The following is a 144179-nucleotide window of genomic DNA, read 5'->3' on the forward strand; positions in this document are numbered from 1 at the left end:
AAGCTCTGTTCGGCAGGACAATTTTGATAATAGGTATGTTCCAGGTCACCATCATGCCTACCCTCGCCCTAGAAGACCTGGTCCCTTTCCTAATATTGATAGAGGTTATCGACATAACGTAGAACCCATAGAACCTCGTGACCCTGATGAAGATGTAATGAGGGGCATTAGGGTTGAAGCCCCCACTTTTGACGGTCGTCGTGATCCGAAAGTCTTCTCAGATTGGTTACACGAAATGGATCATTTCTTTGAGTGGTACAATTTGTTTGACAACAAGAAGGTCCGGTTTGCTAGAATGAAGCTTATTGGTCGAGCTAAGCTTTTCTGGCAAAACACTGAACAGATGTTAGTTAGGAGATATCAATATGTAATAACTGATTGGGTAGAGGTGAAAGAGAGACTTAAAGAAAAATACCTACCCCATAACTACCAATACGATCTCCTTAATCGAGGGAACACTAAATCCATATATGTAAGGCGCCCTGACACACGGAGCACTTCCACGGGCCCTAATTCCTCAGGTCCCAAGCCTTCTGTAGGATCCACTACTCCTAGGCCCCCTCCTACTGCCCATGTCCCAAGCCGAGATACTAACGACAAGAAAATTCTTGATGAGCCTCCCAAAACACATTCCAAAATTCGGTGTTACAAATGCCAAGATTTTGGTCACGTTGTCTCCCAATGTGCTAACAAATTTTTCGTTATTGCTCAGCAAGAGCAGGAAGGTGACACAGATAACTTAGAGGAGCAAATATATGAACCAAACTTTGATGACATTCAGGATATTGAGGAAGAGTGTGATGACAAACCTGAAATCCTAGGATGCACCCACACTACACCTAGCTCGCTTGCACAGTCAAATAGCGAGTCTGACCAGTCCACCATGAGTTTAGTTAGATATGTCCTCGCACAACCCATCGAAATTGATGTTAGGATTTCTGAGCTTGCATATGTATTTACACAACACATTCATAAGTTGTATTAGAAATTCCATAAGGGCATTCATACATGTACTGCTCAATATAAGATGCAAACTGATTTTCATGCTAAAGAATTTCAAACTTGGGGTTACGTAATGATCCGTCTTAAGAAATTGCAGTCTCTTAGTATTGGACCATTCAGGGTGTTGCACAAGGATGGCACTGACGCCTATGCCATTGACTTTCCATTCGATTTTGGTCATAGCCTTACTCTTAATATTAAAGATTTGGTTGCAATCCCTGTTGACTCTTTTTTTGCACACTCTCCTGCGCCCGATGTTTATCCTATTATTGATTCCATGCCATTTTCGTTTCCTTTTCTTCTCCATCGAGCAAAAAAAGAGTATATTGATTCTATTTTAGCTGAGCAAATAGTTTTTGACAGTGATGGAGGCATCCACCATTTTCTGATTCGTTGGTGTGGACGACCAAAGTTCGGTTACACTTGGATCCAGCATGAGGAGAGACCGCCGATTGACCCGGGCTTGTCGGAGTATTACCGGAGCTTTACCGAGCCGCTTTCGTCGAGGTCGACTTCTTTCCATCCGAGAAAAGTTGGTGCAGACACCAATGCCAGGTCAGCCAGTCGCCATAGGATCCCGCCAGGTCAGCGGGTTCCAGCCAATTCAGCCAGCTTGATTTTATTTTAGATTGATTTATTTTAGATTGATTTATTTTAGTTGGATTAATTTTATGTTGATTGAGTTTGTTTGCATATTGTCATTTGAGTTTATTTGCATATTGTTATTTTAGGGCCTTTTTGAAATTGTTTTATTTGTAGGGGTTTATTTGTTATTTTGTGACCCTATATATATGGGTCCATCCTCATGTTTAGGGTTTTTGATGCATGATGAATGAAAATTAGCCTCCTTGTCTTCTTCTTCCCCCTCCTCTTCTCCTCCTCTTCTTCTTCCCCCTCTTCTTCTTCCCCCTTCCTTCTTTCTGCAGTTGTTCTGCATCAACTTATGAAAATTAGCCTCCTTGTTTTCTTCTTCCCCCTCCTCTTCTTCTTCTTCCCCCTCTTCTTCTTCCCCTTTCCTTCTCCTTTCTGCAGTTGTCCTGCATCAGCGATGCATGAATCGCAAAAACCACCACATAGTATTGTAGTATGTTTTTGGACTTTGAGTTCGTGACCGGTGGTATTGGAGCCAAATCCAATGTATTTCACGGTCTTATCAATTATATGAACCATAAAAGGCTATAATTGCATGAATATGAGTTTGGTTGGATATAAAATAGGTTAAAAATCTGTTATTTTAAATTTAATTTTTTTATTAAAAAGATTAGAAATTCAAATCTAAATCTGATCATTTCATTAAATAAATAATCTAACTCGATCTAATAGATCGTTGAATCAAGTGAAACGGGTTAAATAGGTTAAACATTCCACCTCGGTTTGGATCCTTATCTTGAATAAGAGCTAATGCACAATGACAATATCACATGATTGAACGAGAGAATTATTGTAATCCTGCACTAGTAATAAGGAGGCACCACATAAATCTGTAAATCTAGAGCGGTTGTCCACTTAATACTTTAAGCTTTTTGGATTGTAAGTTCATAATAGATGGACATGTTATGAAACCGGTATCTTAACTACATAATAGAGTATGATTGAAATCATACATTGATTTGTTTATGATATGGCCATGCAACAAATCATGTTGTTATATAGCTTCTGCTATCCCTATGCAGTAATTGTCAACTAAGGATATGCTGACTCTTATTAACAATGCATGTAATCGTGAAAAAGAATAATAAAGTTTTTTTTTTTTTGGTACAACGGTTGCTCATGCTACTTTGGCGTAGATGCAACCCGTAGAATCAAGCAAAAGATAATGACTCAACACTGGGGGAACAACCCCTTGGTCTGTCTAGAGGACCTCTTATGAATGCTGGGCAGCATAGGTGGCGATCCAATCGGTGGCCCTGTTCGCCTTCAGGTACACTAGCACAGCCCGAAAAGCGTTGCAGTCCTCCACCATCCGTCGAAGATCACAAAGCAAGAGGTTGCCATCTGCCCTCCTTTCCTTCTCCTGAATCCAATCGATCACCATCGCGAAATCTCCCTCGAGAAGCATGCACTCCGCCCTCAGCACCCCCTCACATAGGAGATGCCTTTTCAGGCCGTCCTGAGCTCCGCCCCAGCTGCTGACAAGTTGACGGTGCTCCGTCCCTCGGCAGCTATCAACCTAGTTTTATGGCTCCTGATCATGAAACCAATACCTGCACTGCCTCCATCACTAGATGCACTACCATTGAAGTTCACTTTGAGATTGCCTGGGGGTGGGAGCTCCCAAGAGACAAGGGTTGTCGTAGGTGCTGTGGTAGAATAAGGGGCATTTTAGATGTCCCTGGCCAGCCCAGAGAGAATTGATGTGGTAGCTCTAGTGATCTCTGCTACTTGAAGGAGAGCTTGCTCCACAATACACCTTGGAGACGTCTAGTCCTTGGGCTACGCATGGCCACCCTCATCTGTCGTAGGAATTCATCAACCGAATGGAACGCCGGAGCTGATGGACTTGGGACTCGCCTCCATATCTGTGCAGCTCGTGGGCAACCAAACAAGGCGTGACTAATGGACTCCTCCGTGTTAGGGCACCTGTCACAGCTCGGAGTAATCTTGACACCCCTCTCTGCCAACACACTCCTGATCGGTAAGCATCCCTAAGCAACCTTCCAGAAGAACAAGGCCACCCGAGGATGAAGACACATCTGCCAGATCCATCTGCTCTCCATTTGCCGAGTAGCTCCCCCTTCTATCACCTCCTGTAAGTCCGTAGCCCGCACCTTGGGCATGCCTGTGGAAGCCCAAACCAGTCTATCCGATGTCTCCCCCCGCGGGACCGGGATAGCCAGAATCCTGTCAGCCAACTCCTTCTTGAAGGCATCTATGATCAATGCTCCGTCCCATCGACTCTCCCCCTGGACCAACATATCACTAACCCTGCAACCCTCCAATCTCGCTGCATCAACCAAGGTCGACACTGTACTCAGCGGGTGCTCGGATACCCAGCTGTCATCCAAGACATCAATAGATTGACTATCCCCAATGGCCCATCTGATCGCCGGATACACCCACGGAGCAAGTGAACATATCTCCCTCTAAATGAAGGAGCACCTCCACCCTGCTTGAAAGTCTGCCGCCACCGTGCAAGCCCCATATTTGGCCCTCAATAGTGTACTCTACAGGCTCTCAGGGTCCAAGATATTTTTGGCACATGTCTCGCCGCCAGCACCCCCCGCCGCGCCACTAAGGAATAGATTCCCAAGCCACCTTGCCTAATTGGCTGGCAGACCATCTCCTATGCCATCAAATGAACACCCCCTCTACCCTCCTGTCTCCCCTAAATGAAATCCCCGAAGAGCCTCTCCAAGACCTCAAAAATGTCACCGACACCACAGTGTTTGACATCAAGTAAACCGGAATCAAGCTGAGGACTGACCACACTAGGACACTCTGCCCATCCTAGAAAGTGTGCCTATCTGCCACCTCTCTAGTCTCTGTATGATGTTAAGCTCCATATCAACACAGTTGCTACATTGAAGTCGGCGACCAATGATAGGAACCCCCAAATACCACAAGGCCCCCTCCTGCTCTCCAACTCCAAGTATCTCCTTGATGGACGCCTTCACCCGCAACTTGATCTTCGGGCTGAAGTTGACCGCAGACTTAGATTGACTCGCTGACCGGAAGCAGTACAATAATCCTCAAGAATCCTCCATATAACCTTAGCTGTCTGCCTCGTAGCCCATGCCAGGAGCAGACAATCATCTGCAAAAAGGAGGTCCGATATCTGGACAGCTGCCGGCACCGGCCTGTATGCCTGCACAACCTGGGACTCCACAGCCCACCAGAGGGCTCTAGACAATGCATCCAAGCCCAAGATGAAGAGCAATGGGGATAGTGGGCACCCTTGCCTCAGCCCGATAGAAGATTTGAAGAAGTGTATCGGTGAGCCATTCACTAGAATGGCAAAGGATGGAGACCTGACACAACCCATATCATGAAAGCCAAAGCTCTCCAGCGAATATTGTAAGAAATCCTAACACATCCTGCCATAATCCCTTTTCATGGCAGCTTAATCGCCATGAGGCTCCTTCAACACGAGGCACTCTGAAGATCATGCATAAACTCTCGGGTGATGAGGACGTTGTCGAAAATGCTCCGCCCTCCCACAAAGGCTTCTTGCTTTGGGCTAATAAGCCTCGACAAGATACTCCTCAGTCTGGCCCCCAGTACCTTCACCATAGCCTTGTACAAGGTGGTGCACAGGTTGATTGGGCGATAATGGCTCGACTCCGCAACATTCTGTCTTTTTGAAAGGAGGGTGATGAAGGTCCTTTTTCAGTCTGCAGATATCACAGATGTATTAAAGTACTGCTGAATGGCCTCAACCACATTCTGTCTAATCATGGGTCAGCATCTCCTGAAGAAGATCGGAGGAAAACCATCTAGGCCAGGGGCTTTGTCCTCAGTGAGGGACCAAAATGCCTCCTAGATCTCCTCGACAGACATTGGTCTAATCAGTGCTGCATTCTCCTCCGTCGAGATCTATGTCACTGGGGCTGCATGACCGACGGATCTCCACTCTCCGTCTGCACTGTCCATATGGTATGGAAGAATTGCTCAAATACTCGCCTAATAATATTCGGATCCTCTGTGATATGCCCATCATCGCCCCTGACAGATCTGATCCTATTCCTCTACCACCTAATAACTGTTGACTAATGAAAGAACTTAGTGTTTTGGTCCCCCTCTCTGATCCACTGGATTTTAGACTTCTATCTCCACAAGATCTCCTCCTACCGAAGAAGTGAGTCATGCAAGGATAACTAGTCTCTAAGTTCCCCCAACTCCAGGTCGGTCAACCCCCCCTTCTACTCCTCCTGGGTCTGCAGCGCGGCGATAGTGGCTTCAGGCCTCGAGACTCACGAGTGTAGTTTATGAGGTACAACACTAATCCTTTTTTGGGGCGCTAATCCCCCATCGCTACTACAATGAATGCCCAATTTATCTAGTCACTTTGTGTGCAAGAGTTTAGGATGGAGTCAGAAACAAGGATTAATTTTTTCATGCTGACCCAATGGAATGGAGCTAAAGAAAAGGCTTGGCTTTGGCCAAACAGAACTAGGCTTTCCCACACACAGCAACTTTTTAAGTTTCCTTGTACATGGTCTTATAGTTGTGCATATAATAATACTTCTTTATGTGGCATTAGAAATGTGCATTTTTATTGGCGAAACAGCCTCTTCTTGTTAAAATCACCACTTGTCCTAAAAGCTTAAGCTGATAGGATAAGTGGTAATTTTAACATGGTATTAGAGCAGAGATTCTAAGTTCGAATTTTATCTCCGTACTTTTTAACCTTATTATTAAAAAAAATTCACATGTTGGGCTTTTAATCCTTTCTTTGTGCCCTTTTCCATTGATGCACTGCTCTCTTTTGCAGGCCTTTGTTGATGGCTGCCATGTCATTTGACCAGGGATAGCTGCTTGTGGAGGACACGTGCGATCCACGTGAACACTGAGAAATTTGGTTAACAAAAAGGATGGCATGCATACAGTAAATCTGCATGCTACATGATGCCATTTCCTTCCTCTCTTTTCTTTCTAGTTTCTCAATGAAGAATTTCTTCGAGATGCAACTCAAGCTCGATGGATATTTAGATACTTTGCTTGCATAGCGGATGAAATGCAATAATAAATTTAGGAATCTTGTTGAGTGCATGATGTTGGTAAATTGTCTAACATGGAGAGCGACCATAAGAAGTGATGCAAATTTTGGTAGTATCCTTTGTATCACAGTCGGACTTGTAATATGTAGCAAGTTAATTTTCATTGTATATGCAATGGGTCGAAACTATAATCTTTTGTGTTATAGTTTTCAATGTTTTTGATTAGTCTTATTTCTTCTTAGGCAAAAATTTATTTTCTAAAGTTATTTGTAAGTCCTTAATGATTTTTTTTATCAAGTAAATCTAATCTTGACATAAAAAGCGTAAAAATTTTAAAGGAGAATTTTCTTAAAACTTCACCAATTAATCTAGTAGATAGTTTTGGAATCAATCATGATAGAATTCTAGAATTAAACATGAAAACAGATGTGTTAATCGTATGTCTGTAGTATGATTTAAAAATATTCAACATAAAGTATATATGACCGATTAATATCGTGACAGTTAGGCCTATTAACGAGCCGAGCCGAGTTTTACAGAATCTCGGGCTCAGGCTTGGTACCGAGCTCTGTATTGGGCTCAAGCTCGGGCTTGCTTGGCATAGCAAAGGCTCGGGCTTGAGCTCATAAAGCTCGTTTCAATTACGAGCTCAAGTCCGAGCCCGAGCCCGAGCTCGACGATGGGGATGGGGCGAGCAGGGGAGAGGGTGGAGGGGTCGACGAGGTGGAGGAGGGAGAGACGGGGGCAGGCGATGGCGAGCGCGAGGAAGGAGGCGTCAACGACGAACTTGAAGTAGCGGGGGTTGAAGATGCAGGGGGCAAGGAGGTGGCGGAAGTTGAGGCAGGCAGCAGTGATGGTGGCGAGCTCGGAGACATGGAAGCCCTCGGTGGAGGAGGCGGAAAAGAGGTCGAGGCAAGCGGTGGTGGTGGGGTGGGCCTGGAGGGCCGGGGGGATGTCCTCGGTCCAACAGTAAAAGTGGGAGAGGTCGAGGGAGGGGTAGGCGGCAAGGAGCGAGGCGAGGTCGGCGCCCAGCGGGTGCTGGGGCCAATGGTGCCAACGGACGAGCTTGGCATGGTAGAGTCCCGGTCACCGTGGTGCGAGGGCATGGAGAGTTGAAGGATCTTGGGCATAGACAATGACGAACGTAACGTTAGGGAAGGCTTGACTGAGTCGGGTGGGAGATGGGTGGAGGAAGGGATAATGCCCCTAGGGGGAGAGCAGGGAGAGATCGAGGTGGGAGACATAAGGGAAGCAGGTGGGGAGGAGGAAGGGGTTGTGGACGTGGCCGCTCCAGGGGAGGAGGGCCTTGGCCCTTGGGTTGGAATCGTTGGATGCAGGGTTTCTAGATGATCTCGATCATTGGATTCCAAACTCATTTGGTCATGTTAAGTTACGAGCTCCATTTGGGCTCGTGAGCTGCTAGAGCTCATTTAACTAATGAGCCGAGCTCGAGCCGAGCTTTTACCGAGCCAAGCTCGAGCCGAGCTCGAGCAGCTCGGCCGGTTAACAGGCCTAGTGACAGTCCATAATAAACATCTCTTGATATTTCAAATTTCTAGTGGAGGAAACAATCAAACTCAATAGAGTTTGGAATTTCGCCGATTATTGAAGAATCCCATTCAATCACTTTCTACCTATGTAATCTACAATGTTTGGTAATCATAGAGTACAATGTACATGTTTCTATCCTATCATATCACTTATGGTTATGAGATATACAAACTGGTAGGTGATAATGAACTTACGATATCGATTTCATTTTGATGTAAATAACAATACGGTGCTTTTTCCATGTATTTTTTCATTCATTCACCCCACATCTTTTGTGACATGGCATGAATAAATTTGAGCTTATTTTATTGCATGTCATCATTTGAATATGGTTTAATATTCTTTCTGCTTGATGTGAAGATCCATGTGGAAGTTTGTTTAGTCTCCCATCAGTTATTCTCCAAAAAGATCTTGGGTACTTATACAAGACTAAGGAGCTAAAAAAAATACCTTTTGGCTAGCCATTTTGAGTGAGGTCTTGGGTTGTTACAAATGGTATCAGAGCGAACTCAGTTCATATCCTATGTGGAGTTGGAGACACTGCACCATGGATTCATGGAGGCCGACCACGAGCCGAATGTAGTGCTTATGATTAGATTTGAATAGATTTGAATAGATTTGAACCCTTAGCCTGACGAGGACGTGAGAGCTTGAACGGAGAGAGTATGTGAGGATCCATGCGGGCGTGTGTTTAGTCCACCATTTTGGATGAGAGCCTGGATTGTTATACTTGATGATCCAAATCAGCAACTTAACTTTACATCAAAATATATAAAATATGAAATATTATAGTTCATGTAATTTTTGGTATGACTTTGGTCACTTGATATGCATTCTTCTTGCTATGAACACATGGTGAAGGAGATATATAAGGAAAAAAAAAGAAGAAAAGTTTCACTTCCTCATCAACTATGTTAGAATGGAAATATTTTCTTCAAGCAAGCTCTACAGTTATTCAGCATTTTTTCCCCGTAGATTAGTCGCCATGACTCACCTTGAATTTATCAGGTAATTTTTTTTCTCTTCTCTGATCATAGAATAATTTATCAGATCAACATATTGATGATCCCATAAGTAATGAGAAAAATAGGTATGTGGATCTTCACCCCAACAAACAAACCCTTGAATTCCGTTATCCAATTTGTCTTGTACGAACTACTTGACCTAGGCATCACTTTATGTTTAAAATTTTTATAACCAGACCTGATATTTGAGTCATAGAAACTCTGGTTCACACAATAGCGAAAGATTAATTTTCTCTCATCTCCATTAATGCCGCTAAATTCTGAACTGAGGTTAGAGCACTACTTGGCTTGCTCCCAGGTCGGTGAAAACTAAACTGAATGAGGTCGGATGAGACCGAGGTGAGGAAGAATTAGTCACCTTCAAGGTCATCTTATAAGAAGTCCACTTGCTGAAAATTTTTTGACGAAAAACCCTCCGATGTCTAAGTCAGAATAATAGAGTAACAATGTGAAATGGAGAAAATTTGTAGAGAGGAGTCTCCAAAAATGAGCACCCTTAAAGATCCTCGACCCATGCTTTAATTGCAAAGTGACAGTTAGTTGCACGTTAACAATGTGAAAACCTTTCCACGTGAGCAGCACATGGCGGCCATTATGTCGATCGTGCATGGACTGCAGTGTCACTATAATTGCTGGTCTTTATTAGCACAAGTAGTGTGGCACCTCGTTTTTCACCGAAGTTGTTTATCTTAGTTAATACCGAAGTCAAGAAAATTGGTCTAAGCCAAGGTCAAGATATCCAATATTTTTTCAAGTACGTGCCCCCCAATGTTGCAGCCAAACTGAATCTTAGTTCAGGTGATAGAAGTTGTACCATCATCTTGATCGAGGACAAAAAATCTAGAAGGAAGTTTTAATGCGTTGATTGGCCTTCTCGAAGCGTCATCATATTGGGGTTGTCTAAAGATGTCATTATTCTAAAGTTTTTTCGAGGTGCCATTAATGTGGTGATCCGAATGAATCACACACGTCGTATCCCAAGATGACAAAGCCTCACTTCACTTCTTTTTTGAAGCGCGGATTTACATGAATAAATCAGCTCGAGCAGTCAACCATCGCTTTATTTAGGGATATTCACACCCCTATATAAGGGTAACCCACTCCTTCGTTTCACCCTTCTTGTTTCTTTCGCGAATCTCTCCAGCGGCTCGAGCTTTCTCCTGGGTGCTTCTCCGGCGAAGTCTTTCCCTTCGGCTTAGGGTGTCCTCCCTTTTTTCTTTTGATCGCCAATGGATTTTCGCTTTTGGCAACTCAGCCTTTTCTTTTCTTGCTCTTTTCTCTTTTGAGTTTCTCTATTTTCTACACCATGAGCGGGCCCAAAATTGAGGTCTCAACGGGGAGTTGGTCATTCTCCCATTCTCCTCTAGCTTGGCGATCCTCACCTCCAAGTGAGTCTAAGCTCGAAGTCTGCTCCGACCTAGAATATGAGGTGTCCATCCTCACCCAAGATGAGATGGACTTGCTACGAGCTAAGCACCTCGTCCCTCTCAAGTTTACTTTTGAGCTCGCTAGTCATGAAGACCAAGTGATGAAGCCTCCTCTATCTCAGCTTGGCCTGTATGAGGAAAGTCTTAATGGCAGGTTTAGATTATCTCTTTACCCTTTCATATTTAATTGATAAGGGTTTACAGCCTTATCCCAATCTAGCTGGTTCTGAACTCCTAGTTTTCTTTATAACATCCGAGCTTTGGTTTCTCTTTTTCGGGGATGCTTTACTCTGAAGGGGCATTCTCAGAAAAGCAATTGGTGATATTTTTCTCTTTAAAAAAGGCCGCCAATTGATACGAGATACTCACTTTTCTATTCATGAATAGAAGGGGAGTCTTTTTTTTGTTTTCTTCATGCAACCATGGTGGGTTGAAACCCTGTGGAGGACACGTAGGAGGTCTTTGAACTGACCCCCATGGTTGTTCAGTGATGATCAAGGATCCTTGGACACTCTTCTTAAATTGAAGTTCCTCTGCCGCAAGAACTATTGTCTGAGGAGACACTGATCAACATTGGTTTGAGCTCAGCCGACCCTCAGGGTAAAATTTCTTAGAATTTTATCTTTTTATTTTGCCATGAAGCTAAATTTTCTAATATTCTCTTAGATCTTGCAGTTATTGCATCTATGAAGACCGACCTGGCATTGATCTAAAAGGCCATGTGCAAGAGAGCAACTACGGCATATGGGGGTGAAGCTCCTTAAAGGAAGAAGAAGTCGAAGGAAGAATCCACCTCGGCTCCTACTAAAGCGATAGTTGAGGCCTTTGTTCCTGAGGTCTTTGCTCCTGAGATGCCGGCACCTCAGACAGAGGGTGTGGAGCTCGACCCCGAGGTGGAGATTGTGTCACCCATCAAATTGTCTCCTCTGGAGGGTGTCGTCCTCATCAAGCTATCTATTGCTACTATTTCTTCTTGTCCATCATCATTCGAGACTAATACCTCGACACGGGCTAGTCTAAGCTCGTCAGCTCCAATGGAAGATAGCCTTACAGCTCCGACTCCTGAATTGGATTCCTCGGCTCACTCTTACAGGGTCTACATTCTGAGGCGGTCTGTTAATAACTCTGATTTGGCCTTGTCAACCCCTTGAGTGACCAAGGATGTGGCCCGAGCTATACAATTGTGTGCCGATAAGAGCATCATGCGCTCTTTCCATGTCAGTGACCTGATTGATAAAGCCTTCACCTCGATTGTTCGGGTAAGATTCCATTTTGTAAATTTTCACCATATCTTTTACTTCGGTTACTGACTATTCTTTTTTTAGCATGCCTATGAGACCAGCTATATGCACGAGGCGATTGTATTGCTTGAACGGCATGCTTCGGAGTTTGAGATAAAATGGGAAGCTGCGATGCAAGAAGTCGTCGAGGTTGAAGCAAAATCAAGGGCCGATCTCGAGCAGACGGAGGAGCAAGCTCGGCTAGCTGAGGAGAGAGCAAAAAAGGCTGAGGACAAGATCGAATCGGTAGAAGCTCAAGCCTTGGCTGCATGGACTCGTGTGATGATTTTAGACAGTCATCTTTCTGAGGCTATGGAGACCTTCTCGGCATCTAGGCAGAAAGTAGCAGAGTTATCTATGAAAATTGCTCACACCGAGCAGGAGGCTACTGAGGTCAGGGAGATGGCTGGTAGAGTCGATGAGAGGGCTGCTAAAGTGATTGAGAAATTTCTCTCTTTGAAACTATTCAAAGCGGAGTTCATTGAGAGTGCAATCGACGCCTTGCAAAAGGCTTCGAAGATTGCTGAGCTCAAGTCCTTCGACTTTATCTAGAGAAGGACTTTAGCAGCATTCACATCAACATGATGAGGAGGACAACAAGGATGAGGATGGCGATGATGAGGAGTGAAGTTTTTATTTTTTGTTCCCTTTCTTTTTGTTTTTACTTGGATTTACCGAGCTTAGTGTATTTTGCTTTTGCTCGGTAATTCTGAGGTCTATGTACAAACTTCTAAAAGTAATGAAAATAGAATTTTCTCCAAGTTCTTGACTTTTTTTTAAACTAAGTTATGCTTGCATAACTTACTTTCTTGTTTGAGTTCGATTTATCCTAGCGAACTTTTTTCTTTTGATGCCTCTTTATAGGCTTAATTCCAATCAGAGGATCGGCGAGGATCTCCAACCAATCTTTGGTTTCTCATATGATTCTCTAGAGTTCGTCTCCATATCTGTTTCAAATTTCGAGTAAGGTCAGCTTATGGAGGTCCCAGATATTTCCGAGGTGTCTCCACGGGAGTAGCTGGTTTCATAATCGAGCTTTTCTTGACCGCGGAGGTCTTAGGTCGGGGCCCAAGCATTCTTGGGATGTTCTCGGACTATTCTGAGCCGGACACATTAGTTATAGGTGTCCAATTTGAAAGATAGAGATATAACAGAAGCTTTTCATTAGGAATGAACTTGGGATACAATAAATCTTATTAGTAGTATATACATAGGTTCTTGGAGTTCTGAGTTCAAGAGATCGGAGTATTGTCGAGATGCTCCAGCTTATATGTCCCTGGTCATATTTCTTCGGCTACTTGATATGGTCCTTGCCAATTTGCGGCCAACTTTCTGAGCTTCCGTGGTTGTGACGCTTTGGTCTTCCTTAATACGAGGTCACCAGGTTGGAAAAACTTTCTCTTGACCCTTGAATTATAGTATCGCGCTGCCTTTTGTTGGTATGTCGCCATACAGATTTGAGCTTATTCTTTAGTTTCTTCTAGAAGATCAAGGTTAGCACGGAGCTGATCTAAATTTGTGTGGTCATTGAAGCTTTCCAACTGAAGTGACAAAATTTCGATCTTCAGTGGAATAAGTGCTTCTGTTCCAAATGCAAGGTTGAAGGGCATCTCCCCGATAGGAATTCGATATGTCGTTTAGTACGCCCATGAGACATTATGGAGATCTTCGGTCTATCTCCTCAATTTTTCTATCAAAGTCGGCTTTTCGCTGAGGTAGGGGCTTCATATGGTAGGGAGATGAAAAACCTGAAGCAGAATCCTTGTCGGAATGGGGGCTTGGAGTACATCACTTTCCATCCCGACTAGGACTCCTTCATCGGGTTTGCCGACTCTAGTGAGATCGCTCTGGGATTTGGCATCGAGAATGGTGGTTGACTTAGCACGCTGGTTGTTGGGAGTGGCGGCTGGGCAGAACAAGTTCTTGTTGGATTGGTTCTGGCTGCATTTTTATTTGTTGTAAGCCCTGAACTGTCATTGTCAAAGCCTGCACCTATTGTACAAGTAGATTAAACTGCTTATTGTTCACAAGTGCAGCAGGTTGTACCAGCGATCTGTGTTCCGAGCCCTGCAATGAACCTCGTGAGGCTGGAGCATGGCATTGCGTGGCATGGGATGCACTGCGACTCCTTTGTGACCTAATATTGATGATTTCTCCCTTCGTTCGATGTTGGTATAGCTGGCCCTTCCTCTAGCGTCAATCTGTTACAGTTAAATTCTGAACCGAGGTCGAAGTGCTACTCGGCTTGCTTTGAGGTCGATGAGAATCAAACTAAATAAGGCAAATGAGATCGAGGTGAGGAAGAACTAGTCGCCTTGGAGACCAACCTGCAAGAAGTCCACTTGCGAGAAAGTTTTTGGCGGAGGACCCTCCAATGCCTAAGTCAGAATAATAGAGAAATATTGTGGAAAGAAAAAAATTTGTAGAGAACGAGTCTCCAAAAAAGTGCCCCCCTAAGAATCTTCGGGTCATCCCTTCATATAGGATAGAATACTGATCTATTACCTGATTTGACGCGACGTGCGTTAATTGTAAGATAACAGTCGATTGCTTGTTAACAACGTGAAAACTATCCGACGTGAGCAGCACACGGCGGCAATTGCGCCAATCGTGCATTGACTGTAGTGTCGCCAAACTACTGGTCTTTAGTAGCACTCGTAGAGTGGCACCTCGATTTTCACCAAAATTGTTCATCTCAATTAATATCGAAATCAAAAAGGTCGGTCTAAGCCGAGGTAAAGATGCCTAATATTTTCATCATCTCCCATCTCTTTGATTGTCATTTTTCTTTTCTCCTTTGACGCGTGCGGGATTGTCAGGAATCAAAAGAAACAAGGATGGTTGAAATATATTTTCATCTATATATTTTTATAAGAGAAAATATACCCCCAACAAGAAAAGCATATTCTTGCCGCAGAAAGATCATATCGTTAAAGAAGAAAATAGATTACATGGATACCCAAATAGAATAAAAAATAACGAAAGCAAAGGGCGCATTATTCTTATGACGAGGGAGTCAGGCTGCCTCTTCTCTGCCGCGAAAAGGCGAGGAAAACTGAAGCGGCATTTCGGTAGTTCTTCGGATAAATGGAGGGCATTCTTGAGATTGAGCCAGCTGCCTTTTCGGCGCCGTGGCGAGCCCACATGATGGTAAGGTGGAGATTTCGACGGCAGTCGGGACGGAAAGCGACGGAATCGGGTACTGCGTGAGCGGCGGTCCCGGCGAGGCGTGGCCGCTTCACGGGCGGAGTCAGCATAACGTCGCCGTTAACGGCATCCGATTCGTCGTCAGCCCCGCCGCTACAGCTCGATATACCCCAAGGGGCGGGCCGTCGCGTGGCAAAAAAAAAAAGGTTGCATAAAGGACGGTTAAAGGGCCGGAAAAGTAAATAAAAAGGCCAAACCGAAGCCTTAGGAGCCACTAATCCGAGTTCGGTTGCAAAAATGGCCATCGACCTGCCTAAAATTACGGAATCACCCTTCCACACCAACGCTCACTAAATTATTAAACTACCCTCGATGGACCACCGATAAGGATCGAGAATGATCCTCAAATGCCCAAAAATCTTGTATTCATTATCACAATGACCGTGGGTGGTAGGTGAAATGTAGGTTGATCCATGACCGTCAGATCTTCGTCAGACGATTCTAATTGTCGACGAGGAACTTCTGACAAACCGGCGGTCTACATCCTCGCCTCCAACCCAAGGTGTAAACAATCAGACTTGACATGATACGGAAGATTTGGACGGTCGTGATCGGATGATCGCCCAGGACTGTTACAGCAGGAAAGCGTGGCCCCACGATCCATCTACCGCTGGGCACGTTTTCGGACTTAATTTAAGGAGCGGTGGTCCCCATCCCTATCGCATCATGTTACAGGATTCAAGCACTCGGATCCATCCATTATACGGAATCAGACGGTGTTGAGACTTGCAATCACAGTTTGATTACCCAGCAAACGCATGGGAACACCGACACAGGGTGCAGGTGCATTCACTGGGACGGGAAGAATCTAAGAGCAGTTCGCGGGGCCAATCCGGCTATTCGGATAACGTCAAACCTTGGCCCGATGCCAAAAATAGTTTTTTTTAAAAAAATCTCCCCCCAAGATAGACACATCCTTAGGATGTTCCTTAGGAAATGCAACTTTAACCTTCTTCTCCGACGTGGATGTCCTTTCTAGAACAAACAACCCACGTGAGCGTAATCCACGATGTGGGAACTATTAAGGAAAGAAAGATAGGATACCGGCGCCTCCCGCTCGTGTCGTCTTAGGGGCATTTCGGTCAATTACACGCCTGCGTCTCCGGAAGCGAAGGGATTAGCCATGGAGTGGCATTTCGGGAAGTATCGGAGAGTTGTAGGGGTAGTTTTGTCACTTCGTTGGTATATATTAGCCGATGGGAGCGTTGTGGAGGAGAAGAGGGAATGCTCGCGTCTGCAAGTCTCCTATTGGCGACGCTCTCGCGCTTCTCCTTGTCTCTCTCTTTCGTTCTTGGATATAAAAAGCCGAAAACCACTTCCATGTTTTCGGTTCTTGGAGGAGACGGAGTAGGGAGAAAATAATTAGAAGGGGGAGTTTAGAGAAGAGGACAGGGGAAGGAAGACCGGTCGATTTCTCTGCCGGGTCGTCGGTACTGGCGAGTTGAGTAAGGTAGAGGCTTGGAGGAGGCGGAGGCGAGGCGTGCAAGAAACTGCCTTCTCGGGGTTCTTTTCAGAGGTTTTTGAGAAGATTTCGTGCTTTTTCTTTCTTTGTTTCTGATCGATTTTGGCGTTTGAGGTGGGATAAACGGGCGAATTTGGGTTAAAAATCGAAGCTTGGGAGGTTTGGACATCGGTTTTTGAGAGATATCGGGTTTGTTCGAGCTCGGCTAATGGCGAAGAGGCGGAAGCCTGGGGTTTCAACTGAATTGGAGCTTCTGGTATCGTGTTGATCTGGTTTTGATTCCGATAGCTTGGGTTCGAAGAGCTGCAGGTAGAGATCTCTCGAGAAATCCTCGGAAAATCGAAACTTCGCTTGCTCTCTGAGGGGGACGAGTTCTAGGAGTAGAAGAAGAGGAGAGAAAAGGTTGGAATAGGGGTTTTGCGGTCGGATCTGGTGGAGCAAAGGGGAATAAGAGGAGGAGGAGGAGGAGAGCGAAGAGTGATGTTCGGATCTCCTCCTGCGACGGCGGCGAAGGATCTAAACCTTCCGTACCCTCCTGCAGCGGCGTCTTTCAACCACCAGAAAGAGGAAGCGGATCTCCTCAGCCGCCACCATCAGCAGCAGCAGCAAATGAGCTCCGGCTTGCTCCGGTACCGATCGGCCCCGAGCTCTCTGCTCGGGGAGGTGTGCGAGGACTTCCTCCCGGTGAGGCCCTCCAGCCCCGGAACGGAGATCATGTTCGCCCGGTTCCTGGCGCCGGATCCTCGGGACGAGATCCGAGACAAACCGGCCTCCTCCGCCGCCACGGGCGGCCAGAGGAGCCCCCAGTTCGCTCCGCCACCGCCGCCTGCGGCGGCTTCTGCGGCGATTGAGCACGGCGGGGCGGAGCAGCTCGTGGGCCAGCAGAGCGCCGGTTTCTCCGGTGCTTCCCAGATGCTGTACCACTCGCAGCAACAATTGCCGAGCCACAGCTCGGTCGACAGCTCCTACCGGGTGGTGAGCTCGATGGCTATGGAGGAGGAGCAGATGAAGACCGCCGCCGGCGCCGCTGTTGGCGGCAGCGGCGGGAACTGCTCCAATCTCATCCGGCACAGTAGCTCCCCCGCGGGCCTTTTCTCTCACTTGAATGTAGAAAATGGTACTCTCTCCCCCCTGTTCTTCTCTGTAGAACTGTTGTCTATTTAATGGACCAGCTTTAAAACCGGAGATATATGAAAAAAATTCACATTTATTATATGGAGCCATGCAGACCAAACTGTTCCATAAGACTTAAATTGGGAATTTTTGAAAAGTTTCTGTTTGGGGAATAAGTACGGTAGCAAAAATTTCATCTTGCCTAAAACAACAAATGACGTTAAGACAAGGAGGGCGGAGAAATCTTTTCCAGTTCAGCATTTCTCGTCTCGTTTTGTAGCAGCTACATCTCAGCTAATACAAAAGTTCTCTCTTTTGTTTTTTTTAATGAACTGTTGCTATTGGATTCTTTGAATGAAAGGACGCTAAATTTGTACGGTTTTATAGGCTTTGCGATGATGAGAGGCATGCCGAGTTTCAGGAATGGGAACGACTCCATGGGGGATGGAACAAATCGATTAAAGGGTCAGATAAGCTTTTCTTCGAGGCAAGACTCGTCGGCGGGGCTCATGTCTCAAATCTCTGAGATCGGCAGCGAGGGCATGGGAGGAACTAGCCCTGAAAAGAGCAACTTGGGAGTCGGCAATGGCCGCGGCCGGTGTTACATCCCGGGCTTCCCAGTTGCCACCTGGGATGACTCCCCTCTGCTCTCTGATAACTACTCGGGGCTTAAAAGAGTCAGAGAGGCCGAGGGGAAGATAGTTGCTGGTCTCAACCCATCAGAACCTCAGGTATTTCCTCTCGATGATCACCTCTGTCCTCAAAACCAGCTTCTCTAATTTGCTTGTCGACAGAATGGAGAGATCGGGAACCATGTCTCGGGTCTCACCCATCAGTTTAGCTTGCCAAGGACCTCCTCCGAGCTGGTTGCGATCGAAAAATTTCTGCAGTTCCAGGATGCAGTCCCTTGCAGAATCCGAGCAAAACGGGGTTGCGCCACCCACCCACGTAGCATTGCCGAGAGGGTAATTGCTCTCTTAAGTCTCTTCTCCATTCCCAAGCTTGGTTAGTGAACCCAAGAGCATCGAAATATTATGCTCAACTCATTGATTTTATCAGGTGAGGAGGACTAAAATTAGCGAAAGAATGAGGAAGCTACAAGAGCTAGTTCCTAACATGGATAAGGTAATACCGCTCGTCCAATGAAACAGTTACACTTGATTGAACTATTTCTCAACAAAAAAAAAAAAAAAAAACCGAAATACCATCTGATCCTCTAATTGTTGTTTGGCTTCACAGCAAACCAACACTGCCGACATGTTAGATTTTGCGGTCGTCTACATCAAAGACCTCCAGAAACAAGTTAAGGTATTGAACTTTTGGAGCTGGTTTAATTTCGTCAGTTAACCTCAACTATAATTTATACCTTGTTATTTGAAGACGCTATCGGAGAGCCGCGCCGGCTGCACCTGTTCTGCTAGCAAGCAGAGGCCGAACACAATTCCATCTGTGTGAACTTGATGTATAGAAAGAAAAGATGGTGGAAGAGATCTTGGAACCAGAGATGCCTCAGCGAGGATGAACTTTTTACCACCGGAGGCGAGGCCCCGACGAATTAAGCAGACTAAGAAAGAGGGCAATGTATAGCTATCACTATTAGGAAGTCATATACCTACCCTGTTGTATGTATTTCTACTTTGTTCTATTTAATTAGATCTCATCAACCACTTATGGAAAGCACAAAGGTGTTTGCTATTTTGAGTTCGTGGATGACCAAAGGAAGACATCCGTATTTCTTCCGGAATTTTAGGGTAGATAGAGGCAGAGTTTAAACGGTGAAAGGGAGAGACATCCTTGTCATCTTGCCAAAAATAGCCGCCCACATAGGATGGATGTAATTGCAGCTAACAAAATCAGAAAAAAGAAAATTGTACGGATACAGATATATGGTTCTCCCAAATGAAGTTTGGGAAGCGGGGAGCTATATAAAATGCAATACAGTCAGCAGTACCGTTTGTTTTTCTAGTATTTACTGCTGTCTAAACTCTACACCACATTTTTCCTACTTTTGAAGTCATGAACTAGAACCAATCGTTGGTGCATCGAGTCCGCTTATTAAAACGTCCCTCGGGGCTTCTTAGCTGCTACAATGACTTCCAAAGTACCAGAAGCAAATTAGAGAATTTTGTAAACTTTTCCTAAGGTGAGGATGCTTTTGTTCCACACATCCGTACGTCTCCCTGGTTTTAATTGGGCGGGGAAAGAGGAGAGGATGGGATGGTAAGATTGGGGATAAGGGTAGCTGTATCCAACTCACGGATCACGATTCATTCGAACCTCAAGAAAGGGGCGAAGGGGAAAAAAGAGTTGGCGTCCTCTTCTTCATCCCCTTATTGGAGGAAGTGACGGCCACGTTGCGGCGTGTACCCCTTGATGTCAGTATCGATGCCTACGTGTATCGAGGCCCTTGGATGAGACAGATCCGGTGGTCCTGCCTTGTTTTCCTTGATCGGATGGCTCGAGACCGGAGTCCGTGATGCTAGAAGATGAGACTCCAACTCTCTCTCAAGGGGGTTGGGGGGCGAGGAGGGGCCTCATTCCCAGAAACTGATAGGGACGCATCTTTCACTCCTTGGGCTAGTTTAGCAGCCTCAAAATAAAAAGGTTGGACTCACAGATTTCATCATATCGCACCCATATTATCCTTGTCAAAATAAATTAACTTCCCAAGATAAATTTTTTAGATATATTACCATCAGAAGTAGCAGCTCAATGCATTTGGAGGCCTACACTAAACTCAAAGACCAGCCTCAATGCATAAATAAGAAAATAGGTAATAATTTTTTTTTAGATAAGAGATACGTTCCAATATAGCATTTGAGCCTCACTGCATTTATAGCTATAAAGATAGACAGCATGTGAAGCCTCTAAATGCATTAAGGGCTGGGGCTCGAGTCTTAGACGACCGCCTCAGCCGTCTAAAGTTTGAGCAGGCATTGATTACTGTAATTATTAATATTTTAATATCTAATTATTATATATCAGCTGAGATATTAAAGTAAGCCGATAATTCTAAAAATTTTTGTACTGCTTCCATGTCCTGCGAGGATCAAAATTCCTCCATACATTTTTGGCACTCGGTTTTTAAAAACTTTGGGCTAGATTTTTGTGTGGTGGGGGAGGGATTGATGGTTGCGTGCCACGTCACAAAGATACTAGAGGCCAAGAAAAGGGGGAGAAAGAAGGGCGGTGGAAGAGAGGAACTCTTCGAATGATCACCAAAAAGAAGTAACGAAAGCGTTACCTGTGATGTTTTATTTCAAAAAAGGAAAAAACAAAAGATCCGATGATCAAAATAGATCGGACGGTGGAGAGTCGAAATGGCATTCATCATCGCCCCATCTGACGCAACTGGATAAAGCTCCTGCCGTCGAGATGGTGGGCCCACCGGGTATGACACCTGTAGCAGAGGAGAAGAGGGAAAAAGTTTCACCGCCAGATCCCCATTGGATTTGGTGCCCCTGGTCCTCACGCGAGGGACCACTGGGGGAGGAGGAGCTCCACCGCACCTGTACGCAAAGCAAAACACCCAAGCCAACCACACCCCCCTTTTGGATGTTGACCTTCATTTAAGAACATTGAGTAGCCCCGGAGGAGCTTGGAGTCAATGCCTCTATCTCCTCCTCGGCAGGTTGGTTCACCTTTTCCAGTGGGGAAAGGCTCTTTGAGCTCTAATAAATAGGCAGGGGACCAGCTCCATTTAGAAAGATATAAAGGTTAGAAAGGAGAGAGAGGCCTTCCTCATCATATTTTCTGAGCTCTATTATCTTCGGCAGAGACCATGTCTTTAAGATGGAAAAGCCAATCATAATGAGATGGTGGTGATCATAACAGTTTCTTTGACCTCCTGTGACATTATATATGCATGAACCGCATTTAAGTAACTGTTGTTATCTTGATATTAACCTATCTTAATAGCCACTATATTATCACTGGATTGAAAACGCCCCTGAACCATTCATTGATCAAAATAATAAATTTTAATTCAAACATCTGTGATAGTTTAAAAATTATATCTGATTGTGTGAAGAGTGATGTAATCACATAGACCGATTATATCATCCTTAATGTCCAGTGTTTCCTGTTACAGCAGTTGATAGCAGACATCATCCTCTTGTTATTCTCAAAAAATATTTCCTTGAGAGAATAAAAGGAGGAAGGAAGCCTGATTGAACTATGAGAACACGTTTATGCATATATATATATATAGCCCGGTTGCTCGAAGGTAAGCATGTTTCACACAAGCAGTTTTAACTTCTCAATACACATTTATAACTTTCTTCAAGAATAAAAATAAATAAATACAATTTATGCAGTTCTCAACCATTTTGATGAGAGATTGATTGAATGCTGTCAGAACAAGAGTCTATATGATTCTAGTATTGTATAAGTCTAAATGCAGTGCACCTTAAACAATTGATAGGCCCCCACCACAATCTGGACTTATCCCCCGTCAGCCGAAACCTAGAAAGCATCCATGTACACTGACCCAAACTAGAGCCATGACACAAATATCCAATAGGCAGGTACCCACAATCCCACCAATGTAAGATATTGAACAAATGAGCTTGTGAGTTCCCATTGCAAGTCAACTGAAGGAAGTTATGTACATCACTATCATATATTTGATAGATTAGTATTTCGAGTTTTTTAAAGATTGAAGATCAAAGTCCAAGGAAATGATTTGGGAAAGGTACAAAGAGTTAGCAGGTTCACAAATTTGAACATTGATGAGTACGTGCGCTGAAAAGTCAAACCAGCCAATGGCGTGTCCTACTACCCAATCTTGATTATTTCAAGAAGAACAGACAGAAAGGAACAGTGGGTATTTCGGAAGAACGCAGTTTAATCAGAATCCAGTATTGGTTGATGAGCGTACAGCCATCTCGACAAAATCAAAGAGCTTCCAAAATGTAGAACAGAGTCCAAGGAACTTCAAACCAACATTGAGCATTTGAAGTAAAAGCTTTTCTATAAACATTAGTTCTGAAGAAAGATCTCAAGATTGACTGTAGAATTTGCAAATAAATGAAAAGGTGAGAATTTAAGATCAGGTTGGATTTCTCTGGAAAGAAAAGAAAGGAATCTCAAAAGAGCTCTGTACATCCAGATATCATAGTTCTTTTGCATATATATATATATATATATATATAACTGCTAAAGTGAGAACTAGGAATGTCTTATAAGGCAAGAAGAAAATTAATAAGCAAGAATATAATGGGTAACAGGGTCTTCTGGTTCGAGAGTGGCACTTTCCTTCCACAACAGGCAAGAGCCATGAGTGGCCTGGGACCAGAAATACCCAGAACAGAAAGCTACACCAAGTGGTGAGCAGCCTTTATCTGATGTCCAATCCATTAATGGAAGCATATAATGATCTAATTGAAACAACACATGCAATATTTCGAAAAGCAATAGGATTCCCATCCTAAATGAGTTCTGCTGTGCATGGAATAAGCTTCACAAGTGCGCATTGCCAACCACGATAACTCGTGGCATCCACGCCAGCATCAACTTTCACTTGTGCTAGCAAAAATTGGATATCATCCAGCAGTAGCATCAGCTGCATCAGATAAAGAGCATCGGATTCAGAAGAGTGAAGAAAGTTTGCAGAAAGTAACAAATTTTGAAGATAAATGAGCGTTTGAATATAACATTATACTCTAGATTTTTTTGTTTATGATCAACTATTGTAGTTAGGACTTGAAAATAACAAAAGAAAATGAAATCTGGCAATATAAATTTTTGATGTGGATGCATTGCCAGAGTCAGTTACAGTGTTCTATTCTGCAATGACTACAAGATGATGATGCTTGGGACCATGCTTGAAATTTTTCAAGCTCGGTAATCAGTAGGAATACTGACGAACAGGTTTTAGAAAGGGAGTCTGTGAACTGTGATTGACGAAATGCTTTTGCAGGCTAACCGGTTCCAGGCACTCTGGGTATCTATTGAGACCTGAGCAGTATGGAGATGCAAATAAAGTTATAAAGTTGAGGAAATTTGTTAACTTGTCCTAAATACTTTAAATTAGTATATTTTTTGCTTTCAAGGCTAGCTCAGAAAATGAGGTGCAAGCCAGCAGTCACAGCTCTGGTAGACAGAACTAGCCAATCATGTATTTTGACATGTGCAAGAGAGTGAAATATATTATAAAAAACTATAAGGATTGCCCAAGCAAATTGCACGAGAGACAAAAACTAAGAGCCACAAGGACAACTACCGAGTCGGTTACAGTGACTCTCAACTAAAGGACAGGACTCAAAAGAACCAGGTGAATTCTTGCCAAAACCCAACTGGAAGACCACTAATATTAACCTCAGCCTAAAGATGGCAGTACAACATTCTCTTCCCCTCTTTCCCTTGCTTGCATCCATTTGGGCATTGCAATGGAACAGTTCGATAGTTTTGTGCAGATTGATGACTTGCACCTAAAATTCTTTGGTTCTTTTTTAAGTACTGAATACTTAACACTCCTTGAGGAAATCATTTTACCATAAATATCCACAAGATTGTTGAATGTCTGATTGTCCAGCTTCTGCCAGTTCGACATGTCTTTGATTCCGCATGTGTTATTTTTGTATAAAGGACCATACACAACTTGTTTTGAAAGATTTTTCCCCTTTTTTGCTCCTTGTAAAATATTTATTCGCCAGCCAGTAGCCTTTTCCTGTTTCATGAAAAATGAGAAACCGTCAGTCTACTGTTCTCCACATTTTTTCAGGTACCCTGAAGCAGTTCCAAGTCTTTCTCTTACATGGCCAACTTGCACCATCATCAAAATATTACTATGCAGCACCTTTAACACCACAAGCCCTATGCTCTGTTTTGTCCTCACTTCCTAAATCCTTCTACCTCACCTCAAACTTTGTCATCTTTAAGACTATATTAGGGCACTATAACGAATCTTTTTCTAGTAGCCAACCACCATTGCATCTGTATCATCCAATCTGTATGCAATCAGAGACAAAGCATGGGAAACATATATACAATTATTTATCACTCCTCAAGTACATATTCTTACCTTTTCATCCTCGAACTAATTGCAGTTTTTAATACTTGAACATCAATCAGTATCTGTTCATGCATTTATGGAAATGATGTAAGCAACTTATCCTTAGGTTTAGCACCTAAAGCTTGCCTATCACCATTCACTCCATCAGTTGTCCTCCAAAGAAAACAATAATCAACAGAATTTTGCCAAGTACAGTGCAGAGGTCCATGTTTCATATCCTCAGCTAATCCCAGACCTCACCAGATGGAGGCCATCTTTCCTTGAAACATACTTTAATCCAAAGGTGCGTAGCCTTCCTCCACTTTATTTCCTCCCATAATTATGATTTTTATTTTCAGTATTTCCCTGTGACCCCTTTGCATTCTTGATCTATGAAAAAAGATACAAATGCAAATCTCATCGATTAGGCTATCCTTCACAAAAACTCTTATCGCATCATCACCACCTTGCACTCGAATATATTAATTATGGCTAAACAGGCCAAATTGATCTGATCTAGCTTCAACTTTCAATGGAAAATTCAGTATCCAAGCAGGAAGATATCAACCTTATAAATAAGAAATTCAACATCAGTTTCAAACTATCATTAGTTCTTCATCAAAAGTTCTTATTGTATCATCACCACCTTTCACTTGAATAGATTAATTATGGCATCAAACAGGCCAAATTGATCTGATTTAGTTTCAACTTTCAATGGAAAATCCAGTATCTAAGCAGGAAGATATCAACCTTGTAAATCAGAATTTTAACATCAGTTTCAAACTATCGTTAATTATCCCAATACTTACAGAAATATTTTAGTCCAAGTTAAGTTTGTCCAGAGACGAACAAAAGCAATAAATTTTGGTGTTTGATGAGTAATTTCCCTTAGACTATCTTGCCATCATCAAACTGCAAATGATTAACGATCATCAGAATCTTTCATAAACTGCAAATGTTGGTAGAGCACCTTCTCTACCAACATTAAAACAAGAAAGGTCAGTATGGATAATGATCATCTGACTCTTTTATAAACATTCAAGCAAGTAGAGCCACTATATGAATAAAAACAAGAGGGAAGGATGAATATCCTTGTCCAAGGTCCCCTGGATAACATCAAGAAATAGTGTTATTGATCAGTACAGGTAACTGAGCAGACCTGAAATTTAATAGACAGTATTTTGGATTTTCCTTATTGCAATGTCACCTGAAATATCCTAGCATCTAGCATAAGCTCTTCTAGTAACAGGTTTACACAACAACCAGAATTCTTTAACCTCTATATAAACTTAAGCATTTGACTATGGTAAGAAACCCACCAAAGAAATCAGCCAGCAAATTAGCAAGAAATGTAAAGAACCACTTGCAAAGGCTGTTAGAACTGAGAAAATATAATATTAGGGCCAGAAATGGTCATAGGTCAACCTAATTCGTCCTCCGCTTTGGGTGTAGCCCCAAGTTCCTATTGGGCTTGGACTTGTAATCCGAAGCTTGAATGACTTTATGCCGGGCCAAGCAACTGTTAGCCTGGCTACAAGCCCAAGCCCAAAGCCTAAGAATTAACAAGCAGATATGCACATCAATTAATCTATTTATATCATATCACTTTTTTATTGGATTAATCCTAGCCATTCATCAACTTTGATGAACTGCTAATATTTATCCAAATCCAAACAAATCTAATGCTGAAGTGGAGGCAGGTTCCCTCCCATATCCCTCTCTCCCCCCATCTCCCCCAAGTTGAAGGTGTATTCCCATCATAATCTCATGTTACAACCTAGGACCACACCTAAAAATGCTAGTTGGAAGGTGTTTGGGTTCTTTGGCCCTGTATAAGTACCCAAGATTTACCCAGTGCATAGCCAGTTATGAGACTAAATACATGCCCGTATGGGTCCTTACATACTCCCCCCATTTAAGCGATAACGTCCTCGCCAGGCTAAGAGTCCAAATCTATTCAAATCTAATCACAAGCACCATAATCAGCCTGTGGCCAGCCTCCATAAATCTGTGCTATAGTGTCCCCTAGTTTATATAGGCCATGGACCGGATCCGCTTTAATACTATTTATCACAACCTAAGATCTCATCCAAAAAAGATAGCCAGAAGGATTATTGATACTCTTTGGTCCAGTATCTACCTAGTGTATAGCCGGTGACTAAATACACACCCATATGGGTCCTCATATTTTCTCCCCTCATTCTCCACTCCTCTGTCTTCCTCATAGCCCCTTCTTACTACACTACCTCTTTACCCACCGCCAACCTGGTACCGGGACCCGTACCGGTCGGCGCCCGATATGGTTTGGTACTGATTCGGTGTTGAAAGGATATCCTTGTTTTCTTGGGGCTTTAAGCTTAATTCTTTTAAGGGTAGATAAAATCTCCTTCTAGTTCAAGCTCATTTGTGCTTCAGACCAGACTTGGGCCCTAATTGGGATCATATCTGACACCAAGAGAAATTTTCAACCTTAGGCCTAGCCCAAAGCCCAAAAATATGGGTTAGATTTGAGCAAGGCCCAAGTTGGCCCCATCCCTTTCCAAAACTACTGATAATTTACTCCCTTAAGCAAGGTGGCCAATATTTTAATTATTTTAAATAGTAAGGTTTTGAAAATATCCAAAAAGAATAAAACAAAGTACAATGTTTTACTGGTATTGTATTTTTCCCCTTAAATGCAGTTTTCAGCTAACATTCTTTAACATAGAGAGGAAAAGGGAAAAGGTAGACAAACAAGTTTTGAGTTTTATAATAAAAGAAATGGAAAAATGGAGCACATGCATCTCCCGAAAATAAGAAGTTTTTTTATTCTCAAGACTTCCCTATGGACCCTAATATAAGACTACAAAAACCTTTTAAAAGGCAAAAACCAATAAAATAAAATCTTAAAATCAAATCACCCTGTTCTAGCTACTAGCTCTAGAGCTTATGCGGTGAGAAGAGAGGCAAACGAACGGGGCCTGCAAGTATGATAAAGCCACCATCCACCATCACTCTTCACTTCTCTCCTCTTCCCTATTGGTTCGCCCAAGAAAAAGATAGGAAAAGAAGGCCCCATGACTTATTATTGTCCATAGGATAATAAGAACTTTAGTTGCCACGTCATACATTAATCTAAACCAGCCAATCTAGAGATCAGACCATCTAATCTCCATGGTGCAAGTAGAATAAGAACTCAAACTAAATTAAAAGCCTAATCAGCTTAAATTTAGAGCAAACATCAGCATTTAAGAGCTCAATAATCAGCTCAAGTTACCACATGACTAAGCTCATGCATCCAATTTGAATTTGAATTTCAATAAACTCCAGCATATCCTTACATGAGGAGGCTAGTCTTGAATCTCCCAAGAAGCATAAGCATTACTGCAAAAAGAAAAAGAAATCCCTTTGCTTCTATCACTTAAGGCAGCGTAACCCCATGTTTCTAAACTTAGTTTGACTAACCACTTGATTGCTCTTACCACCAGGAATAGTCACAAAATGAATGGTAGATTACAGGATGGCTAGTTATATATCTTAAAAGAAAAATTATCCATTATCTTGGACTCTCTACAAATTGAAAAGAATGGACTAGATAATAATTAATAAAACCTCGAAAAGGATCCCAAAAAACAGAATACGACTCTCAAGGCGCTGTTAACTCTCAGAGTCCGTCGCTATTTTCAGAAGTAAGATGCCAACATATGGAACTGGGGGCACTAAAGTTAACTGAATCCTCTTGTAGTCCATCAGTTTTGACTGCATACTCTTTCCTTTCTTCTCCCTCTTTGGCGGAAAGCACGGTCCAAGAGAAACTTCAACCTTCAGAGCTTTATCCGCTATCGAGACCGTTTTCTTTCCTCACTCTCCAGGTGAGATATCCGATTTTCTTCTTTTCCCATGAACTCTAATATCCGTCTCATGTGCATCGAATATGATATCACCATAAATCGAATGGGGTTGATGAGTTATAGGGAGAAAGCAATCAGAAATAATTACAAGAAAAAATCCTCCATATGGGCACCAAAGGGTTAAATCAGCTATCTCAGGATTGAACTAGATATTTTAAATGGCTTCTCAGAGGAGCTTAATAGATAGACATCAACCGAATTTTCTACTGGATCTGCCTCACAAAATGTCTAACTTACCAAAAAAGGAAAAAGAAAACAAAACAAAAGGAACTACGACCAAATTTCTTTCTAAAATAGCATTTATAAAAGCAATGAAACACTTTATAAGCTCCCCAACCCTAGATTAAAAAAGCAGACTTATAAATAGTTAACCAATAGCCTCCCTGCATATTTGGGCTCCTTCTTAAAAGGTTTTGTTTTTTTATGGGAGGATGTATATAATATTTATAGAAACCTAATGAAATACCTCTGACTATTATTACACTGATCATAAACCAAACTAATACATGTTGACTTGCATAACTAAACTTTTGAATTGTATATAAAGGAAATTTTATATAAGATTTAATTAGATATATATCCATTCCTATGCATCAAATTGATACCTTCCAACATCGGTACATCACAATGTGTTCCAGTGCTCTGTCTGGCACGATACCACTTTTTTGGCAATAAACAATAAATTCCATGAAAATTCCCTTTCCCTGCAAGTGACCACTAAATTATATAAAGGAAAATCTAAATTCAGATTCAAATTAGATTTATATCTATCTCCTAGCATCAAGATGATATCCAGTACTAGAAATAGGAAATAAACAATATTTTCACCATACACAACACTCTAAACCTTGTTCAAAAATGTTAGTTTAAGAGTACCAAAAGCTAATATAGCCCCCATTTTATAGCTTCAATCTTTTATATTGCAAATGTGATAAAAATAAACTCCTTAAAAGTTAAATATTAGATTTTTGAAACAAAGATATGACAGGTGATGTCTTCCTTAGAAAGCACGAGTATGAGAGATGAATTTAACATTGATAAAGATTGATGAATTTCTGCAGCTTATTTCCAAACCAGGGAACAAGAAGAAATAATGAAGAGCATGAAATCGATCTTAACTATTGAACACTCGATTGATAATACACAAATTGTTCATCCACAATTGTAAGGCCAAAAATTCAACAACCAATTTAGTCACGGTGTAAAAAGACATGTGATGTATATATAAGCATTCAATTACCGGGAACAATCTTCTCATCCTCCACATGACTTGATACAAACCTTTCCTTTTATTGATCATCAGCCTACATTGCCACATGTCAATGACAATCCCTACCAACTTATCATCTCAATCTTTCCATTCTGCATGCTGACTATGCAAAGCATTCCATGTTGTGAGTGCACTCTAAGTTTTGGGGTTGTCTGACTGTATCAAGCTTGAAGTCAATGCTTTCCTTGTGGTCAACATTTTTGCAGCAGACAAAATCAATTAATCTTTATTTTAAAAAAAAACTCCACATTTTGATATATTTAAACCATATAAAAAATCATCGTTTCAAGTGCAGATGATGGCAGGCCAGTACCAGAACTTGCCATTAAACCGACACCAGATCTCGGGACAGCTGCTTAATATCAAGCAGTGATGGCCCAGATTGACCGGTGCCATTCAGCATGGTATATCTTGGTACGGAGCCAAAAGGATTCCCAAGTCATTTGTCTTCCCTTTTTTTCTAGAGCACAGCACACCCCACTTCAGAGAAAATTGTAAAGAATGTCGATAGTGCCTCAATCTGTGACACCAAATATCTTGTGACATTCTCCACAGACTGTTTCTCTTAACTTGACAAATATAATCCCCTTTTTTGGCCACTCTGTAAATGTAGGATTCTTGTCTAAATTGATAGTTTATGTTGGATTAAAGCTACAATTTAATTTAACTAAGCAATCTCTACTGTCTTCCCCTAGCTCATCCAAGTCTACCAATAATAAAAAATTCTAACAAATCAACGGCAAAAAGAAACCTTAAATTTAGTTGACAAACCTCTCAAACCATAGTCTGCCGTATCGGTCTATACGGGCCGGTACGTACCGGTCCGGCCTGGAATTGGTATCAGATCAGTGTGAAATCCAGTACCAGTAGCTTATCGTTGGAGAACCGGTATGTAACCAGTACGAACCGGTATGGAACCGATATGAGACCGGTATGGAACCAGTACGGACCAATATGAAAACGGTATATACCGGTACGGAACCAGTATGAGACCGGTACGTACCGATCCGGGCCGCCACCGGTACGGACCGGTATGAGACCGGTACGTACCGATCCGGGCCGCCACCGGTACCGACCGGTACGGACCGGTACGAGACCGGTAGGTACCAGTTCGGGCCGCCACCGGTACGCCGACCGTTACTGGTACGGCGGACCTGGTCTCAAACTGTATTTACCTAGTGAACCAAAACGTAAATAAATGAGTGCTGATGCATCAACAGATCCATGGTACCACCAACCAAGCCATGGCTTGACTCAATGGTGGGTAACATTGTTTTCTTTGGGGGAGGTCATGCAATTGAGGTGCATTATGTGTGATTTATCAATCCCAATTTGAACCAGCAGGCTTGTCTCTTAATGTATTTATCACACGGAAAAAAGAAACCACTGGCACCATCAAATGTCATGTTCTTGAGACAAATCACGGATAGATTAACTGTCTCCCTACTAAAAAATATAGATTTGGAAGTAGCCCTTGTTTTAAAAAGACCCTTCGGTTTGGCCCGTATTGAATGAAATCACACAACCATTGATACATATCGTTACGTCGTATGATCCAAAAAATTTAGAATCGGAGAAACAAATCCATCAATTGGAGAAGAAAATAAACAAGAAAGAAACCAAATTTTTGCCAATCCACCAACGTACAACTTACGAGGAAATGAAAGAAGCTAACCCTAGGTTCCCCCGGATCAAAAGTAGAGCGTCATCTGGACGCTCTTCTCCGTGAAGCCGCACTTCTCGTAGAACGCCTTCCGATCCCGCTCGCAGTCGAGGATCACCTTGTAGCACCCGGCACCCTTGGCGTGCTCCACGAGGTACCGGACCACCCGCTGGCCCAGTCGGCGGCCGCGGGCGGCGGCATCGACGACGACGTCCTCGATGTGGCCGACCTTGCCGCAGCCCCTGAGGAACTTCCTCTCGATGAAGACGCTGCCGGTGGCGACGATCCGGCCGGTGCGGCGGTCCTCAACGACGCAGATGACGTGGTCGTCGCCGAGAGCGGCGAGGTCGGCGAAGCGGGCGCGGAAATCAGCGTCTGAGAGAGAGGGGCAGTGGCTGAGCTGGGCTAGGAGCTCGACAAAGCCCTTGGATTTGTCAGAGATCTCCAGCCGCCGGATAGGGAGGAGATCGTCGTCTCCTCCACCGCCCTCGGCCTCCGGGCCCTGTCTGCTCTCGCAGCTCTCCATTCTCCCTCCGCTGCTTTTGGCGTTCAGAGTAACAAAAACCGCCTTCAAGCCCTTGCGAGCAAGTCATACTTCCAGACGGATGGTGGAGTGACGCTCACGCTCTTTCTCACGGAGCGGCGGCAGCTGTTGGATTCGGTTCGAACCCGAAGCAGGATATTATTTCAAAGATCGGACCGTCAAGGGATCGGTTTCTGATCTGTCCGAGTCCAGATCGGGTCATGACCAGAACCGCTTGGAAAATTTAGATTTTATAACATCACGTTAGATGATTTTGATTTTTTACTTTGCAACCATCGTCATTAAGCTTGTTAGTCTCTTTTTTTGACTTGCATATTATTGATGCCAAAGTCCTCTCCAGTGAAGATGGAGGCCCAAAGAGCAACAGCGAATCTATATACATAAAAGAAAAGAAGCTCGTCGGATTGGTTCCGATCAGATTCTCCGATGCCTAAGTTAGAGAATGCTTTGTAATAGCAGCAAGAAAGGGAAATGTAAGAGTCATCTAGAAAATTTGATTTACCTACTCAGTGCCTTGGGCTATTGAATAGGCAGGTTTGGATAGTTCACCCTAGATAGATATGCTTGAGTAGCTTAATCTGGATAGCTCGGCTTAAATAGCTCGGTGTAGGTAACTTGGCCTGAATAGCCCAGCTTGGATAGCTCGACTTAGTAGCTCATCAACCTGCAAGAAATTATCTCATCAATATGTAAGAGATTAGCTCATGGACCTACAAGAAAGAAGAGTAGAATGGCGATATTAACATATGGATGAGCTGCGAGATCTTGTCCTTTTAGGGTCTCTTGGTTCTATTCATATAAAAAAGAAGCAATTTTCTATTATCATTCGAGGAAAAAATCAAGAGATGGGCCATAACAATCCTTCCTAATGAGCCATAATCATCCTTCCTTATTTGAATACTTTTAATAATAGATCCTCTTAAATATTCTTAAGATTCAAATCTGTTTAAAATTGGTCTGTTGCACCTGCCACATGGCGGCTTATGTTGATTTTAGGCCATATCCCTAATATTATATTTTTATTAAACTTTTCTGCTTTTAAAAGACCGGATACCCAACCCTTTTATTCTTTTAGCCACTTGATCTAGAATTGAATAGTCATGGTTTCATCTTAGAAAGAGTTAAAAGCATATCTTTTTGTTTTCTTTCTTTTGTTTTATTTTTATATGTTTTATTTTCCGTACCTTTCTTTAAGCGCGTTCCATTCGTCTAATTTTCTTATTTTGGATAGCAAAGAAGGAAAGTAAGTTGAGTGATTATGATAAAATAGAAAGGGGCAAAACATGAGGATGGTGATGGAAGAAAGTATATGAATGTTGGGCTCAATAAATGATGATGGACGAAGTTAAACAAATGAAAAGAGAGAGAAGCATGTGAGTAGGGAGAGCAACAATGAAAGGATGAAGTAAAACGAAAATGTAGGTTGGGGTGAAGATGAATTGGGCAAATAGAGATGGTGGGAGAGGAACTAAGGGTGGAGGAAGACAAGGTGTCCTGATAAGATGATGTTGAAGACGGGCTAAGGGGAAGAAATAGGGTGAGGGAGGAAAATATAGAGCTGATGTTGAGATGTGCAGTATATAGACAATCATGAGTAATGCAGCTACAATTGGATCAATTGTTGGTGATATTGGATAGGCAAAATTGATTGGACAAGCAAAACAATGGGCTAAATTTGAAGAAAATTGAAAGTATTTTCAATTTCTTTTTAAAAAAGAAGCTTTAGCTCTTTTTGACACTAGAAAAATATAAAATATGTTTAAAATTAAAGATCCTATGGCTAAAAATAGAAAGGATTATATGTGTGTGAGATTAGTTTATCCAATGCATCTCAAAAAAAATAATAAAAATGTTTCCTTTCTTTAATTTACAATCATAATGGGAAACCTTAACAATGGAGTTCTCCTAACCTCGATATCTTATGATGGTTGGAGTATTGATAATTTGTATAGATGATTTTATTTCTCTATCTCTAAGACTTCTGTTAATCTCATTTTTTAAAAATTCTCTCTTTTATGCGGAGAAAAAACAAGTTGAGCCATATGAGTTTCAAATAGAAAAAAAATGAAATCATTATTTGAACCTATCAATTCTCTATGGGCTAGAATGCAAACAACCTACTGCTGAAGCTTTAGCTTGCTATATACAGAGCTATTTGGGCTCGAGCCAAGCTTAAGACGAAAAGCAATTCTTCAAGCTTGGCTTGTACATTATATAAGCGAAGCTCGAACAAGCTTCTTGGTAAGTGAAGCCAAACTCCTATTTATTTTTTTGAGCCTTAAAAGTTCAAGCTTAGCTTATTTATGAGACACACTTCAGAATATATTTAAGCATGAACTATTTTTCTAAATGAACCAAGCTCAAACAAACTTGTAGCTAAATCAAATTTGAATTGCTAAACAACTCGATTTGATTGCAATCCTATTTATAAGACTTCTTTGTGTAATATTAAAATTATAGACATATAAAATATTTTTTATATTTCCAACAATTCAAATTAAACTACAGTTTTATTGCATCTTTATTGAAAATAAGTAAATCACAAGCCACAATGAAATGAAGCAGCAGTAATGTAATATTTTTTCTTAAATTATGCCACATTTTCTCCATCACTTTCAAAAAGAAGATAAGGATTAAAAAGAAATCAAAACACAAGAAATTCTAACATACGTCCGAAAAAGAATACAAATATATTACAAATTTTTAACAGAAACCGACTTGAGGGAAAAACCATTTTTTTTTTGGTAAATAGGGAAAAACCTTTAACGGCTAGTATTGCTTCACCGATATTGTCCGGTTCCCAACGGCCTCATTACGGCACCATCCTATTTGCCACGTGTCTCGTTCGCTCCCCCCCATCTCGCCAAAACTGTCTCCTTCGGCACTCAAAATTTCAAAACATTCCAACCTGTAATAAACGCGCTCGAATTCCCCCGTCCTCCGTCCCCAACGCCTCCGCCTCCGCCTCCTCTCTATTTCCGACTATCTCGCGATGGTCGGCGACGATGACGCCCCCCGGCCCGGCTCAGGCGCGACTCCCGCCCCGCCGGCTCGTGTCTCGCTCCCACCTTTTGCCCCTTTCGTCTCCCCGACTCCACGCCGCCTCTCCAGCTGCTTCAACGAGCCGAGCCAGGCTGCGACCCCGGCGAGGAAGAAGCTCGCGTGGGTCTCCCTCCAGGGCCGCCTGGTCGGCGCGCAGGAGGCCACGTCAGCCAGCGCCGTAGGAGGGGGCTTGACGCCGGTGGAAGCCGCGGCTTGGGAGCTGTTTACCCCACTCCAACGGGTCCTCATCGTTGCCGTCGTAGCCGTGGCCTCCTCTAAGTCGAAGAGAGCTCGGAAGATAGCGCAACTCCACAGATCGGTAGATATAAGGGTTCGTCATAGATTCGAAAAGTCTTAAATTTTTTGAACCACTGAAGCGATGGAATCATTTATTTCTTGTTTCTTATGGCCATTTTAGTTTGATCAACTGGCTTCCTTCGTTGTTCTTGTATCTTTTTATGGATATGCGTTCTAAAAAAAGCATTGAACTTTTTCACAAATTTAGCTTTCAAAAAGTTAAGCAAGAGGAAGTGAAGGCACGGCCTTTGGTAAATTCTCTGTCTTGACAAAGAGTCTTTTTTACATGAAAAACCGCTTTTTATTTCGGTAGGTATTCCGTTAAGAACTAAGATTTCTTTATGGAGTTCTTCGCTTGCTAGTCTTGTATGGTAAAAGTTCTTTCCCGAATGCATTTGATATCTGGAAAATCATTTTCTCCTTTTTTTTGTGGAGGTTTGAGGATTAGTTTTTTATTCTGCTCAGTAGTTATGGCCTTATGGGATTTGGCGTACCTTCCGTAGCTGTTTTTTTTTTTTGTGTTGGGGAGGGGGCGGCGGTCTGGAAAACTTAACAATTCAGTTTCAAATGAAGCAGGATCAGGTGCTGCTAAGCATGCAGCAGAAGCTCGACAACTTGTGTGAGCGGATGAATTCTGGAATTGCTGCTGCCCAGAAGCGGGATTCTAGAGGAGCTAAATTGGGTGGCAACAGATGTTCAATTTTGGAATTGAATCCTGGGAGTGGCATTATTCCTCTTTGCAAGAACTTGTCACATAGGGCAATGGTGGGAGCTCTGGCTGACTAAAAAGAATTGAATTTTATATTTATATTAACATTTTGTATTTTCATATGGCCTTAACATTTTCCCTTACAGGATCTGAATGGAATAGAATCTACCAAAGATGAGATGCTGAAGACCTCAATCGTGAATATGGCGGAGCAAGAGGAGCGTCGAATGTCTGATTTGTCTGATTTTTGTTGGAGTGTGACATCTTCTGCAGATATTCAGGTGCTTGAACTGTTAAACTCTTTGATAGATCCAAGATGATCGATTATTATGTCCAGGGGAAACAGAGACATAAAGTTGGATTGCCTTTTTGTTGGTCTAAACCATGTTTAGACTGGGATTTTGCCTTTGTGCTTGCAAAGTACTGACTGGGATTCCATAGTTGGTGAAGTTTTCTGAACAGCTTGGTGATGCTTTCTTGACATTTCTTGCATTCTCTTAATTGAAAAGAAACTTTATTTTGATATGTTCTGAGCCTTAATTTTTTCCATTCTAGCATGGTTTTATTTGCTATTGAGAAACTGTCGCCAACTAGATAATATCTAAATAAAAATTATGGATTCAGTTCGATGTTCTGTTCATTCTGAAAATATTTCCGTGCCATTCTTCAGGAGGTGATTAGGAATAAGATATCACTGGTTGTATTCTATACTTGTTTACTGTTTCGGAAGTTTTCTTGAACCTTAGGTATTTTTCATTCGAGTATGTTGCTATTTGGTTAAGAGCATTTGTCACCAACCTACCTAATATCTGAATTTAAATTGTGGATTCCATTAGTTGCTTTATGTTTTGTTGTGCATTCTAAAAACATCCTCTTTTTTATCCTGTGCTTCCAAGATGGTCATGGATAGGACCTAGATTTGCCGTCTTGATACCGGACTCCGTATCAGTATCATACTAACACAGTATCAGTACGGTACGGTATGAACTGTTTTTGACGTACCGAGTATCGATACGCTACCTGTATTGGATACTGGTACCCAAACCGGTATGGTATGGAACACCCCATACTGCCTGATTCCATACCATGATAGGACTTGGTTAGTTGTGGTTAAGACTTGTTTAGTCTTTAAGAAGTTCTCTTCATCATTTGCTTTGCTAGTACAATTTGCTGAGTAGAGAAAGTTTTGAATTATTGAACAGTTGTTCTTGTACAGTTGGATTTAATTACTAATTTACTGGCCGGTTAGTTATTTATTATTGTTATTTGTACTAATGCTTATGGAATATACATGATCATTTAAACACGGTTATGTGATTTTCCCTGCATAATATCCGGACTTCAATTGCATTCAGTTGAGCTCACTGGCGGCAGAGCAAGAATTTTACAACCTTAGAAACGAGTGTGAAGAGAAGGATGCTACCATAAAGGAACTGACTGCTGCTGCCCATGCATCCAGTGTTGCCGACTCTAAGGTGCGTCTTCTTTTGTTGGTTCTTACTTGAGAAGATAATTTGATATTTTATCCTTTTTACTCCTGATTAGAGGATTATGGAGTTGGAGGAGATCATAAGAAGGAAAAATATGGTAATATCCAAATTGAAGAAAGACATGGTGTTTCTAGAGCAACAGGTAAAAAGAACTGGTACCAGTTTCATTGGATTTGCAGAACCTGGAAGTTATAGGTTGCCTCTGGTTAACATCAAGTTACTGAAGTGAATAATGGATGTAGGTTATTGAACTAACAAGGCTTCGAAGAGCCTCTTGTTCTGCTACAAACTCTGATATTAGGCAGCTCCCGGTCATGGCAAATAATATTCTCTATGACATGAGTAGCACTAGTCCATCATCATCAGATTGTGATTCTCCTGTGGAGCACAAAGAACTCTGCTCTCAAGGATCAATTGCCTATTGTAGTCCTCAGCAAGAAGCCTTTGCAGCAGTAGAAAGTCAGAGGCAACCTTCAACCAAATCCTTTTCTTCCTTAAACAGATCTTCAGGGAGGGTTCTGATGCGGCGCTCTGTTAGCCCTCTTAAAGAGAATCAAATGATTCAGAGAGCTGAATCAACTGTGGTGCTAAGACCCAGGCAATTGTTATCTTCTAGCGTCGATTCAAAGAAAATTAAAAGGCGCACTCAGCAGGGATCAAAGAACATTTCTGCTCCCCAGAAGAGATGGGTTTAGGTGCTTTTGTTTAACTTGGTAATATTTTTTACTCGGGCATTATGTTTCTGTACTTTCTGATGCATTTACAAGAAATTCACATCTTTGCGCTGCCATTTGTTTGATCCTAGAACTTAAGAAAGTTTCAGTGAAATAGTCACAACAAACATTTTTTTTGAAAAAGAAATTGATGCGGCATTTGGTAGTTTCATTTTGCATTTCTGGATTTACTGAAAGTTGGATTACATTGGTTGTGCCTCACTTGATTTTTCTCAAGTCAGTATCGTTGCCATTTTCAATAGGTTTATAAGGTTAGAGCAAAATCACCTTACCATTACGAGGCATGACCGTGGCTTTTGTTTGGGAATTTTCAGAAAGTTATATCATATGTTAAACTGCATCATTAATTTGATCTAGGTGGAACAGAAGGGGCATGTTCATTGTATCCATCTATGGAGCAGCACATTAAGCATTTGGAATTTTCCACCTGCACATTGCCAAGTATGGTGTTATTTGCACCTCAGCTAGATGAATGAGTTTGAGAAACATAGATTTATTACTAATAATGCATAGTTAGATATTGTGCAAGCTGAAATCTAGGCCAATGAATTGGCTACCAGTAAATGTAATCAACACCTATGGATGCTTTGTTGCTTGTAATTTTTTTTTTCTTCAGTTTTATGCTGCAATTTGTGTTACAAAAATTAATAGAACTTCCTATTCACTTTTTATCCCTTGTATGGTCTTAATATTTCTCTTATACTATCTCTTGATCATTTGATTCACAGAAACAAGAATATTTCCAGAAGGAGCACCAGAACCGGTACTACTAGAAGCTAATGTTTGGAATGCAAGGAAGAAGACTGAATGTTATAAACAATGCACATAGCAAGCATGGGAAGTAGCTGAGTTACACTTCACATTGTATATAGTGTTTTGCTCTCTTGCTGATGAAGACAATGGAGATGAATGATGATGAAATCATTGAACAGTGGAAACATCTATATGTCAGTACTTCACTGTAATTTGTGTCAGGCACACTTTGTCCTAGTGTCATGCTATTCAGTGATATAGAAAAATATTGATTTAATTTTCTGCTATTAGCACGCATTTTCATATATACATTGATGCTGGAATATTGTTTTGGAATGGAACAAGGCAAGCTAACAGTGTATAACAATACACATGATATAACAAATACTTCTCAAATCCTCTGGAAAAATAAAGTTTTTTGTTGCCTTCTACCAGGGTAGTTTTCCTGGCCGTTAACTTATTTTATTTTTTATACATTCTCGCATGTTAGCAAACATCGGTCATGTAAGTGTTCTGTTTTGAATTCTGCAATGAGAGTTTACTGTCAGGGATAATGAAAGATGATATCTGCTTCTTGGCTTAATAGATTGCAGAAATCATGAGAATAAACATTCTGAATTCCAGCAAACTCTCAAACTTTTGACATCAGACATGACAAGGTTAAGCCATTAGCTGACAAATTTTTCTCTAAAGCTGTTCACCTAAATAATAAAAAAATTGAATCATGGCTGTACTTTGAAGAATCATGAGTATCAATCCTGCTCTGAACACCAGAAAAAACATGGAGCTTGGGATTTAAAGGAAAATGCGTTGCAAAAAGAACTGGAATGACATGGACTAATAATTCACATGACTGAAGGATAAATGATGGAACCAAATATATGATTCACTCCTGTCAACAACCTAATGTATCAAGGTACTAAATACAACCTAGGTCATGAAATTTGTAAAATTACCATAGTTCAGTGGAAAATTCGATGCGGATAAATACCTTTAGCAGCTAATACTCTTGATAGTACGGTAGTAGCATCCGGTTCAGATCTTTAAAACAGAAAAATAGATCAAATGAATTGTTTTCATCGATATAGTCTATTTTCTTGGCAGAAGGGATGCATTTGAAAGGCCTGCATAGAAATACAATTCAAGGGCATGATCAGTTTGATGATTATCCTAAATTACACTATAAATAAACATGTTAGTTTACATGGTAAGATTTGGGAAAAAAGATCTGTGGAAAGTTTATAGATATACAGATAATAACTCAATTATAGTTTTCGAGGAAAGAAGGTTATGGCTGAGATTCATTTTGTACAAATTCAAAAGAGGACGATGGCCATCTTCTACTCAGATACATCCAGAGTTTGGTGGCTGGATGTAGTTCATTTCAGGTTGCCCATGTGTTTCGGGAGGCGAATACGACAGCAGACTGACCGCCTCTTTTGCTATTCATCACTCCGGAGATGTTTTATGGATAGGGACTATTCCTGCTCCCTACCTTTGTGTACTTTTAATTTCTTTTGACACAAGGGTAGAACTCACGCCAAGCTGACGTGAGCTACCTAAGTACCAAAAAAAAAAAAAAAGCCCTTGTCCTTTTGCTTTGGGAAAATTAGGCAACAATAATAATCATTAGCCACCACAGAAAAAAAAGAAAAAAACAAATTACAAGTAAATACGTGCAACTTGCATTACAATATACAAATAAAAGAAAATCGAAAGGCAAGTTTAAAGTTACACACATTTTAAAAGAAAACAGTAAAGAAAGGTTAGTATGAACACTAGAAATATTTGCAATTGGAATAAGACATGCAATGTTTATAAAAAAAAAAAAAGACATTACAATCATTGGGCTACTGCCTCCTAAAAAATTGATTAATTCTTTCCAAATATGAGATCGGAGAGGAGACATGTACCGCAATTTTTTGATGGTAAAAAATGTTTCATCTTTTCTTTGCATTTTATTGAGGAAATATTTTTTTTTATTTTTGTAATTACTAAAGAGTGACCACGACTGCCGATTGCTGGATCCCATCACCACTAATCGCAACTGAACCGTCGGAACCATTTAAGACATTCGTAGGGCACCGTCCTCCGTTAGTTCTTATCAACCCATGCTCAAATCCAACCATCCGATCGTCAGAGGTACTAAAATTTTCAAACTTGAAACCAGGAGGAATGCACCACCACGGTAACTATTACCCCACCATCATAGCCGAACACACTTTTCGAGTCCGCTCACCGCCCGAAACCCCCAAACTCCCCCCCTCCCCCCATTCTTTAAATTCGAATTATCCCCCGTCGGCTGCGGATCCACGCCTCCATGTGGATCGCTAGCCCCACACCCCTCTTCCTTCCCTGAGACCAAGAAGAATCCGAAGCCGAAGAGATCAGAGAAGAAGAAGGAAGAAGAATCCGAAGCTAGTTCCGGTGAGAAATATAATATTCTTAGATCATTTCTTGGGATTTTTTGCCATTCTTTGTGTTTTTTTGGGTGATCTTTTGGTGCTGGAATGGGATTCGAAGGTCGCGATGCCGGAGGCGAGGAACTGGCCTGTGCGGGGAGGAGGGGCGGCAGCGGGGGGGATCGGTGGTGGCTTCTTTATCCGGAGGGGAGCGTCGCCGGTGACAGAGGCAGGGCCGAGGCGGGTCCCGAGCCGGCGGTTCGCGGATGGGAAGGAGAACATCCCACCGTGGGCCGTGACTCGGAGGAGGAAGAGTCCTCTGCCGACATGGTACCCTCGGACGCCTCTTCGGGACATCACCCTCATCGTCAACGTAAGGATATTTCTCCCCGCCCCATTTTGAGCCTGTTCTTTGATTCATAGTAAGAGGTCTTTTCTTTTTTGATGGGATCGGCTGGCTTTCTTTTTCCATTTCAGAAGATTTATGATCGTTTTCGTGGAATTTACTTCTTGAAACGATGGAATGGTTAACAGATCCTCAATAGACGGGTGCTGCTTGTGTCTTTGGAAGTTTCGGACTCTTCATTTCTATTTTTTAAACGATTAGAATATACCTTCTTGGAAATTATTAGTTCCTCAGATGACGATGCTCTGTAATGTGGCGTTTTCATGCATTTCTAGAATCTTCTAGCTCATACTTAGAGTTTTATTTTGTTCCGTGGGTTGTTTATTTTATCCGGTGATCAGAGTATCGGCAGTGCAATCTGTAACCGGATGAATAGATGGGAATTTATATGCTTTCTTGACAGTTGTCTGAAATTTAGTTGCCTACTCGTGTTCTTACATCTAGAGCAATCAGGAGAACGATCGACTTGCTTGGATATCTATTTTCTTCGGCACCTCTTGTTTTCTTATTGAATTCAATTCAGTGACTGGTTTGGTATTTATGTCGTCTCTGTTGCCATGCTTGAAGTTCTAATTTACTGCATACCATCATGAACTATGTGGTTTATTTCTTTAACTTCTGTTGATTAATTAAAGCTGCATCAATATGCAAATCTTTGTCTCATGAATGAGTGAAGATCATTAATATCATGATAGACATATGTGGCTTGTATGTTTTTTTTTTCCACAATCTGAGTCATTGATTGAAAAGATACCCTGAAAATGATATTGCTCCAAAAAAGTTTTCTCAACTTGATGGAAGATTGGGACCGATTATTGTCTATTGCATGTGGCCTCTTCAATTTTGAGTTTGATGAATTTTGGAATATTGTTACTGCTATGATTGATCAATGCGTGGTTTATTCTTTTTAATTGATGAATAATGTTCAAATGGTGAAGAACTTTTGGAATGTCTCTTTACTTTTTCTGAAGGAACAGAAGCAAGTAAATTTCTCCCATTTAAAATATTATAATACATTATTCAATGAGTATGCTGGAGTGCTTGCACAGAGACTTTGGTGTTATCTGAGTTTGAAGTAGGAAAACCAGAATTTTACACATCTTTGTTACTACATGTCATTTTTAGTCGACTTTTTTCTATTGGTTGTTTTCTTTGATCTTTTGATAGGATTATTACATGAGTAGTCCGTGATCCTCGAATGGAAACATGGTATTTGTCTGGTTTGGGGTCAACATGGGATGTGAGAACTTATTTTTCATTTTCATTTTACGACCACTTTATGGAATATTCTCTTCTGTTCATTGAAAAAATTGGTGGTTTTTCACTGACTAGAGAGCACCATAGGATCATTATATTGGTGATTGAATTGACCCCTCTGATTGTAGAATGGCACTTTTTTTTTTATGTAGATCAAATGAGCTGGTCCAGGATCCAAAACAAATTCTAATCAAAACAAGGAAAAATAGTGGAAGGGAAGAACAAATATTGGAGAGAGAACCAAACTTGTTTTAGTAAGAAAATAAAGGCCGAAAAGAGCAAAATTTGTTTCTCTACTTACAAAGACGCCACACAAAGCCCTCTCTCATGTCCTGCTTTAATAATTGCATGATTCCTCTGCAAATTTGATGTTGTATGAATTTTTCTATCTTGTCCTGCTTTAATAATTGCACATGTATTTATTAAGTAGTAGCATGAGAACCAAAGTTTTTAGTTTTGACTCCTAATCCACTTCTGTATGCTTTGATTAAAGTTAGCAGTCCATTTTGCTTTGATCTTCTCCTTTTTTTAAAATTGTTTTCGTACAAATTAGATCAGCTTGTCAGAAAGCCCTTGAAGCATTCTAGGTATATTAGTGAACTTGGACAAGTAATAGCTGGACATAATTCTTGATGTCATAGTTCTTCTTTATGACAACTGCTTTGAATCCTAGAAGTGCACTACTTTACAGTTGAAGTGAGTAATCACATTTTGAGTTTCAGAATTTCATTTTGTTATACACTTTTAATAATTGACTATTTTATTGATATCTTTTAAGTAGCTGTTGTTCTTGAGTAGATCAATCTGTTTTAAAGGAATATATGCGGCTCTTCATCTTGAAAGGGTGTCTTGTACTCACTTGGCATTATGTTTATCGACTTGCTGTTTTGATTAAATTTATTCTGTTTTTTCAAGTAATTTTTTGATCATCCATTTTCGGACATACTTGGCAGAGATGTCTTACATGTAGTATTATTTTTGTTAATTTCAGAGTTGAAGCTGAAGAGCTATGAATGAAATATTGATTTAATTCATGTCAGCTTTATTGTCTCACTATTACCACCGTTTTTCTTCCTGATGAATTTTACACAGACTAGATTTTTGATTTGTTTTTGAAATTTATTAGGCTTTGGAGAGGAGAAGGAGCCGTTTGCGAGCAGCTCGGGCTCAGCAGAATGCTCAGCAGAGGGACGTTGATCCTGAAGCAACTCCCCAACCGACAATATCCACAAATCCCTTGCTGCAGGAGCCAAGTGATTCTGAACGGACTCGACATGAACCAAGTGTTTCTGAACAGACTCCAGTCAACCAATTCCTCCCGTCTGATATTTCTGATACCTCCTCAATTCCGACGTTCACAAGTTTTACCTCTGCTTCTCCAATTGAGCATCCACTGCAGGCATCTTCCTCTTCCAGTTCACTTCCTCCTGCTGAGCACTCACGACAGACCACATCTGTTTCCAGCAATCTGGCACCTGATGATTCGAAGCCTACTGAGTATGAGATGAAGCCATCATGCTCAATTGAACGTCCACTGCAGACATGTTCTTCTTCCCACCCACCCCAGACCATACTTGTTTCTACCGATCTAGCACCTGATGATTTGAACCCTACTGAGCATGCAAAGAAGTTGTCGACCTCAATTAATGATCCAGTGAAGACATCCTCCTCTCCCAGTTCACTTTCTTCATCGGAGCTGCCACAGCAGACTGCAACTGTTTTTACCAATCAGGCACCCCACTATTCAAACCCAATTGAATATGAGAAGAAGCTGTCGAGCTCTATTGATGAGATCGAAAGGGTTGTGAAAAAAAATCTGGAGAGAACCACGAAGGTGCCAGCCAAGAAGGACACTCAGAAGAGCACACTGATGTCGCTGCGATAAGTGAAACAATTCGTTTCACGGATTGAAGTGAGAAAAATTTTGGAGGAGATTCATCATTCTGATGATATTTTTCCTGCCCCGTCTGCCCCGTCTGCTGCTAAGTCAGTAATTTTGCTGCCTTCTTAATTTCCTTGGCGCCCTGCCAGCTTATAGCTCAATTTGGACTGAGGATTCTGTTGCTGTTCTTCCTCTTTCATCCAAGTTTCTGCTGGGCCTTTGATTCAGGTGTCTGTTCCGACCTCTGTACATGTAGAGCTGTTCCCTAATTTGCTGCTAGAGTAGCATCTCGTCCATTTCTGATGTGTTTTTTGCTTTATTTTGGGCTTCTGCTGGACCTAGGTTCAGGTGTGCGTTTGTTCTGACCTCTGTACATGTAAGGTAGTTCCCTGGTTTGCTACTAGAGAAGGACCTCCTCCCAGTATCTGCTGTGGTCACTCTTTGTTTTGGGTTTGTGCTGCTGATGTAGTAGGGGTTTAGGTACCGTGTCTCACATCTTGTACATTTGGGGCCTTTTTGGTTTTGTTACATGTGAAGCCTTTCATAATCTGAACATTGTATCTTTCCCTATGGCTATAAAAAGAAAAAAACAATGCTTTTTGAGATTGTAAGCTGTACAGAATAGTCGATCTTTTTTTTTTTTATTGATTATGGTTCAAATAGAATTCCTGAAAGGAAACGTCAGAGTTTTCTTTTAATATATATCAGATCATGTTGCTGGCCATTGCGCTTATGGCTCTTATTTAATAAGTTGTCACGCTTCCGATCCAAGCCGCACACTCGTAGTGAATTCTCCTCACGAAATATGTAAGACATCTCATCATGATATCAAAATCAGACGGTAAAAATAATTTAATCAATAATATGCAATCTTTTTTTCATCAACTAACTCAACCTACAATGTCTCACAATTTCAATATTAGTCTAAGGTAATGTATCAATTTAAATAAATTTTAAGTTAAGATAATTCGTGCCACAATTCTTCTAGTCACTCTTCCATGTTGTAAAATTTCGATTGAGCTAATTCTTTGGATCTATAAAAATAGTAGAAAACCGTATAATTAGTTAGATAGCCTAGTAAGTTATGAATACCATAACTAGACAATTCAATAATAATATAAAATATAAATACAAATTACGATGAATCAGTATAAAGATATAATCAATTTAGTTTCAAAACAAATCTATTGAAATCCGTATCTTTCAAATATCCGTATACATAATCATAAATTTGATTCGAAATTTATCATATTTAACTCAACAGTCTTTAACTATGGCCACACTTATATCTTGTGGCTAGGCTAGAAACTGTACCGCACTTATATCCTGCAGAGGAGGCCAAAATGCCGCATTATACCCTGCGGAGTGAGCCAGAATACCGCACTTATGCCTTGCGGAGTGGACAAGAATACCACATTTATATCCTGTGTGGGGCTAGCATTGCTAATGCATAACCACTAATAGGTAGGATCTAGAAAGAACATAGTCAGATTGAGAGTTTCAAATCTGATATACATCAAAGTTCTTTTTGTAAAATAATAAATGTATCATAATCTGATCAAAATCTGCATATACGATGCAAGAACCGTAAATATAATAATAGTCCGAAAAATATTACTCCAATTCACATACGTATATTTCATTCAAATCACCATCTCGAAAAATTCATAAATCACATATAAATCCATTAACAATTTATTCGATGTAAAAATAATATTATATAAATAAAAAAATCTAGAAAAGGTAGATCATTACTTACTTTGCAAATGCGATCCAACTAATAGATCCAAGCCTCGGTCCGGCGAGGTGGTCCAGCGTCCCCTTCCGGCGACAAGTTGAGGAAGACGAATGGAGGAGAAACTTCTAGTCGGCAGCTCGATCTCGATGAACTCGAAGGAAGGAGGAGGAACTCTATAAATAAATTTTTCCTAGCCTTATCTGACGGTATCATGATTGCGATGAACCCTTCATCTTCATCACAATAGGAGAGGAATCGTCATTGCGATCGGAGAGGAGGAAGAAGACTCCAGCCAGAGTCTTCCTTCCTATTGCCTTTGGGCTGGGCCGGTCATATGGACCAGACTTAGTCCACTGGGTTTCACAAAAGTGGTGTTGATTGTTTTGTTGTTACAAGATCTTTTTTCTGAAAGTGTAAATTATTTTTATCTATATTCTGTCTACTGATGGTCTACTTTGTGATAAAGATGTTCTAATGAGTTATTTTGGTCTTTAAATTGTGGCAGTATATTTTCTTTCATGTGGACTGTAAAGCCTTGTTTCGGCTTGGACAACCTCATATATGTATATGATTTAAACTCGGTTTCCTTCCCACCTAAAATACATAAAGGGTTGTGGGAACAACCTTAGTAGGAATCCGGTTTAAAATATACATCGCAGTCTTTATGGCTTTACCCCACAAAAATTCAGGTAATGTAGTCACTAATCATATATCTTGTCATATCCAATATGGTACGACTATGCCTTTCAGCTACACTATTCTGCTGAGGCATTTCAGACATTGTATATTGAGCCACAATACCATGTTCCTAAAGAAATCTAGCAAATGGTCCCATGTTGCGACCATTCTCATCATATTTTTTATATTATTCATGACCTCTATCTGATCTCACAACTTTTATTTGTTTATCTAGTTATTTCTTAACCTCTGCTTTGAAAACCTTAAAAGCATCCAAGACTTGAGATTTTTTCTTAATTAGATAAACATAACAATAACGTGAGAAGTCATCAATAAAGGTGATGGAATATTTGTCTCCGGGTATGGATTAAGGAGAACATGGTCCACATATATCTATATGTATCACTTCAAGTAGTATCGAACTTCTTGTGGCATTTTTCTTGGTACTTTTAGTTTGCTTTTCCTTAATGCAATCTATACAAATACTGAAGTCCGTAAAGTGAAGAGTTTGTAAAACTCCATCCTTTACTAATCTTTCAAGCCTCTCTTTCGAGATATGACCTAACCTTTTATGTCACAACCTCAATGAAGTTTCAGTTTCATGACTACGCTTGGTGCCAACATTCATATTTACATGCAGGGTGAGAAGCGAATGAGAAAATAATGTATCGAGGTTTATTTTGTACAAACCATCACATAAAATTTCACTACCAACAGAAACATTGTTTTTCATGATAGAGAAGGTTTTATTCTTGAATTCAAAAGTATGTCCTTCTACATCAAGGCGAGACAAGGAATTTATGTTTTTGGAGATAGAAGGAACATAATGTCTTTGGTAAATCTAAACAAAAACTAGAATCAGAAACAACTATGTAGGTTCCAATAGCATTTATTTCAGCTTCAAATTTATTCCCCGTAAAAATGGTTTTCTCATTTCTGTGTGGCCTGTGGGTTGTCAGAAATTCCTGCATAGGATTACACACATGAATTGTGGTACCAAAATCTAACCACTAAGTATTAGAAGGTATGTCAGTTAAATTGGCTTCAAAACACACTAATGAAAGAAAATTACCTCTCTTCAAGCCATGCCTTATGCTTTCGATAATCCTTATTCATATGTCCCTTTTTTTTATAGAAGAAACATACCACAGTTTTCTTATCTGCACTGTTAGATGCAGTAGACTGTGTATCATTTTTTGGTGGCTCTTTTCTTTTAGATTTTCCTTTTCCATGTCATTTACCTTTATGACCTTGTGACATGATGTGGACAGATTGCAGTCTTTCTCTTTGTAATCTCTCTTCCCCTTGCACACACATCACAGTTTAAGTTCATTCATTGTCCACTTACCCTTTGTCTACTATAATTGAACTTAAATGGACCAAACTGCAGAGGAAGAGAGTTGAGAATGAATTGCACCAAAAAGGGCTCTGAAATAGTACATATTCATTAAATTAAGGCCATGTTTGGGAGAGCTGTTAGTAGTAGAGATTTTGAACGTAGAGCTGTTGGAAGTAGAGCTGTCTGAAGCAGAGCGTTTATAAAAAGCTGTTTGCTGTTTGGTAACTACATTTCTAAAGTGCTGTGGTACTTTAACATGTGTTTGGTAAACAAACTGAGAAAGTACTTTTGTGTGACAAAATGACCATAAAGGACATTACCAGTATTATACAACAGAGCATAATAAAATATAATATATATTAATACATAAATATATGATATAGTATAATATTAATGTAATGTAATATAATATTATTATAATATAGTACTATAACATTATGTATTCTAGAATAATAATTTAATATAATATTAAATTATTTAACATAACATATCAATATCAATATATTATGATGTAATGTAATATAATATTATATTTATAGTATAATACAATAATAAATATATAAAATATTATAATTATTAGTGTAAATTAATTTTTTATCCTTCTAATAACCATTTATCTCTCTAATAAATTTTCTAGCTAAGTGACAAAATTGGTTAAATAATTACTAATATTATTTATTATTTATTTAGATCAGATTATTTTCCACTCACTCATTAGTTTTTTAATTTATTTTATTTAGTTATATTTATTTATTATTTTATTTCATTGAAATATATAGGGGTCGCCGGCCATGGGTGGTGGCCGGCATGGTGGCTACCACCATGGGTAACCACGAGCTCCCAAAACAAACAAAAAAAAGAAACAAAAAAAGAGAGGAAGAAGGAACAGTGGCGGCGGCGTTGAGAGGAAGAAGAAGATAGAGAGAGAGGAGAAGGGGATGGGTGAGAGAGGAAGAGGCGGGATGAGAGTTTTAGGGGAAAAAAGTAAGATTTAAATGGGGTATTTTGGTCCAAAAAATAGCTTCCCAACAAAGCTGAAAACAACATTTTTGGAAAGCTCCAAATTGGAGCTTCTCCCCAAAAGCTGTTTTCAGCTTTCCGCAAAAGCTGAAACAGCTTTTCGAAAATTTTACCAAATACCATTTTTTATCTGAAAGTACTTTTGGAAGGCCAGAAAGTGCTTTTTGGCCCTCCAAAAACTCCCCCAAACAGGGCCTAAGTTGTTCAGCCAAGTCATGCATTTTCATAATGTGTGCACGCACACCACTTACCCCATCATACCTTTTAGTTGTTAAGGTGGCCATAAGAGTCCCTACAACCGCTTTGTTAGAAGCTTTAAATTGTTGCTCAATAAATGTCAAGAATTTACGAGCCTTGGTGTTAGTAGAAACTGATTTGTGAATATTCTTCGTAATTTTGCTCTTCATGATCATAAGGCTTGGGCGCTTGGAACGCTCCTAATTTTCATAAAGAGTTTTCTCTTTAGGAGAACTTTCTGTAGTGGGTTTGGTAGGCTCAACAATTCGTAGGCACATGTCCAAATCTAAACTTCCCAATGTAATTAGTATTTGCTCATGCCATTCAGAAAAATTGGAACCATTCAATTCTGGAATGTCGGACATGTTTCTTGGAAGTGCTTGAGCCACAATGAAATCACACAAATCCATGCTATAAGTTATCCTTAATTCAGACTTATTACATATAAAACACTATTGAGCAATCTAGTGCATCATCACATCCCACCTTTGGGTCAAAAAAATGACATTCGATCGATTCACTCTATAAGCAATCGTATAAGCAATCTATTGCATTGCCACATCCCACCTTTGGGTAAGAGATTATAACATGCTAGTGATTCACTTAATAAGTTTGATGAGTGATCTAGTGCATCATCATATCCTACCTTTAGGTTAGGATAATGACATGCTAGTGATTCACTCAATAAGTGATGTTCCTTTATTCACTTAAATTGCCTTCATATTACTAATATTGAATTGACATCTACCTTTAGGTATAATGAACAATACGATATAGTAACCTTCCATCTTTAATAAATTGCCTTTGGGCTAATTTATCATCTTATGATGGCAAACCGTAATGCTTAATCAACTCCACCATAATATCAAGGTAATTGGGCCACTTTGGTGACTACCAAATCAATTTGATATATATCCTTTATAATTGATAAGCAATAAGAATATTTCAATATCCAGCATTTCGAACAACATTAAATAATAGATATAATAGTCTCAAAATAATTTTAATCAATTATTTAAATAAACTAATATAAAATGCTCAATAATTGAAAGGATTTTTTGCATGGATACCCTTCTAATATCGGACGTGAATACCTTTCCAAAATTGATATTTGCATGTATACCCTCGTAAAACTCTATTATTGTACAAATACCCATAATACAATGGTTGTTCTAACGGTGTTAAAAAAATTATACTTAAATTCCCCCCCCCCCCCCCCCCCCCCCCCCCGATATGAATCCAACCGTCGTATGATGCCGTCCCGGTTGCACACCCTCGCGTGACAAAAGGGAACGATGGCCCCACGTCCTACCAAACCTGTCCCGTCCTCTCTCATGGTTGGCTCTTGGTCCATGGTTGGTTGTCCTGAAATGGCTAAAGCTTTGTGGACCTAGGCCCGACGTGTGGTCTCTGCATGAGAAGTTTTGCGGACGAAGGGAAAGAACAAAACAACAGCCTGCCACTATAGGAAAACCAACTTATCCCGACGCTTCTTGGGACCTTTAGCGACGCTTATAAGCATAGGCTAAAGTACCGCCGATGCAATGCGAAACGTCGCCAAAGCGTCGGCGATACCAGAATGGCAAAACTTTTTGCCGATTCAGGACAAAAGCGTTGGCAAAAATCGGAATTTGCCAACGCTTAAAAAGCGTCGGCGATAACCCGACGGACAAAGTCCTCACGGTTTTCTTCCGATTTTTCCTGACACTTTAAAGCGTCGAAAATTGCCGACGCTTTGAAGCATCAGGAGATCCGCATTTTCTGTCGCAAACGTAAGCGTTTGAAGCATCGGTATAAGCGTGCCGGGGCTGTGCCACGACGTCTTTTACTGACGCTTAAAAGCATCAGAAATTGTATTTTTTTAAAAAAATAAAAGTACCAATTCATATTATAAAACACACATTATAAAACATGCATTATAACAATATAAACCTGTATTACATTGATACATTGACACAAACATTCAGATCATTCGAAATATGAATATTGTCATATTTGATTAAAAATTTGCTTAATAAGTTTAGAATTACAATGTACTATGAAAAATAAGAAACATATACATATCAAACTCATAAAAAATAGTCTAGAAGGCATCAAGGACGAGATTCAGCTCCATCATCATCATCTCTACGAGCGTTTGAAGTATCAGAAATCTGCAAAAAAAAAAGAAGAAATCTTAGAAGTTAGGAATAATGTGATACATTAACTCATATATTATAATTGATAATATGTAAAGTATTCAAATATATATAGTTATTTACCTGAGAAGGAAGAAATCGTTGTAACATAGATGAAATATTCGCAAGCTGAGACTGCAAATTTGCTTGGTTCTACTTTAGCTCTTTAATAGTTGCTTGAAGATGACAAACTTCTGCAGTGTTACTACCTTCTCTGGTATTTCTTGTATACGTGCCCACTGAAGAAAACTAAGTGAGGATAACTCCAACGCCGTAACCCCTCACTCGACTATAACGCTTTGGGCCCATCAATTCAGCGAGCACTTGAGCTTCAATATGACTGGTCACGTCGGATGATGATGACTCCCCAATGCGCTCTGAAATAAGATTTGTTGTCTTATCCTATATCTCTCAAAAGAAAAAGTTAAATTAATATATGCCAATAATAAAACAAAAAAAATACAACACAAGTCAAAGATGAATACATATAACTATATCTCTTGACTCCTTCCGAACAAAGCTGCCATCTCGGTGGGTGTGAGTCATCTTATAAAACTCCACCCTACCAGGCTCCCTCCCATTATCATCCATCTACAACAAAAATTATATTTAAAGAGTATACATGCTATATGATAGAATAATTTAAGATAAATTTAAAGAGTTTCAAAAAAAACTTACGAATTTAGCTCTACGCCTCGCATAACTCATGGAGCCTGTTGTCCAATTCATGTTTACCTAAAAATATGCTAAACAGATCGTTGTTAGAATTGACAAACAAAGTTTAATTTAATTTTACTCTTACATTTTCTACTCGAAGAATAGTGGTCGTAAGAGGTTGATCCACAGGGAGGCGATTGGAGTTGCATAAAAATTAAAACGTTCACTCGGATTCGAAATCGATTTTTGAATGATAAAAGAAAAAAACATTACTTCGGGGATGTGGAATGATTCTCTAGTCTATCAGAGAATGTTTTCTATTTGAAAATAAACAAAGGAGAGAAAGAAAACTTGCAATTGAATTCTAATGCAGAGTAGGGATCGATTCCTAAAGACATAATATAAATAAAAACTGCAGATCGAATAGCAAAGAAAAATTTTAGAGTTATCTTAAAACTAAGAATTTCAAAATGCATAAAATAAATTGCAGAAATTGAACTGAAACTTAGACACGGATTTCATAAAATAAAAATTAAAAATTTCGTAACTAGAAATGATTACAGAAGTAAAAAAATTGAAGATGAAGCCTAATGCTTCTTTTCTTCTACAAATAAAAAAAAGAAAGCAAGGACTAAAAGAAAATCAAATAGAAATCTCCCGTTTCTTTTTTTTCCTAATTTTTTATTCTTCTTTTCAAACGAAATAGAGCCATGCTCTGTTTCTTCCCTTTTTTTTTCTCTTTCTCTTCTCTCCCAAACCGAACCTTCTTCCCCTATTTCTTGGCCCCAACCGAGTGCACCTCCTTCAGCCGAGAGCTCCCTTTTCTTCCCCTCCTCCTCTCCTTAAAGAGGTCGCCCACCCCCTAATGGACATCGACAAATCCCCTGATGGAGGGGTAACGGACGCGTGATCGCTCACGGATGCATGATCCGGGGCAGATGAATGCGGACGGGCGCGTGATCGCTGGAGATTTGATTGCAGAGGAGACATGGTGCTTCGTGGAAGGCTGGGAGAGCGGAGGCTCGTGCACTGTTGCATCACGGAAGAGGCGGATGGACTTCGGAAGCTTTGGACGCTAAGATCATGGCTTGAAATCGGCCGTGGGAGGCTGAAATGCTGATCTGGTGCAGATGCGGCTGGATTACGGGATGCTTGCAGACGCGAAGGAGACGGAATGGAGCTGGGGTCGTGATCGACGGGAGGAAGAAGCTGGGGCTCGTGGAAGAAGCGGACTCGGAGGCTTGAAGCGTGGGATGCTGGGAGAATGCGGCTTGCAATCGGGTGTGGGAGGCTGTTGTGAATGCGTTGGGTCGAGCGGAAGAAGCCGGGAGGATCGTGTGCTGCTGCATCACGGAGGAGGGACACTGATCACGGGGCTTCACGAGCAGCTGGGTTGCGGATGGAATCTGGAAGGCTTCATGGTTGGCCACAGCGGGATCGACGGGAGGTTGATGTGCGGACGGAAGAAGATGAGATGGGAGGCTGAGACGGGCGGCTTGATGCTGGTTGGATCACGGATGGAGTGAATCGGGAATGGAAGATTGGCTGGCCGCGGGATCACTTGGAGGGCGCCGTGGGACCGCTTGGAGGAGGCTGTGAACTTCCTTCTTTGGGCCAAGAGGGGGACGCGATGCAGGGATTTCGGGAGGAGAATCAAGAGGCAGGGGATGCACAGAAACGACTAGATGGGACTTGGCTTTGCAGATGGGTTATGGTGCTACGCATGGAATGGGATCTGGCACGCGGTGGGAAAACTCCTCACGGACGGCTTGGGATGTTGCATCTGGAAGCCACATGCATGGAACGAGCGCGTGGATGGAAGGTGATTTTGGAAAGCTGGCTGCATTGTGGACTGAGCTCCATCACGTGTAGATGTTGGCTTGACTTGAGCTCGGGCTGCCGGGCATTGGGCTCAAACCCAATGTTATTGGGTTTCTTGGATTACTTACACTCAAACACAAATACAACGTTAATTAGTTAATTTTATTATTAATGATTAGCTATAATACTAATTAAAATGGTATGACGATTGCACTTTTGTGCTCTCATCACACCCCCCAACCAGCTTATTGCTAGTCTCTAGCAATTTAGTGCGAAAATGAAAAAATGAGAGTGTAGAAGTTTTATTTTTTAGTATTAATTATTATTATATATATATACTAAAATAAATACTCACTTTCATAGAGCACCACGATTGCACTTAGCACGTGCAACAAGCCGTTAAACCACTAGATTACCCTAGTGGACGAGTGTTGTCTCGTGAGGGTTTGCAGTGAAGTTACCCACAAACTTCATCAGATAGGGATTTCTAATATTTAACTCGAAATTTGAATAAGTATTATTGTATGAACCTAGAATTATAAGGACAATAGAGACTTATTGCTATCATATTTAAGCAGACTCTAACTCAAGTTCCATTACACCCCATCTATCTGCTAACAGTTTAAGAGTGGAGTGAGGTGCAAGATAGTATCATATAAATGAGTGGCTTTCACTTACTTCCAACATGATCACTCTAATTTTCAAGACTTTCTAGAGTTAAATGGTAATGAACATCCGAGATTTAACTTTTAACCAGACTGAATGCTAAGAAGAATGACTTGTGCAATATCTAGCCTTATTAAGCTTTCTAGCTGACCCGTGTAGCGAGTGTTAAGCCAATGACTCCCGATCCAGATGGCTCAGGGCACTAGGTCTAAAGACACCCTAATAGGCTTAATAACTCAAGTCAACTAGGCTCCAAGGCCAAATTAGTCACTCAGAGTTTAATCTAAGCCATCCTCACCTTTTTACGCGAACACTCGCTGCTTGCCAAGCAAGAGGCCCGGTTACTCAGTGAGAAGACTTACGATAAACTCATTTTATTTATTTTTTTTTATTGATATTTTTTTTTGATTTGGGTGTTCATCACATATATAACTTTAAATTATCCCAAAGATTTAAAGTATTCATATTAGTTGCAAGTTTATATACCCCACTATTCATGTGCTTACGTGTAGGTGTTAAATCATCTTCTATCATGTTAGCAGAAGATAGGTGGAACGAAAACTCACTAGAACTACTATTATATTCCTTAACACAAAGCTATTGTCAAAGCAATTCCTAGTTTGTACAGCCAAAAAGATTAAAATTTGAGTTAAAAATTTGAAATCCTCTCTTTTTTTATTTTTTAGGTAAAAAATTAAAAATATTCTTACCCCCATACCTAAATCTAACATTGTCCCCAATGTTATAGAAATTTTAAAGTAGTAATAGGACAGAGAAGAAGTTACCTGATATAGGTAGAGAAATTGACAATTAGGGTAAAAACCCCCAAACCTGCATGTTAGTAATTTATGATTTTTTTTATTTTTTTTAATTTATTTATTATTATTATTATTATATATTTTTTATATAATATTTACATGTTGAGTTGCCTCCCAAGAGCGCTAAGTTTTATGTCTTCAGCCAGACAATTCCGATTTACTCATAATAGACAGGGTCGGTCAGAAGTGTCTCCTCGATTTCTGGACTCAGATATTCAAGGTATGGTTTTAAACGATGTTCATTGACTTGAAACGACCTACCATCCTTAGTATTGCATATTACTACCGCACCATGCAAATGCACTTTCTCCACCGTGTATGGGCCAGTCCAGCGAGATTTAAGTTTTCCAGAGAATAGATGTAATCGAGAATCATATAAAAGAACTTTTTGTCCTTGGTGAAACTCTTTACGAGTAATCATTTTATCATGCATGACCTTCATGCGATCTTTGTACTTCTTAACACACTCGTAAGCATCGTTCCTAATTTCTTCAAGCTCGTCGAGCTGAAGCTTTCTATGTTCTCTGTTTGTCCTTTTCTATCTAACTAAAAATTATGCTAAACATATCATTGTTAGAACCGACAAACAAAGTTTAAATTAATTTAACTCTTACCTGTTCTACTCGAAGAATAGTGGTCGTAAGAGGTCGATCCACAGGGAGACGATTGGAGTTGCATAAAAATTAAAACATTCACTTGGATTCGAAACCAATTTTTGAATAACGAAAGAAAAACCTTACGTTGGAGATGTTGAATGATTCTCTGGCCTACCAGAGAATGTTTTTTAATTGAAATTAACTACAAGACAGGTAGTCAGATTCAAAGAGCATTTATGTATTTAACTAATTAGAGAAAAACTTTGACATAAATTAAAATGGATGAAAATAGTGTTAGAAAAATTGCAGACTGGAATATAGATTGCATGAAAGAAGATTTAATGGATTGCAGAACAGAAATTAAAATTGCAGAATAAATATAACTTTCTACCCAAATAAACTCTCAAAAATTAAAACTCAAAACAAAACCTAAAATAAAACTAAAAATAAGAACAATATGCTTTCAAACTCAAAATATATTTCTCAATAAAAACTTTCAACTAAAGTACAACTAAAACAAAAAAATACATTGCTCTCCTAAATAAAAAAAAAAACTAAACTCAAACCGAAAATTTTAAAAAAATTGCAATGCTCTGTTTTCAATGAAGTTGAAAATAGAGTAAGGCCTTCTCTCTTTCTCCATTGTCCGCCTCTTCCCCTGTTTCTTTGGCCCTCCACCGAGCTCCCCTCTTCTCTCCTCTTCCTTCTCCTTGGCCTCCACCTCCCTTCTTATAGCCCTTGGAGACGCTGAAGGCTGGGAGGAGCGGATCCGTGGACAGGTGCTGAAATCGGGCGTGGGAGGCTGGGGATGCTGCGGGATCGACGGGATGACGCCATTCACGGACGCGGTGCTTGGGGGATGTTTCTTATTTCCTTCTTTCGGTGATTTGGGAGGTGCATGCGGACGGGATGCTCGCATGGAAGCGGAAGGTGGGGATGCGCTGGCAGTGATGGCTCCGAGATGGCTAGGCTCACGGAAGAGGGGTTTCCTTCTTTGGGTGCCGGATTGGGGCGTTCATGGCATGGGCGAGCTGGCAGCGACGGGAGAAGAGGAGGAAACAATCATGGCTTGCTTATTCGGGCCATGCTGGGATCACGGAAGAGGGGTTGGCCGCTGGGATTTTGATCGCGTAAGGAAGGAGATCACGGCTTGATGGGCGTTGGGAGATCGCTGGGTCGGAGGAATCCTTTCTTCTCCCATTCTTTCGCACGGGGTGAAGCTGGAATGTGCTGTGGGGAAGATGGGCTGATATGGAATACGAGCGGGATCGCTGGGAAGTGCTAGGATGCTGCTGTGATCGCGGTTGAGGGGCTGAGCCGCGTTGGGTGCAAGGAAGGAAGGCATGGATGACACTGATCTGGGAAGGATGCGGAATTACGGAAGAGCTAGGATCTTCTGTGATTGCTGGGAGGAACAAACGGACCGGCTGGGATGCCGGATTGATTGTTGATGGCCGGATCGCGGAGCAGGAAGATGGCAGACGGGTGCGGGATTCGTGGAGGGCGCCGTGGGACCGCTGCTGGGAGGAGCGGACGTGGGAGGCTGACGTGGCTTGCTGATTTGGGAGGCTTGGAAGAGGGGCTGAAGCTGGGGGGAGCTGATCTGGATCATTCGATGCGGACACGGAGATGCTCGCGATGTTGTGATGTATCGCGGGATGAAGTCAGGATGTGCAGACCCTGGAAGATGCTGGCTTGACTTGAGCTCGGGCTGCCGGGCATTGGGCTCAAACCCAATATTATTGGGTTTCTTGGATTACTTGCACTCAAACACAAATACAACATTAATTAGTTAATTTTATTTATTAATGATTAGCCATAATACTAATTAAGATGGTATGACGATTGCACTTTTGTGCTCTCATCACATCCCCCAACCAGCTTATTGCTAGTCTCTAGTAATTTAGTACGAAAATGAGAGTGCAAAAGTATTAATTATTATTATTATATATATGAACTAAAGATAAATACTCACTTTCGTAGAGTATTACGATTGCACTTAGCACGTGCAACAAGCCGTTAAACCCCTAGGTTATCCTAGTGGACGAGTGTTGTCTCATAAGGGTTTGCAGTGAAGTTACCCACAAACTAAAATCCCAAAATAAAATTTGTTTTATGAAATGAAAGTCTAATTTCAAGTACATAAGAATTTCAAAAGCCCACAAGGTTTTAATTACTAAGTAGCCCAAATTATAGGTTAGTATGCAATTTAAGTTGAAGTCATTAAGTTTTCCGTTAGAGAGTTGTAAGACTTATTTATACTTGAGTGCTCAGTGAAGTTTGGACCATGCACAAGCTAAGGTTTTGGATCTCCAAAATATCGCTAATCTTAGTAGTTTCCAAGAATTGGTCGGACAAGACCTATTTGCTGATTCAAAATCATCTTCTTTGCAGGATTTCGAGAGCTGTGGATGTTTACTTTAATACCTCATGGGCTTTATCTGTAATATTCCAGTTTACTCGAATTTTTTCAACGACGGCTTTCACACTATTGTCTTTCTTAAGGTCAAAATATTTTTTTTTTGATTTAATTTTTTTTACTTTTTTTTTTGAAACATGAAAATGTTTATATTGTGCACTTTTACTCCTGTGATGATTCCTCCATGTAGTGAGCAATTAGTCGACAATTCTCACACCAGTTAGCATGAGGTGTCGGGCATCAAGACTCCTTTATGGACCTATGCTCGGGTTCCTCATCACAAGCCCGCTGACCTTTGACAATAGGTAGCCCTTTTCGACGTACCTGATTAAATCCACCAATTTTTTTTTTTTGGATCAGAAAAAGATGGTTAATCAGGATTCGAGGTTGCTACCATATTCTCAACACAATGTCGACCCTATACCTTAGAAAATGCAGGCCAGATGTGTTGTGAAATTCAAAGCACTAATTTGCTTACAACTCACTAAAAGGAACTTAATAAAAAGAACTCACTTTGCATTACTTCCAACTAGTCATTAGGCTATTAGATTTTATATACCTTGTGTGTTGTAAAAAAATTATTATTATTTTTTTATTCCAAAAATTTTCACTAAAAACTATATATATATATATATATATATATATATATATATATATATATATATATATATAATTCCAAATGCTTAAGAATACCCCCAAACCTAAATCTAACATTGTCCTCAATGTTAAAAAAAAATTAAAGCAGTAAGAGGACAGAGGAGAAGTTAACTGATATGGGTAGGTAAATTGAAAATTGGGGCAAAATACCCCCAAACCTGCATATTAGTAAATTATTTTTTTTAAAAAAGTTTCTTTTTTTTATAATATTTATATGTTGGGTTGCCTCCCGAAGAGCGCTAAGTTTTATGTTTTTAGCCAGACAATTCTAATTCATTCATGATAAACAGGGTCGGTCAGAAGTGTCTCCTCGACTTCTAGACTCAGATACTCAAGGTATGGTTTTAAACGATGTCCATTAACTTGAAACGACCTACCATCTTTAGTGTTGCATATTACTACCGCACCATGCGGATGCACTTTCTCTATCGTGTATGGGCCAGTCCAGCGAGATTTAAGTTTTTCAGGAAATAGATGTAATCGAGAATCATATAAAAGAACTTTTTGTCCTTGGTGAAACTCTTTACGAGTAATCATTTTATCATGCATGACTTTCATGCGATCCTTGTACTTCTTAACACACTCGTAAGCATCGTTCCTAATTTCTTCAAGCTCGTCGAGCTGAAGCTTTCTATGTTCTCCTGCCTTGTCGAGATCAAAATTTAGAAATTTGATTGCCCAATACGCCTTGTGTTCTAACTCGACAGGTAAATGGCAAGCCTTGCCATAGACAATCCTATATGGGGACATTCCAATTGGTGTTTTGTAGGCCATTCGATATGCCCATAATGCATCAGTTAACCTAAGGGACCAATCCTTTCGAGATGGGTTGACAGTTTTTTCAAGGATGGTCTTGATTTCTCTGTTGGAAATCTCAACCTGTCCACTCATTTGTGGATGATATGGTGTACTGACCTTGTGGGTGATGTTGTACTTCCTAGCAAGGGCTTTAAAAATTATATTGCAAAAATGTTTCCCCCCATCACTAATGATAGCACGAGGGGTGCCAAAGCGAGCGAAGACAGACTCCTTAAGAAACTTGATCACTACTTTGTGATCATTGGTCTTACACGCGATAGCCTCAATCCACTTAGACACATAGTCAACAGCTAGGAGTATGTACTGGTGCCCAAATGACATAGGAAAAGGACCCATAAAATCAATACCCCAAACATCAAAGATTTCTACAATTAAGATCGGGTTGAGGGGCATCTCATTTTTTCTTGAAATTTTTCCTAGCCTTTGACATCGGTCACATGCTTTACAATACTCGTGGGAGTCATAAAATAGTGTGGGCCAATAGAATCCGCACTGCAAAACCTTTGCAGCCATCTTTTTACCACTGAAATGACCACCACAAGCGTGGTCATGACAAAAGGAAAGGACTTTTCTTTGTTCGTATTCAGGGATACACCGTCGGATGATCTGATCAGAGCAATATTTAAATAGGTATGCTTCATCCCAAAAATACCACTTCACATGAGCTAGGAAGCGAAATTTCTCCTGTTTGGTCCAAGAGCTGGGCATTTGTTCAGTAACGAGGTAGTTGACTATGTCAGCATACCATGGAACATTGGTATGGGAAATCATCATTAGTTGTTCATCCGAAAAAGTTTCGGCTACAAGTAAGGATTCTGCAGCTGACTCAACAATCAGTCTAGACAAGTGGTCAGCTACTACATTTTCAGATCCCTTTTTGTCTCGAATTTCAAGATCAAATTCCTGGAGCAATAGAATCCAACGAATGAGCCTTGCCTTGGCATCCTTCTTTGTGAGAAGGTACTTAAGAGCGGTGTTGTGCGATTCCTGTTTACTTAAAAATACGCTAAACAGATCGTTGTTAGAACCGACAAATAAAGTTTAAATTAATTTAACTCTTACCTGTTCTACTCGAAGAATAGTGGTCGTAAGAGGTCGATCCACAGAGAGGCGATTGGAGTTGCATAAAAATTAAAACATTCACTTGGATTCGAAATCGATTTTTGAATAACAAAAGAAAAACCTTACGTTGGAGATGTTGAATGATTCTCTTGGCTGCCAGAGAATATTTTCTAATTGAAATTAACTATAAGACAGGTAGTCAGATTCAAAGAGCATTTATGTATTTAACTAATTAAAGAAAAGCTTTAACATAAATTAAAATAGATGAAAACAGTGTTAGGAAAATTGTAGACTGGAATATAGATTGCATGAAAGAGGATTTAATGGATTGCAGAATAGAAATTAAAATTGCAGAATAAATATAACTTTCTACCCAAATAAACTCTCAAAAATTAAAACTCAAAATAAAACCTAAAATAAAACTAAAAATAAGAACAATATGCTTTCAAACTCAAAATATACTTCTCAATAAAAACTTTCAACTAAAGTACAACTAAAACAAAAAAAATACATTGCTCTCCTAAATAAAAAACTAAACTCAAACCGAAAAACTGAAAAAAATTGCAATGCTCTATTTTCAATGAAGTTGAAAACAGAGCAATGCCTTCTCTCTTTCTCCCTCGTCCGCCACTTCCCCTGTTTCTTTGGACAAACCGAAGCAGCCGAACTCCTTCTTCTTCCTTCGACTAGCCGGCCAAGCCGAACTCCTTCTTCTTCCTTGGACCAGCCAGCTACCACCCCAACCGAGCACACCTCCTCCCTACTCTGTTTCCTCTCCCCCTCCCTCACACCTTCCCGATGGCCTCTTCTTATAGGAGTCTTGGAAACGCATTGAAGACGTGTTGGAGATCTGCCTCGCTGGGGGAGATCTTTGCCACGCGCAGATGGAGTTGGATGCGGTGCGGGATGTAGTGAGATGGACGGCTGCGAGGCGGGGATGACTCGGATGGACGCTGTTAGATGTATGCCCTAGAAGCCAATCTAGCTGACACATTATTAATTCTAGGGACATAATTTTGTACTTGACTATTTATTATTAAATAAATAAAAGGCATCTTTTCATTCATATTGTTTATGTGTCTATGAATCGTCCAAGGAATTAATAAGATGATGATACATATTCTCAAGAGTTGAGAATTTGAGCCATGTATCATTGGTGATTAATTTCTAAAAGCTCCTGATCAATGAATCATCACGAGAACGGTGATCGATCCGATCAGTGCACAGATCACTTTCCTTCTGGATGGACGAGACTTGAGTCCACAGTGTAGGGACACTGAAGTGATAGTGCAGGTGCTTGTTAGAGAACAAGGGTACTGAGCGTGACCAAGACAAGAAGTCACTTGGATGTCTATCCACTCGTCAGTGACTTGCTTGATGTTACAGTAGTGTGACTGGTCCTTTGACCTGCGGTGCTTCGGCTACTCACAGTGAGGTTATTGTAGTTTGACTGCACACATACATGGTCTCTAGCCATTAGGGTCCATGCAGTGTAGATTGGCTGCAGTAGGTTCACTGTAGGAGTAGGGTATGCACCTATAAGGAATCTATCGACCTTGATAGAAGAGGAGTGATCCTATGTGATTTGTTAGACTGAGTTCTAAGACCTTGGCCAGGGCAGTAATATAAAGTGGAAAAAGAGTTTTCCACCATCGAACTCAAGTCGAATAAATCTTGACATATGACAGACGATGGGGTTTGACGAGTTGTCCATGACCTCCGTCCTGTAGGAATCCACGATAGTAGGATTGTATCACATGTTAACTGCACCTAGAGGTTCATCATTCCATTCTGCTGGGTAGCCACTACATGCTGCTAGGTGTCACTGGTGGATGGTGGGACTCACAGGGATTATCTCGATGATCGATAAACCCTAATGAGTTGAGTTGGAATCGTTCCAACCCATTGAAAGGAGTTTTCAATGATATTGAGATAGAGATCACAATATATCTCACTACCAGTTAGAATAGAACCTATGGGGTCACACACACTAGAAGTATTGACCGATCCGATGGTTGAAATCGTGATTAAGAATCACAAGTAATCAATTTGATTGATAAAGAAGTTGAAGAAGGAACCAAGGAAATTAATTAATTAGACTTGAAACAAGAGTCCTACTTCGGGTAGGATTCCTAGAATCCTAATTGGATTAGGACTGGGAATCCTAGTTGGAGTAGGACTGGGATTCCTACTTGGAATAGGATTCCTACAATCCTAATGAGATTAGGAATTTTGAATTAAAATAGGATTCCTACTTGGAGTAGGATTCCTAGAAATCCTAATTAGATTAGGACTTAGGATTCAAATAGAGTCCTAATTGGATTAGGACTAAAATTAAACAAATCCTAATTGGATTAGGATTCCTTAAGTCTAAATTAATTAATAATCTAATGAATCAACATGACTCCTAATTGGATTAGGATTGAAGAGTTCAATTGAGTCATGGTTCATTCAAGTCCTAGTTGGATTAGGACTAGCATAGATTGAACCCAATTGGCTAATCCTAATTGGATTGGGATTAAACCATAAGAGAGGCACCCAATCCTCTTTGGAAGAGGATTAGGGCATCACAAGAAGGAGGGATCACGCCCCTCCTCCTCTCCTTGTGTGCGGCATGAAGAGAGGGGCCGGCGCCCCCCTTCTCTCTTTGGAAAACCATCTAGGGCTCCTACTTTGGAGGAGCCCTTGATGGCTATAAAAGGCACCATGAGGCCGGCGCCCTAGTGCATTGGAATCCTCTTCCTCTTGTGCCGTGGCCACCCTCTTCCTCTCTTTAGTTGCAGCCGCAAGCAAGGGTAGAAGCTCACCAAGTGTTGGCGGCCTCCTCCTCTACCCTTTCTTCATCCAACGCAAGCAACAGAAGAAGGCTGCGTAGGGGCTCATCTTCTTCCTCTTCTTCATCCTTCTTCTTCCTCCTCTCAAGCACTTTCAAGAGTTGAAAGAAAGAGAGGAGATCAGCCATCAAAGGAAGTCTCTGCAAGGGAGCTAGCACCCCGGGGAGACAAGGAAACATTGATCGGTCCTCTACTTCGTGTGGATACCCGTAGAGGCCGGACGTTTGAACGGCTTCAAGCGAACCCTCTTCCAAAACCACGAATTCAGATTTGCGGTGATCATCTACCCGCGCAAGGTGAAGATTTGATCTTCCTTTAGTTTTAAAAGTTTTAATTCTTACCTAATTACGAAAGGTCTCGAAACAACATTCATGCGATGAACGTCGAACCCGTGCATGCCGATTCCGCTGCCATCTGATTTAATTTTTGAAATATCAGCGGCATGGGCGGGTTCCCAATAGTGGTATCAGAGCCTAGGCTTCGTAGATTAAGGTAAGAATTAAATATCTAAAGGCTTATTAGATCTGAAAATTGAATGATCATGCATGCTGAAAAATTCTGCATGCAGATTTTTCAGGGGTGCTGATTTTTGCATGCTGATTTTTATGTGATAAAAAGATGATTCTAATTGCATTGTTAATGGGATTACAAAGTTTAGAATCATGATTAGCATGATCAGCGACCTATGTCATGATATAATCAGTTAGTTTTCAGATCTGAAAATTATAATTGTTGCATACGGTGATGATCATAGGATTCAAACCCTTTTGGTATCAAATGTAATGACCTGCGATGTGATCTGCGATGTCATGTAATTTTTCAGATGCTTGCATGCATCTTATTTGATGTTTTGAGAGGCCTGCGTGCCTCCTAAAAGGAGATGTAATTTATTTTTATTTTTATTTTACATCTGGTTGTATTTCTGTGATGTGATGTACATCAACGATCAAGTTGAAGCAAAGGCATGAGATGAAAGGTGATCTAAGCAGTTGATGGCGATGGGATCAAGAGTTGATCAAGGATCGAATCAAGGAGGCTTAGAACCAATTCAAGAGTTGAAGACCACTTGATCGATTGATGTGCATGTGCTTGTAATACGACCTAATTAGAATCCATGATCATCACCTATTTAAAGTTTAACTTTATTTGATGCTGCGATTATAACTGCCTGTGATGTACCGTTTGCATGAGATGTGAATGCGAGTCGGGTAGATAGGTTTACATGTGATGTAGCAAACCCAATTGAGACCTAAATCAAAACCTCCTCAATCAAGTCGAGAGTGAACCGACATGAGCAAGTCATATTAGATTAATTGATCTAATTGGTGTCTAGGAAAGCATGAAAGGTGGTTACTTAATTAGGACCTTACTCTCTGAGTAAGGGGAGCCTCCCACCTGCTTACCTGGCCAATTGTTCGATTACCTCTTATGAAGGGCTCAAGTTGCAAACACTAAGACCTGATTAACCAATATTAAGTCAATAGGTCTTCCACTGTAGTAGAGCTGCTAAGGCCTTTCTGATGTTGATTTGTCTCGGCTGGACACAGTGGTCAAGTTGCATCGGGGGGCTGGACCTCTCTATAGACATGAGATGTTGTAGGGTAAAGGTGGGGTTGGGCACCAATAACTGTTAGGTGAGGACCCAATGACGACTTTATTCCTACGGTTATACGGTGGGTCTGACTTAACTAAGAAATGGGACCAATAACTGTTAGGTGAGGTCTTCATGGCTTAGAGACCAAGTTACACTGCAACATGCTTGAGAAGCATTGTACAAGAGTTGTACACTCATCCATCTATGTGTCACCAATAACTGTTAGGTGAGGTGGCATGTAAATTGGTGGGACCGCAGTACCCACTAGAAACCCTAGTCGTGTGGGATTTCCGTTTCCCTACCAGGGAAGTGTGAGGGATTCGAGAAAATAGTGGGAGTTACATTTGTTCTAAAAGACCTTAGAACAGATTAGGATCAAGTACAAAAGTCTAACTAGAATCTTTACTCTCTGCAGATACAATGTCGGCTTCAAACCCTTTGACCCGTATTCTTGAGACCAACCGACTGACCGAAACCAATTACAAAGACTGGCTTAGAAATCTCAAAATAGTTTTGGACTGTGAGAAGATAGGCTACATACTCGATTTAGATATCCCCACACTACCAGCACGTCCTACTGATGTTCAGCGTGAAATGCATAAAAAGTGGTTGGATGATGACATTAGAGTAAAATGCTATATGATGGCATCCATGTCTAATGAACTCCAATGCCAGCATGAAAATATAAAGACTGCTAGGGACATACTGGCACACCTGCAAGAGTTGTATGGTGAGCAGAGTCGCACAGCTCGTTTTGAAGTGTCCAAGAGGCTCTTCAAAGCGAAGATGCGCGAGGGGCAGTCTGTCCATGATCACGGTCTGACCATGATCAAGGACCTAGAGGAGCTTGAGAAGCTCGGTATGGACATGCACAAGGAATTGCAAGTGGATTTGATCCTACAGTCACTTCCTGATTCATTTGGTCAGTTTATAGTAAACTACCACATGAATAAGATTGAATGCACTAAGACTGAACTAATCAACATGTTGGTAACTGCTGAGGGAGCCTTGAAAGGTTCAAGGGGCAATGTCCTTGCTGCTGAGTTGACTTCTGGTTCCAAGAGAAAGTCTACTTGGAAGAAAAAGAAGCCTGCAAAGAAGCAGAAGAAAGACAAGAAGTCAAAGAAGGAAGTTCAAAAGAAAAAGGCTAACGACAAAGGAAAATGTTTCCACTGCAATGTCGAAGGCCACTGGAAGAGAAACTGTCCTTCATATCTCGAGAGCCTGAAGAACAAGAAAGGTGACACACCTTCAGAAGGTATAGACTTGCTCATAATTGAAACTAATCTAACGGTTTCTTCTACTTTTAGTTGGGTTATAGATTCTGGTTCTAGTGCTCATTTGTGCACTACCATGCAGGGTCTAAAGAAAAGTAGAAGGCTGGCGGAAGGTGCGGTAACCCTTCGGGTTGGCAACGGGGCAAAAGTTGCTGCTGTGGCTGTGGGCACCTACCATCTGCGACTACCGTCTGGATTTAGTTTAATACTTAGAGACTGCTATTATGTACCTGTTGCTAGCAGAAATTTGATTTCTGTTTCATGTCTAGTACAGGAAGGTCATGTTTTTACATTTGACAAAGACTGCTGTTCTATTTATTTGAGAAATAAAATAGTCGCACGTGGTTTCATGATTGACAGTCTCTATCATTTACATATGGATGTATCTGTGAATGTTACCGAGCAAGATGTGAGTGCCAAAGGATCCAAAAGATCCAGAGATGAGATAAACCAAAGATATTTGTGGCACCTCAGACTTGGCCATATTGGAGAGGATAGGATGAACAAAATGGATAAAGATGGGCTTCTCGGCTCATTGACTTCCGAGTCATATCCAGTTTGCGAGTCCTGTCTTCAAGGAAAAATGGCTAGACTGCCCTTTGTAGGACATGGGGAGAGGACCACTGAAATACTTACCCTAATACATACAGATGTATGTGGCCCATTCGATGTGCTAGCCAGGGGATGTTATTCTTACTTCATTACCTTTACCGATGATTATTCACGGTATGGGTATGTGTATCTTATGAGACACAAGTCTGAGTCTTTTGAAAAGTTCAAAGAGTTCAAGAATGAAGTAGAAAAACAAACTGGAAAACCTCTTAAGGCTCTTCGATCAGATCGAGGAGGAGAATACCTTAGTGGGGAATTCCGGGACTATCTCAAAGAAAACGGCATAGTCTCACAATGGACACCTCCGGGTACACCTCAACTCAATGGGGTGTCAGAGAGGAGGAATCGGACCCTATTGGATATGGTCAGGTCCATGATGAGCTTCACTGATTTACCTATGTTCCTTTGGGGAGATGCCTTACTCACAGCGATTTATTTATTGAATAGAGTTTCCTCTAAATCCGTTCCTACCACACCGTATGAGATATGGCATGGTAAGAAACCAAGTCTGAGTCATCTCAAGATTTGGGGATGTCCGGCCCACGTCAAGCGACTACAGGCGGACAAGTTAGAGGCTAGGACCATAAGTGCTCGTTTTATAGGATATCCTAAAGAGTCATTAGGATACAATTTCTACATCTCAGAGGATCACAATGTGTTTGTGAGCCGTCATGCCATCTTCTTGGAAAATCAGTTTATCCTTGATAGAGGCAGTGGGAGAAAAATTGAGCTTGAAGAGAAAGTCTCTGAAAAGCAACGAGTCATGGATCCTATAGAACCCATTCATAAAGAGCCAGTACACGATGTCCCTCAACCACCTCGTAGATCTAGTAGGGTCTCCCATCCTCCCGATAGATACTTAGGTATACTAGAAGAGGATACCGAGGAAATGTTCCTAGTGGGAGATAGGGATCACATACAGGATCCCAAAACCTACAACGAGGCGATATCTGATATCGATTCCGAGAAATGGCTGGAAGCTATGAAGTCAGAGTTAGACTCCATGCATTCCAACCAAGTCTGGACCTTAGTAGATCCACCAGAAGGTATTGTACCTATTGGATGCAAATGGATCTACAAAAGGAAGATAGGTTCGGATGGAGAGGTAGAGACCTATAAGGCAAGGCTTGTGGCGAAAGGGTATAGTCAACGCGAAGGCATTGACTATCAGGAGACCTTTTCACCTGTAGCCATGCTAAAATCCATCCGAACATTGCTTGCCATTGCAGCATTTCATGATTATGAAATCTGGCAGATGGATGTGAAAACTGCTTTCCTGAATGGATATCTTGATGAAGATATCTATATGGAACAGCCTTTGGGTTTCACTTCCAGTGATGGAGATCACAAGGTCTGCACGCTGCAAAGGTCCATCTATGGACTAAAGCAAGCATCTCGGAGTTGGAACACTCGTTTCGATGATGCAATCAAAACGTTTGATTTCATCAAAAACGAAGAGGAACCGTGTGTTTACAAAAAGGTTAGTGGGAGTGCTGTCGTTTTTCTCGTACTGTACGTAGATGACATTCTCCTGATTGGGAATGATATTCCCATGCTAACCTCGGTCAAGGTCTGGTTGTCAAAAGAATTCTCCATGAAAGACCTTGGGAAAGCATCTTATATTTTGGGAATAAAGGTCTATAGAGATAGATCTAAAAGGATGCTTGGCCTTTCACAGAAGATGTACATAGAGGAGGTGCTGAAGAGGTTCAGCATGGAAAACTCCAAGAGGGGTCTCTTACCCCTAAGGCATGGAATTCATATCTCTAAGAAGATGTGCCCCAACACATCTGAAGAGATTCAACGCATGAGCAAGATTCCTTATGCATCGGCAATAGGAAGCCTCATGTATGCCATGCTATGTACACGACCTGATATAGCTCTTGCTGTGAGTGTCACAAGCAGATATCAGTCGAATCCAGGTGAAGAACACTGGACAGCTGTGAAGAATATTCTTAAGTACTTGAGAAGAACTAAAGATTTATTCTTGGTTTTTGGAGGATCATCAGAGTTAAAGGTAGAAGGGTACACAGATTCAGACTTCATGATTGATGTCGATGACAGGAAGTCAACATCTGGATATGTGTTCTTGTGCAATGGTGGTACGGTAAATTGGAAGAGTTCTAAACAACCGATCATTGCTGATTCTACTATGGAAGCTGAATACATCGCCGCCTCTGAAGCTGCTAAGGAAGGCTTTTGGTTCAAGAAATTCATTGCAGAGTTGGACGTGATGACATCAGATGCCATAACACTCTACTGCGATAATAATGGCGCCATAGCCCTTGCTAAGGAGCCAAGGTCTCATCAGAAGTCTAAGCATATAGAGCGGCGCTTTCACCTCATACGCGACTATGTGGAGAAGAAATATGTAGAGGTGCAGAGAGTAGACTCCGCGGATAACGTGGCGGACCCGTTCACTAAGCAGCTGAGTCAGCAAAAGACTGAAGCCCACCTTGAGAAGATGGGCCTAAGATATATGACCAATTGGCTTTAGTGCAAGTGGGAGATTGATAGATGTATGCCCTAGAAGCCAATCTGGCTGACATATTATTAATTCTAGGGACATAATTTTGTACTTGACTATTTATTATTGAATAAATAAAAGGCATCTTTTCATTCATATTGTTTATGTGTCTATGAATCGTCCAAGGAATTAATAAGATGATGATACATATTCTCAAGAGTTGAGAATTTGAGCCATGTATCATTGGTGATTAATTTCTAAAAGCTCCTGATCAATGAATCATCACGAGGACGGTGATCGATCCGATCAGTGCACAGATCACTTTCCTTCTGGATGGACGAGACTTGAGTCCACAGTGTAGGGACACTGAAGTGATAGTGCAGGTGCTTGTTAGAGAACAAGGGTACTGAGCGTGACCAAGACAAGAAGTCACTTGGATGTCTATCCACTCGTCAGTGACTTGCTTGATGTTGCAGTAGTGTGACTGGTCCTTTGACCTGCGGTGCTTCGGCTACTCACAGTGAGGTTATTGTAGTTTGACTGCACACATACATGGTCTCTAGCCATATGGGTCCATGCAGTGTAGATTGGCTGCAGTAGGTTCACTGTAGGAGTAGGGTATGCACCTATAAGGAATCTATCGACCTTGATAGAAGAGGAGTGATCCTATGTGATTTGTTAGACTGAGTTCTAAGACCTTGGCCAGGACAGTAATATAAAGTGGAAAAAGAGTTTTCCACCATCGAACTCAAGTCGAATAAATCTTGACATATGACAGACGATGGGGTTTGACGAGTTGTCCATGACCTCCGTCCTGTAGGAATCCACGATAGTAGGATTGTATCACATATTAACTGCACCTAGAGGTTCATCATTCCATTCTGCTGGGTAGCCACTACATGCTGCTAGGTGTCACTGGTGGATGGTGGGACTCACAGGGATTATCTCGATGATCGATAAACCCTAATGAGTTGAGTTGGAATCATTCCAACCCATTGAAAGGAGTTTTCAATGATATTGAGATAGAGATCACAATATATCTCACTACCAGTCAGAATAGAACCTATGGGGTCACACACACTAGAAGTATTGACCGATCCGATGGTTGAAATCGTGATTAAGAATCACAAGTAATCAATTTGATTGATAAAGAAGTTGAAGAAGGAACCAAGGAAATTAATTAATTGGACTTGAAACAAGAGTCCTACTTCGGGTAGGATTCCTAGAATCCTAATTGGATTAGGACTGGGATCCTAGTTGGAGTAGGACTGGGATTCCTACTTGGAATAGGATTCCTACAATCCTAATGAGATTAGGAATTTTGAATTAAAATAGGATTCCTACTTGGAGTAGGATTCCTAGAAATCCTAATTAGATTAGGACTTCGGATTCAAATAGAGTCCTAATTGGATTAGGACTAAAATTAAACAAATCCTAATTGGATTAGGATTCCTTAAGTCTAAATTAATTAATAATCTAATGAATCAACATGACTCCTAATTGGATTAGGATTGAAGAGTTCAATTGAGTCACGGTTCATTCAAGTCCTAGTTGGATTAGGACTAGCATAGATTGAACCCAATTGGCTAATCCTAATTGGATTGGGATTAAACCATAAGAGAGGCACCCAATCCTCTTTGGAAGAGGATTAGGGCATCACAAGAAGGAGGGATCACGCCCCTCCTCCTCTCCTTGTGTGCGGCATGAAGAGAGGGGCCGGCGCCCCCCTTCTCTCTTTGGAAAACCATCTAGGGCTCCTACTTTGGAGGAGCCCTTGATGGCTATAAAAGGCACCATGAGTGTTGCCCAAGGTGACAAGCCAAGAGGGGGGGGGGGGGGGTGAATTGGTTTCTTCTTAATTTTGATGCTTTAAACGTTTTCTTAATTAAGTGCGGTGGATGCTTTCTTAAGCTATTTGAGTGAGTTAAACTAACGCAAGAGTAGAAGATGATGCAAGAGTAAATGAAAACACAAGCACAACACAAACACAACAATATATAGTGGTTTGGTGCTCTCCTTAGCACCTACGTCCACTCCCCAAGCGTCCCCTTGGGAATTCACTATAATCCCGCGGATTACAGTTGGATTGTTTTCCGGGCTCACAATTCAAAAACCTTTGTTGGTTTTACGGGCTCACCAACGAACCTATACACTTGGTTTTCCGGGTTCACCAAAAACCTTTGTTGGTTTTGCGGGCTCACCAACTAACCTTTACACTTTGGTTTTCCGGGTTCACCAAAAACCTTTGTTGGTTTTGCGGGCTCACCAACGAACCTTTACAAAGTGTTTAATTAACAAAAGGAAAGATTCAAACTCCTAAATGAGCATATGAAACAATATAAGCTACAAGGAAGAGTTAGAAAGTATTTATCGCTTTGAAGTCGCTTTGCTCTTCTTTGTCAAGGATGCTTCACTCTTTAAAGGGGATGGAGCTCTTGATGCCTCTTTGAATCTGCTCAATCCCTTTCTTTGATTCTTGAATGAAGCTCTTGATGAAGAAGATTAGGGCACTTTTGTATTCTTGGGTACTCTTTGATATTCAACTCAAAAGTTGTTCTCTCTGATGAATAGTGCCCCTTTAAATAGCTTCCCACCTTCTTTGGTCAAGCCCCAATGGTTAGAATTCAAAAACTAGCCGTTACTGACCTTGGGAAGGACAAAAAGTACATCTGCAGAACTAGCCGTTACTGTTCAGCCCGTGTTTGGGTCGGCTCAACCTGTCCTTGGGTCGACCCAACTTTGCCTTGGGTCGACTCAAACATTCCTTGGGTCGACCCTCTCAGAAACCACAGAAACATCAATTTCAGCCTTCCTTCCCATGGGTCGACCCAACCATTCTTTGGGTCGACTCAAAGTCCACTTGGGTCGACTCAACTTCTTCTTGGGTCGACCCTCTCAGTAATTCCAGAGAACCAATTTCTGTCTGTCTTTCTGTCTTGCTTTTGGGTCGACCCTCTCAGGGTTTGGGCCGACTCAAGCTTGGGTCGACTCAACCACTGTTTGGGTCGACCCTCTCAGTAAATCCAGAGAGCATTCTTCAGTTATGTTTTTGAGGTTCTTCAAGGTTGGGTCGACTCATGCTTACCTTGGGTCGACCCAACTCACTGTTCATTTGTGCCATTATTGCAGGAGTGTGCCAAATGATTTCTTGATGTGCCGGGGTTGACCCAATTAACCTTTGGGTCGACTCAATCCACACTTTGCTGCATTCTCAAGGTTAGATTCATTCAAATGAACAAGGTCATGTATCTATTTTCAATTAACCAAATATACTGAGATTAATGAACTTATAAATGAAGTATCAATTTAACTTATAGCATACTCTAGATAATTGCTTGTTAATCATCAAAATAACACTATCATCCTCAATCTCCCCCTTTTTGATGATTACAAAATAAAGAGTATAAGTCTATTGATACTTGTCTTTAAAATCAGTTTATAAAAGGGATTAAATTGCTGAATTTCAGCTTTTCATATATACTTGTGAAATCTCCTCCTATATCATTCAAATGTTGCCAATTTGACTTTTTGAATTGCTTCCCCTTTCATTTATAATTCATTAGCAATGAAACTTCAAAAATTGGAGATAAACTCTGAGTTTCAGGTTATGTATCGGGGTGCGAGAGGTGCGTGCCAAATTCTGAACTTTGATGGAAATTTTTGATTTAGTCAATTTCATTGTTACAAATTGCTCCCCCTTAGATGTATAAGCTTTCTTATATGATTTTCAATTTGTTTGCCCATTTATTTCTCTTTTCTTTACATAACTTTTATCTTTATTTCTCCCCTTTTTGTTATATTTTTTTACTTCTCCCAAAATTAATACTCTTTCTTTACTTCTTAAATAAAATACTCTTTCTTTACTTAAATTGAATACTCTTTCTTTTCTTAAATACTCTTTCTTTTCTTCTCCCCCTTTTTGTTATCATCAAAAATATATATTTGGGAAAGGATGCAATAAATAATAAACTTCAAACTTCATTGATCAAAATAGGAACATTTTCATACATTCATGTCAAAAACAAAGACAGATACAATGTTCCTTAATCAAGATTTAAAGATACATAAGATAAAAACAAGATACATAGGAGAAAAGCAAGATACATGTGAGAACTAGATATCTAGCCTAGGCTCTAAACATAGACGCTAAGATCAGCCTAGGGAGAATCTAATGGCTGGGATCTAGTCCTCATCCTCCTAGCATACGTGGCGAGGGGAGGTCGAGCCTGGTGAGACTGTGTCTGGCGTGGAGCACGACGAGCTGGATGACTCTGTGCCGATATCTCTGACTCAGCAGCCTGTGGCACAGATGGTCCATGTGTCTCTCTCTCTCTCCGGAGTGCTCCTATCTGCTGCCTCAGATCACTGATCTCAGCAGACATGACATCCAACCGGGCGTCCAATCGGCTCGTGAGCCCGTCAGTAATAGTCCTCGCCTGAGCTGTCATGAGCTCTGTCATCCTGCTCCAGAAGTCATCCGTATCTGTCGGAGGAGCGGATGACGATGGTCCAGCCTCTGAGGGTACAGTAGGATGATCCATAGGCTCCTCATCCTCATCCTCTGGTGCATCTCCCTCTGGTGCCTCACCCTGAATGCCTGCACCTGTGTGAATCCACTGCCCGTTCACTTTCTCATATCCCATGCGTATAAGTGTCCGTGCAGTGTACGTGTCAGTGTGATGCAGACTCTTGGATGCCTCCTCCTCGAGAGGTAAACCGTGCTGTCTAAATATCAAAGTGAGTATCATACCATAAGGTAGTGATACCCTGTTGCTGCATATTACCTTCCTCATCTGTCTCAATATCATAGCCGGAAGATTTAGAGGAGTCCCCCGAATCATGCACTCCATAACTGCTAGATCTCGCTCTGAGATGAGATCAAATCTCCCGGTCTTCGGAAATAAAATCCTATTTATCATATTGAGCAATAACCTCATCTCAGCGGAAAGAGAACTAGCTATTACCTTCTGAGAAAAATCGAAGTTCTCGTTTTCCATGATCAATTGCAGAGCTCTCATTTTGTCTTCTGGCCTCTCCGGAGTGGCTCCTATGCAGGGTAGGTGTAGTAACTCACTCAAGCTCTCCTCGGATACACGGATCCGAACCCCTCGAACTTCTGAAACAAGCCCTCCCATACCAGTCTTGAGGAAGGCATAGAACTCTTGTACCAATCCGGGGTAGATGACCACATCTAGGGAGCAAAGATACTCCCAACCTTGTCTTTGGATCCATTCCCAAATCCGAAACCCTTCTTGATTGAAAAACTCGAAATGGATCCTTCTCCCCGTTGTAACCGGCCTCCCCGCAAATCTAGCAAGAATCACTGAGGGGGAAGGAGGAGGAGGGGCCTCCGCACGTGCCTCACGTCGTGGAGACACGGGAGATGGCTCGGTAGGTTGCCTTTCCTCCCGTTGGATCCGAGTCACTCTTCCGGATCTCTTGGCCACGGCTCGTTTGGGTCCTATTTCTCCTAGATCTTTAGGAAATCTACTATTTGGAGGAGTTTAGTGGAGATTGGAGAGTGGGGAGTAGGTTTTTCGGAAGAAGACAAAGGGCAAACAGTGCCCTAGATGTGCTCTCGGGCCCCCTTTTAACAGTGGGGTCCCGACGTTGGGTCGACTCAAGATTTTTCTTGGGTCGACTCAACGTTGGGTCGACCCATGTTCTGGGTTGGGTCGACCCATGTGCAGAAATTTTCTTTTCTCTTCCTTTTTGCTTCTAAAAAGTTTTCCTTGCTTCCAATCCTTATAAACTCTTTATGGAACAATGATACATGAGTAAGAAATCTATAGATAACAAATTTGACTCATGTTTCATGGGATTTTTGAAATTAGAGGAATGTATCATGAGACTACTATCTCCCTTTTATATTTCTTTAATAAAAAGGATCACATATGCCTAATTCCCTCCTGAGCATACAGAATCTATCTTCACTCAATGGTTTGGTAAATATGTCGGCCAATTATTTTTCCGTGCATATATGCTCAATACATACATTTCCATTTTGCACATGATCCCTAATAAAATGGTACCTTATTTCTATGTGTTTGGTTTTAGAGTGCTGAACTGGATTTTTAGTGAGATTGATAGCACTAGTATTATCACACTTAATAGGAATATTATCTAGTTTGACTCCATAGTCCTCTAGTTGTTGCTTGAGCCATAATACTTGAGCACAACAACTACCAGCAGCTATGTATTCAGCTTCAGCTGTGGACAGTGCCACTGAGTTCTGCTTCTTACTAAACCATGATACTAAGTTATTTCCTAAGAATTGACATGTGCCACTTGTGCTCTTCCTATCTAACTTGCATCCAGCAAAGTCAGCATCTGAATATGCAAGCAAATCTAGACAGGAGTCTCTCGAGTACCATAATTCAATGGTGGTAGTTCCTCTTAAGTATCTAAGGATTCTCTTAACAGCACTTAAATGTGACTCCTTAGGATCCGATTGGTATCTAGCACATATCCCTACACTAAATACAATGTCGGGTCTACTAGCAGTAAGATAGAGCAAGGATCCAATTAGTCCTCTATAGAGCTTAATATCAACACTTTTCCCTTTTTCATCTTTGTCTAGCTTACTAGTAGGATTCATTGGAGTGCCAATTCCCTTATGATTTTCATTCCCAAACTTCTTCAGTATTTCCTTTGTATACTTAGTTTGATGAATGAAAATGCCTTCTTTGGTTTGTTTGATTTGTAATCCTAGAAAGAAGCTTAGTTCTCCCATCAAACTCATCTCAAATTCTCCATGCATTAAATCAGCGAATTCTTTGCATAGAGTATCATTAGTGGCACCAAAGATTATGTCATCTACATATATTTGCACCACTAATAGATTTTTGTCCTTTCTTTTGATGAATAAAGTTTTATCTACATTTCCTCTACAAAAATTATTTTCAAGCAGAAATTTACTTAGTCGATCATACCAAGCTCTAGGTGCTTGCTTTAATCCATATAATGCCTTATGTAGTTTAAACACATGATTTGGCAATTCATGATTTTCAAATCCTGGAGGTTGTTCTACATATACTTCCTCCTCAATAATACCATTTAAGAATGCACTCTTCACATCCATTTGATATAATTTAAAATCCATGAAACATGCAAATGCCAGAAGCAATCTAATAGCCTCTAATCTAGCTACAGGAGCAAATGTCTCATCAAAATCTATTCCTTCTTCTTGATTGTATTCCTTAGCTACAAGTCTAGCCTTATTCCTTATAACTAATCCATTTTCATCTAATTTATTTCTAAATACCCATTTTGTTCCAATTACTGAATTATGCTTTGGTCTTTCAGTTAATGTCCATACATTACTTCTTTTAAATTGATTTAATTCCTCTTGCATGGCATTTATCCAGTTAGTATTTTTTTCAGCGTCTTTATAAGTTTTAGGTTCTAATTGTGAAACAAAAGCAAGATAATCATTTAAATTTCTAAGAGATGATCGAGTTCTTACCCCTTGAGATGGATCACCAATGATTAAATCTTTAGGATATCCATGTGCATACCTCCATTCTTTTGGCACGCCTTGGGGTTGTGGTGGCACGCAATCATCTCCCTTATCTTGATTTGGCACGTCATCAATTTTCAACTTTTCAAAGTCGATAATTCCTGTATCATCATCAATAGTATTTTCTTTCCTAGCAGACTCACTATCAGACTCATCAAATATAATATTGACTGACTCTTCTACTACTAAGGTTCTTTTGTTGAATACTCTGTATGCCTTGCTAGATGTGGAGTATCCTAAGAAGATACCTTCATCTGACTTGGCATCAAATTTACTTAAGTCCTCCTTGCCATTATTTAAGATAAAACATCTACATCCAAACACTTTAAAATATTTTGCAGTTGGTTTCTTATTCTTCCAAAGTTCATAAGGAGTTTCTTAGTTATAGGTCGTATTAAAACTCGATTTAGAATATGGCAAGAGGTGTTTATAGCTTCAGCCCAAAAGTACTTTGGAAGATTTGACTCGCACAATATTGTGCGTGCCATTTCTGCCAATGTCCTATTTTTCCTTTCAACAACCCCATTTTGTTGAGGCGTTCTAGGTGCTGAAAATTGATGTGATATTCCATTTTTAGTGCAAAATTCCTCGAAGTGTTGATTTTCAAATTCAGTACCATGATCACTTCGAATGGCTACTAAGGTGAGTTTCTTTTCATTTATGATTTTATTATATAGTTTCAAAAATTCTGAAAATGCTTCATTCTTATGTGCCAAAAATGAAACGCATGTATACCTTGAAAAATCATCAACAATAACTAGTCCATATTTCTTTTCTCCTAGACTTGTAGTTCTAGTAGGTCCAAATAAATCCATGTGTATGAGTTCAAATGGTCTAGTTGTTGATACTACGTTTTTCGATTTGAAAGATGACTTAGTTTGTTTTCCCAATGAACATGGTCCACATATTTTGTCCTTTTCAAAAATCAATTTTGGCACATCCTTTATTAATTCCTTCTTAATTAGTTTTGATATTAATTCCATACTAGCATGTCCTAATCTTCGATGCCAAAGCCAACTAGTTTCAATTTTCTTTTCTTCATTAGTAATTAAGCATAAACCATTTTTCTTGCCTAACTCATGAAGATCTACTAAGTAAATATTTCTTTGTCTTTGTCCTACAAGTACAATGCTATTATCTTTAGGATTTGTGATTATGCATACAGATGCTTCAAATGTAACTTTAAATCCTTTATCACAAAATTGACTTATGCTAAGAAGGTTATGTTTCAAACCCTTAACTAATAAAACATTTTCTATAAAAATAGATGGAGCAATGAAAATTTTATCCTTTCCAATGATATACCCTTTACCATTGTCTCCATAGGTCACTACTCCACCTTTCTTTGGTTCCAAGGTGACAAATCGATCTTCGTCACCGGTCATGTGTCTTGAACAGCCACTATCTAGATACCATCGTTTTTTCCATTTTATCAGCTGCAAGACACACCTGCAATCAAGATCAAGAAGAACCTTTAGGTACCCAAGCTAAGTTGGGTCCTTTAGGGTTAGTACTCCATGTTCCTTTTGGAACCCAAACTTTCTTGAATTTTATCTTTTGATTATTACTTGATCTGTTTTGACTAGACTTTCTAAAATTACATTCATATGCTCTATGTCCTATCTTATTACAACAATAACAAGTAATAATTTCCCTTTTAGCTTTTACAAAAATATTCTTTAAGAGTTTTTGTTTCCTATTTGTTCTATACTCTAAACCGGCCTTATCATATACAGCTTTTTGGCTATCAAGAATCAAGTTTAATTTGGTAGAACTAAGAGTAAATCTATCTACCAAAGACTTATATTTTTCAGCATCTTCTTTTAGCTTGACATTTTCAGCAATTAGATTTTTGGTTTCATTTTCAAGTTTCCTACTTAATGTTTCATAGTTATGAGACAGTTTTATCTTATCTTTAATGAGAGATTGATTTTCTTCTTTTAGAGCTTTATTTTTATTAATTACTTTCTTATGTTCTTCCACGAGTTCTAAGAATGCATCATGCAATTCATCAACAGTAAAATCACAGTCAAGTTCAGAATCTACCTCATCGTCATTGGCCATATGACATATTTGGGCCGTGTCTTGATGATCTTCGTCCTCCGAACTTGATTCCTCACTTTCACTCCAATCGGCCATAAAATTCTTCTTTTTCAACTTTCTTGCCATTCTTTTCAAATCTGGGCAATCTATCTTATAATGCCCGGGTTTGTTACACTCATAGCAAATGGGAGTCTCCTTTTCTTTTTCCTTATCCTTAACCTTTTCTTTGCTTGAGTTACCTTTAAGAAAGGATTTCTTTTTATGGAACTTATTCTTACCTCTCATGAATCTTCTGAATTTTCTCCCAAGCACTGCCATCCCTTCTTCATCAATATCTTCATCATCATCTGAATCTTCCGATTCAGTTTGTTGTCTAGGGGTGGTAGTCTTTAGGGCAATGGGTTTTCTTCTCTTGACCTCATCTTCTGAATTTTGCCTCATTGTCAACTCATGGGTCATGAGAGATCCTAGGAGCTCCTCTAACTGCAGTGTGTTGAGGTCCTTTGCCTTTTGAATAGCGGTTACCTTGGCCTCCCAATTCCTTGGTAGAGACCTGAGAATTTTACGCACCAAATCAGAGTTAGAATAAGACTTTCCTAAACTTTTAAGCCCATTTATAATATCAGTAAAACGAGTAAACATATCAGTTATGGACTCAGTAGATTCCATTTTAAACAGTTCATACTTGTGTACTAATATGTTTATCTTGGACTCCTTAACTTGATTGGTCCCTTCATGTGTGACCTCAAGTCTATCCCAAATTTCTTTGGCGGTGGTGCAAGTGGATATTCTATTAAATTCATTTACATCTAAAGAGCAGTAAAGTGTATTTACAGCTTTTGCATTTAACTGTGCTAATCTTCTATCACTTTCATTCCAATCCATTTCTGGTTTGGGTATGATAGTGCCATCTATGTTAAGTGTGGGTATGTGAGGTCCTCTAGTGATGATTTGCCACAGTTCATAGTCCGAAGCTTGAATGAATATCCTCATTCTAGCTTTCCAATATGTGTAGTTTGTGCCATTAAATAGAGGTGGTCTATTTGCGGATTGCCCCTCACTCATTGCACATCCCACTTGGGTTGTCATGATCTTTAACTCTTGATTGTTAGATTAATGAGCACTATTAGAGCACCTCGCTCTGATACCACTTGTTGCCCAAGGTGACAAGCCAAGAGGGGGGGGGGGGGTGAATTGGTTTCTTCTTAATTTTGATGCTTTAAACGTTTTCTTAATTAAGTGCGGTGGATGCTTTCTTAAGCTATTTGAGTGAGTTAAACTAACGCAAGAGTAGAAGATGATGCAAGAGTAAATGAAAACACAAGCACAACACAAACACAACAATATATAGTGGTTCGGTGCTCTCCTTAGCACCTACGTCCACTCCCCAAGCGTCCCCTTGGGAATTCACTATAATCCCGCGGATTACAGTTGGATTGTTTTCCGGGCTCACAATCCAAAAACCTTTGTTGGTTTTACGGGCTCACCAACGAACCTATACACTTGGTTTTCCGGGTTCACCAAAAACCTTTGTTGGTTTTGCGGGCTCACCAACTAACCTTTACACTTTGGTTTTCCGGGTTCACCAAAAACCTTTGTTGGTTTTGCGGGCTCACCAACGAACCTTTACAAAGTGTTTAATTAACAAAAGGAAAGATTCAAACTCCTAAATGAGCATATGAAACAATATAAGCTACAAGGAAGAGTTAGAAAGTATTTATCGCTTTGAAGTCGCTTTACTCTTCTTTGTCAAGGATGCTTCACTCTTTAAAGGGGATGGAGCTCTTGATGCCTCTTTGAATCTGCTCAATCCCTTTCTTTGATTCTTGAATGAAGCTCTTGATGAAGAAGATTAGGGCACTTTTGTATTCTTGGGTACTCTTTGATATTCAACTCAAAAGTTGTTCTCTCTGATGAATAGTGCCCCTTTAAATAGCTTCCCACCTTCTTTGGTCAAGCCCCAATGGTTAGAATTCAAAAACTAGCCGTTACTGACCTTGGGAAGGACAAAAAGTACATCTGCAGAACTAGCCGTTACTGTTCAGCCCGTGTTTGGGTCGGCTCAACTTGTCCTTGGGTCGACCCAACTTTGCCTTGGGTCGACTCAAACATTCCTTGGGTCGACCCTCTCAGAAACCACAGAAACCTCAATTTCAGCCTTCCTTCCCATGGGTCGACCCAACCATTCTTTGGGTCGACTCAAAGTCCACTTGGGTCGACTCAACTTCTTCTTGGGTCGACCCTCTCAGTAATTCCAGAGAACCAATTTCTGTCTGTCTTTCTGTCTTGCCTTTGGGTCGACCCTCTCAGGATTTGGGTCGACTCAAGCTTGGGTCGACTCAACCACTGTTTGGGTCGACCCTCTCAGTAAATCCAGAGAGCATTCTTCAGTTATGTTTTTGAGGTTCTTCAAGGTTGGGTCGACTCATGCTTACCTTGGGTCGACCCAACTCACTGTTCATTTGTGCCATTATTGCAGGAGTGTGCCAAATGATTTCTTGATGTGCCGGGGTTGACCCAATCAACCTTTGGGTCGACTCAATCCACACTTTGCTGCATTCTCAAGGTTAGATTCATTCAAATGAACAAGGTCATGTATCTATTTTCAATTAACCAAATATACTGAGATTAATGAACTTATAAATGAAGTATCAATTTAACTTATAGCATACTCTAGATAATTGCTTGTTAATCATCAAAATAACACTATCATCCTCAATGAGGCCGGCGCCCTAGTGCATTGGAATCCTCTTCCTCTTGTGCCGTGGCCACCCTCTTCCTCTCTTTAGTTGCAGCCGCAAGCAAGGGTAGAAGCTCACCAAGTGTTGGCGGCCTCCTCCTCTACCCTTTCTTCATCCAACGCAAGCAACAGAAGAAGGCTGCGTAGGGGCTCATCTTCTTCCTCTTCTTCATCCTTCTTCTTCCTCCTCTCAAGCACTTTCAAGAGTTGAAAGAAAGAGAGGAGATCAGCCATCAAAGGAAGTCTCTGCAAGGGAGCTAGCACCCCGGGGAGACAAGGAAACATTGATCGGTCCTCTACTTCGTGTGGATACCCGTAGAGGCCGGACGTTTGAACGGCTTCAAGCGAACCCTCTTCCAAAACCATGAATTCAGATTTGCGGTGATCATCTACCCGCGCAAGGTGAAGATTTGATCTTCCTATTAGTTTTAAAAGTTTTAATTCTTACCTAATTACGAAAGGTCTCGAAACAACGTTCATGCGATGAACGTCGAACCCGTGCATGCCGATTCCGCTGCCATCTGATTTAATTTTTGAAATATCAGCGGCATGGGCGAGTTCCCAACAGACGCCAGATGCAGAAGGGGCAGATGGCTGGGATTTCGGCCGCATGAAGAATGTGGTCGCCGAGATTCCGGGGGGGTAGATCCGTGGATGATGAGCGCGGAGGAGGGGCTGAACCGGCTGTGGGGCGCTGGTATTTCGGGATGCTTCACGGCCGGCCGCGAGATCTCGGGAGGAGCCGATCATGGACGCGTTGCTCGGGGGTTGCTGAAAATCCGCTGCTGTGGCCGGAAGAGGGGGAGATGGGGATGCTGCTTGGATCACGGCTTGCATCACGGAAAACTTGGATTTCGGAAGAGGCTGATCTGGATGCTTTGTGCTGTGATTCCGCTGAGGACGGACGGCTGCAAGGCGGGGATGATGCGGACGGCTGGCTGGACACGCTGGGATGAAGCTTGGAAAGATGTGGCCGCGGGATGGTGCTCTGATTGCTGATATGGGGGAAACGTGCCATGCATGACACGCTTGTTAGATGTATGCCCTAGAAGCCAATTTGGCTGACACATTGTTGATTCTAGGGACATAATTTTGTACTTGACTGTTTATTATTGAATAAATAAAAGGCATCTTTTCATTCATATTATTTATGTGTCTATGAATCGTCCAAGGAATTAATAAGATGATGATACATATTCTCAAGAGTTGAGAATTTGAGCCATGTATCATTGGTGATTAATTTCTAAATGCTCCTGATCAATGGATCATCACGAGGACGGTGATCGATCCGATCAGTGCACAGATCACTTTCGTTCTGGATGGACGAGACTTGAGTCCACAGTGTAGGGACACTGAAGTGATAGTGCAGGTGCTTGTTAGAGAACAAGGGTACTGAGCGTGACCAAGACAAGAAGTCACTTGGATGTCTATCCACTCGTCAGTGACTTGCTTGATGTTGCAGTAGTGTGACTGGTCCTTTGACCTGCGGTGCTTCGGCTACTCACAGTGAGGTTATTGTAGTTTGACTGCACACATACATGGTCTCTAGCCATATGGGTCCATGCAGTGTAGATTGGCTGCAGTAGGTTCACTGTAGGAGTAGGGTATGCCTATAAGGAATCTATCGACCTTGATAGAAGAGGAGTGATCCTATGTGATTTATTAGACTGAGTTCTAAGACCTTGGCCAGGGCAGTAATATAAAGTGGAAAAAGAGTTTTCCACTATCGAACTCAAGTCGAATAAATCTTGACATATGACAGACGATGGGGTTTGACGAGTTGTCCATGACCTCCGTCCTGTAGGGATCCACGATAGTAGGACTGTATCACACGTTAACTGCACCTAGAGGTTCATCATTCCATTCTGCTGGGTGGCCACTACATGCTGCTAGGTGTCACTGGTGGATGGTGGGACTCATAGGGATTATCTTGATGATCGATAAATCCTAATGAGTTGAGTTGGAATCGTTCCAACCCATTGAAAGGAGTTTTCAATGATATTGAGATAGAGATCACAATATATCTCACTACCAGTCAGAATAGAACCTATGGGGTCACACACACTAGAAGTATTGACCGATCCGATGATTGAAATCGTGATTAGGAATCACAAGAAATCAATTTGATTGATAAGAAGTTGAAGAAGAAAAGGGAATTAATTAATTGGACTTGAAACAAGAATCCTACTTCGGGTAGGATACCTAGAGTTCTAATTGGATTAGGACTGGGAATCCTAGTTGGAGTAGGACTGGGATTCCTACTTGGAATAGGATTCCTCAATCCTAATGAGATTAGGAGTTTTGAATCAAAATTGGATTCCTACTTGGAGTAGGATTCCTAGAAATCCTAATTGGATTAGGACTACGGATTCAAATAGAGTCCTAATTGGATTAGGACTAAAATTAAACAAATCCTAATTGGATTAGGATTCCTTAAGTCTAAATTAATTAATAATCTAATGAATCAACATGACTCCTAATTGGATTAGGATTGAAGAGTTCAATTGAGTCATGGTTCATTCAAGTCCTAATTGGATTAGGACTAGCATAGATTGAACCCAAAATTGGCTAATCCTAATTAGATTAGGATTAAACCATGAGAGAGGCACCTAATCCTCTTTGGAAGAGGATTAGGCTAACCAAGTAAGAGGGGCATCAGCCCCTCTCCAATTGGTTAGGGCGACAAGAAGAGAGAAGGGGCCGGCGCTCCAAAGAAAGAAGGTTGTCAAGGGCTCCTAACTTGTAGGAGCCTTTGATGCTTATAAAAAGGGACCTAGGGCCGGCGCCCTAGAAGTGAGCTCTCTTCCTCCTCTTGCTGCCGCCACCAGCCCCTCTCCTCTCTTGGTTCAGCCGCAAGCAAAGGGAGAGCAAAGTCCAAGCGTTGGCGTCATCCTCTTCCTCCAATCCTTCTTCCAACGCAGGGAAAAGAAAGAAGGCTGCAGAAGCTGTGTTCTTCATCCTTGAGTTCCTCCTTCTTCTTCCTCCTCTCAAGTGCAATCAAGGGTTGATTGAAAGAGAGGAGATCAGCGATCAAAAGCTATCTCTGCAAGGGAGCTAGCACCCCGGTGAGATAGAGAGCTTGGATCGGATCCTGCTTCGTGTGGATACCCGTAGAGGCCGGACGTTTGAACGGCTTCAAGCGAACCCTCTTCCAAAACCACAAATTCAGATTTGCGGTGATCATCTACCCGCGCAAGGTGAAGATTTGATCTTCCTATTAGTTTTAAAAGTTTTAATTCTTACCTAATTACGAAAGGTCTCGAAACAACATTCATGCGATGAACGTCGAACCCGTGCATGCCGATTCCGCTGCCATCTGAAAAATTTTTTGAAATATCAGCGGCATGGGCGGGTTCCCAACAGTGGTATCAGAGCCTAGGCTTCGTAGATTAAGGTAAGAATTAAATATCTAAAGGCATATTAGATCTGAAAATTGAATGATCATGCATGCTGAAAAATTCTGCATGCAGATTTTTCAGGGGTGCTGATTTTTTGCATGCTGATTTTTATGTGATAAAAAGATGATTCTAAATGCATTGTTAATGGGATTACAAAGTTTAGAATCATGATTAGCATGATCAGCGACCTATGTCATGATACAATCAGTTAGTTTTCAGATCTGAAAATTATAATTGTTGCATACGGTGATGATCATAGGATTCAACCCCTTTTGGTATCAAATGTAATGACCTGCGATGTGATCTGCGATGTCATGTAATTTTTCAGATGCTTGCATGCATCTTATTTGATGTTTTGAGAGGCCTGCGTGCCTCCTAAAAGGAGATGTAATTTATTTTTATTTTTATTTTACATCTGGTTGTATTTCTGTGATGTGATGTACATCAACGATCAAGTTGAAGCAAAGGCATGAGATGAAAGGTGATCTAAGCGGTTGATGGCGATGGGATCAAGAGTTGATCAAAGATCGAATCAAGAAAGCTTAGAACCAATTCAAGAGTTGAAGACCACTTGATCGATTGATGTGCATGTGCTTGTAATACGACCTAATTAGAATCCATGATCATCACCTATTTAAAGTTTAGCTTTAATTTGATGCTGCGATTATAAGTGCCTGTGATGAGCCGTTTGCATGTGATGTGAATGCGAGTCGGGTAGATAGGTTTACATATGATGTATCAAACCCAATTGAGACCTAAATCAAAACCTCCTCAATCAAGTCGAGAGTGAACCGACATGAGCAAGTCATATTAGATTAATTGATCTAAATGGTGTCTAGGAAAGCATGAAAGGTGGTTACTTAATTAGGACCTTACTCTCTGAGTAAGGGGAGCCTCCCACCTGCTTACCTGGCCAATTGTTCGATTACCTCTTATGAAGGGCTCAAGTTGCAAACACTAAGACCTGATTAACCAATATTAAGTCAATAGGTCTTCCACTGTAGTAGAGCTGCTAAGGCCTTTCTGATGTTGATTTGTCTCGGCTGGACACAGTGGTCAAGTTGCATCGGAGGGCTGGACCTCTCTATAGACATGAGATGTTGTAGGGTAAAGGTGGGGTTGGGCACCAATAACTGTTAGGTGAGGACTCAATGACGACTTTATTCCTACGGTTATACGATGGGTTTGACTTAACTAAGAAATGGGACCAATAACTGTTAGGTGAGGTCTTCATGGCTTAGAGACCAAGTTACACTGCAACATGCTTGAGAAGCATTGTACAAAAGTTGTACACTCATCCATCTATGTGTCACCAATAACTGTTAGGTGAGGTGGCATGTAAATCGGTGGGACCGCAGTACCCACTAGAAACCCTAGTCGTGTGGGATTTTCGTTTTCCTACCAGGGGAGTGTGAGGGATTCGAGAAAATAGTGTTGGGAATTGTATCCTAAATGTCAATCGTCAGCATATTGATGATTGAATTTTGTAAATGAATTGACAAATTAATAAAGTATTATTTGGCATTATTCATCATTTCATCTTCAAATGAACTTATATGATGAAGTCCTTAGGACTTATGTTATGATAAAGGAGGATTTATCTTTGAGTCCTTAAACTTGTTCGCGACCAAATGATATGTTGTTACTAGGACGACAACATTATCGAGATTAGGTCGTTGTGTGACATATACGTTGGTTGTCCTCTTAACCAAGGAGTGTGGAGACACTGGTATGCCATACAGGTGAAGTGTAGGAGTACATTTCACTGAACGTGACCAATTCCGGAACGCTCTACTGTCGAGAGATGTTCCGAGTGGATATGGGTATAAGTTTGGCCCTCTGACCTGAGATCGCAACCTGTGACTAGCAAGCAACTCACTGTACTTTGGTACCGGACTACCTGAATTTCTAATTCAGTGACGGAAGGTCACTGGGTGCAATCAAGTACTTGCGTAGTCAGTTGTGAGTCGAGATGGAATTAAACCCCTCCTGCAAACAGGAGATAATGTCTTGTGATTAATTTAGCAAAACCTTGGCCAGGGTAATCTCAGTGAGGAGTCACGGGATATCTAAAGTTAATCACATAATGGATGTACTAATTATAGGGTTGACAGTGAGCTCTAAGTCATCCTGGCATTAGGAGTCAAAGGGATTGAATTATACAGTAACCATAGTTCAGGGTTCCAGAATATTTGCTTCGCATATATTCGGCCTATTCGGACGTCGGGTACCATTGCTAGATGGTCACATCGATTAGTGTAGGAAGTCGTTCCTATACTACCGGCTTAGGTTCGAACCTATGAGGTCACACACATAGAAGATTCCTGATTGATCAAGAAGGCTGATGAATGATTAAGAATCATTCAGGGGTAATTTGGTCAATTCGATTGACAAATTATCTTATAAAATAATTAAAGTAATTATCGGAGGATTAATTAGTAATTAGATTGCTAATGAACTCAATTGGATTGAGTAATTAGACTAAGGATGAGCCAAATTGAATTAGATTCAATTCTAGGCTCAATCAGGGTTTTTGACCTGATTGGATTAGGTCTGAATCAAGAGGACTTAGGTTGACCAAATTAAATTAGATTAAATTTGTGTTTAATTAGAGATTGACCTAATTGGATTAGGTTCAACCCATGGTAATTGAATCATTCTAATTGTTAGGATTTAATTAAATTAAATGGGTTTGATCTGAAACTATTCGGATCTTGAAATCCACTTGTCACATATCCATGCATGGCGCCATAAATTAATTTTTAATATGATTAAAAATTAATTTAATTTATTTAATGGTGCCATGGGACACTTGGCAACATCAGGGACCTCTTTCATCATTAGATGGGTCGAAATGGAGAGATAAATTCATGAAAAGAATTGGATAAGATCAAATTCTCTCTCTTCATGACATATGCCATCCTTATCTTTATCTCACTTCTAATTAAGGTTGAATTTCGAATTTAATCACCACAAAATCACCACGTGACCCTCTAACCTGATTAGGGGCATGGGAATTTCGAAATTGAAAGAGGGAAGTGGCAACATGATGAATGGTTTAGATTAGATCAAGCTTCATCATGTAATGGCACATGAACTTGAATTTTGAATTCAAAATTCAAAACCCCACAAAATCCTCCACAAATATGGGATGGTTGGCATGAAGTTAGGTAGGAGAGCAACATTAAAAGGACCTCCATCATCTGGTGGTCGAATTCAAGGAAAAAAGAGAGAAAAAGAAGAAGAAAAAAGGGAAAAGAAAAGAGAGGAACCCTAGTTCATGCATGGAAAAATTCTGCATTCAATCTAGCTGACTTCTTCCTCCTCTAAGTCCATCGCGCCATTAGTGTTAGGGGTCCCTGATAAGAGTCTTTAGATCAGATCTAAGTCCTCTTCAATCCCTTTAAACCTTTCCTCCAAGTTCTTCCAAGAAGGCGGATCAAAAGTTGATAGTGTTTGGAAGATCAAATTTTAGCCTCAAGAAATTCTGCGCAAGCTAGCACTTCCGCAGGATTGGATCTCTTCAGGAACTTCGCGTGGACTTCTCGTAGAGGCCATTCGTGTGCGTGGCTGCGAAGTCGAGGATCAGATCCACAAGTTTCATCCATCATAAAAGGTATTAATCCTACATTAATCTTTTATTATGGTGTCAAGATCTAGGTCTGATTCCCCGAGGTTTTACCCTCTTTTGGGGCTCCTCACGGAGATATCTCCAGAATCCATTCAATGGATATTCGGAGATTAATCGGAATAGAGTTCTTAAGTTTCAGATCTGATAGTTAATCATGCATGAAAGTTTTAGCATAATTGTTTAAACGATTCCGGCATAATCCTATGTGTTCTTAAGGTGCTGATTTCTAGATTTGATCTTGTAAGCATGCATGAATTAAATTGTTTGATTCGATTTTTTCGCTGCGTTTTAAAACTTAAAAAGAACTACGTATGGCTTGATCCCCCTTATGAAGGGGTACGTAGGCAACCCGATCAGGTTCAGCCATGGTTTTAAAAAAAAAAAAAACCGCATGCTTAACACCGAAGAACCTAGGATTCACTTTCAGTGGTATCAGAGCAAAGGTCCAAAAGTTGTGACTGATCTCCGGGAACTCTCACGCGTGATCGTGTGACGAAGCGTGGCTCTCCGTCCGGAGGCGTATAGAGATACGTGCTCTGATAGGTATACATGGGTGTCACCCTATTTTTAATAGGACCGAACCCATGTAGGAGTGGAGACTCCCACTTTCAGTGGTATCAGAGCCAGGTTCATGTTTAAACTTTTATGTTTTAATTCTTGTAATTAAATCTGAAATCATGAGCATGCTTAGATTAGATCTAAAGTATTTTTTATGATTGATTTAATTGCTGATTATGCATGATTAACTAGATCTGAAATTTTGAATGCATATGATGCATGTTTGTGTTAAGATTTGTAATATAAATAAATCTGAAATCATAATATTATTTAGATTAGATCTAAATAAAATTTATGATTCATATGATCTCTGATTTTAATGAACAAATCAGATCTGAAAATAAAAGTGAAAAAACAAATACATAAGATTTATGTTGTTTGTATTAATTCATGTTGTTATGTATATGTGATGCATGAACATTAAATATAATGACTTAAACATGAATTTAATCTGATTACATGTGATTAATTACAAAAACTCAGATCTGAAAATATGTTTTAAGAACTGAAAGATTGTAATTAATATGTAATTAAAAAAAATATGCAATGATCAAAACTTTCATAAGTCTAAACTTAATTGAGAATTAAGTGTTATGAAATAGAATTGTAACTCAATTAATTGGCATTGCATAATTCTTTGGGCATATGGGTTAGCTTGAATCAAGTTCCTAGGATTGGGTTAGACCTAAGGTTAGAATCATACATGGACAAATAGAATTAATTGATCAAATCTAATTAAGTAGTAACTAGATTAGGTCAAGAAAATTCTAGATCAATTTACAATAGTTGTAGATGGATCAAGTCCATGTCTTTGATTAGACCAAGATGGAACTTGATTTAGGCTCAGAGGTGTAGCCCGAGTCATTTGAGTAATCAAATCGAAATTGATTAACCAGTCGGTGTCTAAGGTAAGTTTGGCAGTTTTGACTGGTGGTTTTTAATTGGGAGCTACTCGCACTGATTCGTCTTTGCCGAGTTAATGGCATATCCCTTCCACCGATCTCACTTACCTGGCCGACATGGTCAATCACATTTTGATTGGATCACTTAATGATTCGAGTTAGCCCATGCCTATAAGAAAAATCAGTTTGACTGATTTAGGTGTCTCCTTAACCGGTTTGAGTCTAATCTGATTTGGTGAAGTCAGTGGAAGAAATTAGACTAACCGGATCTTCTCATCTATCCTAATTATGAAATCCTCTAAAATTATTAGGTCCTTAAAATGAAATAGTTATGGGGATAACTAGGTCATAGCCTCCCATTAAGTTGGGTGATAATGGGTCCAATGTTTTGATAATTATTGGAGGCGCGACACGCCTGGTACTTATCAAGCATTGGAATTGTCATTCAATATATGATGAGTTAAGTGTACCTTCAATAGGCGGTCAGGTGAGCCGAGCCACGCTCGGGCTTGGTCGTCTATTAGTTGATTAGACTTAACCCTATCATTTAATGGTTGGACCTGACTAGGGTATTCGGTGGAGGCGCCACACGCCTGCCGAAGAACCTAGGGCAAAATTATCACTAGAAGTTGCTTGGTGAAGCAACTGGTTTAGAACCTACCAATAGGTGCATATGGGTTAGCCGAGCCACACTCGGGCCTATATGCGATCTATTGGGTTCTAGTGCCCACTAAAGAATTAGGAGTAATTTTTCGAATTGGAGGTAGAGGCTACCAATTTGTATAAAATAGTGGGAGTATCTTTAGACTAAAGTCCAAGTCTACTGTGTTTAGTCAATTCATATACTAATAGCCAAATTTTCTTTTATGTAGAAATGGCCACAAGTTTGTCACTTCGCTCATTATTGGATAATGACAAGTTGACTAGTCCCAACTTCAATAATTGGTATAGAAAGCTGAAAACTCAGCATAGTCAGACCAAAAGGATTAAGGATGACCAAAGTCAGGCAGAATGCTTCTATTGTAAGAAGCAGGGGCATCGGAAGAGGAATTGTCCTCAGTACCTTACCTCACTTGACCCGAACAGGCTAAGCAAGAGAAAAGGGCAATCAGTTGCTGATCAAGGTATTTATATGATAACACCTTGTAATTTCTCTATATGTGATAATTCAACCTGGGTATTAGATACTGGAAGTCCGTTTAATATATGCAATTCATTGCAAGGACTTCAGGTCAATGAGAGATTTGAAAACAGCGAGAGATTCCTGAATGTTGGAGATGGAAGATCTGTTCCAGTTCTAGCTTTAAGAAATCTCAAACTTGTTTTCAATTCTCATGTAGTTGTCTTGAGTGATTGTCACTATTGTCCTGCATTCTTATTGAATGTAATTTCCGTAGGCCTTTTGGCCATGAACGGTTATGAAATTTCAATAAAGAAATATTCTTGTGATATCATTATGAATGGTGTTACTGTAATGAATGGACAATTGAGCAATGGCATCTACTTGTTATCACAATCTGTTAATGTAATGTACACGTCAAGTAAGCGTCCTAGAATAGATAATGTCACGGATGTCTACCTTTGGCATCATAGGCTAGGTCATATTAACAAGAACAGGATGAACAGGTTAAGTAAAGAGGAAATCCTCAATGTTAATGATTGTAAATCATTGACAACCTGTGAGTCATGTCTTCTTGGTAAGATGACCAAATCACCTTTTACCGGAAAAGGTGAACGAGCCAGTGATTTATTGACCCTTGTACATTCTGATGTATGTGGGCCAATAAGCACAGATGCTAGAGGTGGGTATTCATATTTCATTACGTTTACAGACGACCTTTCTAGGTATGGTTATGTCTATTTAATGAGACATAAATCTGAAGCATTTGAAATGTTCAAATTGTATCGTAATGAAGTAGAAAAACAAACTGGAAAGAGTATTAAAACTCTTCGATCAGATCGAGGAGGCGAATACTTTTCCAATGAGTTTTTGACATATTTAGGAGAGAATGGGATTCTCTCCCAATGGACTCCTCCTGGTACACCACAGTATAACGGTGTATCAGAAAGAAGAAATCGAACTCTGTTAGACATGGTTCGATCCATGATGGGGTTTGCAAGTTTGCCCATATCCTTTTGCGGATATGCACTTGAAATAAGGTTTCAAGTAAGTCTGTAAATAAAACACCACATGAGATGTGGACTGGACGTAAGCCAATGCTGTCTCACCTTAGGGTTTGGGGGTGTCCAGCATATGTCAAACGTTTGAAGACAGACAAACTTGAACCCAAGTCTGACAAATGTTTCTTTGTTGGTTATCCTAAAGAAACTAAAGGATATTACTTCTACTTTGCTGAAGAACAAAAGTTATTCGTAAGCAATAGAGCTGTTTTCTTAGAGAAAGAATTTCTTAGTGAAGGAACTAAAAGCTCTAATGTTGAGCTTAGGGAAGTTCAACATGTAGAAGATCCGACACCATCTACTGAACTAGTTGAGTCAGATTTGATTAGATCAGATCCAGAACCCATCTTAGATGCACCATTAAGGCGATCAGGTAGAGTACCACGTCAGCCGGACAGATACTACGGTTTCTTGGTCCAGGACGGGGATCCTGTCGAACTTGATGAAAACAATGAGGATCCGATCACCTATATGGATGCTATGCAGAGGCATGACTCTGATGCATGGCTTGGAGCCATGCAATCCGAAATGGAATCCATGAAGGTCAATGATGTATGGACATTAGTTGACCCACCCGAAGGGATTAAACCCATAGGGTGTAAGTGGATTTTCAAAAGAAAACGGGGCGCAGACGGAAAAGTAGAGACCTATAAAGCCCGTCTGGTTGCCAAGGGATATCGTCAACGTTATGGTATTGACTATGACGAGACGTTTTCTTCTGTGGCAATGCTCAAATCCATTCGGATTATGCTTGCGATAGCAGCACACTTAGATTATGAAATCTGGTAGATGGATGTTAAAACCGCTTTTCTAAATGGAGATTTAGAAGAAGAGGTGTATATGATGCAACCTGAAGGTTTTATATCTGCAGATGAGTCTAAGGTGTGCAAGCTTCAAAAATCCATTTATGGATTAAAGCAAGCTTCACGGAGTTGGAACATACGATTTGATAAGGTGATCAAATCATATGGCTTCATTAAGAATGAAGAGGAACCTTGCATTTATAAATGGGCAAATGGTTCAGTTATTATATTTCTTGTTTTGTATGTGGATGACATTCTTTTAATCGGGAATGACATTCCTGCATTACAAGGAATTAAGGTTTGGCTATCATCTCAATTTGCCATGAAGGATTTGGGAGAAGCATCTTACATCCTAGGGATGAAGATCTACAGAGATAGATCTAGAAGATTGCTTGGATTATCCCAATCCACATACATTGATACTATACTGAAAAGGTTTAGTATGATTAATTCCAAGAAAGGCTATCTTCCAATGGGCCATGGAATTAACCTCTCTAAAAGGGATTGTCCGACAACCTCTCAAGAAAGAGAGACTATGGATAGAATTCCATATGCTTCGGCAGTGGGATCTATAATGTATGCCATGACATGTACTAGACCAAACGTGGCATACTCACTAGGAGTAGTGAGTAGATACCAGTCTGATCCAGGTAGCAACCACTGGAAGGTTGTCAAAACCATCCTTAAGTATTTGAGAAATACTAAAGATCAGTGGCTTGTCTACGGTGATTCTGACTTAAAACTTGAGGGATATACCGATTCAAGTTTTCAGTCAGATCAAGATGATAGCAAGAGCGTGTCGGGATATATCTTCACTCTTAAGGGTGGGGCCATCTGCTGGAAGAGTTCCAAGCAGCATACAGTGGCAGATTCTACATGTGAAGCAGAATACATTGCAGCATCTGATGCAGCCAAGGAAGCCGTATGGTTGCGCAAGTTCATCACCGAGCTGGGAGTGGCACCTTCCATTGATGGTCCAGTTCCTATATTTTGTGATAACACTGGAGCCATAGCTCAGGCAAAGGAACCTAAAGCACATCAGCGGACCAAGCATATTCTGCGACGTTATCACCTAGTTCGAGAGATTATAGAACGAGGTGATATTGATCTTCAGAAGATTGACACAAAAGAAAATCTAGCTGACCCATTTACCAAAGTCCTCGGCATCAAAGAGTTCAACGAACACAAGTCGAAGATGGGTATTAGATACTGTGCCGATTGGCTTTAGGCTAAGTGGGAGTTGTTGGGAATTGTATCCTAAATGTCAATCGTCAGTATATTGATGATTGAATTTTGTAAATGAATTGACAAATTAATAAAGTATTATTTGGCATTATTCATCATTTCATCTTCAAATGAACTCTTATATGATGAAGTCCTTAGGACTTATGTTATGATAAAGGAGGATTTATCTTTGAGTCCTTAAACTTGTTCGCGACCAAATGATATGTTGTTACTAGGACGACAACATTATCGAGATTAGGTCGTTGTGTGACATATACGTTGGTTGTCCTCTTAACCAAGGAGTGTGGAGACACTGGTATGCCATACAGGTGAAGTGTAGGAGTACATTTCACTGAACGTGACCAATTCCGGAACGCTCTACTGTCGAGAGATGTTCTGAGTGGATATGGGTATAAGTTTGGCCCTCTGACCTGAGATCGCAACCTGTGACTAGCAAGCAACTCACTGTACTTTGGTACCGGACTACCTGAATTTCTAATTCAGTGACGGAAGGTCACTGGGTGCAATCAAGTACTTGCATAGTCAGTTGTGAGTCGAGATGGAATTGACCCCTCCTGCAAACAGGAGATAATGTCTTGTGATTAATTTAGCAAAACCTTGGCCAGGGTAATCTCAGTGAGGAGTCACGGGATATCTAAAGTTAATCACATAATGGATGTACTAATTATAGGGTTGACAGTGAGCTCTAAGTCATCCTGGCATTAGGAGTCAAAGGGATTGAATTATACAGTAACCATAGTTCAGGGTTCCAGAATATTTGCTTCGCATATATTCGGCCTATTCGGACGTCGGGTACCATTGCTAGATGGTCACATCGATTAGTGTAGGAAGTCGTTCCTATACTACCGGCTTAGGTTCGAACCTATGAGGTCACACGCATAGAAGATTCCTGATTGATCAAGAAGGCTGATGAATGATTAAGAATCATTCAGGGGTAATTTGGTCAATTCGATTGACAAATTATCTTATAAAATAATTAAAGTAATTATCGGAGGATTAATTAGTAATTAGATTGCTAATGAACTCAATTGGATTGAGTAATTAGACTAAGGATGAGCCAAATTGAATTAGATTCAATTCTGGGCTCAATCAGGGTTTTTGACCTGATTGGATTAGGTCTGAATCAAGAGGACTTAGGTTGACCAAATTAAATTAGATTAAATTTGTGCTTAATTAGGGATTGACCTAATTGGATTAGGTTCAACCCATGGTAATTGAATCATTCTAATTGTTAGGATTTAATTAAATTAAATGGGTTTGATCTGAAACTATTCGGATCTTGAAATCCACTTGTCACATATCCATGCATGGCGCCATAAATTGATTTTTAATATGATTAAAAATTAATTTAATTTATTTAATGGTGCCATGGGACACTTGGCAACATCAGGGACCTCTTTCATCATTAGATGGGTCGAAATGGAGAGATAAATTCATGAAAAGAATTGGATAAGATCAAATTCTCTCTCTTCATGACATATGCCATCCTTATCTTTATCTCACTTCTAATTAAGGTTGAATTTCCCGAGGCTCGGCCCTCGGATGCCAGGCTAACCCGATGATCATTTCGGGAGCAGACTAGCCTGAAGCCCCGACCGGTCGCCTCGGCTTGCGCCAGCCTTGGCCGACCAACGAGCGGAATTTCCCGAGGCTCGGCCCTCGGATGCCAGGCTAACCCGATGATCATCCCGGGAGCAGACTAGTCTGAAGCCCCGACCGGTCGCCTCGGCTTGCGCCAGCCTTGGCCGACCAACGAGCGGAATTTCCCGAGGCTCGGCCCTCGGATGCCAGGCTAACCCGATGATCATCCCGGGAGCAGACTAGCCTGAAGCCCCGACCGGTCGCCTCGGCTTGCGCCAGCCTTGGCCGACCAACGAGCGGAATTTCCTGAGGCCTAACCCTCGGATGCCTGGCTTAGCGCCGGAAGAAGTTCCTGAGGCCTAACCCTCGGATGCCTGGCTTAGCGCCGGAAGAATTCCCTGAGGCCTAACCCTCGGATGCCTGGCCTAGCGCCAGAAGAATTTTCTGAGGCCTAACCCTCGGATGCCTGGCTTAGCGCCGGAAGAAGTTCCTGAGGCCTAACCCTCGGATGCCTGGCTTAGCGCCGGAAGAAGTTCCTGAGGCCTAACCCTCGGATGCCTGGCTTAGCGCCGGAAGAAGTTCCTGAGGCCTAACCCTCGGATGCCTGGCTTAGCGCCGGAAGAAGTTCCTGAGGCCTAACCCTCGGATGCCTGGCTTAGCGCCGGAAGAATTCCCTGAGGCCTAACCCTCAGATACCTGGCCTAGCACCAGAAGAATTTCAAGAGTCGGGAGTCAGCGAGACGCTACCAAGAGTTAAAAAGAAGAAGGACGAAAGTGAAATGAAGAAACTCTATTTGCATTAACTTTCATTGTTTCAGGGCCGAGACCCATACAACTTGGCAAAACGCCAACACACAAAGAAAAGAACAAAAATACAGAAGGTCAGCTTGGAGGAACCCCCGGGTCAGGAATGCCGGGTACGTCCGCAGGGGGTAGGGAGGCGGTTGGAGAATCAGCAGGCAATGGCGCCGGAGAGGAGTCTAGAAGAGAGATCCCACTCAGGTCAATTTTGGGGTACTTAGCCGACACCCTTGTCAGGCCTTCCTCGAAGCCTAAGATAAAGGAGTCGGACACCGCGTCCGACATGTCACGGACGAACTCGTCAGACTGACGATAGGCCTGTACTGCCTCCGACATATCACGGGTGAACTCGGCGGACTGACGATAAGCCTGTACCGCCTGACGCCCGATTTCCACACTCTTCTCGGCCAGCGCCGCCTCTGCCCGCTCCATAATCTGAGCTTTCGCCTCCAAGACCTTCGCCACAATCCGGTCGTCCGCCTCGGAGGAGACCCTCAGCAGATCAGCCTGAGCCTCCTTGTGCTTCGCCTCGGCAGCAATGCGAGCAGCCTCAGCCTCCTCCATGCGCGAATGAAGCTCCTGGTCGCTCGCGCGGGACTTCTCCAAGGCCGACTCCAATTCGCCCAGCTTGGCTTCAAGAGACCGGATTCGGTTGCGGGCGTTGTCGGCTGACCGCTGGGCCTTCTCCCACCTCTCCCGGTAGTCGGCAGCCTTTCGGGACTGCTTCTCGGCCCGCTCCTCCGCCTTCTTGATCTCGCCCTCGAGACCCGAGGCAACCTTGAGTTGCTCCTGAGCCTCCAACAGTTGCTTCTCGAGGGTGACGAAGCCGAGTGCCCACTCTTCGGCCACCTGGAGCCTCATCTCGAGGTCCCTGATCGTCCTCCCCGCCGCAGCCTGACCTCCCTCCTCTACTGCCTTCAGTTGGCTCTCGGCCCTCGCCAGAAGCCTCGCCTGTTCCTCGTAGCACTCCTCCAGGCGGATCATGTACTGGGCGAGCTAAGAGATAGAAGAAACGAGGGCGTCAGGCGGGGATCAACAGAGCCTATAAATGATGAAAGCGACCAAAAGAACGCTCACCGACATGAGACAGACGCAGCTGGCAGCCCCAATGTCAGGGACCCTCATCTCCCGGACCTGCCTGCGGTCCTTCTCCAGCAGCACCGTCTCGATGAGGTTTCGGGCGCCGGCGAAAGTGAAGGCCGACCCCGACTTCTCCCCGGAGTCGGACGGTGATTCTGCAGCCTTACCCTTACCCGTCGCTTGGGGAAGAGTCATGCTGACCATGCTCGGGGCGGGGACCGCCCCTGGAATTGACAGGGTCCTGCTCGGCCGGGGCCTCGGCGCGTCCCTCCTCGTATCATCCGGAGCCGACCGAGTCGAAGGCTGGGCTGGGGACCGATCACGTCCGACCCGTCCATCTCGGGCGCGCCCGGGTGATGCCTCCGGAAAAACGGTAGTCTCGGCATCGGAGGGCTGATACAGCGTCAACTGCCGGTCCGCGCCCGCGGCGTCCCCCTGATCGGTGGGTCCGGACCCGTCTGTCGGCGTCGGAGTCGCCTGCCGGCGGGACTTCTTCGCCGGTGGGGCCCCGCTCGGAGGAGCTCGTTTCTTCCTCCGGACTGCTTCCAGTAGGGACGTCCTACCAACAGCCATCGCCCTGTCCGACCGCATGACGTCATCGATTTCTGCAAAAAGGACGAGATGGTCGGAGACTGAGAAGCTGATGGAAAGAAGAAACGAAAGAGGAGAAAAAAAGCTAAAAAAGAAGTGGTGGCGGGCTCACGGTCAGCGGGGACCGAGCTCAGGCCGACGTTCACCAAGGTGTCCTCAGAAATAAGGCGAGACACCGGGGGGAGCCGGCCCTCGGCAACCAACCCCTTCAAGACGGCGACGCCATCGGATTCCTCCCTCGACAACCTCGATAGGCCGATCGGGGACTTCATCGGCGTCTCCCAGGTGGCCCTGATTCCCCAAGAGGGATCTACGTCAATGAAAAAGAAACGCTCCTTCCAGCCGTGAATGGAGGAAGGAGCCTCTTTGACGAGGCCGCACCCTCGCCGCGCCGCAAAGCACCACCACCCTCTGTCCTGGGGGTGGCCGTTCAGGCCGTAGCATTCCCAAAAGACATTCAGGGTGGCGGGAACCTCGTGCATGCGGCAGAGAACCTGGAAGGCCGTCAGGGCGCGCCATGAGTTCGGCACCAGTTGCGTCGGCGCCACTCTTAAACCCCGAAGCACCTGCACAACTAAGTCCGAGGGGGGAAAGCGGAACCCGGCCTGAAGAATGCCCTCATTGATGGCAACCTTCCCTGGAGGAGGATGGGACATCCTCTCCTCAGGCCCCGGGAGCGTAACATTGCAGGCCTCGGGAAGGTGGTATCGAGCCACGAACCTATCTAGGTCTTCGGCGACCAGCTCCGACTTAATGCGGTCTGCTCTCACTTCGCCCATCCCTAATGGCCAGTGAATCTACGGTCAGGACGGGATCAAGAAGGGGGAAAGGACCGGAACGACTGGAGTACACTAATACAAAAGGAGAAAGTATGGAGAGCCTTAAATTGAAGAATGGGGCAACTCACCGGAAGAGAAGGAAGAACGGCTCCGAGAGCGTCAAAGGAGGAGCAAGCGAACAGTCCGACGGCAATGACGGCAGCGCAAAGGAGAAACTCGAAGATGTCTGTAAAGAGAAAGGCGGACGGAGGAGGGCCCCCGGTTAAATAGGCGGAAAGGTGGGTGACGCCTCGGTGACGCCAGAGGACGCCTGGCTGCCGAAGGGTCGCTCGCGCCCCAAAGGCGAATCGACGCCATTAAGGAAGGATGTCCGCCGAAATCCTCAGACTGCCAGGTCAGCAACGACCGCCATACGCCATAAAGAAGGCGGGGAGCTCGAAGCGCGCGCACCTCTCCGAGGGATGGCGGCAATCTCGAAGCATCACTCCCTTCACCCGTTCCCCTTCTGGTTCCGGGCTCGGAAGTGGGGGGCTACTGTTACGGGGGAACTTAGCCACCATGCCCCACGTGACCGGCACGCGCGCCCAGGAAGACTACGGCAGCTCCTTGATCCAGCAATCCGACCCCGAGTCGGACATCTTCGGCTCCGCAGCCCGACCCCGAGTCGGCTGCCCCTTGATCCAGCAATCCGACCCCGAGTCGGACATCTTCGTCTCCGCAGCCCGACCCCGAGTCGGCTGCCCCTTGATCCAGCAATCCGACCCCGAGTCGGACATCTTCGTCTCCGCAGCCCGACCCCGAGTCGGACATCTCTCGACAACGACAGGCTATTCCCCAGAGGCACGCCGCAGCCTCCTGCTCCACTACTCCCTGCAACGGTTGTATCTGGCGCTGCTCCACGATCCCCTGTAACAGCCGTACAAGGCGGAGCTCCACTACGCCCTGTCATGGCCGTACCCAGCGCTGCCCCACGACGCCCTGTAACGGCCGTGTCAGTGGCAGCTCCATCGTGCCCCACGATGACGAACCCCCCTGAAAGACCCCCCAGCCTGGTATATATGCGGCTGGGGGGAGGAGGGGGGGGGAAAGCGAGAACTTCCAGAGCATTCTCTTACTTGCTACTATTATCTCTCCTTCTCCTCCAATCTCCTCTGACTTGATCGTCGGAGGGCCCCCACTGCCCCAGTGGTGGTGCGAGGCTTGCTTGCAGGTTTTCCGGTGGAAGGTGGAGCGCAATCAACACCAACCAAGGCAACTCAAACGGAACCCCGTTCACACCGCTGTGCCAATCGTTCTCGGTTTGGACCACCAGCAACACTAAGTAGCCCAAATTCTAGGTTAGTATGCAATTTAAGTTGAAGTCATTAAGTTTTCTGCTAGGGAGTTGTAATACTTATTTATACTTGAGTGCTTAGTGAAGTCTAGACCATGCACCAGCTAAGATTTCGGATCTCCAAAATATCGCTAATATTAGTAGTTTCCAAGAATTGGTCGGACAAGACCTATTTGCTGATTCAAAATCATCTTTTCTGCAGGATTTCGAGAGCTGTGGATATTTACTTTAATACCTCATGGGCTTTATATGTAATATTCCAGTTTACTCGAATTTTTACAACGATGGCTTTCACACTATTGTCTTTTTTAAGGTCAATATACATTTTTTTTTTGTTTTTCATTTTTTTTCTCTTTTTTTTTGAAAGAGAAATGATAATGTATATATTGTGCACTTTTACTCCTGTGATGATTCCTCCATGTAGCAAGCAATTAGTCGACAATTCTCACACCAGTTGGTATGAGGTGTCGGGCATCAAGACTCCCCTACAGACCTATGCTCGGATTCCTGATCACAAGCCCGCTGACCTTTGACAATAGGTAGCCCTTTTCGATGTACCTGACTAAATCCACCAATTTTTTTTTTTGGATCAGAAAAAGATGGTTCATCAGGATTCGAGGTTGCTACCATATTCTCAACACAATGTCGAACCTATACTTTAGAAAATGCAGGCCAGATGTGTTGTGAAATTCAAAGCACTAATTAGCTTACAACTCACTAAAAGGAACTTAATAAAAAGAACTCACTTTGCACTACTTCCAACTAGTCATTGGGCTCTTAGATTTTATATACCTTGTGTGTTGTAATTATTTTTTTTTTAAATTCCAAAAATTTTAACTAATTTTTTTTTATTTTTATAAAATTCTAAATGCTTAAAAATACCCTCAAACCTAAATCTAACATTGTCCTCAATGTTAAAGAAAAATTAAAGCAGTAAGAGGACAGAGGAGAAGTTACCTGATATGGGTAGGTAAATTGAAAATTGGGGCAAAATCCCCCAAACCTGCATGTTAGTAATTTATTAAATTTTTATTATTATTATTATTATTATTATTATTATTATTTTTTAATTAGAAGATATTTACATGTTGGGTTGCTTTCCAAGAGCGCTAAGTTTTATATCTTCAGCCAGACAATTTCGATTTACTCATAATAGACAGGGTCAGTCAGAAGTATTTCCTCAACTTCTGGACTCAGATACTCAAGGTATGGTTTTAAACGATGTCCATTGACTTGAAAGGACCTACCATCCTTGGTATTGCATATTACCACTACACCATGCGGGTGCACTTTCTCTACTGTGTATGGGCCAGTCCAGCGAGATTTAAGTTTTTCAGGAAATAGATGTAATCGAGAATCATATAAAAGAACTTTTTGTCCTTGGTGAAACTCTTTACGAGTAATCATTTTATCATGCATGACTTTCATGCGATCCTTGTACTTCTTGACACACTCGTAAGCATCATTCCTAATTTCTTCAAGCTCGTCGAGCTGAAGCTTTCTATGTTCTCCTGCCTTGTCGAGATCGAAATTTAGGCGTTTGATTGCCCAATACGCCTTGTGTTCTAACTCGACAGGTAAATGGCAAGCCTTGCCATAGACAATCCTATATGGGGACATTCCAATTGGTGTTTTGTAGGCCGTTCGATATACCCACAATGCATCAGTTAACCTAAGGGACCAATCCTTTTGAGATGGATTGACAGTTTTTTCAAGGATGGTCTTGATTTCTTTGTTGGAAATCTCAACTTGTCCACTTATTTGTGGATGATATGGTGTACCGACCTTGTGGGTGATGTTGTACTTCCTCGCAAAAGCTTTAAAAATTCTATTGCAAAAATGTTTTTCCCCATCACTAATGATAGCACGAGGGGTGCCAAAGCGAGCGAAGACAGACTCCTTAAGAAACTTGATCACTACTTTGTGATCATTGGTCTTACACGCGATAGCCTCAATCCACTTAGATACATAGTCAACAGCTAGGAGTATGTACTGGTGCCCAAATGACATAGGAAAAGGACCCATAAAATCAATACCCCAAACATCAAAGATTTCTATAATTAAGATCGGGTTCAGGGGCATCTCATTTTTTCTTGAAATTTTTTCTAGTCTTTGACATCGGTCACATGCTTTACAATACTCATGTGAGTCATGAAATAGTGTGGGCCAATAGAATCCGCACTGCAAAACCTTTGCAGCCGTCTTTTTACCACTGAAATGACCACCACAAGCGTGGTCATGACAAAAGGAAATGACTTTCCGTTGTTCATATTCAGGGATACACCGTCGGATGATCTGATCAGGGCAATATTTAAATAGGTATGGTTCATCCCAGAAATACCACTTCACACGAGCTAGAAAGCGAAATTGCTCCTGTTTGGTCCAAGAGCTGGGTATTTGTTCAGTAACGAGGTAGTTGACTATGTCAGCATACCATGGCACATTGGTATGGAAAATCATCATTAGTTGTTCATCCGAAAAAGTTTAGGATATAGGTAAGGATTCTGCAGATGACTCAACAATCAGTCTGGACAAGTGGTCAGCTACTACATTTTCAGATCCCTTTTTATCTCAAATTTCGAGATCAAATTCCTGGAGCAATAGGATCCAATGAATGAGCCTTGCCTTAGCATCCTTCTTTGTGAGAAGGTACTTAAGGGCGGCATGATCGGAATAAACAAGAACCTTAGATCCTATCAGGTAGGGACGAAATTTATCTAGGGCAAAAACAACTGCCAACAATTCTTTTTCAGTGGTGGAATAGTTGAGTTGGGCGTCATTCAGAGTTTTGCTCGCATAATGAATAACATGGGGAAGCTTCTCTACTCACTGACCTAAGACAGCGCCTATGGCATAATCAGATGCATCACACATGATTTCAAAAGGACGACTCCAATTAGGACACCTTTTGATAGGTGCTGAAGTCAATTCAGACTTCAGTCTTTCAAAAGCAGTTACACAAGTTGGTGAAAAATTGAAAACAGTATCTTTGGCCAACAAATCACATAAGGGTTTTGATATTTTGCTAAAATTCTTGATAAAGCAGCGGTAAAAACCCGCATGCCCTAAAAATGATCGAATTTTCCTAATAGTCTTAGGAGGTGGCAATTTAGCAATTAATTCTACTTTGGCCTTATCCACCTCAATTCCCCTTTGTGACACAATGTGTCCTAAAACAATACCTGATTCTACCATGAAATGACACTTCTTCCAGTTAAGAACTAAGTTTTTCTCTTTACAGCGTTCTACAACAAGTGTCAAGTGGTGCAGACATTCATCAAAATTGGATCAAAATACAGAAAAATCATCCATGAAAACTTCTAAAAATTTCTCTACCATGTTGGAGAAAATACTCATCATACACCGTTGGAATAGCCCAAAAGGCATGCGACGATAGGCAAAAGTGCCATAAGGACAAGTGAATGTGGTTTTCTCTTGATCCTCACGTGCGATAGGGACTTGGTTATATCCAGAATAACCATCGAGGAAACAGTAATGGAAGTGGCCAGCTAGCCGTTCTAGCATTTGATCGATGAAGGGTAGAGAAAAATGGTCTTTCCTAGTCATGGCATTAAGCTTCCTATAGTCGATGCATACTCACCATCCCGTTTGGACTCGAGTAGGGACTAACTCATTGCGATCATTTTTCACCACAGTGATGCCAGACTTTTTAGGTACGACTTGAACTGGGCTTACCCACTGACTATCAGAAATAGGATATATAATCCCTGCATCTAAAAGCTTGATGACCTCAGCTCGAACTACGTTCTTCATGATTGGATTAAGTCGCCTTTGTGGTTCTCTAGAGATTTTTGCATCTTCTTCTAGATGGATTTTATGTTGGACCACAAAAGGACTAATCCCCTTAATATCAGCTATAGACCAACCGATAGCTTCCTGATTCTTCCGAAGGATACTTAACAGCTTCTCTTCCTGTTCTTTAGTCAGATTTGATGCAATTATAACAGGTAAGGTCTTGTTTTCTCCAAGAAATGCATACTTCAAATTTTTGGAAAGGTCTTTAAGTTCTAGTTGCGGAGGTTTGAGATTGGATGACACTTGATGAGATTCTGAAATAAGCAATGATTCAAACTTGGTGGCCCATCTGCTAGTATCCATCACAGGAATGGAATCTAACAATGCATTAACCTCTTGACTTGACTCACAATCTTGACCAAAATTAGCCAAACATCTTTCTAATGGGTCAGAATAAGTTGACTCTTCAAAAGAACTACTAATTATGTTCTCAATCATGTGAATTTCTTCCAAATCATCCATCTCAGTTGACTGACTATTACTATGAAAAACATTGAGCTGTACAGTCATGTTCCCAAAGGCTAGAGTCATTATTCCATTTCGGTAACTAATCACAGCATTTGAAGTGGCCAAAAATGGTCTACCTAGGATCACTGGGATGTGACTTTCTGGATTTTTTACTAGTTCAGTTTCAAGGACTACAAAATCCACAGGGTAGTAGAATTCATTAACTTTTACAATCACATCTTCCACAATTTTTTTGGGATACTTTACCGTCCTATCTGCTAACGAAAGAGTGATGTTTGTGGGTTTTAATTCCCCCAAGCCCAACTCTGTGTAAACAGAATAGGGTAACAGGTTCACACTAGCTTCTAAATCTAGAAGAGCTCTCTGAATGATGGCTTCTCTTATTTTAATTTCAACAGTGGGGCAACCAGGGTCCTTGTATTTTGGGGCAATCTGTTGTTGAATAAGAGATGAGGCTTGTGCAGCCATAACAGCTTGCCTAGGAATACTGGTTTTTCTTTTTACCGTGGTCAGGTCTTTTAAAAATTTTGTATAGGAGGAGATCTGTCTGATGGCATCTAGGAAGGGTAAATTTATTTGAACATTTTTAAAGACTTCCATGATTTCATCATACTGAGATTTTTTCTTTGAGTCTTGTAGTCTACTAGGAAAGGGAGCCTTGGGTGTATATGTCTCTATTGGTTTCTCCTCTATTCCTTGTGTTCCCTGTTCTTGTGCCTTTTTCTGGATGGGATTTGGTTCATGTTTTTCTTCTTTTTCTTGCACAGGAAGTTAGACTTTGTTGTCCACTTGCTTGCCAGACCATAAAGTGGTAATTGTCTGGACTTTATGGGTAGGGTTTTCATTAGAATCAATCTGAAACTGGCCTCTCGGTCCTTGATTCTGTTGCCTACTAGGGTTAGGCACTGGCTGACTAGGTAGTTCACCTTTCTTTCTATTCCCTAGAGAGTTTGCTATTTGACTTAGACTAACCTCAAGTTAAGCAATCGCTTGCGCATGGAATTGGTTAGTCTGGGTTTGAGCCATATTGGTCTGTTGTTGCTGTTGGATGAAGTCTTGTTGCTGCTTCATCATGATAGCCATCATGGCTTCCAATGATGTAGTTTGCTGAGGGATAGGGGCACTATAAGTAGGAATAGGTAGAGCCAATGATTGGTTTATTTGTGAGGGACCTATCGTGGAAAAATTCTTCTGAAAACCTGGTGGACCACCTTGATGTTGAATAGGTTCATTTTGCTTGTATGAGAAATTTGGGTGGAACCTATTATCAGGATGGTAGACTGGGTTGAATGAATTGGGAGTGGGCTTCTTGAAGGCACTATATGAGTTTAGAGCATTTGCCTGCTCAGCCTTAATGTTGGATAAACTAGGACAACACTCTACTAGATGCTCAGAACTGTTACACATGATACATAAACTTTGTGACTCGTGATCCACTTTCATGACGGGATTTAACTCTTTATATGAACTTGAGCTAGTGGAAACAGTGAAAGCATCAAACTTTTTGCTTAAGTTGTTCATTCCAGTCACCAGATTGGACATGACATTTTTTAGTTCTGGGTCTGCTATCATTTCATAATTGCCTGGTTTTCTAGACCCGAACTCATCTCTATTTACTTTCTCACCATAGCTACTCCAATTTTGGGCGTTCTCGGCTAAGTTAACAAGAAATTCATATGCTTGATCCGAGGTTTGGTTCATGAACCTACCTTTGTGCATGGACTCGATCATGTTTCTATGTACCGGAGGTAGTCCTTTATAAAAGAAATGTACTAGATCAGCCTTGTCAAGCCCATGGTGCGGGCACTTGACCAAAAGATCATGGAATCTTTTCCAAAGATGGGAAAATTCCTCCTCAGATTTTTCTCTAAAAGTTCTGATGGCATCCTTAATTTTTTCAGTTTTTACCATGGGATAGAACTTAGCCATGAACTTTCTAGATAGTTGTTCCCATGATGTGATGGAATTTGAAGCAAGGGAATACAGCCATGCAGCAGCACGATCCTCTAAAGTCATGGGAAACAACCTTAATTTAATACCCTCTTCATCTAAGTTTTGATTTCTAAACGTTTGACATATTGTCAAAAATTTGTTTAGATGAATGTAGGATTGTTCACTCTCGAACCCATGAAACTTGGGTAACATGTTTATTGTTGCAGCCCGAATCTCAAATTGGCTGCATTATTGATTGGTAATACTATGCAAGTAGGGGGACTAGCAGATGCGGGTGCGAACAACTCATTCAAAGTTCTAATGTGTTCACCCATTGTAGAGATCGACGGTTGGTTTACAGTTCGCAGGTTGTGATGAAAAGTTCTGTCAATCTCAGGATCAAATGGGGTTAACTTATCCCTTAATGAGCTTCTACCATGCATACATTTTCTACAACTTAATTAGACTCGATTTTTAAACGAAATCCTAAAAGATAAGAAGAAGGGCTAGACCAAGGTGACCACAATCAACACCACACAATGGATTGGCTCTTTAATCTTGAGGTTAAAGAAGGTTTAATAGCTTTTAATCTAGTTGCACAGAGATTTATCAGGTTAAAAAGTTCTTGAAATTCTCTTCTAGATTAGACAGCTCCTAATCTCCCTTTCAGATTAAGCTTGAGCTTACCAGTTAAGCGATCCAGTAACCAGTTACCAGAAAAGTCCCGGGGTGTGCGGTGGTGCCAGAAGGGATACACCGATACCACAATATCCGTAACAGTTCTCACTGTTGAAAAACTTTCCTAGACATCACCAATTACTAAATTCTCACTGGAGTGGCTTTCAGCCGCTTCTTTTCAAGAGCCTAATTGAGCTCGAAAACCCTAAGGCCAACGTCTAATTTGATTTTAAATTTAATTTGGCTTAGTATATGGATGCAAGGTGGTGATTTTTGGGCTAAGGACAGGTAATGACTTTCCGACCTTATCTTTTTAATGGGTTTTGCCCTTAAATTCTTTTATGCAAATGCTTAATACTAAATGCAGCAAATATTCAATGATTTTTTTAAAGTTTATGGAATGTCATTAGGTTGTCCTGATTAAATGAGCAAACAATTTTTTTTTAATTTTTTATTTTTATTTTTTTATATTTTTTTTAAATTTTTTTTATATATTTTTTAAATTTTTTTATATAGCAATAACTGGAATGTAAACTAAACACAATCCTTATGTGTCAGTCAATCTCCGAATGCCCGTTGAATAAGCTCTGGAGATTACTCCGTGAGAAGTCCCAATAGAGGTATGATAACCTTGGGAAATTGCACCCTATCAATTACTAGCAAAAATAATATATTTTTTTTGATTTAATTAATTTTTTTAACTTGTTTTTTTTAATTTAAATTTCAAATTTTGAATCACAGAATTCAAATTTTGAATTTAAATTTTTGAATTTTTGAATTTTGGAAAAAAAATTTCAAATTTTTTTTTACTCTTTTTTTAGAAAACTTTAAATTTTGAATTTCAAATTTCAGAATTTAATAACTACGAAATTATTAACTAAAAATAATCAAAATAAGAAAAATTAATAAAAATAAAAACTTACTACCAGAGTGCGTTCACTTCGGGCATCCAAAATCCAATTTGATCTTCGTGATTGTTCTTGCTTCTCGATTTGCCTCTCCGGCAACGACGCCAAAATTCTGTTGTGCGATTCCTGTTTACTTAAAAATATGCTAAACAGATCGTTGTTAGAACCGACAAACAAAGTTTAAATTAATTTAACTCTTACCTGTTCTACTCGAAGAATAGTGGTCGTAAGAGGTCGATCCACAGGGAGGCGATTGGAGTTGCATAAAAATTAAAACATTCACTTGGATTCGAAATCGGTTCTTGAATAGCGAAAGAAAAACCTTATGTTGGAGATGTTGAATGATTCTCTGGGCTGCCAGAGAATATTTTCTAATTGAAATTAACTATAAGACAGGTAGTCAGATTCAAAGAGCATTTATGTATTTAACTAATTAAAGAAAAGCTTTAACATAAATTAAAATGGATGAAAACAGTGTTAGGAAAATTGTAGACTGGAATATAGATTGCATGAAAGAGGATTTAATGGATTGCAGAACAGAAATTAAAATTGCAGAATAAATATAACTTTCTACCCAAATAAACTCTCAAAAATTAAAACTCAAAACAAAACCTAAAATAAAACTAAAAATAAGAACAATATGCTTTCAAACTCAAAATATACTTCTCAATAAAAACTTTCAACTAAAGTACAACTAAAACAAAAAAAATACATTACTCTCCTAAATAAAAAACTAAACTCAAACCGAAAAACTGAAAAAAAAATTGCAATGCTCTGTTTTCAATGAAGTTGAAAACAGAGCAATGCCTTCTCTCTTTCTCCCTCGTCCGCCTCTTCCCCTGTTTCTTTGGACAAACTGAAGCAGCCGAACTCCTTCTTCCTTCGACCAGCCGGCTAAGCCGAACTCCTTCTTCTTCCTTGGATCAGCCAGCCACCACCCCAACCGAGCACACCTCCTCCCTACTCTGTTTCCTCTCCCCCTCCCTCACACCTTCCCGATGGCCTCTTCTTATAGGAGTCTTGGAAACGCGTTGAAGACGTGTTGGAGATCTGCCTCGCTGGGGGAGATCTTTGCCACGCACGGATGGAGTTGGATGCGGTGCAGGATGCAGTGAGATGGACGGCTGCGAGGCGGGGATGACTCGGTCGGACGCCTGATGCGGAAGGGGCGGATGGCTGGGATTTCGGCCGCGTGAAGAATGTGGTCGCGGGGATTCCAGGGGGGTAGATCCGTGGATGATGAGCACGGAGGAGGGGCTGAACCGGCTGTGGGGCGCTGGTATTTCGGGATGCTTCACGGCCGGCCGCGAGATCTCGGGAGGAGCCGATCATGAACGCGTTGCTCGGGGGTTGCTGAAAATCCGCTGCTGTGGCCGGAAGAGGGGGAGATGGGGATGCTGCTTGGATCACGGCTTGCATCACGGGAAGCTTGGATTCCGGGAGAGGTTGATCTGGATGCTTTGTGCTGTGATTCCATTGAGGACGGACGGCTGCAAGGCGGGGATGATGCAGACGGCTGGCTGGACACGCTGGGATGAAGCTTGGGAAGATGTGGCCGCGGGATGGTGCTCTGATTGCTGAGATGGGGGAAACGTGCCATGCATGACACGCTGGCTGGCACGGGGATGACGCTGGCTTGTGCCATGCATGGGTTAAGTTGGTGCCATACCAGAATCAATGATACGCTGATGCACGCGATTGGGAGATGGAATCAAAGTTGGGCTGAGACAACGGTGGGATGGCAGCCGGTAGTGACTCGACTCCATCAGGGTGATGGCCGTGGGAATTAAGAGAAGTCAGATGTAGTTGGGCTCGGTTGAACTTGGACATGGAATGTGGGATGCTTGCACAAATAAAATATTAATTAGTTAATTTTATTTTAAATGATTAGCTAAAATACTAATTAAAATGACCTGACGATTGCACTTTTGTGCTCTCATCAAGCGGCATGATCGGAATAAACAAGAACCTTAGATCCTATCAGGTAGGGGCGAAATTTATCTAGGGCAAAAACAACTACCAACAATTCTTTTTCAGTGGTGGAATAGTTGAGTTGGGCGTCATTCAGAGTTTTGCTTGCATAATGAATCACATGGGGAAGCTTCCCCACTCGCTGACCTAGGACGGCACCTATTGCATAATCAGATGCATCACACATGATTTCAAATGGTAGATTCCAATCAGGGAACCTTATGATGGGTGCTGAGTTTAGTTCAGACTTCAGTCTTTCGAAAGCAGTTATACAAATCGGCAAAAAATTAAAAATAGCATCTTTCGCCAACAGATCGCATAAGGGTTTCGACAATTTACTGAAATCCTTGATAAAGCGGCGGTAAAAACCCGCATGCCCTAAAAAGGATCTGACTTCCCTAACAATTTTGGGAGGTGGTAACTTGATAATTAATTCTACTTTGGCTTTATCCACCTTGATTCCCCTTTGTGACACAATGTGTCCCAAAATAATACCTGATTGGACCATAAAATGATATTTTTCCCAGTTAAGAACTAAATTTTTCTCTTTGCATCGTTCTACAATAAGGGTCAAGTGATGGAGACATTCATTAAAATTAGATCCGAATACAGAAAAATCATCCATAAAAACTTCTAAAAATTTCTCCACCATGTCGGAGAAAATGCTCATTATACACCGTTGGAATGCAGCCGGTGCATTGCATAACCCAAAAGGCATGTGACGATAGGCAAAAGTGCCATAAGGACAGGTGAATATGGTTTTCTCTTGATCCTCACGTGCAATTGGAACTTGGTTATATTCAGAATAACCATCAAGAAAACAGTAATGAGAGTGGCCAGTTAGACATTCTAATATTTGGTCAATGAAAGGTAGTGGGATGTGGTCTTTCCTAGTCATAGCGTTCAGCTTTCTGTAGTCGATGCACACTCGCCATCCAGTTTGGATTCGAGTTGGGACTAACTCATTTTGGTCATTCTTGATCACAGTAATTCCAGATTTCTTGGGTACGACTTGAACTGGGCTCACCCACTGGCTATCAGAAATAGGATATATAATCCCTGCATCTAAGAGTTTAATGATTTCAGCTAGAACCACATCCTTCATGACTGGGTTAAGTCGCCTTTGTGGTTCTCTAGAGGTTTTTGCATCCTCTTCTAGATGAATTTTATGTTGGACCACAGAAGGGCTAATCCCCTTAATATTGGCTATAAACCAGCCGATCGCTTCTTGATTTTTTTGAAGGATATTTAACAACTTCTCTTCCTGTTCTTTAGTTAAATTTGATGCAATAATAACAGGTAAGGTGTTGTTGTCCCCTAGAAATGCATATTTTAGGTTTTCAGACAGATCTTTAAGTTCAAGCTGGGGAGGTTTGACACTTGAAGGTACTAGCTGGGATTCAGGTATAGGTAATGATTCAAATTTAGTAGCCCATCTGCTAGTATCCATTACAGGAATGGAATCTAGTAATGCATTAACCTCCTGATTCGACTCTCCTTCCTCACAATCTTGACTGAATTGGGCCAAACATCTTTCTAGTGGATCAGAATAACTTGATTCCTCGAAGGACTTGCTGATTATGTTTTCAATCATGTGAATTTCTTCTAAATCGTCCATCTCAGATGGTTGATTACTACTGTGAAAGACATTGAGTTGGACGGTCAAGTTTCCAAATGCTAAGGTCATTATCCCATTTCGGCAACTGATCACAGCATTTGAAGTGGCCAAAAATGGTCTACCAAGGATTACCGGGATGTGACTACCTGGGTTTTTCACTGGTTCAGTTTCGAGGACTACAAAATCCACAGGGTAGTAAAACTCATTTACCTTTACAATTACATCCTCTACAATTCCCTTAGGATACTTCACAGTCCTATCTGCTAATGACAAAGTAATGTTTGTGGGCTTTAATTCTCCCAAACCTAGTTCGGTGTAGACAGATTAGGGTAATAGGTTTACACTTGCTCCTAAGTCTAATAGGGCTCTCCGAATGATGGTTTCTCCTATTTTAATTTCAACAATGGGGCAACCAGGGTCCTTGTATTTTGGGGCAATCTGTTGTTGAATAAGAGATGAGGCTTGTGCCGCCATCAAAGCTTGCCTAGGAATACTGGTTTTCCTTTTCACCGTGGTTAAGTCTTTTAAGAATTTTGTATAGGAGGGGATCTGTCTGATGGCATCTAGGAAGGGTAAATTTATTTGGACATTTTTAAAGACTTCCATGATTTCATCATACTGAGATTTTTTCTTTGAGTCTTGTAGTCTACTAGGAAAGGGAGCCTTGGGTGTGTACGTCTCTATTGGTTTCTCCTCTATTTCTTGTGTTCCCTATTCTTGTGCCTTTTTCTGGGTGGGGTTTGGTTCATGCTTTTCTTCTTTTTCTTGCACAGGAAGTTGGACTTTGTTGTCCACTTGCTTGCCAGACCGTAAAGTGGTAATTACCTGGACTTCATGGGTAGGGTTTCCATTAGAATCAATCTGAAACTGGCCTCTCGGCCCTTGATTCTGTTGCCTACTAGGGTTAGGCACTGGCTGACTGGGCAATTCACCTCTCTTCCTATCCCCTAGAGAGTTAGCTATTTGGCTCAGACTAACCTCAAGTTTTGCAATCGCTTGCGCATGGAATTGGTTAGTCTGGGTTTGAGCCATGTTGGTCTGTTGTTGTTGTTGGATGAAGTCTTATTGCTGCTTCATAATGTTAGCCATCATGGCTTCCAATGATGTAGTTTGCTGAGGGATAGGGGCATTATAAGGAGGTACAGATGGAACCAAAGGTTGGTTCATTTGTGATGGACCTATCCTGGAAAAATTCTTCTGAAAACCTGGTGGACCACCTTGATGCTGAATAGGTTCATTTTGCTTGTATGAGAAATTTGGGTGGAACCTATTATCAGGGTGGTAGACCGGGCTGAATATATTGGGAGTGGGCTTCTTGAAGGCACTATATGAGTTTAGAGCATTTGCCTGCTCAGCCTTAATGTTGGGTAAACTAGGACAACACTCCACTAGATGCTCAGAACTGTTACATAAGATACATAAACTTTGTGATTCGTGATCCACTTTCATGATGGGATTTAACTCTTTATATGAACTTGAGCTAGTGGAAATAGTGAAAGCATCAAACTTTTTGCTTAAGTTGTTCATTCTAGTCACCAGATTAGACATGACATTTTCTAGTTCTGGGTCTGCTTTCATTTCATAATTGCCTGATTTTCTAGACCCGAACTCATCTCTATTTACTTCCTCACCATAGCTACTCCAATTTTGGGCGTTCTCGGCTAAGTCAACAAGAAATTCATAGGCTTGATCCGGGGTTTGGTTTATGAACCTACCTTTGTGCATGGACTCGATCATGTTTCTATGTGCCGGAGGTAATCTTTTATAAAAGAAATGTACTAGATCAGCCTTTCTCAAGCCCATGGTGCGGGCACTTGACCAAAAGATCATGGAATCTTTCTCAAAGTTGGGAAAATTCCTCTTCAGATTTTTCTCTAAAAGTTCTGATGGCATCCTTAATTTTTTCAATTTTTACCATGGGATAGAACTTAGCCATGAACTTCCTAGATAGTTGTTCCCATGATGTGATGGAATTAGAAGCAAGAGAATACAGCCATGCAGCGGCACGATCCTCTAAAGTCATGGGAAACAACCTTAATTTAATACCCTCTTCATCTAAGTTTTGATTTCTAAATGTTTGACAGATTGTCAAAAATTTGTTTAGATGAATGTAGGGTTGTTCACTCTCGAACCCATGAAACTTGGGTAACATATTTATTGTTGCAACCCAAATTTCGAATTGGGCTGCATTATTAATTGGTAATACTATGCAAGTAGGGGGACTAGCAGATGCGGGTGCGAACAACTCATTCAAAGTTCTAATGTGTTCACCCATTGTAGAGATTGACAGTTGGTTTACAGTTCGCAAGTTGTGATGAAAAGTTCTGTCAATCTCAGGATCAAATGGGGTTAACTTATCCCTTAATGACCTTCTACCATGCATACATTATCAACATTTCATTAGATTTGACTCCTACAATGAACGAAATCTTAAAAGAAGAGAAGGGCTAGACACAGATGACCACAACCAATACCACACAACAATTTAACCCTATTAGTCTTAGAATTAAGTGAGGTTTAGTAGCTTCTTAAATCTAGTTGCACGGAGATTTATCGGTTAAAAAATTTCTGAAATTCTCTCTAGATTAGACAGCTCCTAATCTCCCTTTCAGATTAAGCTTGAGCTTACCAGTTAAGCGATCCAGTAACCAGCGACCAGAAAAGTCCCGGGGTATGTGGTGGTGCCAGAAGGGATACACTGATACCACAATACTTGTAACAGTTCTCACTGTTGTAAAACTTTCCTAGACATCACCAATTACTAAATTTTCACTGAAGTGGCTTTCAGCCGCTTCTTTCCAAGAGCCTAATTGAGCTCGAAAACCCTAAGGCCAACGTCTAATTTGATTTTAATTTAATTTGGCTTAGGATATGCATGCGAGGTGGTGATTTTTGGACTAAGGACAGGTAATGACTTCCTGACCTTATCTTTTTAATAGATTTTGCCCTTAAATTATTTTATGCAAATGCTTAATACTAAATGCAGCAAATAATCAATAATTTTTAAAGTTTATGCAATGTCATTAGGTTGTACTGATTAAATGAGCAAACAATTTTTTTTTATTTTTTTTTAATTTTTTAATTTTTAATTTTTATATAGCAATAACTTGAATGTAAACTAAACACAATCCTTATGCGTCAGTCAATCTCCGAATACCCGTTGAATAAGTTCTGGAGATTACTCCGTGAGGAGTCCCAATAGAGGTATGATAACCTCGGAGGATTGCACCCTATCAATTACTAGCAAAAATAAAAAAAATTGATTTATTTTTTTCTTTTAAATTTCAAATTTCGAATCTCAGAATTCAAATTTTGAATTTAAAATTTTTTTGAATTTTTTTTAATTTTAATTTTTTTGAATTTTTAAATTTCTAATTTCAAATTTCAAAATTTAATAACTACGAAATTATTAACTAGAAATTATCAAAATAAGAAAAATTAATAAAAATGAAAATAAAAACTTACTACCGGAGTGCGTTCACTTCGAGCATCCAAAATTTGATTTGATCTTCGTGATCGTTCTTGCTTCTCGATTTGCCTCCCCGGCAACAGCGCCAAAATTCTGTTCGTCCTTTCCTGTCTAACTAAAAATTATGCTAAACAGATCGTTGTTAAAACCGACAAATAAAGTTAAAATTAATTTAACTCTTACCTGTTCTACTCGAAGAATAGTGGTCGTAAGAGGTCGATCCACAGGGAGGCGATTGGAGTTGCATAAAAATTAAAACATTCACTTGGATTCGAAATCGATTTTTGAATAACGAAAGAAAAACCTTACGTTGGAGATGTTGAATGATTCTCTGGGCTACCAGAGAATGTTTTTTAATTGAAATTAACTACAAGACAGGTAGTCAGATTCAAAGAGCATTTATGTATTTAACTAATTAGAGAAAAACTTTGACATAAATTAAAATGGATGAAAACAGTGTTAGAAAAATTGCAGACTAGAATATAGATTGCATGAAAGAGGATTTAATGGATTGCAGAACAGAAATTAAAATTGCAGAATAAATATAACTTTCTACCCAAATAAACTCTCAAAAATTAAAACTCAAAACAAAACCTAAAATAAAACTAAAAATAAGAACAATATGCTTTCAAACTCAAAATATACTTCTCAATAAAAACTTTCAACTAAAGTACAACTAAAACAAAAAAATACATTGCTCTCCTAAATAAAAAAAAAACTAAACTCAAACCGAAAATTTAAAAAAATTGCAATGCTCTGTTTTCAATGAAGTTGAAAACAGAGTAAGGCCTTCTCTCTTTCTCCCTCGTCCGCCTCTTCCCCTGTTTCTTTGGCCCTCCACCGAGCTCCCCTCTTCTCTCCTCTCCCTTCTCCTTGGCCTCCACCTCCCTTCTTATAGCCCTTGGAGACGCTGAAGGCTGGGAGGAGCAGATCCGTGGACAGGTGCTGAAATCGGGCGTGGGAGGCTGGGGATGCTGCGGGATCGACGGGATGACGCCATTCACAGACGCGGTGCTTGGGGAATGTTTCTTATTTCCTTCTTTCGTTGATTTGGGAGGTGCATGCGGACGGGATGCTCGCATGGAAGCGGAAGGTGGGGACGCGCTGGCAGTGACGGCTCCGAGATGGCTGGGCTCACGGAAGTGGGGTTTCCTTCTTTGGGTGCCGGATTGGGGCGTTCATGGCATGGGCGAGCTGGCAGCGACGGGAGAAGAGGAGGAAACGATCACGGCTTGCTTCTTCAGGCCATGCTGGGATCACGGAAGAGGGGTTGGCCGCTAGGATTTTGATCGCGTAAGGAAGGAGATCACGGCTTGATGGGCATTGGGAGATCGCTGGGTCGGAGGAATCCTTTCTTCTCCCATTCTTTCGCACGGGGTGAAGCTGGAATGTGCTGTGGGGAAGATGGGCTGATATGGAATACGAGCGGGATCGCTGGGAAGTGCTGGGATGCTGCTGTGATCGCGGTTGAGGGGCTGGAGCGGCGTTGGGTGCAAGGAAGGAAGGCATGGATGACGCTGATCTGGGAAGGATGCGGAATCACGGAAGAGCTGGGATCTTCCGTGATGGCTGGGAGGAACAAACGGACCGGCTGGGATGCCGGATTGATTGTTGATGGCCGGATCGCGGAGCAGGAAGATGGCAGACGGGCGCGGGATTCGTGGAGGGCGCCGTGGGACCGCTGCTGGGAGGAGCGGACGTGGGAGGCTGACGTGGCTTGCTGATTTGGGAGGCTTGGAAGAGGGGCTGAAGCTGGGGGGAGCTGATCTGGATCATTGGATGCGGACACGGAGATGCTCGCGATGTTGTGATGTATCGCGGGATGAAGTCAGGATGTGCAGGCCCTGGAAGATGCTGGCTTGACTTGAGCTCAGGCTGCCGGGCATTGGGCTCAAACCCAATATTATTGGGTTTCTTGGATTACTTGCACTCAAACACAAATACAACATTAATTAGTTAATTTTATTTATTAATGATTAGCTATAATACTAATTAAGATGGTATGATGATTGCATTTTTGTGCTCTCATCATTCTCCCGTCTTGTCGAGATCGAAATTTAGGCGTTTGATTGCCCAATAGGCCTTGTGTTCTAACTCGACAGGTAAATAGCAAGCCTTGCCATAGACAATCCTATATGGGGACATTCCAATTGGTGTTTTGTAGGCCGTTCGATATGCCCACAATTTATCTGTTAACCTAAGGGACCAATCTTTTCGAGATGGATTGACAGTTTTCTCAGGGATGGTCTTGATTTCTCTGTTGGAAATCTCAACTTGTCCACTCGTTTATGGATGATATGGTGTACCGACCTTGTGGATGATATTGTCCTTCCTAGCAAGGGCTTTAAAAATTCTATTGCAAAAATGTTTTCCCTCATCAGTAATGATAGCACGAGGGGTGCCAAAGCGAGCGAAGACAGACTCCTTAAGAAACTTGATCACTACTTTGTGATCATTAGTCTTACATGTGATAGCCTCAATCCACTTGGACACATAGTCAACAGCTAGGAGTATGTACTGGTGCCCAAATGACATAGAAAAAGGACTCATAAAATCAATACCCCAAACATCAAAGATTTCTACAATTAAGATCGGGTTCAGGGGCATCTCATTTTTTCTTGAAATTTTTCCTAGTCTTTGACATCGGTCACATGCTTTACAATACTTGTGTGAGTCATGAAATAGTATGGCCCAATAGAATCCGCACTGCAAAACCTTTACAGCCGTCTTTTTACCACTGAAATGACCACCACAAGCATGGTCATGACAAAAGGAAAGGACTTTTCTTTGTTCGTATTCAGGGATGCACCGTCGGATGATCTGATCAGGGCAATATTTAAATAGGTATGGTTCATCCCAAAAATACCACTTCACACGAGCTAGGAAGCAAAATTGCTCCTGTTTGGTCCAAGAGCTGGGCATTTGTTCAGTAACGAGGTAGTTGACTATGTCAGCATACCATGGAACATTGGTATGGGAAATCATCATTAATTGTTCATCAGAGAAGGTCTCGAATGCGGGCATGGATTCTCCAGATGATTCAATAATTAATCTAGACAAGTGGCCAGCTACAACATTTTCAGATCCCTTTTTATCTCGTATTTCAAGATCAAATTCCTGGAGCAACAGGATCCAACGAATGAGTCTTGCCTTGGCATTCTTTTTTGTGAGAAGGTACTTAAGGGCGGCATGATCAGAATAAATAAGGACCTTGGATCCTATCAAATAGGGACGAAATTTGTCAAGGAAAAAGACAACAGCCAACAACTCTTTTTTAATGGTAGAATAGTTAAGTTGGGTGTCATTCAGAGTTTTGCTCGCATAATGAATCACATGGGGAAGCTTCCCCACTCGCTGACCTAGAACGACACCTATTGCATAATCAGATGCATCACACATGATTTCAAATGGTAGATTCCAATCAGGAGACCTTATGATGGGTGCTGAGGTTAGTTCAGACTTCAGTCTTTCGAAAACAGTTATACAAATTGGTGAAAAATTAAAAATAGCATCTTTCGCCAGCAGATCACATAAGGGTTTCGACAATTTACTAAAATTCTTGATAAAGCGGCGGTAAAAACCTGCATGCTCTAAAAAGGATCTGACTTCCCTAACAGTTTTGGAAGGTGGTAACTTAGCAATTAATTCTACTTTGGCTTTATCCACCTCAATTTCCCTTTGTGACACAATGTGTCCCAAAACAATACCTGATTAGACCATAAAATGACATTTTTCCCGGTTAAGAACTAAATTTTTCTTTTTACATCGTTCTATAACAAGGGTCAAGTGATGGAGACATTCATTAAAATTAGATCCAAATATAGAAAAGTCATCCATAAAAACTTCTAAAAATTTCTCCACCATGTCGGAGAAAATACTCATCATACACCGCTGGAATGTAGCCGGTGCATTGCATAGCCCAAAAGGCATGCGACGATAGGCAAAAGTGCCATAAGGACAGGTGAATGTGGTTTTCTGTTGATCCTCACATGCAATTGGAACTTGGTTATATCCAGAATAACCATCAAGGAAACAGTAATGAGAGTGGCCAGCTAGACGTTCTAACATTTGGTCAATGAAGGATAGTGGAAAGTAGTCTTTCCTAGTCATGGCGTTCAGCTTTCTGTAGTCGATGCATACTTGCCATCCCGTTTGGACTCGAGTAGGGACTAACTTATTGTGATCATTTTTTACCACACTGATGCCAGACTTTTTGGGTACGACTTGAACTGGGCTTACCCACTGACTATCAGAAATAGGATATATAATCACTGCATCTAAAAGCTTGATGACCTCGGCTCGAATTACGTCCTTCATGATTGGATTAAGTCGCCTTTGTGGTTCTCTAGAGTTTTTGCATCTTCTTCTAGATGGATTTTATGTTGGACCACAGAAGGACTAATCTCCTTAATATCAGCTATAGACCAACCGATAGCTTCCTGATTCTTCCGAAGGATACTTAACAACTTCTCTTCCTGTTCTTTCGTCAGATTCGATGCAATTATAACAGGTAAGGTCTTATTGTCTCCAAGAAATGCATACTTTAAGCTTTCGGGAAGGTCTTTAAGTTCTAGCTGGGGAGGTTTGACATTGTATGGCACTAGCTGAGATTCCGAAATAGGCAATGATTCAAACTTGGTGGCCCATCTGCTAGTATCCATCACAGGAATGGAATCTAACAATGCATTAACCTCCTGACTTGATTCTCAATATTGACCGAAATTAGACAAACATCTTTCTAATGGATCAGAATAATTTGACTCTTCAAAAGAATTGCTAATTATGTTCTTAATCATGTGAATTTCTTCCAAATCGTCCATCTCAGTTGACTGACTACTACTGTGAAAAATATTGAGCTGGACAGTCATGTTCCCAAATGCTAAGGTCATTATCCCATTTCGGCAACTTATCACAGCATTTGACGTGGCCAAAAATGCTCTGCCTAGGATTACTGAGATGTGACTACCTGAATTTTTCACTGGTTCAGTTTCTAGGAATACAAAATCCACAGAATAGTAAAACTCATTTACCTTTACAATTACATCCTCTACAATTCCCTTAGGATACTTCACAGTCCTATCTGCTAATGACAAAGTAATGTTTGTGGGCTTTAATTCCTCCAAACCTAGTTCAGTGTAGACAGAATAGGATTACGGGTTTACACTAGCTCCTAAATCTAGAAGAGCTCTCCGAATGATGGTTTCTCCTATTTTAATTTCAACAGTGGGGCAACCAGGGTCCTTGTATTTTGGGACAATCTGTTGTTGAATAAGAGATGAGGCTTGTGCCGCCATCACAGCTTGTTAGGAATACTGATTTTCCTTTTCACCGTGGTTAGGTCTTTTAAGAATTTTGTATAGGAGGGGATCTGTTTGATGGCATCTAGGAAGGGTAAATTTATTTGGACATTTTTAAAGACTTCCATGATTTCATCGTATTGAGATTTTTTCTTTGAGTCTTGTAGTCTACTAGGAAAGGGAGCCTTGGGTGTGTACGTCTCTATTGGTTTCTCCTCTATTCTTTGTGTTCCCTGTTCTTGTGCCTTTTTCTGAGTGGGGTTCGGTTCCTGTTTTTCTTCTTTTTCTTGTACAGGAAGTTGGACTTTGTTGTCCACTTGCTTGCCAGACCGTAAAGTGGTAATTGCCTGGACTTCATGGATAGGGTTTCTATTAGAATCAATCTGAAACTGGCCTCTCGGCCCTTGATTTTGTTGCCTACTAGGGTTAGGCAATGGTTGACTAGGTAGTTCACCTTTCTTTCTATCCCCTAGAGTGTTTGCTATTTGGCTCAGACTAACTTCAAGTTTTGCAATTGCTTGCACATGAAATTGGTTAGTCTGGGTTTGGGTCATGTTGGTTTGTTGCTGCTGTTGGATAAAATCTTGTTGTTGTTTCATCATATTAGCCATTATAGTTTTTAATGGTGAAGATTGTTGTGGGATAGGGGTATTGTAAGGAGGTACAGATGGAACCAAAGGTTGGTTCATTTGTGTTGGACCTATCCTGGAGAAGTTCCTCTGAAAACCTGGTTGACCACCTTGATGCTGAATAGGTTCATTTGGCTTGTATGAGAAATTTGGGTGGAACCTATTATCAGGATGGTAGACTGGGCTGAATGAATTGGGAGTGGGCTTTTTGAAGGCACTATATGAGTTTAGAGCATTTGCCTGCTTAGCCTTAATGTTGGGTAAACTAGGACAATATTCCACTAAATGCTCAGAACTGTTGCACAAGATACATAGGTCATGTGGCTCGTGTTCCACTTTCATGATGGGATTTAACTCTTTATATGAACTCGAGCTAGTGGAAACAGTGAAAACATCAAACTTTTTACTTAAGTTGTTCATTCCAGTCACCAGATTGGACATGATATTTTTGAGTTCTGGGCAGCTTTCATTTCATAATTACCTGGTTTTTTAGACCCGAACTCATCTCTATTTACTTCCTCACCATAGCTACTCCAATTTTGGCGTTCTCGACTAAGTCAACAAGAAATTCATAGGCTTGATCCGGGGTTTGGTTCGTGAACCTACCCTTGTGCATGGACTCAATCATGTTTCTATGTGCCGGAGTTAGTCCTTTATAAAAGAAGTGGACCATATCAGCCTTATCAAGCCCATAGTGCGGGCACTTGACCAAAAGATCATGGAATCTTTCCCAAAGATGGAAGAATTCCTCCTCAGAATTTTCTCTAAAAGTTCTGATGGCATCCTTAATTTTTTCAGTTTTTACCATGGGATAGAACTTAGCCATGAACTTCCTAGATAGTTGTTCCCATGATGTGATGGAATTTGAGGCAAGGGAATATAGCCATGCAGCAGCACGATCCTCTAAAGTCATGGGAAACAACCTTAATTTAATACCCTCTTCATCTAAATTTTGATTTCTAAACATTTGATAGATTGTCAAAAATTTGTTTAGATGAATGTAGGGTTGTTCACTCTCGAACCTATAAAACTTGGTTAACATGTTTATTATTGCAGCCCGAATCTCGAATTGGGCTGCATTATTAATTGGTAATCCTATGCAAGTAGGGGAACTAGCGGATGCGGGTGCAAACAACTCATTCAAAGTTCTAATATGTTCACCCATTGTAGAGATTGACGGTTGGTTTACAGTTCGCAAGTTGTGATGAAAAGTTCTGTCAATCTCAGGATCAAATGGGGTTAACTTATCCCTTAATGACCTTCTACCATGCATACATTATCAACAATTCATTAGATTTGACTCCTAAAATGTACGAAATCCTAAGAGAAGAGAAGGGCTAGACACAGATGACCACAACCAACACCACACAACAATTTGACCCTATTAGTCTTAGAATTAAGTGAGATTTAGTAGCTTCTTAAATCTAGTTGCACAGAGATTTTTCAAGTTAAAAAGTTCCTGAAATTTTTTCTAGATTAGACAGCTCCTAATCTCTTTTTCAGATTAAGCTTGAGCTTACCAATTAAGCGATCCAGTAACCAGTGACCAGAAAAGTTCCGGGATGTGTGGTGGTGCTAGAAGGGATACACCGATACCACAATATCCATAATAGTTATCACTGTTGTAAAACTTTTCTAGACATCACCAATTACTAAATTCTCACTGGAGTGGCTTTCTGGTCAAAAAATAAAACTGTTCTCCCAAGTGCAGGAGAATCGCACAAGTAGTATAACTCGAAAGTCCGAGGTCGATTCCTCAGGGAACGATCTATGGATTATTAGCGTAATTTTTAGATGTGATTTTTAGTTGATATTTAAAAATTAAAAATAGAGAATTAATGGATAATTAAACAAAGTTCAATAATATGGAGATGGCTAGGGATCCGGAATCCCCCTTGACAATTTTACTTTCAATAAATAAACTCGACGATTCTCGATTAAGGATCAAATAAATAAAATAGTTCTGATCATGGAATATATCGATTGAATACATGAACTCAACTTCTAAGCATTCATCGTGTCGGTTATGTCTACGACAAATCAAATATCGGAGCAATTCGTGCATCAATAAATATAAACCATAACAAATCTATCTAATAAATACATATGAGAGAATCAGAACATATGAGAGTATGTAAATCAATTAAAACCAAAGTTCAGAGTTTACTTCATGAGAGCAAAAAGTCAAGGGTTCTTCCATCTCCCTTGACCAATGGAGTTAGCTAGCCATTGACATGAATGTACTAGCCATTGACATGAATATCTCCCCTGTTCACTCTCTTTTTTTTCTTTCTTTGTGGAAGCAGAGCCTCCCCTGTTTTTGTGTGGGAATCAAGCCCAACCTCCCAGCCGACCCCTCCCCTGTTTTATACAATGAAAACCTCCCCCCAAAAACAAGATTTCCTCACAAATTAAAACCAAAATTTCCAAACTAAAGATGCTGGAATTTCGCTGGGAGGAGGAGATCGTTCGGGATGCCCATCTCGGCTGGCCGCGGGATGCCCGGTCACCGGATCCGGCTGTGACGAGGACTCCGGAAGAGGTGGATGCTCTGGGAGGTGATCGCGGAAGATGGATTCGTTGCTGGGGCGCTGCAGAAGGAAGAAACGGGTGCTGCAGAGGCGGAGGGCGTCAATCCGTGGCTGGATTTCGGGCTGGAGGTTGGCACGCGGACGCGGTTGGACGCATGATGCTGGGAGGTGATCGCGGGCGTTACGTTGCTTGATCCGGAAGCTGGAATTATGGGGAAAGAAGATGATGTGGGGTGCTGCTCGCTGGTTCCGTAGGAGAATCAAGAGGAAGAGGATGCGGTGCTTTGGGTGTTTTGGGAAGCTTCACGGGCGCTGGGATATCATGGAAGACGTTGACTGCGGAAGCTTTGAAACGGGGAAAGGAAATGATGCGGGAGAATCGTGGAAGGCTGCAGGGGGCGCTGATCTCGGCTGGAAGGACGGGATCAGTGGCGCTTTGGGTGTTCTGGGATGAGACGCGGCAGATGGCTGGGATCGATTGGTGCCTGGGAGCCGATCGCGGTAGCTGGAGTTGGAGGGTGAGAGGACGGCTGCAAGATTGAAGCTTGGAATGCAGTGAAGACGGGGTGGCTGGGACGGGCTGATGGGAGGCGCTGATCTCGGTGGGCACTCGTTGGATGCGGCATTGGAAGGAGCTGGTCGCTGGTTCACCGCGTGGATCACGGAGGGTTGGATGCTTCCCCTGCTTCGATGCTGGGATGGATGTTGGGAACCCGCCCATGCCGCTGATATTTTAAAAAAATTCAGATAGCAGCGGAATCGGCATAAGCGGGATCGACGTTCATCGCATGAACGTTGTTTTATGAACCGTTCGTAGTTAGATAAGAATTAAAACTTTTTAAACCTTTAGAAAGATCAGATCTTCACCTTGTGCGGGTAGATGATCACCGCAAACTGAAGTTCGTGGTCTAGAATGAAGGTTCGCTTGAAGCCGTTCAAGTCCCCGGCCTCTACGGGTATCCACACGAAGTAGTGATCCGATCAAAGCTCTCTTGTCTTCCCGGGGTGCTAGCTCCCTTGCAAAGACTTCTTTTGATGGCTGATTTCCTCTCTTTCAATCAACCCTTGATTGTGCTTGAGAGGAGGAAGAAGAAGGATGAAGAAGAGGAAGAAGAAGAATCCCCACGCAGCCTTCTTTTCTTCCCTGTGTTGGAACCAAGGAAGGAGGCCAAGGAGAGGTGCACGCCTCTTCTTCTTTTCCCCTTGCTGATGGCGGCTGAACCAAGGAAGGGAGAGGGGTGGCCACGTGATGGAAGAGGAGAGGGAGAGCTCATCTAGGGCGCCGGCCCCCTTTGCCCCTTTTTATAACCATCTAGGGCTCCTACAATCTAGGAGCCCTAGAGTTATTTCCAAAGAGGGGCTCTCTTCTCCCTTCTCCACATGGAAAAGGGAGGGGCATATCCCCCTCCTCATGGTAAACCCTAATCCACATTAAGTAGGGTTTGAAATGCCCTAATGTGGTCAAGCCTTAATCCAATTAGGCTTAGTCCAAGGGTGAACCAATTAGGATCCAATCTAGGTAAGTCCTAATCCAATTAGAACTTAAATCAATTTTGACTCAATTGAACTCTTCAATCCTAATCCAATTAGGAGTCTTATTGATTCATTAGATTAATAATTAATTATGACTTAAGAAATCCTAATCCAAATTAGGACATATTTAATTTTAGTCCTAATCCAATTAGGACTCTATTTGAATCCGAAGTCCTAATCTAATTAGGATTTCTAGGAATCCTACTCCAAGTAGGAATCCTATTTTAATTCAAAATTCCTAATCTCATTAGGATTGTAGGAATCCTATTCCAAGTAGGAATCCCAGTCCTACTCCAACTAGGATTCCCAGTCCTAATCCAATTAGGACTCTAGGAATCCTACCCGAAGTAGGATTTGTGTTTAAGTCCAATTAATTAATTCCCTTTGTTCCTTCTTCAACTTCTTATCAATCAAATTGATTACTTGTGATTCCTAATCACGATTTCAACCATCGGATCGGTCAATACTTCTAGTGTGTGTGACCTCATAGGTTCTATTCTGACTGGTAGTGAGATATATTATGATCTCTATCACAATATCATTGAAAACTCCTTTCAATGGGTTGGAACGATTCCAACTCAACTCGTTATGTAAGTAGCATCCACAAGACGTAGTCATCGAGGATTTATCGATCATCAAGATAATCCCTATGAGTCCCACCATCCACCAGTGACACCTAGCAGCATGTAGTGGCTACCCAGCAGAATGGAATGATGAACCTCTAGGTGCAGTTAACATGTGATACAGTCCTACTATCGTGGATCCCTACAGGACGGAGGTCATGGACAACTCGTCAAACCCCATCGTCTGTCATATGTCAAGATTTATTCGACTCGAGTTCGATAGTGGAAAAACTCTTTCTCCACTTTATATTACTGCCCTGGCCAAGGTCTTAGAACTCAGTCTAACAAATCACATAGGATCACTCCTCTTCTATCAAGGTCGATAGATTCCTTGTAGGTGCATACCCTACTCCTACAGTGAACCTACTGCAGCCAATCTACACTGCATGGACCCATATGGCTAGAGACCATGTATGTGTGCAGTCAAACTACAATAACCTCACTGTGAGTAGCCGAAGCACCGCAGGTCAAAGGACCAGTCACACTACTGCAACATCAAGCAAGTCACTGACGAGTGGATAGACATCCAAGTGACTTCTTGTCTTGGTCACGCTCAGTACCCTTGTTCTCTAACAAGCACCTGCACTATCACTTTAGTGTCCCTACACTGTGGACTCAAGTCTCGTCCATCCAGAAGGAAAGTAATCTGTGCACTGATCGGATCGATCACCGTCCTCGTGATGATCCATTGATCAGGAGCATTTAAAAATTAATCACCAATGATGCATGGCTCAAATTCTCAACTCTTGAGAATATGCATCATCATCTTATTAATTTCTTGGACGATTCATAGACACATAAATAATATGAATGAAAAGATGCCTTTTATTTATTCAATAATAAATAGTCAAGTACAAAATTATGTCCCTAGAATTAATAATGTGTCAGCCAGATTGGCTTCTAGGGCATACATCTAACAATCTCCCACTTGCACTAAAGCCAATCAGTCATAAGCCCCATCTTCTCAAGGTGGGCTTCAGTCTTTTGCTGACTTAGCTGCTTAGTGAACGGGTCTGCCACGTTATCCGCGGAGTCTACTCTCTGCACCTCTACATATTTCTTCTCAACATAGTCGCGTATGAAATGGAAGCGCCGCTCTATGTGCTTGGACTTCTGATGAGACCATGGCTCCATAGCTAGTGCTATGGTGCCAATGTTATCGCAGTAAAGTGTTATGGCATCTAATGACATTACACCTAACTCTGCAATTAACTTTTAACCAGAAGGTTTCCACTGCACCCTTAGATACGGCTTAACATTCAGCTTCTAAGGTAGAATTTATAATGATCGGTTGTTTGGAACTCTTCCAATTTACTGAACCATCATTGCACATATTCTGATGTAGACTTTCTATCATCAATATGTGTGCATCCTTCTACCTTCAACACTGATCTTCTCCCAAAGACCAAGAATAAATCTTTAGTTCTTCTCAAGCACTTAAGAATATTCTTCACAGCTGTCCAGTGTTCTTCACCTGGATTCGACTGATATCTGCTTGTGACACTCACAGCAAGAGCTATATCAGGTCGTGTACATAGCATGGCATACATGAGGCTTCCTATTGCCTATGCATAGGGAATCGTGCTCATGCGTTGAATCTCTTCAGATGTGTTGGGGCACATCTTCTTGGAGAGATGAATTCCATGCCTAAGGGGTAAGAGACCCCTCTTGGAGTTTTCCATGCTAAACCTCTTAGCACCTCCTCTATGTACATCTTCTGTGAAAGGCCAAGCATCCTTCTAGATCTATCTCTATAGACCTTTATTTCCAAAATATAGGATGCTTCCCCAAGGTCTTTCATGGAGAATTCTTTTGACAACCAGACCTTGACCGAGGTTAGCATGGGAATATCATTCCCTATCAGGAGAATGTCATCTACGTACAGTACGAGAAAAACGACAGCACTCCCACTAACCTTTTTGTAAACACACGGTTCCTCTTTGTTTTTGATGAAATCAAACGTTTTGATTGCGTCATCAAAACGAGTGTTCCAACTCCGAGATGCTTGCTTTAGTCCATAGATGGACCTTTGCAGCTTGCAGACCTTGTGATCTCCATCACTGGAAGTGAAACCCAATGGCTGTTCCATATAGATATCTTCATCAAGATATCCATTCAGGAAAGCAGTTTTCACATCCATCTGCCAGATTTCATAATCATGAAATGCTGCAATGGCAAGCAATGTTCGGATGGATTTTAGCATGGCTACAGGTGAAAAAGTCTCCTGATAGTCAATGCCTTCGCGCTGACTATACCCTTTCGCCACAAGCCTTGCCTTATAGGTCTCTACCTCTCCATCCGAACCTATCTTCCTTTTGTAGATCCATTTGCATCCAATAGGTACAATACCTTCTGGTGGATCTACTAAGGTCCAGACTTGGTTGGAATGCATGGAGTCTAACTCTGACTTCATAGCTTCCAGCCATTTCTCGAAATCGATATCAGATATTGCCTCGTTGTAGGTTTTGGGATCCTGTATGTGATCCCTATCTCCCACTAGGAACATTTTCTCGGTATCCTCTTCTAGTATACCTAAGTATCTATCGGGAGGATGGGAGACCCTACTAGATCTACGAGGTGGTTGAGGGACATCGTGTACTGGCTCTTTATGAATGGGTTCTATAGGATCCATGACTCGTTGCTTTTCAGAGACTTTCTCTTCAAGCTCAATTTTCCTTCCACTGCCTCTATCAAGGATAAACTGATTTTCCAAGAAGATGGCATGACGGCTCACAAACACATTGTGATCCTCTGAGACGTAAAAATTGTATCTTAATGACTCTTTAGGATATCCTATAAAACGAGCACTTATGGTCCTAGCCTCTAACTTGTCTGCCTGTAGTCTCTTGACGTGGGCCGGACATCCCCAAATCTTGAGATGACCAAGACTTGGTTTCTTACCATGCCATATCTCATACGGTGTGGTAGGAACGGATTTAGAGGGAACTCTATTCAATAAATAAATCGCTGTGAGTAAGGCATCTCCCCAAAGGAACATAGGTAAATCAGTGAAGCTCATCATAGACCTGACCATATCTAATAGGGTCCGATTCCTCCTCTCTGACACTCCGTTGAGTTGAGGTGTACCCGGAGGTGTCCATTGTGAGGCTATGCCGTTTTCTTTGAGATAGTCCCGGAATTCCCCACTAAGGTATTCTCCTCCTCGATCTGATCGAAGAGCCTTAAGAGGTTTTTCCAGTTTGTTTTTCTACTTCATTCTTGAACTCTTTGAACTTTTCAAAAGATTCAGACTTGTGTCTCATAAGATACACATACCCATACCGTGAATAATCATCGATAAAGGTAATGAAGTAAGAATAACGTCCCCCGGCTAGCACATCGAATGGGCCACATACATCTGTATGTACTAGGGTAAGTATTTCAGTGGTCCTCTCCCTATGTCCTACAAAAGGACAGTCTAGCCATTTTTCCTTGAAGACAGGACTCGCAAACTGGATATGACTCGGAAGTCAATGAGCCTAAAAGCCCATCTTTATCCATTTTGTTCATTCTGTCTTCTCCAATATGGCCAAGCCTGAGGTGCCACAAATATCTTTGGTTTATCTCATCTCTGGATCTTTTGGATCCTTTGGCACTCACTTCTTGCTCGGTAATATTCACAGATACATCCATATGTAAATGATAGAGACTGTCGATCATGAAACCACGTGCGACTATTTTATTTCTCAAATAAATAGAACAGCAGTCTTTGTCAAAAGTAAAAACATGACCTTCCTGTGCTAGACATGAAACAGAAATCAAATTTCTGCTAGCAGCAGGTACATAATAGCAGTCTCTAAGTAATAAACTAAATCCAGACGGTAGTCGCAGATGGTAGGTGCCCACAGCCACAGCAGCAACTTTTGCCCCGTTGCCAACTCGAAGGGTTACCGCACCTTCCGCCAGCCTTCTACTTTCCTTTAGACCCTACATGGTAGTGCACAGATGAGCACTAGAACCAGAATCTATAACCCAACTAGAAGTAGAAGAAACCGTTAGATTAGTTTCAATTATGAGCAAGTCTATACCTTCTGAAGGTGTGTCACCTTTCTTGTTCTTCAGGCTCTCGAGGTATGAAGGACAGTTTCTCTTCCAGTGGCCTTCGACATTGCAGTGGAAACATTTTCCTTTGTCGTTAGCCTTTTTCTTTTGAACTTCCTTCTTTGGCTTCTTGTCTTTCTTCTGCTTCTTAGCAGGCTTCTTTTTCTTCCAAGTAGACTTTCTCTTGGAACCAGAAGTCAACTCAGCAGCAAGGACATTGCCCCTTGAACCTTTCAAGGCTCCCTCAGCAGTTACCAACATGTTGATTAGTTCAGTCTTAGTGCATTCAATCTTATTCATGTGGTAGTTTACTATAAACTGACCAAATGAATCAGGAAGTGACTGTAGGATCAAATCCACTTGTAATTCCTTGTGCATGTCCATACCAAGCTTCTCAAGCTCCTCTAGATCCTTGATCATAGTCAGACCGTGATCATGGACAGACTGCCCTTCGCGCATCTTCGTCTTGAAGAGCCTCTTGGACACTTCAAAACGAGCTGTGCAACTCTGCTCACCATACAACTCTTGCAGGTGTGCCAGTATGTCCCTAGCAATCTTCTTATTTCATGCTGGCATTGGAGTTCATTAGACATGGATGCCATCATATAGCATTTTACTCTAATGTCATCATCCAACCACTTTTTATGCATCTCACGCTGAACATCAGTAGGACGTGTTGGTAGTGTGGGGATATCTGAATCGAGTATGTAGCCTATTTTTTCACAGTCCAAAACAATTTTGAGATTTCTAAGCCAGTCCTTGTAATTGGTTTCGGTCAGTCGGTTGGTCTCAAGAATACGGGTCAAAGGGTTTGAAGCTGACATTGTATCTGCAGAGAGTAAAGATTCTAGTTAGACTTTTGTACTTGATCCTAATCTGTTCTAAGGTCTTTTAGAACAAATGTAACTCCCACTATTTTCTCGAATTTCTCACACTCCCCTGGTAGGAAAACGAAAATCCCACACGACTAGGGTTTCTAGTGGCTACTGCGGTCCCACCGATTTACATGCCACCTCACCTAACAGTTATTGGTGACACATAGATTGATGAATGTACAACTCTTGTACAATGCTTCTCAAGCATGTTGCAGTGTAACTTGGTCTCTAAGCCATGAAAACCTCACCTAACAGTTATTGCTCCCATTTCTTAGTTAAGTCAGACCCACCGTATAACCGTAGGAATAAAGTCGTCATTGGGTCCTCACCTAACAGTTATTGGTGCCCAACCCCACCTTTACCCTACAACATCTCATGTCTATAGAGAGGTCCAGCCTCCCGATGCAACTTGACCACTGTGTCCAGCCGAGACAAATCAACATCAGAAAGGCCTTAGCAGCTCTACTACAGTGGAAGACCTATTGACTTAATATTGGTTAATCAGGTCTTAGTGTTTGCAACTTGAGCCCTTCATAAGAGGTAATCGAACAATTGGCCAGGTAAGCAGGTGGGAGGCTCCCCTTACTCAGAGAGTAAGGTCCTAATTAAGTAACCACCTTTCATGCTTTCCTAGACACCAATTAGATCAATTAATCTAATATGACTTGCTCATGTCGGTTCACTCTCGACTTGATTGAGGAGGTTTTGATTTAGGTCTCAATTGGGTTTGCTACATCACATGTAAACCTATCTACCCGACTCGCATTCACATCACATGCAAACGGTACATCACAGGCAGTTATAATCGCAGCATCAAATAAAGTTAAACTTTAAATAGGTGATGATCATGGATTCTAATTAGGTCGTATTACAAGCACATGCACATCAATCGATCAAGTGGTCTTCAACTCTTGAATTGGTTCCAAGCCTCCTTGATTTGATCCTTGATCAACTCTTGATCCCATCGCCATCAACTGCTTAGATCACCTTTCATCTCATGCCTTTGCTTCAACTTGATCGTTGATGTACATCACATCACAGAAATACAACCAGATGTAAAATAAAAATAAAAATAATTTACATCTCCTTTTAGGAGGCACGCAGGCCTCTCGAAACATCAAATAAGATGCATGCAAGCATCTGAAAAATTACATGACATCGCAGATCACATCGCAGGTCATTACATTTGATACCAAAAGGGTTTGAATCCTATGATCATCACCGTATGTAACAATTATAATTTTCAGATCTGAAAACTAACTGATTATATCATGACATAGGTCGCTGATCATGCTAATCATGATTCTAAACTTTGTAATCCCATTAACAATGCAATTAGAATCATCTTTTTATCACATAAAAATCAGCATGCAAAAATCAGCACCCCTGAAAAATCTGCATGCAGAAATTTTCAGCATGCATGATCATTCAATTTTCAGATCTAATAAGCCTTTAGATAATTAATTCTTACCTTAATCTACGAAGCCTAGGCTCTGATACCACTGTTGGGAACCCGCCCATGCCGCTGATATTTCAAAAAAATTCAGATAGCAGCGGAATCGGCATAAGCGGGATCGACGTTCATCGCATGAACGTTGTTTTATGAACCGTTCGTAGTTAGATAAGAATTAAAACTTTTTAAACCTTTAGGAAGATCAGATCTTCATCTTGTGCGGATAGATGATCACCGCAAACTGAAGTTCGTGGTCTAGGATGAAGGTTCGCTTGAAGCCGTTCAAGTGCCCGGCCTCTACGGGTATCCACACGAAGCAGTGATCCGATCAAAGCTCTCTTGTCTTCCCGGGGTGCTAGCTCCCTTGCAAAGACTTCTTTTGATGGCTGATTTCCTCTCTTTCAATCAACCCTTGATTGTGCTTGAGAGGAGGAAGAAGAAGGATGAAGAAGAGGAAGAAGAAGAATCCCCACGCAGCCTTCTTTTCTTCCCTGCGTTGGAACCAAGGAAGGAGGCCAAGGAGAGGTGCACGCCTCTTCTTCTTTTCCCCTTGCTGATGGCGGCTGAACCAAGGAAGGGAGAGGGGTGTTGGGAACCCGCCCATGCCGCTGATATTTCAAAAATTAAATCAGGTGGCAGCGGAAGAGGCATGCGCGAGTTCGACGTTCATCGCATGAACGTTGTTTCGAGACCTTTCGTAATTAGGTAAGAATTAAAACTTTTAAAACTACTAGGAAGATCAAATCTTCACCTTGCGCGGGTAGATGATCACCGCGAATCTGAATTCGTGGTTTTAGGAAGAGGGTTCGCTTGAAGCCGTTCAAACGTCCGGCCTCTACGGGTATCCACACGAAGTAGAGAACCGATCAAAGCTTTCTTGTCTTCCCGGGGTGCTAGCTCCCTTGCAAAGACTCCTTTGATGGCTGATCTCTTCTCTTTCTTTCAACTCTTGAAAGTGCTTGAGAGGAGGAAGAAGAAGGATGAAGAAGAGGAAGTAGATGAACCCCTGCACAGCCTTCTTTCTGTTGCTTGCGCTGGATGAAGAAAAGGAAGAGGAGGAGGCCGCCAACACTTGGAGGTTCCTTCTTTCTTGCTTGCGGCTGCAACTAAGAGGGAGGAAGAGGGTGGCCACGGCACAAGGGAAGAGGGCTCCAATCCTTAAGGGCGCCGGCCTCATGGTGCTTCTTATAGCTATCAAGGGCTCCTCCAAAGTTGGAGCCCTAGATAACTTTCCAAAGAAAGAAGGGGGCGCCGGCCCCTAGCTCCTCTCTTCTTGTCGCCCCAAGCAATTGGAGAGGGGCTGATGCCCCTCTTAGTTGGTTAACCTAATCCTCTTCCAAAGAGGATTAGGTGCCTCTCTCATGGTTTCATCCTAATCTAATTAGGATTAGCCAATTTGGGTTCAATCTATGCTAGTCCCAATCTAATTAGGACTTTAATGGATCATGACTCAATTGAACTCTTCAATCCTAATCCAATTAGGAGTCATGTTGATTCATTAGATTAATAATTAATTAGGACTTAAGGAATCCTAATCCAATTAGGATTTGTTTAATTTTAGTCCTAATCCAATTAGGACTCTATTTGAATCCGAAGTCCTAATCCAATTAGGATTTCTAGGAATCCTACTCCAAGTAGGAATCCAATTTTAATTCAAAACTCCTAATCTCATTAGGATTGAGGAATCCTATTCCAAGTAGGAATCCCAGTCCTAATCCAATTAGAACTCTAGGTATCCTACCCGAAGTAGGATTCTTGTTTCAAGTCTAATTAATTAATTCCTTTTTCTTCTTCAACTTCTTATCAATCAAATTGATTTCTTGTGATTCCTAATCACGATTTCAACCATCGGATCGGTCAATACTTCTAGTGTGTGTGACCCCATAGGTTCTATTCTGACTGATAGTGAGATATATTGTGATCTCTATCACTATATCATTGAAAACTCCTTTCAATGGGTTGGAACGATTCCAACTCAACTCATTAGGGTTTATCGATCATCAAGATAATCCCTATGAGTCCTACCATCCACCAGTGACACCTAGCAGCATGTAGTGGCTACCCAGCAGAATGGAATGATGAACCTCTAGGTGCAGTTAACATGTGATACAGTCCTACTATCGTGGATCCCTACAGGACGGAGGTCATGGACAACTCGTCAAACCCCATCGTCTGTCATATGTCAAGATTTATTCGACTTGAGTTCGATAGTGGAAAACTCTTTCTCCACTTTATATTACTGCCCTGGCCAAGGTCTTAGAACTCAGTCTAACAAATTACATAGGATCACTCCTCTTCTATCAAGGTCGATAGATTCCTTATAGGTGCATACCCTACTCCTACAGTGAACTTACTGCAGCCAATCTACACTGCATGGACCCATATGGCTAGAGACCATGTATGTGTGCAGTCAAACTACAATAACCTCACTGTGAGTAGCCGAAGCACCGCAGGTCAAAGGACCAGTCACACTACTGCAACATCAAGTAAGTCACTGACGAGTGGATAGACATCCAAGTGACTTCTTGTCTTGGTCACGCTCAGTACCCTTGTTCTCTAACAAGCACCTGCACTATCACTTCAGTGTCCCTACACTGTGGACTCAAGTCTCGTCCATCCAGAAGGAGAGTGATCTGTGCACTGATCGGATCGATCACCGTCCTCGTGATGATCCATTGATCAGGAGCATTTAGAAATTAATCACCAATGATACATGGCTCAAATTCTCAACTCTTGAGAATATGTATCATCATCTTATTAATTTCTTGGACGATTCATAGACACATAAACAATATGAATGAAAGGATGCCTTTTATTTATTCAATAATAAATAGTCAAGTACAAAATTATGTCCCTAGAATCAACAATGTGTCAGCCAAATTGGCTTGTAGGGCATACATCTAACAATCTCCCACTTGCACTAAAGCCAATTGGTCATATATCTTAGGCCCATCTTCTCAAGGTGGGCTTCAGTCTTTTGCTGACTCAGCTGCTTAGTGAACGGGTCTGCCACGTTATCCGCGGAGTCTACTCTCTGCACCTCTACATCATAGTCGCGTATGAAATGGAAGTGCCGCTCTATGTGCTTGGATTTCTGATGAGACCATGGCTCCATAGCTTGTGCTATGGTGCCAATGTTATCGCAGTAAAGTGTTATGGCATCTAATGATATTACACCTAACTCTGCAATTAACTTTTAATCAGAAGGTTTCCACTGCACCCTTGGATACGGCTTAACATTCAGCTTCTAAGGTAGAATCTATAATGATCGGTTGTTTGGAACTCTTCCAATTTACTGAACCACAATTGCACATATTCTGATGTAGACTTTCTATCATCAATATATGTGCATCCTTCTACCTTCAACTCTGATCTTCTCCCAAAGACCAAGAACATGTCCTTAGTTCTTCTCAAGTACTTAAGACTGTTCTTTCACAGCTATCCAGTGCTTCTTGCCTGGATCCGACTGATATCTGCTTGTGACACTCACAGCAAGAGCTATATCAGGTTATGTACACAGCATGGCATACATGAGGCTTCCCATTGCCAATGCATAGGGAATCTTGCTCATGTGTTGAATCTCTTCAGCACCTCCTCTATGTACATCTTCTGTGAAAGGGCAAGCATTCTTTTAGATCTATCTCTATAGACCTTTATTCCCAAAATATAGGATCCTTCCCCAAGGTCTTTCATGGAGAATTCTTTTGACAACCAGACCTTGACCGAGGTTAGCATGGAAATGTCATTCCCAATCAGGAGAATGTCATCTACGTACAATACGAGAAAAACGACAGCACTCCCACTAACCTTTTTATAAACACATAGTTCCTCTTCGTTTTTGATGAAATCAAACGTTTTGATTGCATCATCGAAACGAGTGTTCCAACTCCGAGAGGCTTGCTTTAGTCCATAGATGGACCTTTGCAGCTTGCAGACCTTGTGATCTCCATCACTAGAAGTGAAACCCAAAGGCTGTTCCATATAGATATCTTCATCAAGATATCCATTTAGGAAAGCAGTTTTCACATCCATCTGCCAGATTTCATAATCATGAAATGCTGCAATGGCAAGCAATGTTCGGATGGATTTTAGCATGGCTACAGGTGAAAAGGTCTCCTGATAGTCAATGCCTTCGCACTGACTATACCCTTTCGCCACAAGCCTTGCCTTATAGGTCTCTACCTCTCCATCCGAACCTATCTTCCTTTTGTAGATCCATTTGCATCCAATAGGTACAATACCTTCTGGTGGGTCTACTAAGGTCCAGACTTGGTTGGAATGCATGGAGTCTAATTCTGACTTCATAGCTGCCAGCCATTTCTTGGAATCGATATCAGATATCGCCTCGTTGTAGGTTTTGGGATCCTGTATGTGATCCCTATCTCCCACTAGGAACATTTCCTCGGTATCCTCTTCTAGTATACCTAAGTATCTATCGGGAGGATGGGAGACCCTACTAGATCTACGAGGTGGTCGAGGGACATCGTGTACTGGCTCTTTATGAATGGGTTCAATAGGATCCATGACTCGTTGCTTTTCAGAGACTTTCTCTTCAAGCTCAATTTTCCTCCCACTGCCTTTATCAAGGATAAACTGATTTTCCAAGAAGATGGCATGACGGCTCACAAACACATTGTGATCCTCTAAGACGTAAAAATTGTATCCTAATGACTCTTTAGGATATCCTATAAAACGATCACTTATGGTCCTAGCCTCTAACTTGTCCGCCTGTAGTCTCTTGACATGGGCCGGACATCCCCAAATCTTGAGATGACCCAGACTTGGTTTCTTACCATGCCATATCTCATACGGTGTGGTAGGAACGGATTTAGAGGGAACTCTATTCAATAAATAAATCGCTGTGAGTAAAGCATCTCCCCAAAGGAACATAGGTAGATCAGTGAAGCTCATCATGGACCTGACCATATCCAATAGGGTCCGATTCCTCCTCTCTGACACTCCGTTGAGTTGAGGTGTACCCGGAGGTGTCCATTGTGAGACTATGCCGTTTTCTTTGAGATAGTCCCGGAATTCCCCACTAAGGTATTCTCCTCCTCGATCTGATCGAAGAGCCTTAAGAGGTTTTCCAGTTTGTTTTTCTACTTCATTCTTGAACTCTTTGAACTTTTCAAAGGATTCAGACTTGTGTCTCATAAGATACACATACCCATACCGTGAATAATCATCGGTAAAGGTAATGAAGTAAGAATAACGTCCCCTGGCTAGCACATCGAATGGGCCACATACATCTGTATGTATTAGGGTAAGTATTTCAGTGGTCCTCTCCCCATGTCCTACAAAGGGCAGTCTAGCCATTTTTCCTTGAAGACAGGACTCGCAAACTGGATATGACTCGGAAGTCAATGAGCCTAAGAGCCCATCTTTATCCATTTTGTTCATCCTATCTTCTCCAATATGGCCAAGTCTGAGGTGCCACAAATATCTTTGGTTTATCTCATCTCTGGATCTTTTGGATCCTTTGGCACTCACATCTTGCTCGGTAACATTCACAGATACATCCATATGTAAATGATAGAGACTGTCAATCATGAAACCACGTGCGACTATTTTATTTCTCAAATAAATAGAACAGCAGTCTTTGTCAAATGTAAAAACATGACCTTCCTGTTCTAGACATGAAACAGAAATCAAATTTCTGCTAGCAACAGGTACATAATAACAGTCTCTAAGTATTAAACTAAATCCAGACGGTAGTCGCAGATAGTAGGTGCCCACAGCCACAGCAGCAACTTTTGCCCCGTTGCCAACCCGAAGGGTTACCGCACCTTCCGCCAGCCTTCTACTTTCCTTTAGACCCTGCATGGTAGTGCACAAATGAGCACTAGAACCAGAATCTATAACCCAACTAGAAGTAGAAGAAACCGTTAGATTAGTTTCAATTATGAGCAAGTCTATACCTTCTGAAGGTGTGTCACCTTTCTTGTTCTTCAGGCTCTCGAGGTATGAAGGACAGTTTCTCTTCCAGTGGCCTTCGACATTGCAGTGGAAACATTTTCCTTTGTCGTTAGCCTTTTTCTTTTGAACTTCCTTCTTTGGCTTCTTGTCTTTCTTCTGCTTCTTAGCAGGCTTCTTTTTCTTCCAAGTAGACTTTCTCTTGGAACCAGAAGTCAACTCAGCAGCGAGGACATTGCCCCTTGAACCTTTCAAGGCTCCCTCAGCAGTTACCAACATGTTGATTAGTTCAGTCTTAGTGCATTCAATCTTATTCATGTGGTAGTTTACTATAAACTGACCAAATGAATCAGGAAGTGACTGTAGGATCAAATCCACTTGCAATTCCTTGTGCATGTCCATACCGAGCTTCTCAAGCTCCTCTAGGTCCTTGATCATGGTCAGACCGTGATCATGGACAGACTGCCCCTCGCGCATCTTCGCTTTGAAAAGCCTCTTGGACACTTCAAAACGAGCTGTGCGACTTTGCTCACCATACAACTCTTGCAGGTGTGCCAGTATGTCCCTAGCAGTCTTTATATTTTCATGCTGGCATTGGAGTTCATTAGACATAGATGCCATCATATAGCATTTTACTCTAATGTCATCGTCCAACCACCTTTTATGCATCTCACGCTGAACATCAGTGGGACGTGCTGGTAATGTGGGGATATCTGAATCGAGTATGTAGCCTATCTTCTCACAGTCCAAAACTATTTTGAGATTTCTAAGCCAGTCCTTGTAATTGGTTCCCGTCAGTCGGTTGGTCTCAAGAATACGGGTCAAAGGGTTTGAAGCCGACATTGTATCTGCAGAGAGTAAAGATTCTAGTTAGACTTTTGTACTTGATCCTAATCTGTCCTAAGGTCTCTTAGAACAAATATGACTCCCACTATTTTCTCGAATTCCTCACACTCCCCTGGTAGGAAAACGGAAATCCCACACGACTAGGATTTCTAGTGGGTACTGCGGTCCCACCGATTTACATGCCACCTCACCTAACAGTTATTGGTGACACATAGATGGATGAGTGTACAACTCTTGTACAATGCTTCTCAACCATGGTGCAGTGTAACTTGGTCTCTAAGCCATGAAGACCTCACCTAACAGTTATTGGTCCCATTTCTTAGTTAAGTCAGACCCACTGTATAACCGTAGGAATAAAGTCGTCATTGGGTCCTCACCTAACAGTTATTGGTGCCCAACCCCACCTTTACCCTACAACATCTCATGTCTATAGAGAGGTCCAGCCCCCCAATGCAACTTGACCACTGTGTCCAGCCGAGACAAGTCAACATCAGAAAGGCCTTAGCAGCTCTACTACAGTGGAAGACCTATTGACTTAATATTGGTTAATCAGGTCTTAGTGTTTGCAACTTGAGCCCTTCATAAGAGGTAATCGAACAATTGGCCAGGTAAGCAGGTGAGAGGCTCCCCTTACTCAGAGAGTAAGGTCCTAATTAAGTAACCACCTTTCATGCTTTCCTAGACACCAATTAGATCAATTAATCTAATATGACTTGCTCATGCCGGTTCACTCTCGACTTGATTGAGGAGGTTTTGATTTAGGTCTCAATTGGGTTTGCTACATCACATGTAGACCTATCTACCCGACTCTCATTCACATCACATACAAACGGCGCATTGCAGGCAGTTATAATCGCGGCAATAATTAAAGCTAAACTTTAACTAGGTGATGATCATGGATTCTAATTAGGTCGTATTACAAGCACATGCACATCAATCGATCAAGTGGTCTTCAACTCTTGAATTGATTCCAAGCTTTCTTGATTCGATCCTTGATCAACTCTTGATCCCATCGCCATCAACCGCTCAGATCACCTTTCATCTCATGCCTTTGCTTCAACTTGATCGTTGATGTACATCACATCACAGAAATACAACCAGATGTAAAATAAAAATAATTACATCTCCTTTTAGGAGGCACGCAGGCCTCTCAAAACATCAAATAAGATGCATGCAAGCATCTGAAAAATTACATGACATCGCAGATCACATCGCAGGTCATTACATTTGATACCAAAAGGGTTTGAATCCTATGATCATCACCATATGCAACAATTATAATTTTCAGATCTAAAAACTAACTGATTATGTCATGACATAGGTTGCTGATCATGCTAATCATGATTCTAAACTTTGTAATCCCATTAACAATGCATTTAGAATCATCTTTTTATCACATAAAAATCAGCATGCAAAAATCAGCACCCCTGAAAAATCTGCATGCAGAATTTTTCAGCATGCATGATCATTCAATTTTCAGATCTAATATGCCTTTAGATATTTAATTCTTACCTTAATCTACGAAGCCTAGGCTCTGATACCACTGTTGGGAACCCGCCCATGCCGCTGATATTTCAAAAATTAAATCAGGTGGCAGCGGAAGAGGCATGCGCGAGTTCGACGTTCATCGCATGAACGTTGTTTCGAGACCTTTCGTAATTAGGTAAGAATTAAAACTTTTAAAACTACTAGGAAGATCAAATCTTCACCTTGCGCGGGTAGATGATCACCGTGAATCTGAATTCGTGGTTTTAGGAAGAGGGTTCGCTTGAAGCCGTTCAAACGTCCGGCCTCTACGGGTATCCACACGAAGTAGAGAACCGATCAAAGCTTTCTTGTCTTCCCGGGGTGCTAGCTCCCTTGCAAAGACTCCTTTGATGGCTGATCTCTTCTCTTTCTTTCAACTCTTGAAAGTGCTTGAGAGGAGGAAGAAGAAGGATGAAGAAGAGGAAGTAGATGAACCCCTGCACAGCCTTCTTTCTGTTGCTTGCGCTGGATGAAGAAAAGGAAGAGGAGGAGGCCGCCAACACTTGGAGGTTCCTTCTTTCTTGCTTGCGGCTGCAACTAAGAGGGAGGAAGAGGGTGGCCACGGCACAAGGGAAGAGGGCTCCAATCCTTAAGGGCGCCGGCCTCATGGTGCTTCTTATAGCTATCAAGGGCTCCTCCAAAGTTGGAGCCCTAGATAACTTTCCAAAGAAAGAAGGGGGCGCCGGCCCTAGCTCCTCTCTTCTTGTCGCCCCAAGCAATTGGAGAGGGGCTGATGCCCCTCTTAGTTGGTTAACCTAATCCTCTTCCAAAGAGGATTAGGTGCCTCTCTCATGGTTTCATCCTAATCTAATTAGGATTAGCCAATTTGGGTTCAATCTATGCTAGTCCCAATCTAATTAGGACTTTAATGGATCATGACTCAATTGAACTCTTCAATCCTAATCCAATTAGGAGTCATGTTGATTCATTAGATTAATAATTAATTAGGACTTAAGGAATCCTAATCCAATTAGAATTTGTTTAATTTTAGTCCTAATCCAATTAGGACTCTATTTGAACCCGAAGTCCTAATCCAATTAGGATTTCTAGGAATCCTACTCCAAGTAGGAATCCAATTTTAATTCAAAACTCCTAATCTCATTAGGATTGAGGAATCCTATTCCAAGTAGGAATCCCAGTCCTAATCCAATTAGAACTCTAGGTATCCTACCCGAAGTAGGATTCTTGTTTCAAGTCTAATTAATTAATTCCTTTTCCTTCTTCAACTTCTTATCAATCAAATTGATTTCTTGTGATTCCTAATCACGATTTCAACCATCGGATCGGTCAATACTTCAAGTGTGTGTGACCCCATAGGTTCTATTCTGACTGGTAGTGAGATATATTGTGATCTCTATCACTATATCATTGAAAACTCCTTTCAATGGGTTGGAACGATTCCAACTCAACTCATTAGGGTTTATCGATCATCAAGATAATCCCTATGAGTCCCACCATCCACCAGTGACACCTAGCAGCATGTAGTGGCTACCCAGCAGAATGGAATGATGAACCTCTAGGTGCAGTTAACATGTGATACAGTCCTACTATCGTGGATCCCTACAGGACGGAGGTCATGGACAACTCGTCAAACCCCATCGTCTGTCATATGTCAAGATTTATTCGACTTGAGTTCGATAGTGGAAAACTCTTTCTCCACTTTATATTACTGCCCTGGCCAAGGTCTTAGAACTCAGTCTAACAAATCACATAGGATCACTCCTCTTCTATCCAGGTCGATAGATTCCTTATAGGTGCATACCCTACTCCTACAGTGAACTTACTGCAGCCAATCTACACTGCATGGACCCATATGGCTAGAGACCATGTATGTGTGCAGTCAAACTACAATAACCTCACTGTGAGTAGCCGAAGCACCGCAGGTCAAAGGACCAGTCACACTACTGCAACATCAAGTAAGTCACTGACGAGTGGATAGACATCCAAGTGACTTCTTGTCTTGGTCACGCTCAGTACCCTTGTTCTCTAACAAGCACCTGCACTATCACTTCAGTGTCCCTACACTGTGGACTCAAGTCTCGTCCATCCAGAAGGAGAGTGATCTGTGCACTGATCGGATCGATCACCGTCCTCGTGATGATCCATTGATCAGGAGCATTTAGAAATTAATCACCAATGATACATGGCTCAAATTCTCAACTCTTGAGAATATGTATCATCATCTTATTAATTTCTTGGACGATTCATAGACACATAAACAATATGAATGAAAGGATGCCTTTTATTTATTCAATAATAAATAGTCAAGTACAAAATTATGTCCCTAGAATCAACAATGTGTCAGCCAAATTGGCTTCTAG

The 144179-nt window shown here is 41.4% G+C and overlaps 5 protein-coding genes across 9 annotated transcripts; 3 read left to right on the plus strand and 2 right to left on the minus strand.

Moving 5' to 3' along the window:
- The first annotated feature begins 16353 nt into the window (after positions 1–16353).
- LOC103696645 (transcription factor bHLH122-like) lies at positions 16354–19401 on the plus strand. Its single transcript, XM_008778330.5, has 6 exons — positions 16354–17728; positions 18112–18455; positions 18519–18689; positions 18784–18849; positions 18964–19032; positions 19105–19401. Exons 1-6 carry the CDS (start codon positions 17092–17094, stop codon positions 19177–19179), a joined length of 1362 nt encoding a protein of 453 aa, XP_008776552.1. The 5' UTR covers positions 16354–17091; the 3' UTR covers positions 19180–19401.
- Positions 19402–22900: 3499 nt separating this feature from the next.
- On the minus strand, positions 22901–32133 carry LOC103724074 (glucosamine 6-phosphate N-acetyltransferase-like). Of its 5 annotated transcripts, none has more exons than XR_606762.6 (3): positions 31554–32133; positions 29214–29312; positions 22901–23287 (listed from the first exon to the last, which is right to left on the minus strand). XR_606762.6 is itself a non-coding variant. In XM_008815228.6 (2 exons), the coding sequence occupies exon 1, from the start codon at positions 32065–32067 to the stop codon at positions 31570–31572; it is 498 nt and encodes a 165-aa protein (XP_008813450.1). In that variant the 5' UTR covers positions 32068–32131; the 3' UTR covers positions 22901–23287; positions 31554–31569. The 5 variants fall into 5 exon arrangements, 3 of the variants coding, with proteins under 3 accessions (XP_008813450.1, XP_008813451.1, XP_088571883.1); XR_003383067.4 differs by having other exon boundaries at positions 31533–32132; XM_008815228.6 differs by lacking the exon at positions 29214–29312 and having other exon boundaries at positions 31554–32131.
- A 2832-nt stretch (positions 32134–34965) lies between these two features.
- Positions 34966–39532, plus strand: LOC103717745 (uncharacterized). The gene is made up of 7 exons (XM_017845339.4): positions 34966–35458; positions 36001–36189; positions 36280–36414; positions 37489–37608; positions 37679–37765; positions 37866–38336; positions 39086–39532. Exons 1-6 carry the CDS (start codon positions 35078–35080, stop codon positions 38316–38318), a joined length of 1365 nt encoding a protein of 454 aa, XP_017700828.3. The 5' UTR covers positions 34966–35077; the 3' UTR covers positions 38319–38336; positions 39086–39532.
- Positions 39533–41297: 1765 nt separating this feature from the next.
- Positions 41298–45665, plus strand: LOC103717726 (uncharacterized). Its single transcript, XM_088715758.1, has 3 exons — positions 41298–41537; positions 41634–41885; positions 44302–45665. The coding sequence occupies exons 2-3, from the start codon at positions 41640–41642 to the stop codon at positions 45058–45060; spliced, it is 1005 nt and encodes a 334-aa protein (XP_088571884.1). The 5' UTR covers positions 41298–41537; positions 41634–41639; the 3' UTR covers positions 45061–45665.
- Positions 45666–51971: 6306 nt separating this feature from the next.
- Positions 51972–99222, minus strand: LOC149768265 (uncharacterized). Its single transcript, XM_089927947.1, has 3 exons — positions 99025–99222; positions 98221–98943; positions 51972–52001 (listed from the first exon to the last, which is right to left on the minus strand). Exons 1-3 carry the CDS (start codon positions 99220–99222, stop codon positions 51972–51974), a joined length of 951 nt encoding a protein of 316 aa, XP_089784073.1.
- Between the last annotated feature and the right edge of the window lie 44957 nt (positions 99223–144179).

This window comes from Phoenix dactylifera, chromosome 2 (genome assembly GCF_051530095.1).
Source record: "Phoenix dactylifera cultivar Ajwa chromosome 2, Ajwa_hap1_PhDact_Kaust_v1.1, whole genome shotgun sequence".
Classification (NCBI taxonomy): domain Eukaryota; kingdom Viridiplantae; phylum Streptophyta; class Magnoliopsida; order Arecales; family Arecaceae; genus Phoenix; species Phoenix dactylifera.

Coding starts and splice junctions, on each gene's coding strand:
- LOC103696645 (XM_008778330.5), top strand. CDS start 17,092: ATGTTCGGATCTCCTCCTGCGACGGCGGCGAAGGATCTAAACCTTCCG. Junction 18,456..18,518: donor TCAACCCATCAGAACCTCAG/GTATTTCCTCTC, acceptor GCTTGTCGACAG/AATGGAGAGATCGGGAACCA. Junction 19,033..19,104: donor ACCTCCAGAAACAAGTTAAG/GTATTGAACTTT, acceptor TGTTATTTGAAG/ACGCTATCGGAGAGCCGCGC.
- LOC103724074 (XM_008815228.6), bottom strand. CDS start 32,067: ATGGAGAGCTGCGAGAGCAGACAGGGCCCGGAGGCCGAGGGCGGTGGA.
- LOC103717745 (XM_017845339.4), top strand. CDS start 35,078: ATGGTCGGCGACGATGACGCCCCCCGGCCCGGCTCAGGCGCGACTCCC. Junction 35,459..36,000: donor ACAGATCGGTAGATATAAGG/GTTCGTCATAGA, acceptor CAAATGAAGCAG/GATCAGGTGCTGCTAAGCAT. Junction 37,609..37,678: donor CCAGTGTTGCCGACTCTAAG/GTGCGTCTTCTT, acceptor ACTCCTGATTAG/AGGATTATGGAGTTGGAGGA.
- LOC103717726 (XM_088715758.1), top strand. CDS start 41,640: ATGCCGGAGGCGAGGAACTGGCCTGTGCGGGGAGGAGGGGCGGCAGCG. Junction 41,886..44,301: donor ACATCACCCTCATCGTCAAC/GTAAGGATATTT, acceptor GAAATTTATTAG/GCTTTGGAGAGGAGAAGGAG.
- LOC149768265 (XM_089927947.1), bottom strand. CDS start 99,222: ATGACTCTTCCCCAAGCGACGGGTAAGGGTAAGGCTGCAGAATCACCG. Junction 98,944..99,024: donor GCTGCGTCTGTCTCATGTCG/GTGAGCGTTCTT, acceptor TCTATCTCTTAG/CTCGCCCAGTACATGATCCG. Junction 52,002..98,220: donor TCCGTGACATGTCGGACGCG/GTGTCCGACTCC, acceptor AATGTAATACAG/GTTTATATTGTTATAATGCA.